This window comes from Spermophilus citellus (genome assembly GCF_964194105.1).
Source record: "Spermophilus citellus genome assembly, chromosome: 9".
Lineage (NCBI taxonomy): Eukaryota > Metazoa > Chordata > Mammalia > Rodentia > Sciuridae > Spermophilus > Spermophilus citellus.
In genome coordinates, this window is record NC_138191.1 from 16,101,278 (window position 1) to 16,245,456 (window position 144,179).

Below are 144,179 nucleotides of genomic sequence, written 5' to 3' on the forward strand. Positions count from 1 at the left end.
AGGTCCAGAATCCTAGTTACTAATATAGTTACTAAGTGTGGGATCTCGGCATGTATTTAATTTCCCTGAGTCTATTTCTTTGCTCATTAAGGTAGAAAAAGTGAAGCAATGTTGTTTGCTGCTATTATCCACTGAAAGAGCAAAAACCATACATTAATATTTGGGGAACCAGATCAAGAGTTTGATGAGTTTTGTTCCACCATAGAAGCAATAGCGAAGATTCACTTATACAAATGAATTCTACCTTCAAAGATCTGACCATTTAGTTTCACTTTCTAAAATGTTGGGAGAGGTCTGTCCTTATGTATTCTGCTTTTGTCTAAAGTATATGCCAATCATACTTCTATTTTAGGTGTTCTTAGAGCTGGGAGTGTAGGTCAGTGGTAGAGCATATGCTTAGAATGAGCAAGTCCTTGGGTTTAATTCTTAGCACCAAGATAAAATAAAATAAAATATATAGGTTTTTAATTGTAAGGCTGAAATTGCTATCACAATATATGCAATGCATCTAATAAAAAAATGACCAGGCACACAAAAGAATCAGCTGAATAAAATCCATAAGTAAAAACTTAAAAATAAATTATTCAAAAAGCACTCAAAATGATCTATATGATAGTAAATAGGGAGAATAAAACAGTTATGTTAACTATATTCCATGTTCAAAAAAATCTAGAGAAAAATCTAATGCATTAGGCAAAGATATGAAAGATGTTTTTTAAAAATGAACTTCTACAGATGAAAACTAAAATTTCTGAAATGAAAAATACACTGGATGAGATTAACATCAGATTAGACATCAAAAGGGAAATGTGAATTTGGAGATGTAGTAATACAAACTATCCAAAGTGAAGGACAGAAGATTAAAAGAAAAAAAATTTAAAGACTAAGAAAGAAGGTTAACAAAGCATCATTGAACCATGGGACAACTTACAGCAGACAAATAAGTGTATAATTGGAGATGACAAAAAAAAAAGAAATCAAGGGAGAAAATACCAAAAAAAATTGGAGAAAAAATGGTGAAATATTTCCAAATTTAAAGAATATTGTAAACCCACAGAACCAAAAAACTCAACAGACTCTAAGAACAAGAATTATTAAGAACACATGAGAATACCAAGATATGATCAAATTGCTTAAAATAGTGACTAAAGGAAAACTTTTAGAATAAACCCAAAAGCTAGGCACGGTGGCATACACCTGTAATCCCAGCATCTCAGGAGGCTGAAGCAGGAGAATTTCAATTTCAAAGCCAGCTTCAGCAACTTAGCGAGACCTTCTCAAAATAATATATAAAAAGGAGTGGTAATGTGGCTCAGTGTTGTTAAGTACCCCTAATACCAAAACAAAGTAAAATAAAATAAGCATAAGAAAAAGTTCTACAAATAAACAGTAATGGAGATGACTTAGATTCCTTGTCCAAACTTATGCAAGTGAGATGATAATATAGCAATAGCTTTAAAGTATTCAAAGAAAGGTCACCATTACCCTGATGCCAAAGCCAGACAGGGCACTACAAGAAAAGAAAATCACAGGTCAGTATCCTTGGTGAACAGAGACACAAATACACTCAACAAAATACTAGCAAAACAAATTCAACAGCATATTAAAGGATCATTCATCAAAATCAAATGTGAGGGCTGGGATTGTGGCTCAGCAGTGGAGTGCTCACCTAGCACATGTGAGGTGCTGAGTCTGATCCTCAGCATCACATAAAAATATAAAGGTATTGTGTCCAACTACAGCTAAAAAAAATTTTTTTTAATGATCAAATGTGATTTACCCCTGAGATGCAAGTGTGTTTCAACATATGGAAATTAATACATGTGATACCCCATATTAACAGCATGAAGTACAGAAGTCATGATTATCCCAATTAATGTAGAAAAGGTATTTGACAAACAAATTCCAACATCCTTTTATCATAAAAACTCTAAACAAATTATGTATAAAGGGAGTTTTCTTTGTACCTCAGCACAATAAAGGCCATGAATGAGAAGTCCACATCACTCAATGGTGAAAAATTGAGAGCTTTTCCTCTAAGATCATAAGACAAGATGCCACTTTTGTTTGACCTAGTACTGGAACTCCTAAGCAATTAAGAGAAAGAAACAAAACACATCCAAAAGCCAAAGGAGGGAATCGCATTTTCACCATTTGAACATGACTTGTGATCCTATGTATAGTAAACCTCAAAGACTCCTCCAAAACAGACAAAAACTCATTAGAGCTAATAAACAAATTCATCAAAATTGCAGAATAAAAAAATCCATGTACAAAAATCACTGTCACACACTAACAATGAACTGTCTCAAAAAGAAATCAACAATCTCATTTACAATAAATAGGTATAAAAAATTACTCTAAAATAATTTAACCAAGGAAGAACACTAAAAACTACAAGATGTTAATAAAAGGATTTGATAAAAACACAAATTAATATCCAATTTTCATTGATTAAAATAATTAATAATGCTAAAATGTCCGTAGTACCGAAGGCAATCTACAGATTCAATGCAATCCCTATCAGAATTCCATGACTTTTATTATAGAAATTTAAAAAACCCTAAAATTCTTTTGGATACATATAAGACCCCAAAATAGTTAAACAAAATGAACAAAGTCTGATTTCAATATATACTAGAAATCTGTGGTATTCAAAACAGCATGGTACTGGCATAAAAACATACATATAGTAAAGGTAATAGACTATAGAGACCAGAAATAAGTACACATATTTATATCAATTGTTTTGACAAAGATGCCAGGAATTAACTATAGGAAAAGGAAAAGGACAGTCTCTTCAATAAACAGTGTTGGAAAAACACTGGCTATACTTGATAAAGGGTTAATATCCAAATATTCATAAGGAACCCAAACAACTCTATAAAAAGGAAACAAATAACCTAATTTTAAAATGAGCAAGGACCTGAATAGATATTTCTCAAACGAAATACACAAATGGCCATCAGATAAATGAAAACTGTTCGATATCACAATCAGTACTTAAGTGCAAATTAAAACTACAATGAAATATCACCTCACACCTATTAGAATAGTTATCTTCAAAAAGGTAAAAGATTAAGTGTCAGTGAAAATGTGGAGAAAGGGAAACACTTGTGCACTGTTGGCAGGAATGTCTGTTAGTGCAGTCAGTATGGAAAACTATTCAGATGTTTCTCAAAAGCCATAAATGGAATTACCATATAATGCAACAATCCCACTTCTGGGTATTTACCCAAAATATTTTAAATCAGTGTTATCAAAGAGATGTCTGCACTCCCATGTTTAAGTTATGAAATCAACCAAAGCATCTATCAACAGATGAATGGATAAAAAAAAGTGGTATATGGACAAATGAAATAATATACAACCTTTCTAAAAAGGAAATTCCATAATTTACAACAACATGGGCAAATCTGGAGGACAGTATGCTAATTAAAATAAGACAGACAAATGAAAACAAATACTGTACCAATTCAGGAATCTAAAAGTCAAAGCCATAAAAAACAAAAGAGTATTATGGTAGTTATCACAATCTGTGGAGAAGGTTATGATGTAGGTCAAAGGATACAAAGTTTTGCTTAGCAGTAGGAATAAACTCAAGAGCTTTATTGTAAATCATAAATGACTAAGTAAACAAAATGTTGCATACTTGAAATTTTCTAAAAGAGTAGATTATACTTGCTCACCACAAGCACAGAAATGAGGTGATCTGTATGTCAATCCATATGTTAACTTCAATATGTTAACTTCATTTAACTATTCATAATGTATACGTATATAAAAAACATCTTACCATCTTGTATACCATATATACATGTATACAATTTTTACTTGTCAACTTAAAAAAAATCACTAAGCGAAAAAAAACTGTTAAACTGGAATTCTTTGGTCAAAAAAATAAAAATAAAAATCAATCTTTCAAAATGAAAGTAAAATAGTTTTTCAGACTATCAGAAAAGAAAGGCAAAAAAAAATCATCTATGGTCATCTCAATAGATTAAGAGGAAAAAATAACAAACAAAATCCAATACCTATCTCTGACCTTTTTTTAAATCATAACAAACTATGAATAGAAAAAAACTTCCTGAAAAACAGTGTCTACGAGAAACCTACAGCTAACATCAAATTTAATAGTGAAATACTAAGTGGTTTCCCTCTGGGATCAGAAACAAGTCAAGGATGTTGCTCCCCCATCTATTTAATATTATTCTTGAGGTAATAGGACAATAAGAAAAGAAAAAGAAATAGACGGCATCCATATCGGGAAGAAAGAAGTAAAGCTGTCTACTCATAAATAACATCATCATCTACACAGAAACTCCTAAGCAAACACAAAAGGACAATAGAAGTAAGTGATAAGTTTAGCAACGTTAGAGGATTCAAGATCAATATTTAAAAAGTAATACTTCTGTGCAGTGGCTACAAATAGAAATTGAAATTTTAAAATACCATTTACTATGGCATCAAAACATATGAAATAGAAATTAACCTGACAAATGATGGTTAACATTAGCATACTGCAAACTACAAAATATTGCTGAAAAAAAGTAAAGAAGACCTAAAATAATAAATTCGTGGATACACCAAATATTCAATAGTTTAGGTACCAGTCTTCTGAAAATTATTCTGTGGATTTGATGCATCATCATTTCAAATCCCCATAGTCCTCTTTTTGACAAAATTGACAGTCTGATTCTAAAATGTCTATGAAACTGCAAAGGTCTTGAAATACTCAAACACACTCTGGAAAAGCAGAATGATGTTAGAAAACTCACACTACCTGACTCCAAGACATATTACAAAGTTATAGCAATCAAGATGGTGTTGTATTGGTGTCAGGAAAACAAACAAATCTTTGGAACAAAATAGAGTCCAGAAAAAAAACACACACAAATGGTCAACAGATTTTTGACAAAGGAGCAAAGACAATTAAGCAAAAATAGTCTTTGTATCAATGATCTAAAAACAAAAGAAAAGCCAACTTCAAAAGTCACACCATATACCAAAAATTATCTTAATATGGATTATACATATAAATGTAAAAACCTAAAATTACCAAACTCAGAGAAGTTTCTTTTCGCTGAGCCATTTGACATGAATTACAGATATGATATTTCAACCCTAAGTACTTCAACATGTCAGAAAGATTAAGTAATTATTCTGTATGTTAATGTTACTGTCATCACACCTGCTAAAGTTAAAATTGATACAATAATTTCACTGAATATACAGTCCATATTTAAATTTCCTCACTTGACCTAGAAATATCCTTTTCTTGCTGTTTATTTCAATTTAGGATCAAATTCAAGGTTATGAGCCACATCTAGTTTGCATTTTTTTTTATCTCCTACAATGTGGAATAGTCCCCTCCTGTTTTAGTCATCTATTTTACTGCTGTAACTAAAGGATCTGACCAGAACAATTTTAAAGGAGGAAAAGTTTATTGGAGGGCTCACAGTTTCAGAGGTCTTAGTCTATAGAATGCCTCAGGGCTCCAGGTGAGGCAGAACATCATGGCAGAGAAGTGTGGTAAGGAGAAACAGATCACACGTTGATCAGGAAGCAGAGAGACAGACTCTATTCCCAGATACAAATATATACCCCAAAGCCACCCCCCGAGTGCCCCACCTTCTTCAGCCACACCCCACCTGCCTCTAGTTACCACTCAGTTAATACCATCAGGGATTAATTCTCTAACTAGTGTAAGGCTCTCACAACCATTTCTTCTCTGCACCTTCTTGCATTGTCTCACATGAGAGCTTTTGGGGGATACCTCACATCCAAACCATAACACCTCTCCCACCTGAACTTTTCACTTTTTATGAAACTGGTCTCTTTCAAAAAGTCCATGCCAGTAGTCATGTTGGATGCTCAACAATCTGAGTTTGTCTGGTTTCTCATGCGTGGATGCAGGTTAAACATTTTAGCACCTATACTATGTAAGTGAAGTTAGACACTCCCATTGCATCCCCAAAGATATAACTAATGTCAGTTTGTTCCGTTGGTAATGATAGTTTACTCGCTTAGTGAAGTGGCATCTGGTGAATGTCTCTATTGTGAAGATCTTCTTTCCCTTTATAATTAATAATCCATCTGTGATATAACACTTTGGGATGCATGAGGATTCTGCTCTCTAACACAGTTTATCTTTGTTGTTCTTTACCTTAATCCGTTAGTTACTCCATTTGTGGTTACAAAATGGTAAATTTGTAATTTTATCATTCCTTCTATATATATATATTAGTTAGCATTCTTCTATAAAGGAAAGTTTGTCCTTCCTTTCAGTATTTTTGTTGTTGTGATGGTGATTATTTAGTATCACTATAAACACATTTTTTAATTTAGTGTGTTATATCTTAATGTTATTATACAATGTAGTTATGTATAATATAAGTAATGGGCAACTATTTTGGATTTCACGCTGTCTCAAATGCAGTCATGAGGTGGGGGTGGGGGTGTCAAGCCTGTCCCTGGGTCCTTCAGATGCGTTGTTGTGCATTTCCTTGATGTCTAGGTCCACTCATTCTTTCCCTCCTCCAAACTTAGAATCAGTCCTCTGCCCAAGAAGTCTTCCTGTTATTAATAATGATATTTAGAAACCAAGACCTATTTCTAGGTGTGCAGAGCACTCCTGACACAAAGTTCATAGTGATATTTTAGGGTTCTTGCTCACCTTTCCCCACTCAAGAGTTATATCTCTTGTGCTAAACACGGAGGACAGGAGTTTTCAATTCTCTAAACACATTTTCTTTTGCTTTATCCTTCAATGCAAATAATTCCAGTACTCCAATGCCACTCTTTTTTTTTTTTTAAAGAGAGAGTGAGAGAGGAGAGAGAGAGAGAGAAGAGAATTTTTAATATTTATTTTTTAGTTCTCGACGGACACAACATCTTTGTTGGTATGTGATGCTGAGGATCGAACCCGGGCCGCACGCATGCCAGGCGAGCGCGCTACCGCTTGAGCCACATCCCCAGCCCCGAATGCCACTCTTCACAACAAACCTACTTAGTTCTAGATTTTATTACAGGTCTCTTAGTTCTTAATGCCGTTCAAATCACTCTGTTCAAGTTACTCTTCTTCTTTTTTACCTCCAGGGTTATGTTATTAACTTGATAAGTGGTTAGGTTTATTATTTCTGATTATATTCAATGTTGAGATTTGTTTCTCTGGGTCTTTTCAATTTATTTTTGAACTCGTAAAACATTTATATAATTTGAAAATTCAAAAGATACAAAAAGATGTACTCAGGGATATCAAACTCCCATCCTTATTGTATCTAGCTCATTCCCATTCCCACCCATTCCCCCTCAGCTTTATAATCACTTTTATTTTTCCTTCCTGCATTTATTTTTTTACAAAAACAAGCAAACACATACACATTCTTTTGCTTGTTTTTTTTTCAAACATAAAATTAGCATACTACATATACTTTGTGGGACTTTGCTTATGTTTGTTCATTTCTCTGTTGCCTTTGTGAGTATATCCCGGGATGACTTCATAACAGGTCACAGAGACCTTCCTCGGGTTTTCATGTCCATATCTAGTCTCCTGTGGATGGATGTACCTTAGTTACCAGGGCCCTGTGAAAAGACAGGAAGTCATTTCCATTTCTTTTTTTCTATAATAAGTATTACAACAGTGAATAATTTTAAATATATGTTGTTTCACTTTTCTGCACGTGTATCTCCAGAGTTTTACATACTAGAGTGTATTAGTTTGCTAAGACTGCCATAACCAAAATACCATAGATTGAATGGCTTGAATGACAGAAATTTATTTTTTCTAAAGTTTTGGAGGCTGGACATCCAAGATGAAGGTGCCATCAGGGTTGGTTTCTTCTGAGGCCTCTCTCCTTGGCTAGCACATACCTGCCTTCTCCCTGCATTTTCACATGACCTCTGAATATTATCTGTATCTTAATCTCCTCTCTGTCTCCTTCTTTTGCTCCTTCTTCTCCTTCTCTCTCTTTTTATCCCTCTCCCTCTCCTTCTTTTTCTTCTTTTTTTTTTTTTTTTTTGGTACTGAGGATGCAACCCAGAGGTTCTCTACTTCTCTACTACTGAGCTACATCTCCAGCCCTGGAACTTATGACCCTCTTGCCTCAGCCTCTCAAAGAGCTGCACCCAGCAAATCTCCTCCTTTAATAAGGACAGCAGTCTAGTTGGATTAAAGCCCAATTAAATGACCTCATTTCACCTTAATTGCCTCTTTAAAGGTTCTATCTCTAAATATCACCATATTCTGATTTATTGAGTATAATAAATACTTCAACATGTGAATTCGAAGTTGACCCAATTCGTTCCATAACAAAGAGTAAATGCTAGGTACTATCAAATTCTACTTCATGGGTTTTATACAATTTTACACTAAAACCGGCAACCAAGCACTTATTTTTAATTTTCTTAAAATACAGTGCTTCCAGGACTACTACTACTTAGCAGCAGCCACACTGAAAGCTTTTCCTTTCACACACACACACACAAAAAGAGTATAATTTTATTCCTGCTATTCCAGCTTTCCTTGATGAGAAAATCATGTTTGAGTTCCATGAATTCCATGTTAAACTTGCATAATTTTCCTTTTCACCAATTGCATATGAGATATTTAATGTTACAGAAACATTTTTGTAGCAGACCAGACTAGACTTTAAGTCACTGTAACTCAGATATTTTCTCTTGAATCTGGATATTGTTTTACCAAGAATTCTTTCCCTGAATATCTCCTTTATTAGAGTAATGATTCTCAGAGTGGTACATATGGGTTTTCTAAGCTAAAAAAAAAGTGTGAATTTACAGATGGATCCTCAGGTAGCCAAGTTTTCAAGTCTATGGGAGAACAGAGGGAATTGAGCAAAAACTCCTTTGTCTAAGAACTTACCATGAGAAGCACAGATTTTATTTGTCTTTAGGGTATAAGAAATTACAACTAAGTACACTATAGTACATACTGATTATTGTCTTTTACATTATAGGTATATCCTGTAAAGATAGTTCTCATTCCAGGGACTATGACTCTCTTGATTCCTGCATTTTTTTTGGGGGGGGGGGACTGGGGATTGAACTCAGGGGCACTTGACCACTAAGCCACATTCCCAGCCCTATTTTGTATTATATTTAGAGACAGGGTCTCCGCACCTTGCTTTTGCTGAGGCTGGCTTTGAACTGGCGATTCTCCAGCCATTGGGATTATAGGCATGCGCCACCCACCCAGCTTGGGCACCCCCATTCTAATAAATCTCCAATTCCTTCAGGTGAGTAGCCTGGAAGGCTTTTTCCTCCCCCACAGCCCCTCAGTTTGTCCTTATTACACAACTTTAAGGGCTCCCTCCCTTGGTCTTTTTATAATGAATGGTTTTATATTCTTGATTTCTATGTTACAATTGCAATTTTATTCCAAAAATTGTTATCAATGTTTTGAATCTCTAATCATTTTTAATCACAAAAGAAAACATTTTTACTGTATCAAGTTTACATGGTATAGATGTTGCTCTAGTTTGGACCTTAAATGGCCCCCAAAGGCCCACAAATTGAAGGCTTGGTCTCAGCTGATGGCATAGTGGGAAGTGACAGAACCTTTAGGATGTGGGGCCTATTGGAAGGAAGTTAGATCGATAGGCATACCACTGAAGAGGATATTGGGAGCCCAGCTCCTCCTTTTCCTCTCTTTACTTTTCTGTTCACCTCCATGAGGTGAACAGGTCTCTTCTACCATGCACTCTGTCGTGATATACTGTGTTATCACAAGCCCAGATCAACAAGGTCAAGGAGCCATGGATTGAAAACTTTGAAACTGTGAGCCAAAAAAATAAGCCTTTCTTCCTTCTAAGTGGATGACCTCAGGTATTTTGCCACATGGATGGAAAGCAAACACAAATGTCTATGAAAGTTAAAAATAAAAGTCCCTTCCTGAACTCCAATGGTAACCTATGTTTATATGATTTTAATAACAAACAAACCAACCAATTTTCAGTGGTGGGAGCCATTGAAAATACACTTTTATGCATTATTGCTGGGTGTATATTGGTTAACATTGTTGGAGATAAACTAGAAGATAATTATTAAGATATAAATGCTTTTAATGTCAGAATTTGTCATTCTACTTTTAGAAATTAACTCTGCTTTTTAGAAATTAACTCTTTTTTTCTTTCTTTTTTCATTTTTTAAATTTTATTTTGCTATACTGGAAATTAAACCAAGGGGTACTCTACCACTGAGCTACATGCCCAGACCTTTTTTATATATTATTTTGAGACAGGGTCTTATTAAGATGCTGAGGCTGACCTTAAACTTGTGATCCTCCTGCCTTACTCTTTGGAGTCACTGGGATTACAAGTGTGCTCTACATGCCAGGAAGAATTATTTTCTTATGTGTACAAATATATATATATATACTGGCTGGGGATGTGGCTCAAGCGGTAGCGCGCTCGCCTGGCATGCGTGCAGCCAGGGTTCGATCCTCAGCACCACATACAAACAAAGATGTTGTGTCTGCCGAAAACTAAAAAAAAATATTAAAAATTCTCTCTCTCTCTCTCTCTCTCTCTCTTTAAAAAAACAAATATATATAATATATATATATATATATATATATATATATATATATATATATATTTACCTGTCACAGTAAGCACCTTAAAACAATCAAAATATCCACCAAAGAGATATTACATAAATACATAAAGATACTTTCACTGAACATAAAAACAACAAAAAAAGACTCTCCCTCTTTTTTTAAGACTGAGATATAACATGTTTAATATACGTAAAGATACTCAAGTTATGATGAGGAAAAACTATCGTAAAGCTGTTAGGGAACAAAGTATGTGTTATTTGTGACATCTTTGTAAAATACATAGAATACTTCTAGAAGGATACTCCACAAATGGCTAGCACTGTTTTTCTTGGCAATGGGATTTAAGATCTAGGGGAAAGATATTAGAGAGGAGAATTTTTGCTTCTTGTTTTTCATTTTTCTTTATAGGTGAAATATTTGCCCTGAATGTATTGCTTTTAACATAAAAAATATTTTAAATAAGCAATTTCCATGTTCTTGAGCTTGACTCCTGATTATTGTGCCCTGGTAGACAGATTGGAATGTATTTGTCTCCCACTGTTCCCTGAATGTTATTTTCTACATCCTTACTTTTCAATAGCCATTCTCCATGGGGGAAGAAAATGGCTGAGAAGTGTCTAAGTTATAGTTAGACTGGATGGAGGAAGAGAAGTACGTTGGGATTTGTTTTACATAATTATTTGTTCTGTCATAATGACAGGTAAACTCCCAGGAGTCACACCAAGATATGCTTAAGTACCAGGAAAAATAGGAGAAAATTTCAAATGTAGACTTTGAAGTGGCAAACATCCAGAGTATCTGATTCCTCATGGTCCTAGATTCCTGATTGTTTGTTATGTGTTTATTTTCTAAATTCTGGAAACGAGGAAATAGTTTTCTTACATCAGAAATCACATTACATTTGTAAAATGCAGATGCTGAATTGCTTTGCTGTCGAGGAAGATCTGACCAGTATTTATTGAGAAATATCAAGAATTACTAGAGCTCTCTTGACTATGTTGGAACTACAATTTATTTATTTATTTATTTTTTTTTTACAGCTACACTGAGAAGTATAGGTCAACTCTTATAGCTAACCAAGTTGACAATCAGACAGCATTGTTCTGCTGGGCCATCCGCATCTTTTTCTGAGAATTTACAGCTGGATCTCAGAGTTGCAACACATTATGCTTGGCCATGTCATTCCATAGTACTGACATCTTCTAAAAGTGCTGGATGGCACATGTAAATTAAAATAAAATGAATATTTAATTTTGTTTTTAGAATATTTAGCAGTATTTTGCAATTTCCCCAGAGAACAGGAGGGTCCTTGGACCATTACTAAGCTGAACTAGCTGTCCCTGCCAGAGAAGACAGTTGGCATCAACTGCTTCTGAGAGGTCAGAAATGGTATTAAATGTCACCAAGATTTGTCACTGTCACTTGTTTGATTTGAATTTTTTTTAAAAAATTAAGGATTGCCTCTCCAGGTAGGCATCTGAACAGTTCAAGGATTTCTTGAAAGCTTGCATTGCGGATTAAGTGAAAGCAAAGCATGAGCACCTCTCCCACTGTCCCTGAGCAGTTCCAACCCTGGAACACCATCTGTGTCCTGGCTAAGCACAGAACGACTGAATGCTCAGTGCAACAAGAAACAGTTCCTCCCGTCATTCCTCTGTCCCATCCAAACACAGATATTTGCTTCAGTCTGCAAGGGACCAAATGCATGATTGATTTTTGTGTTAGTTCTGTGCAAACTAACATCTGCCATCCACTTTAGAGCCTCCAAGCATTTTCTCCTCTTACATACCCTGTGCTCCTGCCTCACAAGTTACAGGGTGATTACAACAGAATTTTTGATGTTCTCAATTTACACTCCTTGTCAGGCCTATCAAATCAGGTTGAAAACGTCAGTGGTGAGTCTATGTTTGAGAATTGTTGTAGGCACATCTTAATGTTTTTTAAATAATCAATTACAATTTAAAACCATTTTCCAGCATCCTGAAATCTCATTTAGAAATGAAAGTTGGATTCACAGTTTACCCAAACTAGTACCTATGTGGTTTTATGCTACTCAATTCAGCAGCTGTTCACTGAGCATTTGCTGTGCACAGGACTGTTGATGCCACGCAGCCTCAAGCAAGCCGCAGAGGATGTTGGAGGTCTACAGAGAATGCAGACCGTCGGGAGATGGGGCCGGATGTGAGAAAGACTGTGAAATCCAGGAGCACAGCACACTGTGGGAGCACCAGGAGGGGCACTAACTCCATCTTGGGAGAAAAACATATCTCTTACAACTTCACATTTCCACAGGATGTTGAGGAAGAACATACTGTTTGGATTATAGAAAGTGGTGTGAAAGCATCCTGTTTGGGGAAAGCAAACGAAAACATGCATACTTTCCCCCTTGGCTTTGTCCATGTTCGTAATGTTTTCTTCCAAGTTCCTCCTCTTATCTCATCGTGGGCTTGTGACTCCTCATGAGCAGCACAGGATGCTGGCTCTAAATAGATTCCTGGGAAATGGATGGAAATGCCTGTGTCATGCCAGGGCGTGGGAGGCAGTGAGTGAAGGGGCCAGGCGAGAACACCAGGATCGGGAAAAGCACACCCACAGCACAGCTGGCTCTGGTTAGCAAAACAACCGAGGCCAGGAGCAGAGCAAGCCAAAGGGCCAGAACCTTACAACGATCAGACCACTCTATGGGATGTTACTTGGGGGATCCTTAACTTGACCCTCTCCATCTCAGTGCTGTCCTCCAGGCATGATTAGGTGACCCTGTGGGCCTCCACAGAAACCCTATCTCCCTCTCTGGTGACACTTGCTTTTGGTGGGGCAATTCTCTAATTATTCATCACCCCTCTTAAGCTATAAGTTATGTAGTTAAAGATTTCGCTCCTACCTTCAGGTCTACCATAGCATCTGCATCACAATAGTTCTCAGAAAAAAAATATATATATATATGTGTGTGTGTGTGTGTGTGTATCTACATATATATATTTTAATCACACACACACACATACACACACACACACACACACACACACACATATATATATATATATATATATATATATATATATATATATATTGCTGATTAAGTAAAAAGCATATTGTGGAAACCTCCAAATTAAAGAAACATAAAGTACTCTTAATCCTACTGCTTTAAAAATCATGTAAAATAAGATGTAAAAGTTCCTTTTTCATAGCCATCTTTTTTTCTTTACTAAAATAAATGTATCGATGTACACCATAAATGTTGGTTGAGTTGATGAATACATGAATGAATAAATAAACCTTATAGAGTTAGAGCCAAGGAAAAGAATATCAGAAGTTAGGCCAATCATCAAAAGGCAAGCAAAGAATCCAGAGATGATGTCCAAGAACTAGCCCACGAGCCCAGGCTGAGGTGCCTTTTTAAATCTCTTCCTCTGCTGAGATGCATTCTAGAGTCAGTGTTGCTTGGAGGCTTCTGAAAGTGTGTGACTGGCTGGGTAACAGATGCATGGTCAAAAAATACCCTTGTCCATTGGAAACCTCCCTGTGAGGCAGCTCTCAATTTCAGCATCTGGAGGCCAAAGCATCAGCCCCAAGTCAGGCACAAATCCCACCCCACTGAATTCAGGGTTCACTGTCCACTCATTATAATCATCACTGCCAGCTTGCAAGCTCTTTGAGTGCAGGGATTATGTTCTTTTTATTATCTTAGTGCATCCAGTATCTGGATCAGTATTGCACCCAAATAGAGGGGAGGGATATTCAAGAGCTATATGCTAAATAATGAATTAGCAAATTATCCCTGCCTTACCTGCCCAGCATTTTCTTTTATAGTGCAATAATTAGAACTTGTGTTAGTTTTCAAATGCTGCTTTCACATTATCACAAACATGGTGGCTTAAAGCAACACAAGTTTATGACTTCGAAGTTCTTGAAGTAAGGAGTCTTAAACTCAAGGTGCAGGCAGCTCCATGTGCCTTGTGGAGGTTCCAGGGCAGAATCCATCTTTATCTTTTCCATCTGCATTTCTTGGCTCATGGCCCCTTTCCATTTTCTGACCTCTGTTTCCATCATCACTTTTCCTTCTCTGACTCTGACCCCCTGTCCTCTCTTAAAAGAATCTCCATGGGTCCACCAAAAATTATGAAAGGATAATCTCACCATCTCAAGATGATTAGCTTAATCACTCCCTTTTACTATAAGTTTCTGGAATGAGGATGTAAACATCTTTGGGGCCAGTTATTTTTGTCTACCACAGAGCCTTTGGAGTGAGGGAGAGAAAGAAAGAGAGAAATTTGTATTTAAAGTAGAAGTTTGGCCTCATTCACTTTCTTTCTTTGATCAGATTCCTTATCTGTAAACTGAAAACATTTATTCAATAAACATGTTATCATCCATGCATATTCTAAGCTTTGGAGATACAGAATAAGGTAAACAAAAGTCCCTGATCTTATGCTTATATTGTAGAGAATAAAAAATAAAATGTTAGGTGGTGACAAATGTTTTTGGAGTAGAACAAGGTAGAGAGAAGGCAATAGGGAATGAGACAGAGGGAGGCTGGGATGAAGAATGAAGATCATTTAGGTTGTGTGGATTGCTATGGTTTGGCTATATTTGAGAGTCTCCCAAGGCTTCATGGGTTGAAGTTTAATCCTCATTGTGAGATATTAAGAGGATGGAAACAATTTGTGGTGCTTAGAGGTGGGGCATATGGGAGGTGGCTAGTAATCAGATAAGGTCATTAGTGTAGAGCCCCCATGATTGAATCCTGCTAGTTTTGTAAGAGGAGAGAGACCAAACACAAACATGTGTGTGCTCCTCATCTCTTGCCATGTGATAGTTGTGCTACCTTGAGACTGCCAACAAGAAGGCAGTCACCAGATGAGGCTCTTAGACCTTGGTGCTTTCAGAACTGTGAGCTGAAATAAATCTCTTTTCTTTATAAAGTAGCCTGCCTCTGGTATTTTCAAATAGTAATGAAAAATGGATTAATACCTAGGTTTCAATAAAGACTTTGGATTTTTTCCAAGTGATATGGAAAGACACTGGAGGATTGAATATAGAGTGGCTGTAACCTGACTTGCATTTCAATGGTTCAAAGCTGATTGGGAGTATACTGGAGGGGACAAGGGTGGAAGCAGGGAGATGTATTAATTCCTTAGTCTCTTTACCATCATCTTTCTTTACACCATGTCCATATCCATGGCTGCTTCTCTTTCCAGTTCCAAATTCTATTTAGTACTTTAAGACCTAGTTCAGTTCTTGTCTTAGAGCTATAGTGTAAGTCGGGGAACTTGTTATTCTTTGCTTTCATTTTCAGATGAGGAAACTGGGGCCCTGAACCCTTAGAGGGCATATACAAGGTCACACACATTGTAACTGGTGAGTCCAGTATTGCCCATAGAATGATCTAAGGAAGTTGAAAGAGCATCATGACACAAAGACACTTCTCCTGAGATTGTCTGCTGTTTGTTTTCTTTTCCACTAAACTGAGATCTTGAAGAGTAAGGATAGTATTTTATCCAGCTTTGTGTGCATGAGAGACATCTAGTAAGCGTTCGCTAGGTGAGTAAATAATGGAACACCAAGCTCCTGAAGAATCTGTGATTGTTTATTATTAGCATTGCATCTTCCCACTCTCCCCTTTCACCATCTTGCAGTGTTGAATGTTCATATAATTGGAAGGGTCTAAGAATCTATGAGGGTTCTAAGAGAAGAAACCTTATTCTTTTTTAAACAAAAGGAGTGGCAACAACATTGGAGTCGGTTCTTCCTAGCATAGTGAAACTTAGAGTTTGAGAAGCCCTTCTTTTCCTTCCTCCATTATCCCCAAGCAGTTCTGGGATAAAAGGGATAAAACACATAGACAGCAAACCACATCCAATCCATAGATTTCAAGTAGTATGTTCTCAAAGAACTACTATCCATCTGCAAAAACTAGAAATGTAACTGTAAAAAACATGAAGAAAATCTAAATCATCTTCGAATTAATTTTCTAATCAGGCATTAAACTGCTGGAAGGCATGACCTTCATCATCTTGGTCTTAGAGAGCATTTGACACATCAAAGTGACCTGTCAGCACATTTGTCAGTGACCTTGTGGGCTCAGACAGAGGTATCTAATGCTAATATTATTATATATGGGTACTCTCAAGTGGCCGCATCCCGACCTCAGAACACACGTGATAAGACTCATTATTTATTTTAAATGTATTATCATTAACACTCTTTTCTAGTCAGTCACAATTTTGTTCAATTCCTTTAACACTAGACTACCCAAGAAGCAGTTTCTGGTTTTTCTTCAGATTCACATGGTGGTAACTAAAGAATCACTCAGGTCCCAGTGGAACCATGTATCAAAATGAGAGGGCAGTTTCAGTCTGTCAGTCTGTAGGAGAATATTTCTAAACTACTGGGGGATCATTGGGTTCAAAAAGCTACACAATACATAAGCATAAGCTTGTATACTGAAGGGTTAGAAGGAACTTTGAGAACCATCTGATTCAACCATTTCCATTTTTTTTTTCAGAGAACAAAACAGGCTGAGAAGTAAAGGTCATTCCAAGGTCACCTTGCTGGTTATGGCAAAGTAAGGACTGGGGACCAGGTCCAGTGTTCTTTTTAGTGCAACCACTACCTCCTGGAAAACTGTCTTTTCTCTCTTGCTTCTTACCAAAGGGAAGTTCACCCTTTTCCATGCACAACTGATAAGGACAGAGCCTTATAAAGAGATGCTGGCCACCAAGAACTTGACGGTAAATGAGGAGATGATGCAAGCACAAGGTCTGGATCCAGCAATGAATCATATCTTCAGTGTTTACATAAATTGTGTTTTGAATAATTTCCATAGAAATTATTTTACCCACCACAGGAATGCTATTCCCTCCCACAGGGATTTAACCAAACAGAAAGGGAAACAGAATGGAGGAAGAATAGTAATTTAGATTTATATATAAAACATTAGTGGGAATCTAAGTAATAACCCCCAAGTAATCAGAATATTTTATGCACTCTGATTTTTAGTGGAAAGAGCAAACCACAAGAAAGTAAGCATATATCAGGGAATTTTTTAAATGCTTCCAGGGTTTATCTTAGGCTCAAAAAACCCCCTTTCCCCCCCCAATTCCCTGTACTATCTTTAATATATCCCTCTGCACATCCCCTTTTCCTCTGCACATGTGTTCATTTGTTCATTTAATCAATCTGCCAGTATTTACTGAGCAGGAGTTCAATAATGGCTTTGATGTGCCAAATACTCTGCTAAGTCCAAGATGATGAAGGTCATGCCTTCCAGCAGTTTAATGCCTGATTAGAAAATTATTTGAAGATGATTTAGATTTTTTTTCCTGTTTTTTACAGTTACATTTCTAGTTGTTGTAGATAGTACTTCTATACTGAGAATTTGCATTAGTCTTTCCAGATCTACTATCTACAATTTTTCATCCTAATTCTGTACTTCTGATGTAGGGGGAGGGACTGAACTTTATGGGCCTGATAAATCATGATCCTTTGCCTTGAGGTTCAATAAATGGGAAGAAATAAAAGAGAAGAGGATCAGACAGTGAGAGGAGGATTTATTCTCCCCTACCCTGACACACACCTTGTCCCCATGCCTGCCATGCTGTGGGTGGACAGTGGCACTTCTCCTAAAGGCTTATTAAAGGTAGCCTTCTCCAAAGACTCTCATTAGGTTAGCAGCTGTCATACAAGTCCTTGTCAATTATCAAATAATAACATCTGAGAATTGTTGAGAAAAAAAAATTGCTGGGAGCTCAGGGAACATCTACCTAATGAAGCTACAGAGAATGAAGACAGGTCAAGATATTTTTCCTACTGAACCTTTGAAGAGAGATCTTTGGGTAACCATTCATGCTCACAGTTGGTTGAGAAATTTCATATTTTCTTTCATTAACCTAAACATTGCCAAAGCAGGATGAGAAGCAGGGAAAATTTATTTGATTGACTGTAGCTGCCTGAAATAGTCTTGACAAAAAAATTCAGGTCATTCTCAATATCCATATCTCAGTATCTTCCATAGACATGGAGTCAGCAGATATGTTCTGACACATGAATCCTAATTGTAACAGTATTTCTGCATCTCTAAACACTTTAAATTGGGACATATCAAAAACCCTTGTCAAGAACCGAAAGAGTTACAATGCATGTCATCCAGCCACCCTAGTTTTTCACTCATTCTACATAAAAGGATAAGGGGGCACATGAAGGTTAAATGGTTCACTGAGATCAATAATGGGGCTAGCATGAAAATTTTTTTCCAAGTTTATGTTCAGTTTTACTTCTTTTAAGGAGAAAAAGTGAAGATAAACATAGTTGATCATAATCATCAGTGTGTTTTGGAAAGTCCAGTGAAATCTAACTGGCTGAAAGGGAATTTGACTGCGACCGTGAGGTTACTGCTCTATTTTTAGAGGGATCAGAATATATTTTGCTCTTGTTTTTTACAAAGATCAAAATCTAAGCATTACGTATGACTTTCCATCGTCACAGCAAGTATCTTAGAATCACACCAGGTAGATAGGGTATGGAATGGGACTTAATGCAGTCTGATCGAACAGACAAGACAGAAAAAAGCCTCTTTAAAAGCCATTCTGGGAAGCTTTTTAAAGACCTTGCTGAAAAGTTTTCTATGTATAAGACTAACTCGGTAGTTTGTTCCCTTGTTATGAAGTACCTGGGAGCTAAGGCTGATTAAAAAATACAATGTGAGAAGAGAGCATATAGATTTTTATCTTTAGGGCCATATCATCTAGAAAAGATATACCATGCACAGAGAGCCAATCAACTAAAATACTATTTCAAAGTTTAATTTTGCTCCATTTCCTCCATGGAATATATGTCCTAATCCTGAAGATGAATGGTGGGGATGGGGAACATTGAAAGTACTCTTGTAATTCTCCAAAACTGTTATATTATAGATACACATTTAAGGGAGCAAGTCACTCACTGTCCCATTGAAAGACCAGTTCTCTAATGTTGAAATGGTTATTTCAAAAGGAGTATGAAGGAGAAAACATGAAGCATTAACAGGAACCCCAGCCCTACAACATTCCTATATAATTTGGTTTCCTCTGGGTGCTGCACACTGAAGAGTCTCCAATTAATAGAGTCCGTTTTCTGAAGATTAATGAATGCCAATTATTCACTTCAGTCTGCCCCATCTTCTACCCACCCTGACCACCTTCTGCTAAACCAAATCAAAATGTCTTCATTGTATTAAGAGTGGGAGTCAGACTTTTTAAGACAAAAAGTTGAATCTGATAACACAAAAACTATTCCCCCTTTATTCTAGGGGAAAAGGACTCTGAGGGGAAAAAAAACAAAAACATTTTGCTATTCATAGCCTTTTGTCTCTTCTGATTCTGTCAGATGACATCTTCTGGAAAGAAACGAATAGTGATGCCTTTCTTAAAACTGCTAAGTAGTCTCTCCAGATGCAAGATAAGCCTTCTGTTACACTAATTTGCACTCTCTAGTAGGAAAAGAGCATCTTTTAACTATTAGGGATGGGGAGGTAAACATCAGCTTTTTAAAAAAATGAGACATTAACTTGTTCTAACTTTGAAGCCTGACTCAAGAATGTCACTTTCTATGAAGCATTTTTGGACCTTCTCCTGCCACACTTCTTCAGTTTTACAGTGCTGTCACTGAAAAGTACAGCACTCATTTGAGGACAGAGGTTTCTCCGATTTCTGCTTGTATTGTTCTTTGGTTTGAGTCAAAGTAATATCTGTGGACCAGGTTCATCAACTATAAAAGATTATTCTTAGCCAGGCATGGTGGCACACTCCTGTAATCCCAGAGGCTCAAGAAGCTGAGGCAGGAGGATCAAAAGTTCAAATCCAGCCTCAGCAACTCCCTGTCTCTAAATAAAATATAAAATGGGCTGGGGATGTGGCTTAGTGGTTATGTGCCCCAGGGTTCAATACCTGGTACCAAAAAAAATTTACTTTTAGTGCAACACTTATATTTCATTTAAGTTATTAATTTACCCAAACAGCAGCCATGGTAAAATAAGATCATTAAAATGACACAGTTTTAAATGACACAGTTGGAGGATGAGGTATTCCATAAGTGAATTTTCCACAGAACCAAAATTTACCCTTGTATTATATGAAGTTTTTAAGTGTTAAATTAACCATAAAATGAGCGGTAGAATCAGAGTTAAGCCAAAGCTGAAAAGGAACCACCACCAAATCATTAGTTTTCCACACACTTTAATGACTCTCAGAAGTTATCTCCCCTAAGGGTAGAATCCCACTAACAACTGCCTCACTTTGACTTGGCTCCTTCAAATGGGTCCAGCATAAGATGGCATGACCAGAGCCTTGCGGCTGTACCCCCAGGATTATAAAAAGAAAGATTTCATCCATTCTGGAATCTCCTTCTCTGTTAGAAAAACACATCCAATCTAAATGAAAGGTCAGGGGTGAGTAGACTGTGCTTCAAGTAAGTTTTGAATACAATTGCCATCTAGATTTTGCAGTCTACAAAATTCTTCTTTAAGTGAATAAATGTGTAGGGCAACTCTCCATTTACCTTGATCAGCATCTAACACCAACCTGACACTTAGAATTAAATTAGAGAAACAAAACTGGATACTTTGAGACTTGAGGGCTGATTATACTACTAGCTAAGAGTGGATTTAAACTCTTCTCTTATCCCACTTAAATCTAACTAGGTATAAACCCTCCATTACTGAGGAATAGAGGTGTGTCTGCAGAAGTGGAGGTTCCCCTTGATGTTCTCGGACAAGGAAACCTAATCCTTTTTTTCTGACACACATGGTTGCAATAGAAACTGTTCCTCAATTGCTAGTCTGGTTTTAATCTGTTGCTTCTAGTGAGGGAGGATTTGCAGAGAATGTTAAGAAGAGAACAAAATTACCAGAACTTACTGTAAGTGTTGATGAGAAATCAAATTTTAAACAAGTGTTCAAAAGTATAAAGGTATGTAGACACATGTAATGTATGCTATAAGTATAGGACTGTACCATTTTGTAATCTTAGGTATATTTAAAGATTGCTTTTAATACATTTATATTTCATTTTACTGAAGTTATTCAGTTTACTCAAGTGACAGCTGTGATAAAATATAATCATAAAACACAATAATGCATCATTTATACAACACTATTGGAGTATGAGGTATTCCATAAGTGAATTTTCCATGGAACTGAATTTACCACTGTTATTATATAAACTTTTAAAATGTTAACCATTTTGTATGGAAACATTCCCAAAGTGTATTATAGAATTTTTCTTTAAAGGTAAACTAACACATAACCTTTCTCTGAAGATTCATGGTTACCATTATTTTAATTTTATTTTATTTGAAGTACTGAGGGTCAAATTCAGGGCTTTGTGAATGCTAGCAAAGTGCTGTACCACTGAGCTAATCTCCAGACCTTTTTATTTTTTTTTTAATTTTGAGACAGGGTCTCACTAGGTTGCCTAAACTGGCCTGCAACTTGTGATCTTCCTGACTCATCCTCCCAAGTAATGTGCTACCACACCCAGTTCATGGTTATCTTTATTAGAAATGTTTAAGTAGGCTAAATACATGTATATGGCTCTTCTTAATAGATGGTTAACAATGGTGACTTTTGTTCACTCTTTCCCTAAAATGAAAATGCTACTGTGGAAAACTACAAACAGAACTGGTTCACTTTTGATAGGTCCCCTGTTTTTTCCTGCTGTCAACTGTTTCTTCTAGCTATTAAATGTACATCAATCTTACATAATAAGCTGTGTAATTTGTTAAAATCAAATTTAGATTTAAAAGATTTGCCTACTCTATGGAAGGTGCTGGGGAGGGGAAGAAATATAAAATTCTTAAACAATTATAAAAACTGTATGGTCCATCCCTAAGAAACAACCCAGCTGACTTGACATTCAAGACACTAGGTCATCACCATAGTGTGAAATGCCATTTTTTTTTTTGTTTCTAATAATGTCTTAAATTTTGCAAAATTACTAATTTTTAAAGATCAGTATATTGAGATAATCAGATTTGTGTTCTGATAAACATTCTTTAGTGGGCCTAAGTCTTGGAAATATCTCCTATGAAAATATTACCATGTTGAGTCTCAGTAGGTAATACTAAGAACTGCTTGAGGATATAAAGTGGATATGCATTTGACAGCTTTTGGTGAACTACAATCTCACTTCAAGTTTTTATCTTGCAATCTGAATGGTTGAGTATGTCAGAAATCTAGTTTTGCTAATTCCTAAGGTCATATAATCTAATAACTATTAAAACCGGGACTGTAATGTTTGCTCTATATATGAATATCAAACATTCAAGGACTAAGCTACATTTGACAAAGCTACATTTTACAATGGATATTCTATATCCTTCCTCCTGGCAAGGTCTCTATCTTGGCCTTCAGTAATGCCACATTCTTTTAAGTTCTCCAGTATTTCTTGACTACTTAATTTCCATCATCTGACAACTTCTATACCTCAAACTCTATCTGGTGGCTTCAAAGATTCCCTTGGCTTCAAATACCATGTTTTGTAGTTCAAACTTCTCTCTCAAATTCCAGACTCATGGTATCTATTTAAAGGGCATCACGTTTGAAAATAGAAGAATCTCAAATTCAACAAACAAAAAAATTGATCTGTTTTGTTGATTTTATTGTATGGCTTATCAAGTATTGTCTTGCCCTGCTAGATTTCAGCTCCTTAATACTATAGGCATTTCTTATATAATTTATTTCCCACATCTCCCCTTGGGAATCTCCAATATTTTATTGGATCAATTTATGAACAACAAAAAAAGGAATTCTGAAGAATCTCTTCCGATTATATTTTTACTGATTCTTACTGTAGACTTTTAGGTGCACTAACAGAAGCAGGACTGTATAAATGCTTCTTATAATTTAACCCCAATCTTTCACCAGGTATCACCTTCTTCCTGAAGGAACCTCTGGACTAGGATGGAGCACCACAGTCCTAATGACCCGTCCTGCTCAAACCTTGTATTTGCTTCTATAATACTTCATCAGTGTACATCGTTTATTTGTTACCCATTAGGTTGTACATTTCTTTTTTTAATATTTATTTTTATTTATTTATTTATTTATTTTTAGCTTTTGGCAGATACAACATCTTTATATGTGGTGCTGAGGATCGAACCCCGGCCGCACTCATGCCAGGCGAGTGCGCTACCGCTTGAGCCACATCCCCAGCCCAGGTTGTACATTTCTTGATGGCAAAACACATACATGTGTTTTTTTATACCTTCACTAAGCAAAGCTTGCAGACCCAATGAGTTAATAGGCCACATAGGTCTCAAAAAGCCATTAAATTGTTCTATTAAAAAAAAAAAAAGAAAAAGAAACACTAGGAGGCTTCATTTCTATGGCAACATTTAGAAAGTTGCCACTGGATGGCCAAGATTAAAAAAGCAATCTACCTTTCTTCCCAGTATACAGTGCTACTACTTATATAATCAGCCTACGATTTATATCCTTTAAGTTTCTCCATCTAGGAAGTCTACATAAAAATGAGGAATCCGGGAAAAAGCCCAGCCCCGTCGCACCGTGTCCCAATCCCCCAAATAGTCCAACAGGCACCGCTCCTACAAGCGGCTAGAACCAACCCCAGGACATGCGCATGCGCAGCAAGCCAAAGCAAGCTGTAGGCTGAGACTGCTCTCTGAGCCTCCGCCCTTCTCAAGATGGCGCTGCTCTCAATGCGGAAGGCGCGTGGGTGCTGGAGCTTCATCCGGGCATTTCATAAAGGACCTGAACCGCCTCCCGCTCCACAGGTAACCGAAGTCGGTCCTTCTCTCACCAGCTTCCCATCCTGCGAGCTCCCTCTTATCCTCCTTCCTCTCCCTGTACTTATTTCTCTCTTCCCGCTGTCTCGGGTGAGTACTGGGCCGTTTCTCTTCTAAAACCCACTCGCCTATCACTGCCCGCCTACTTGGAGCGTGGAAACGTTGCAAAGATACGTGATGACGCAAGGTTCCCGGTGAAAGGAGCGCGCAGCCGCCTGACCATGTGACCTCATCTGGAATCCCGCGACCCTTGTGCGGCGGCTGTTACTAGGCAACGCGGGAAGCCAGTTCTTAGTGTGAAGTTGTTAGAGAATACACCTGGTCATTCTAAGACTTCTCTCTTGCTCGTGGTTCCATGCTTTTACCTTTCTTTTCCCATCTGCAAGGCAGGAGCCACGGGAGAACTTCGAGAAGGCGTCTTGTTAGAACTGGGTGGTTTAGATGGGTGCAGCCGCTTGTCCTTCTCTGGCAGTGTGGTATTTTTAAAAAACAGTGATCTTGCATTGTCATTCCTTCTTGGTGATCCTTAGGTCAGGCTTTGTGAAAGAATATCCGGAAGTTGCCACAATGAGTCGTCTTATCCTTCGCCTGACAGCACTACTATTACTATCATTCTAGTTAAGAGCAGGGCACGACTTTCCGTCAATCCGTATTTGGAATTTTCTCCTGAGAAAAACAGAGTTTGGGGTTACCGTTTCATTCATTCAGACATTATTAAATGTCTTCTAAATGCAGGCTCAGTAGTAAACACTTTGACAATACGCTATCTATGGAGATATATTCTGAAATCTAGAGGGGAACATGGGATTCTGTGATTATTAGGTAATTTCCTGACACCTTGCATATCCATTGTCATTAATGTGTAGGTGTGCGGTGAGGGTGTCACAGTGTAACCAGTGTGTTGGAAAGAGCACTAGATCAGAAGTTAGGAAACAACGGCTGAGGTCTCATCTGCCACATGCTAGCTGTGTGCATGACAAGTCACAATCCCCTGGGCTTATTTTCTTTAACAGATCAAGTGGAATAAGAGTTGGACTGATTGACATGTTAACGTACTTTGGAGCTTTGGAAAATCTATGACTACATGAAAAAGTCAAAACAAAGCCAGTGAGAGTAAATGAAAACAAAGATTTAAGTTCAATTTATTTTTCTAATCATCCCATAAATTGCTTAATTTACCAAACTTCTCATTTCTTCATTGATTTTGAACCTTAGAATTCTTGTAAGGATAAAGAACATAATATACTGAAAGCTCTTTGTTAGCAAACAACTCTTCAAATGTTATTTTAAATTTTAGGAAGCAATGTTAGGTAAGAATTGATTCTAATTTACTTCATCAAATACTCTCTTTGAAGTTTGGGAGTTCGATTGTTCAGAACCAGAACTAATTGACAATTTATAGATAATGTCATATTAAAATGACTAAACCTTAGACACCAACTTTCCTTCATTCCAAACTAAGAATTAATTGTGCCTTGAGAGTACAGAATCAAAGAAAGAAGAAAAACAAATTAGAGCCCACTAATGATTGCCCAAGGAAAATTAGGACACTAAATCATTATAAATGCTAATGAAAAAAAATCAGACCTCTACTATTGTTTCAGTAGCATTTATGAATAGGGTTATTCTTAAAGTTAATCTACTGTTAATCTAGATTGTTTCAAGATGTAGAATTTCAAGAACAATATTAGTGTTTCCAAATCTGTAATTTAGCTTTGAGTATAAATGAAATGTATTTTTTCTTAAGTATATAACTCTATATCATTTCAGTTATTTAAAATGATGGTTTGAGAGATCAATGCAGTCTTTTGAAAAACTAATTGAAAAAAGATAACAATAGTATTCATAATATGATTACAATATTATGTTTACATATAAATACTTATTTAAATATATACACTGAAAAAAAAGTTGGAAGGAAACACCATTTTTAACTTTTTTGTTGTGTTTTGATCTTCCTAAATAGTGGATTAAAAGTAATTTCAGTTTTCTTTAAGCATTATTTTTCACATGTTCTATATTGAATATATATCACTTTTATAACCAGAAAAATTGAAATCATAAATCTCCTTGCAAACCTTTAGTCATTAATACTGTTTGTGGTATTTTAAGTTTCTAAGAGAGATACTTGTGCTATGGTGCTGTTATTAAATTGGCCTCAGAAAGGACTACTAAAAATTTATGGCCACTTTTTCTATGTGTATCTTCTTTTTCTCTCAAAAAGCCTTCTTTGAAGTCAAAGGGATTTTGTGAACAGATGCAGAAATATGTGAAGGAAGAATTGGATTCTTAAGCCATATGCATTAGACATTTTTATGATACCTCATAACCTTTGTAAAAAACAAAAAAATATTTTTCAAGTGTACATTACAATAGAAAGAAATGTGTATTTATCATATGGGTGATTTTATCAGTAACGAAGAGATAGATAAGTTACTTGTTATTGGGTTTGGGCTATGTACCTACCCCCTGAGGTAGAAAGCAAAAGTGGATGAATGATAGTGGTGCTCTATTAGAAGCTACCACTGATAGAGTATTGTGATTCTTAAGTTGTTTTAATGTTTTGGAGGATGTTTATTTTTTATTTATTTTGTGGGTATGGGGGACATAACCCAGGGGCACTTTACCACTGAACAACATCTCCCAGCCCTATTTAGTTTTTATTTTGAGAAAAGGTCTCACTAAATTGCTTAGGGCCTTGCTAAGTTGCTGAAGCTGGCCTTGGACTTGTTATTCTCCTATCTCAGCCTCCCAATTGTCTTTTGTATTAAAAAAAAAAAAAAAAAACTTGGCATTGGGGATCTTTATGTTAAATGCAGGATTTTGTTCAGGTTAGGGAGAGAAGGGCTGGGATGTATCTCAGTGGTAGAGCAATACAAAAAGCCCTGAGTTTCATCTCCTGTACTGAAAAAAAGAAAAGGTGTGTGTATGTGTGGGGGGGACGGGGGGGGGTGTCCAGGAATAACAGTGTATCACACCATACTCATTGTGGGATATCTGCAATTTATATGAAAATGGTTTATTTTGCCAGGTGTTGCTTGACAGAAAACTGTTGAAATCTGACAAGATGAGAGTAGTCACAGAGTCAGAGGAATGAAAACCTGACATGTTTTATTTAAATGCTGGTGGCATTAGGTAAATTTAAGCCTGTCATCGTTGGGCAAACACAAGATACATAATTCTTTAAGCATTAATTCATGATTGTATTGTGCAAAGAGTGAAATATTGTTGGTTAGTGAATTTTTGCAAGAATATTTATAATCATTCAGCTGAAGTATAAAATGTCCACATTGTAGTGCAGTTGAACAACATGCTTCAATATTAACCATCATTAGCCTAGGTTTGGTCAATAGTAACATACTATTTCTGCAATTAATGATCTGTAAGTATAGCCATTACATGAAGAAATCATGTCTAAAAATGGCATTATATTAAATATCTGATCTTGTGTTTAATTTCCACTACAATTCTTTTTAAATTTTTTTATTTTAACATAATTTCAGACTTATAAAGTTGCAAAATTAGCTCATAAAATGCCTGCACACCCTTCGCCAAGTTTTGTCTTGCATAATCATAATATAATTAGCAAAACCAAAAAAATTAACATTGGTACAGTACTATTAATTCAGCTATAGATCTAATTTATATTTCACTGGTTTTTCCACTAGTTATTTTCCTGGTCCAGGATCAAATCCAGGATCCTATATTGCATTTAGTTGCCATGTCTTCTCCACTCTGTGACACTTCTTCAGTCTTTCATCACTTTTGAAGACTGTTGGCTAATTGTTTCATAGAATGTCTCTCAGTGGATTTTTCCATCGATTCCTCATGATTACATTGAGCTTATGGATTTTGGCAAGAATACACAAAAGAGATGTTGTTCATAAAAAGGCTTTACAGTAGGTATTAAACATGAGGAAACAGCCTTTGGTTAATTAACTCATTCAGTGTAACACAGTTAATGAGTGATGAATTGGGATGGTAAATTTTACTTTGGGGATTTAGTTCTATATTTTGCAATTTCTGTTTATTGTAGGTTTCTGTGATCCTACGGATATTTAATTGTGGTTGTGTTCTCAGTGATATTTCCCTTAGCTCTTTTCTGTCCAGGCAACACACAACATGAGCTAACCAGAAGGGAAACCTTTCAAGAGCTGCCGTAGCCATCCGAGAGTTGTGCTAGTTGAAAACTGCCAGTTTGATCAGGCTTATTTCATCTTTGTGTTTTTCTTAAATTTGTGTCGTATGAATCTACTCTATGACTCCTTTTAATCTCAGTCAGTGAATCCAGTTGTTTAAAATGCTCTTTTGATTGGTTGTCCATGTAAACTTAGTTTATATAAGTACTTGTATTTCAGTTTTTTGAAAAATATCTCTGAGCAACAAATTGAAACTGATGGTGACTGCTGAAAATATAGAGGAGCAGTAGATAAATGCTGGGGATTTATGCTAGCATCTCTGATGGCATCCACAGCGAGGAAGTGCTGGAGAGAGTGGTGCTGCTGACCCCAGCTCTTTCTCTGTATGTCTTTTGCATAACTGCAGGTTACGGAAGAATTGTCTGTGGACGCTGAGACAAATACAGGTGTGAATCACACACACACAGACACACACTTACTGTGTGCACCTACCTACTGAGGTGCAAAGCAAAAGTGGAGGAATCACAGTGGTGCTCTGTTACAAACTGCCACTGATTGAGTATTCTTAAGTTGCTTTAATGTTTTGGAGAATTTTAAAAAACAATTCTCTTGCATAAAAATCTTATTTGTCTATATCTTTCAGAAAAGGAACACTTAGCTAGTGCCTTTTATATGCCAAAGCCTCATGACATGTGCTATGCATGATTTATCTTCTTCTTTCAATGATCTTATAAATAGTATTTTACAAAAAAAAAAAAGGGGGGGGAGCTAAAAGAGATTAGGGAACTTTTTCAAGGCACAGAGCTAGTAAAGAGCAGTGCCAGGATCCCAACCCAGTTTGCCTATCTTTTTCCTACTTGATCAGTAGTCATTGCTTTATCAAAGGAAATTTTACACGGACCCCCTGTTAGAATGTAAAAGCAGACCTCTTCAGCATAAGAAGTGAAAGAGTATCTACCATCTGCTTGTTTGATTTCTTTCTCTCCATTTCCCTGACACACAACCCAAGGTCCTCTGAGATTGTACTATACAGTCTTTGCTTGCTTGCTTGCTTGCTTGTTTTTTCTTGGGATTGAACCCAGGAGTGCTTTTTTGCTGACCCACATTCCCAGTTCTTTTTATTTTTTTTATTTTTGAGACAGGGTCTCACTAAGTTGTTAATGCTGGTCTCCAATTTGCCATCCTCCTGCTTCAGCCTCCCAAATTGCTGGGATTACAGGTGTGCCCAGCCAGTCTTGGATTTCTTAAGATGTAGTTTGAAAAACACTGCAGTTGCCTTAAACATCTGAGTGAGTTTCTCATTCAGGACCACACATAATAGATGAATTATTTTTAAAGAGATGCCCTGTAAATGAATGGTTTTGGGTTATTTACTTTGATGTGCATGTGTTTTATGACTAAAATATAATCATCTTTAGCTACATGAGTACATGAAATAAAAGCAAATCAATTTTTTCTTCCCTCTTTTCTCCTTTCATTCCTTTCTTTTTTTCTTACAGCTTATTTTTACATAGCATGCTGATTTTTGTGCACAAAAGTGTTGGTACAGAAGTCACTCTCAACAGTGTAACTAGTCTGGCCTCCAGCTTCCTCCCAAATGGTACTGCTCTTCATTCTATTCTATCACCACCACTCCGGAGTTTTTCTTCTAAAGACCTAAGGTGTATATCTTCCTCCTAAATTTCCATAGGAAAAATTTACTCATTTAGGATAGAAGCCACTCTGCCATAGTATGAGACACTAGCTGCAGAAAGACAATTTATAGGCACAGAGATGATACACGGACTCCAGCTGGACTTAATTTAATTCTGGCATTTACAGTTTTCTCTCTATATCATTTCTTAGTGATGTCCTATCTTTTATTGCCAGTCAGGAGCATAATACTTTTTCTTAAATTCCCTGCTTCCTGAACAAAGCAAGGTCATATCGAGGTCCTTGCACTGTCCCGTCATTTGAGTTATACTGGTCCTCTAATCATTAACCAAAATTCATCTATTGCTCTTTTCTTTGCATACTTTTTTCTTGGCACAGATTTTTTTCCTTTTCTTCCTCTTCCTCCTTCTCCTCCTCCTCTTCCTCCTCCTCCACCTTTTCCTTCTTCTCCTCCTCCTTCCTCCTCCTCCTCCTCCTCCTCCTCTTTTTCTCCTTCTTCTTTTGAGCTACACTTCCACTTCCAATTGAACTTCCTTGGCTAACAATCTGCCTTTTTTACTGCCCCTTTTCTTCCCTGGAAGCTGAATTCAGCCAACCTGATTACTAACCCTGAAGATTCACAACTTGGTCTTTTAACGTCCCTTGCTGTCTATGCCAGGACACTAATTTGCATTCAGGGATGTTGTCCTCTCCTTTTGATTGTAACTCATTACAGCGTCAGACAACTTCACTAAGGATAGAGCTCTGAATGACTTTGGTTATGTTATTTCTTACCCCCATTTCTTGGGATGATATTTGTAGATTTTTCTGCAGGATAGTTGGAATTACAAATAAAATAACAGACCTCACCTTGGTAAAGCATTTTTCCAGTGGAATTCTTGCTCTTCATTAATAATATCTTATTCTAATACAGTATGTCATACTTTCTTAAATGTTCTACATATTCTCATTTAATTCTGAGGCTAACATATGAAGTTTCACTATTTAGCCATCTAAAATTTTTACTATGAAACTAAACCCTCTCCTCTCACCATGTACAAAAGTTAACTCAAAATGGATCAAAGACCTTGATATCAAAACAGAGACTCTGCGTCTGATAGAAGAAAAAGTTGGCTCCGATCTACATATTGTAGGGTCAGGCCCCAAATTCCTTAATAGGACACCCATAGCACAAGAGTTAATAACAAGAATCAACAATTGGGACTTACTTAAACTAAAAAGTTTTTTCTCAGCAAGAGAAACAATAAGAGAGGTAAATAGGGAGCCTACATCCTGGGAACAAATTTTTACTCCTCACACTTCAGATAGAGCCCTAATATCCAGAGTATACAAAGAACTCAAAAAATTAGACAACAAGATAACAAATAACCCAATCAACAAATGGGCCAAGGACCTGAACAGACACTTCTCAGAGGAGGACATACAATCAATCAATAAGTACATGAAAAAATGCTCACCATCGCTAGCAGTCAGAGAAATGCAAATCAAAACCACCCTAAGATACCATTTCACTCCAGTAAGATTGGCAGCCATTATGAAGTCAAACAACAACAAATGCTGGAGAGGATGTGGGGAAAAGGGTACTCTTGTACATTGCTGGTGGGACTGCAAATTGGTTCGGCCACTTTGGAAAGCAGTATGGAGATTCCTGGGAAAGCTGGGAATGGAACCACCATTTGACCCTGCTATTGCCCTTCTCGGACTATTCCCTGAAGACCTAAAAGGAGCGTACTACAGGGATACTGCCACATCAATGTTCATAGCAGCACAATTCACAATAGCTAGACTGTGGAAACAACCCAGATGCCCTTCAATGGATGAATGGATTTAAAAAATGTGGCATCTATACACCATGGAGTATTACACAGCACTAAAAAATGACAAAATCATGGAATTTGCAGGGAAATGGATGGCACTAGAGCAGATTATGCTTAGTGAAGCTAGCCAATCCCTAAAAAACAAATACAAAATGACTTCTTTGATATAATGAGAGCAATTAAGATTAGAGAAGGGAGGAAGAGCAGGAAGAAAAGACTAGCAATAAACAGAGACATGAAGGGGGAGGGAAAGGGAAAGAAAATGGGAATTACATGGAAATGGAGGGAGAGCCGCATTGTTATACAAAAATACATATAAGAGGCTGTGAGGGGAATGGGAAAATAAATAAGGAGAGAAATAAATTACAGTGGATGGGGTAGATAGAGAGGATGGGAGGGGAGGGGAGGGGAGGGGGGATAGTATAGGATAGGAAAGGTAGCAGAATACAACAGTTACTAATATGGCATTTTGTAAAAATGGGGATATGTAACTGATATGATTTTGAAATCTGCGTTGGGGGTAAAAATGGGAGCTCATAACTCACTCAAAGCTTATGTAAGAAATATGCTATGTCAAGAGCTTTGTAATGTTTTGAACAACCAATAAAAAAAATAAAATAAAATAAAATTTTTACTTACTGATTAAATTTTCGTTGTGCCTTCTCCCTCTTTTTCTTTCTCTTGCCACCAGTTCTGTAATGTAATGATGACAAATCTGAATATGTAAACACCAGTGTTTTTTTTTTTAAGTTTTAATTCAGTGGGTATTATTCTGTTTGCATTTAAATTAGTTTAATTGTTAATTCAGTTTTGGACCCTCATCTGATAGAAATGTGACATTTCAGTTGTTACTAAACATAATGATAATTGTAAAAAAGAACCAGTGTAATAATAGCAAATATTCATTGAATGCTTGCCTTGTGCCAAGCATAGTTTTAAGCACCTGATGTACATTCGCTCTTTCAATCCTCACAATTCAACCAGGTAGATGCTATTATTAACTGTTTTACAGATGAGGATGCTGGGAGGGTACGGAACCCACTCAAGGTCATGTAGCTAGCAAGTGTCAGAACCAAGATATAAACCTAGTTAGTCCAATTTCAAATCCTGTGCACTAACTATAATAAAATGATTGCAAATCCTGAAACAAATTACACATGTTAATTCGCTGATAATTGCCTTGCAACTTTCAAATCTGTTCTATGAAAACTACTCATATATCTTGCTATTGTGACATGCAGAGTTGAAATTATAAATCATCCTTTGTTGTTCCTGTTCTTATGGTCTTGTTTGGCTGGATGAATTATGAGAAAGGAGCAAAGCTGTCTTGTAAATTTATCTCTATGTCTCTATTTGGCTACTGCCACTAAGATTACCTTGGATAATATAAGGGCTTTTAACACATGAGTCCCTAGGTGCATGTAGGAAGTTCTACTTATACACAGTCCATAGCTGGAAGGTCAATCTGGGCAGAGCCCTGCAGGCACAAGGGAGGTGGTGAGTGCCGCAGTCTTGACTGGGCACAGAATCACGAGCCAATCAAGCAGGAACAAAACTTTATTTTGAAAAAGCCGCTAACACTCTCAGCGCCAGCAAGTCAAAAACCGGTCCTCCCACGAGGGTGTCCGACCGGAACCGCGCGCCGACCGGAACCCCCCCCCGTCTCCTCCCACCTCCTCCGGAATTCCCTCCTACTATCCTTCCCCAACCAATGGGAACTCTCCAGCAGTCCCGTAAAGTCCCGTAACTTGAGTCCGGTAGCAGGCCAAGGTGAACAGCGGGAGTCCAGTTTGCATATGAATGTAAATTTTAACATAATCATCTCAGTGGCTAGCTGGCGTCACTTTACAACCAAAGGTGCCATACATCGTATATATGCTTGTGGCTCCTAGCATCTGCCCCCTTCTGTTTAATTAAGCAACAAGCAATGTGGCTAGGGACCGTGCCTGGTAGGTTGTCCAATTTAACATATGGTTCTTACCCGTCATGGGAGAACTGACCTTTAGGCGTCAGCTTCCTGTCTTAGGTTGAATCCACTGTAATTGGAGCAACCCGTCGCTGACTACCGGTCCAGCATTCAGCCATGCTTGTGGATAGGCCTATGTACCAGTGGGGGGGTGAGGTTCTTGCCTCACCTCTGTTGGCCCCCAAATTTAGTCTTGGTGTCAGTGGGGGGGTGAGGTTCTTTGCCTCACCTCTGTTGGCCCCCAAATTTAGACCATCACTAGTAGAAGGGAGGAGGATACAGAAATGCCACGACACCAAGCCAATTGACGGCTCCTTTGGAAAAATTGCGTCACTGGTGACACCATCAGCAAAGATATGCCAGTATTACCACAATAAACATGGGGTGAGCTGGCAAGGAAATTGCATCACTGGTGACACCATCAGCAAAAATATGCCAGCAGTACCACAATTCGGTGCACCAGATGATATTTCACAATGTATGCAACTGATATATAGTCCAGGCAAGTTCTGCAAGCAGTTCAAATTGGAGGAGTCTATCAATATGTCCATATCCTCCCAAAGTAAATCAAGTCCTTGATAGCATTACTTGTTGAGTTATATTCATTGATGCATCAGTTTATACAGTTTACTGTGATAGCTATCATAGAAGCTGTAGTTTGGTTTTATCTCAGTCTTCACTGGAATTGGGATGGAGATGGAAATTCTGGCAATGATGGTAAAGAGACATTATCCTGAACAGAATTATTAAATATAATAAAAAGAAAAGGTGAAAGTAAACAAACAGATCTGTTAAACTCCTTTAAAAACAATCCTTAACAGCCGTTTACCAAATTTAAATTAGTAAACAAACAGATCTGTTAACCATCTTTAACAACAATCATAAACAGCTGTTCACCTAATTTAAATTAAACCATATAAATCACGTGAATAAAGAAAAAATTCGGATCCATTTTTTCATGAGCGCTCCTCATATAAGAAATATGGACATACACACATACAGACATACAACACAAAACAGAAGTGTGCACACAACATACAACACATAAGACAATAGTAAATAAAGGCCTTGTAACTATACTTAGGTGAAATCTCCATTGCAATGTTTAAAAACTGCACAGTCAAAAAAAAAAATAAATAAATAAATAAATAAATAAATAAATAAATAAAAAATAAAACACAGTCAAAAAATAAAACTGATCAGAAAAACATTAACCTAGGTTTGTATGAGCTCAAAAATAAAATAGAACTTTATGATGTGGAAAAATGCAATAATAAAATAGATACTGAAAAAAAAAAACCTTGGTTAATCACTGTCGCAGATGTAAGAATAGCCAAGCTGGAGCTCTGGATGTCAGCTGTTATGGATTTGAGTCAAATCATCTTCTTTTTCTGTAGAAATTGTTTTAGTTAATCTCTCTGGAATCCAAATCGGTTGCTGTTCATCCTGTGGGAAAACACAGACAGCGCCCCGATTCCAGACTATCACTGGATCCGGGCCTTTCCATTGTCCTGTTAGAATATCTTTCCAAAGTACCTTAGGCTTATGTACATTTTTGGGGTACAAATGTCTTTCCGCAGCACTAAGTCCCGATGAATCTAAATTTAAAAAGTTTAGAGTAAAAAGGGTTATTTTAAGTTTATCTTTGGGGGATATATACCCCTTTCCAATTCCCTCCTTTTGTTTTAATAAGTACATTTTAATAGTTTGATGAGCTCTTTCAACTATGCCTTGTCCTTGTGGATTGTATGGAATTCCTGTTATGTGAGTAATACCAAATGATGAGCAAAATTGTTTAAAAGAGGAGGAAGTATAACCAGGACCGTTGTCCGTTTTTAACTGTTTTGGAACGCCCACAGTGGCAAAATTTTGTAAGCAATGAGCTATAACATCTTTAGTTTTTTCTCCGGCATGAAGGGAGCCCATCAAAAATCCGGAAGAGGTATCAACTGTAACATGTAAATATTTTAATTTTCCAAATTCTGGCAAGTGTGTGACGTCCATCTGCCAAATATGGTTAGGTATTAGTCCTCTAGGATTGACTCCAAGATTAACTTGTGGTAAAAATGTCACACAATTTTGACATTGTTTTATTATATGTCTGGCCTGTTCTTTAGTTATTTTAAAACGCTTTTGTAAAGTATTAGCATTGACATGGAACCTTTTATGAAAATTTATAGCTTCTTCTATTGTGGAGAAAATATGTATGTCATGTGTAGATTTATCTGCTAGTTCATTGCCCATACTAAGGGCTCCAGGCAATCCTGTATGTGCCCTGATATGACCTATGAAGAATGGATCTTTTCGGTCCCAGATTAGACTTTGTATAGCGGAAAACAAAGAGAAAACAGTAGAGGAAGGGGAAATCCTACCAGCATCTTCAAGGGAATTAATAGCATTAACTACATACTGACTATCAGAAAATAAATTAAATACAGAATCTTTAAACATCATAAAAGCTTGTAATACTGCATTAAGCTCTACCTTTTGAGCTGATTGTTTGGGTACTAAAAATGTAAAAGTTTGATCAGGAGTAACTACTGCTGCTGTACCATTGTTTGACCCATCAGTGAATATATTTGGAGCATTTATGATAGGGGTTTTTCTTGTCATTTTTGGAAAAACTACAGGATGCTTAGACCAAAAAGACAACAAAGGATTAGATGGTAAGTGATTATCAAATGAAACACTAGTTTTACACAGGATTATTGCCCAAGTATTTAACTCATTAGCTAACTCATCAATTTGATCCATAGTATATGGAGTAATAATTTTATTGGGAGAAATCCCAAACACTCCCTTAGCTGCTTTTATTCCTTTGAGTATTAATTGTCCTACAGCCTCAGGATATCTAGTAAGAATAGTGTTAGGGGAATAAGATAAATGTATCCACAATAATGGACCTTCTTGCCAAAATACTCCTGTAGGAATATTTTTTGTTGGTAGTACAATAAATAATAAAGGCAAACTTATATCAATTCTATCCAAATGCATATTTTCCATATATGTTTCAATGATTTTTAATACTTTTCTTGCTTCAGGCGTTAACATGCGGGGTGAATTTGGATCTGATGGACCTTTTAGAATATCAAATAAAGGTCCTAACTCTCCTGTTGGTATGCCTAGATAAGGCCTTATCCAATTTATGTCTCCCAATAACTTTTGAAAGTCATTAAGTGATTTGAGTTGATCTACTCGTATTTGAATTTTTGGTGGACGGACCATGGTTGAGGATAATAGAACTCCTAAATAATTAATTGGAAGATTTAATTGTACTTTATCTATTGCTATCTCTAGATTATAATTTTTCAATAAATTTGTAAGTGTGGCATAACATTCTAGTAATGTGTTTTTATCTTTATGTGCCAGTAACACATCATCCATATAGTGAAATATTTGTAGTTCAGGATTTTGGTTTCTAAGTGGCTGGATTGCTTTATTAACATAAATTTGACACATAGTTGGGCTGTTAGCCATCCCTTGAGGGAGTACTTTCCATTCATATCTCTGATCAGGACCTTCATGATTCAGTGCAGGGATAGTAAATGCAAAATGTGGACTATCCTCGGGATGAATTGGAATTGAAAAGAAACAATCTTTAATATCTATAACTAAAACATGCCAGGTTTTTGGTAAAGCAGACAATTGAGGAATCCCTGATTGAGCAGGTCCCATAATAACCATCTCATTATTAATGGCTCTTAAATCTTGTAATAATCTCCATTTACCAGATTTCTTTTTAATGACAAAAATGGGAGTATTATAGGGGGATACGGAAGGTTGTATATGTCCTTCCGCTAACTGTTGTCTGACCAAGTCATGGGCTACTTGTATCTTTTCTTTAGTCAAGGGCCACTGAGGAACCCACACTGGTCTTTCTGATTTCCAAGTAATTTTGATTGTCTCAGTGGCCCTTTCTGAAAACCCAATTCATGTCTATTTATTTCTTGATCTATTTGAATAGGTGCTGTCATACCTTGTTCTTGTTCTCTTAATCTTTTTTCTTTCCTAAAGCCTTGTTTAGCCCTAGTAGTGGGCGCGTTAGGATTGATGTTATTTGTTAATGTCAATCCTAATTGATCTAGGACATCTCGTCCCCATAAATTTACAGGAAGATGATCCAATACATAGGGCTGTATAGTTCCTTCACATCCTTCAGGATCCCTCCAATCTAATACCATAGCACTTCTATGGGGATTTGTTGCCACTCCTAGGCCTCGAAGCGTTTGAGTGGCTTGTTGTAATGGCCAATGTTTTGGCCATTCTTGACGAGATATGATGCTGAGGTCAGCTCCTGTGTCCAGCAGCCCATTAAAGTCATGTCCTTGAATTTTTAATTTTAGCATTGGGCGAGAATCTAAATTTAAAGACAGCATAGCCCAATCTACACCTGTGGAGCCTAATCCCTTGGAACCTCTTTCTACATTACAACTGGAAAATTTATCATGCAGGCTGGGTATTATTAATAACTGTGCTATTCTATCTCCTGGTGAAATTACTGATATACCTCTTGGAGAACTAGCTATAATTTTTATTTCACCTTCATAATCGGGATCAATTACCCCAGGACTTATCATAAGTCCTTTTAGTGTAGAAGAACTGCGTCCCAATAATAAGCCTACTGTTCCCTGGGGAAGAGGTCCTTTTACTCCTGTGGGAATGATTTGAATTCCCATCTCTGGGGTTAGTACTGCTCTGGCAGAGGCGCAGATGTCCAGCCCTGCGCTCCCTCTAGTTTGTCTGATGAGGGATTTAATGGATAATGCGTCCTGGGCACTACCTTGATGGGGCTGTTGGGTTCCTCCATTGCCCCATATATTTGTGGTTTGGGGCCCCGGGGCATTGGGCCCTCTAGTCCGTTTTTTGGCAATGGAGCTTGATACCTTTCTCCACGATATCGTGGGTAAACACTTGGTCCTTGTCCGTTTTTTGATAACGGAATACCCTCTATGGTGGTTTGAGAACGGCATTCATTAGCCCAATGTCTCCCTCTACGGCATCGTGGGCAAATACCTGGTATTCTATTCCTTTGATATCCAGCTTTGTTAAACCCTCCTCTTATGGGGCAACTCCTTTTAAAATGTCCTGTTTGATTACAATTATAGCATGTTCTTGGCCTGGCATCTAAAGCCTGTTGTACTGCTGCTAAGACTTGCCCCTGTTCATTAATGTCTCTACATAATTTAATATATGTGTTTAAATCCTCATGTCTCCATGGTCTAATGACCTCTCTGCAGCAACGATTTGTTTGGTCATAAGCCAGTTGTTTTATAAATGGCATTACCTGTTCTGTATTTCCAAATATCCTAGAGGCTGACTGAATAAGTCTATCTACAAATTCAGCATAAGGTTCATTAGTTCCTTGTATTACCTTAGATAATTGACCTTGTAAGTCTCCATGCCCCTGTAAAGTTTTCCATGCCCTAACTGCATCTACAGCAATTTGTGCGTACACACCAGGGTCATATTCAATTTGTTGTCTTTGACCCTCATAAGGTCCCTTCCCCAAAAGCATGTCCATATTTCTTTGAGGGTACCCAGCTTCTGCATTTCGCCTAGCTGTCTCCATGCAAAATTCCTCATTGGCAACCTTCCATAACAAATATTGTCCTCCGTTTAGCACAGATCGACACATGTTAGCCCAATCTGCTGGTGTCATGTCCAAGTTGGTAACAGATTCAACCATGCTTATTGTGAAGGGAGCTTGCGGCCCATAGGTCGTTACAGCCTCCTTTAATTGCTTTATTGTTTTGAAATCTAAAGCACGGTGAATTCGTTGCCCTCCTGCCTGCTCAAGTACAGGGCATGCTAATCTTTGGGGTCCTGCCTCAGAATTCCGTCCATCAACTACGGTAGTTGAGGGCCGCTCAGCGGTAGATGGAGCTGTTGGCTGAGTTACGCCCTCTGGTGATAGAACGGAGTTGGTAGCAACCTCCTGTTGTAATTCTCCACCTGATGGCTGCTTGTCCTCTAAGCTTGCTTTCTTTAAATTCTCCTCTGTCTGACTAGCTTGAGAGACCTTCTCTTTTGCTTGACCTAGCGTTTTTTCTACCATAGTCTGGACCTCTAACAATTTACTTAACAGTTTTTCGGTTTGTTTTTTATTGGATTCTAATCTACTATAACCTAACCCAATAAGGTAGGATAAAACAAAGCCGAAGCAGAATGAAACAAAGACGGAGCAGACAATGGTTGTATCAATTTTCTCTTTCTCAGGGCTGAATAACTTCAAACCTTGAGCCAACCATTTTTTTCAGTTCGCCTGAGAAAATTGTAGGGCTAGGGAGCTCGAAATGAAAACAAAATAAATCAAAACAAGAACACATTGTTTTCTGAGAAGGTCATCCATCCTGTCGCCTTCCCTCAGGGGCGAGCAATTTACTCACCTCTAAGCTTCAGGCGTTCCCCGCACGGGCCGCCAAATGCCGCAGTCTTGACTGGGCACAGAATCACGAGCCAATCAAGCAGGAACAAAACTTTATTTTGAAAAAGCCGCTAACACTCTCAGCGCCAGCAAGTCAAAAACCGGTCCTCCCACGAGGGTGTCCGACCGAAACCGCGCGCCGACCGGAACCCCCCCGTCTCCTCCCACCTCCTCCGGAATTCCCTCCTACTATCCTTCCCCAACCAATGGGAACTCTCCAACAGTCCCGTAAAGTCCCGTAACTTGAGTCCGGTAACAGGCCAAGGTGAACAGCGGGAGTCCAGTTTGCATATGAATGTAAATTTTAACATAATCATCTCAGTGGCTAACTGGCGTCACTTTACAACCAAAGGTGCCATACATCGTATATATGCTTGTGGCTCCTAGCAGGTGAGTGCTAAGGCTGATGGATGATCAGGGGACCACTATCTAGGGTCTAGTTTCGATTTATGGCTAGAGTACTTTCTTCAAGAAGTAGCAGAAGTATGAAGTGGAAAGGTGGGAGATGCAAGTAATTAGTGCCGTGGTCCATTGCTGCACAGACTAAGGAATACTTTTATTTTAAAGTATTCTCATTTTAAAAAGTTATTAAAGAGGTCTCTAATTCACTAATTACCACTGAGTACATTAATTAGGATGCTGATGAACCTTTAAAGTTAGCACTATTGAACAGAGTTGATCTCATACACCAAAAAAAGGGCTCCTTGTGAGCTTTGACTTATATTCCCCATGAACACAGACCATACCGGTGGACCATTCTACTTGTCATTCATTGAGCCCCACTGTTTACTCCTTGTGTTACTTTGGATGCCTTTTCAGAAGCAGAAAAATGTAATAGTGAAGGGAAATGGAGCTGTTTACCAAATCACTGATTTGGATTCTGTCACCCCCTGGAGAGAATGATCTAAGCAACCAGTTCTAAAAATTGCTACAAAAGAGAAGAGGACTCCTGGCCTGGGGGTGAGCTTCCAGTAGAAGGTAGAGCCACAAGGGAGATATTAAGGACCAGGTTATGTGATGTCTTGCCAGTCTGGGAGAGAACACCAGGTTGCCCCCCATGGATGCTAGTTCCCTTGCCACTTGAGTTATGAAGAAGAATTCCTCTTGACAGGTGACAGGCAACTTTAGCTTTTCCAGTGGCTGGCAGCTGTTCAGCCACCCCGTTGTCACCAAAATATAAAACATTCAGACTCAGCAACTTTGAGAAGCTAGTTTTGTTGAGGATAAATATGCACATCTTAAATTTGGCTATTAAAAGGAAGTGTGGCAAAGCAGAAGGTACTTGACTATTTGGATCAATCAAGCCTGGGTCTACCACATATTGTCTCTCTAATGCTAGGCAAGTTATTTGACCTCACCAAACCTCAGTTTTCTTATCTGAGAGGTATTAATAATACTCACATTGTAGGAATTTTAAATGGATTTGATATCCTGCTATATATATATCCCCCCCCCCCTTGGCCAGTTCATAGTGCCCAGTAGATCTTCCCTTCTTGATGATGACTGTTTCTTCAAAAATATATAAGAAACTCAGCAGAATTTCTCTCTGTTCTTATCAATCTTAATAGTTTCTTAATAGAATCTATATAGAATTTCCCCTCCTCTAACACCCTGACCAGATTAATCTCCCCAAAACAGAATTGTAATTTTGTTGTTCCTTTGCTCAGAAACCTCTGGGAACTTCTCATAAAGACTACACTCCTGATAACCTAACATTTAAGACTTTCTGCAGTCCGGATCCCAAAGTACTCCTCTAGGCCACTGCTATCATACATGGATCCTTTGCTTTGTGTTTTAAAAACAATTCCAAGTTTGCTCAGATTGTTCCCTTTTACTTCTCAGATTGTTCCCCTTTGCCTTCTTTCCTTCCTTATCTTTCTGTATTTTTACTGCACTTTGAAAACAAAAATAGCTTTGAATATGAATGACACCTCAATAAAGTGATTTAAAACAAACTGCAACAACAAAACTCATAGAAATGCTGCAGAAAATTTTGTTTTGAAATTACACAGGACTTTGTACCTTTCTTATAGAAAGTGTGATTCCCCAGGCAGTGTGTGCTTTGAGGCCACCACCACCAGTTGTGAAAAAAGGAAGTGTCTTCCTGTTGAGCTTTATCTATGATAGCTAATTGTGTAGGAAATGAGTTATTACTTAGGTCTTTGGTATGATGATTCCTGTCATTACTGAAGTATTTAATGAAAATCAAAATCAGTGAGGTAATACATGAGAAAATGCTTATTAGCATTGATATCAAGCATATTGTTGAGTATATAACTACACATTTTATGTATTTATTTACAAGAGATGTTTAGTGATTGTTGCAGTTAATAAGTAGTTTTATTATTTCTCAAAGTATCTAGATATTTATAAGTTATTGAAAGATAATACCAATTTTATTTTGATGACTTTCCAGATTGACTAAGGATTTCTATCTTGTTGCCATAACTGACTTTTATTTCTATTCTAGTCCTAATTTTATTTTTCACAAGTCATGCTAATTATACTGGGGCTTTTATTATACTGACATTTGTTACCTTTGTATATAGAAAAATATAGGGATAATTTAGGGTTAAGATTTAAAGATTTTATTTTGATCATAGGTTTCCTTAAAAAGCTATCTAGTTCAACACATATGCTATGTTGTGATAATTGGTATCTTGTTTTTTGCTATTATAATCAAGGACTTACTTTCTTCACCTCAGGAAAGAGATTTTAAAAATTCATTAATTATATTGACATTGCCTTTTCTTGCACTGTTACCCATTTTAAGTCTCTTTAAAACAACTTATGAAGCCATTCCTAGCACCTTTGCTCTATAGATATTGGTATGCTCAGCACAGACATGGAAAAAAGCCCTAAGTCTCATTGCATTGTTATCTGGTATATAGTCAGTACAGCTTTTGTAAGCTTCCAGTTTGATGCATCTTAACTTTTTCTTGCACTATAATGAGTGGAGTAATGCAAGCAGATTTTATAGCTAAAGGATCTAGATATTGCAAAGAATTTACATTTTTTTCTTTTACAGTGGCTACTGGCATTTGGTAGTTGATCAGGAAAACTTTTTTGCTATACTTACTAACTTGTCATATGTGTTTAACCAAAACCTTCAACCAACCTAGCATAATCAGAACTGTCATGGAATATCATGTCTGATAGAGACAAGATGATTAATTTATCTTCCTGATAAATCTTCATCTTAGCATATTTGGGTTGCTACAACAAATACCATAGACTGTGATTTAAACAGTGGTTTATTTTTCACAATTATGGAGGCCGGGAAGTCCCAGATCAAGGTGCTTGCAAATTCCATATCTGGTAAGGGCCTATTTCCTAATTCATAGATAGCTATAACCTCACATGGTAGAAGGAGCAAGTTAATTTTCTAGGTCTCTTTTATAAGGGCATTAATTTCATTTATAAGGGTTCCCCTGTCATGACCTAATCACCTCCCGAAGAACCTACCTCCAAATGCCATCAAAGTGGGAGTTAGAGTTCAACATATAAATTTTGGGGAGACACAAACATTGTCTATTTCAGCCTGTGACTTTAATGTCCAGACGTGTTGTAAAATCCAGGATTTTTGTTCCATAAATCTTTAAAGTGTCTTGGAGATTCCAATGTTTCAGCATCTACATGACATCTAATATACTGTTTTTTACATTCTAAAATGGAACAGAAATTCTTTAGGTGACCATATGTCCTTAATTTTGATTGGGAATATATTAACATATTTATGACTCAAGTAGAGACACAGTTTTCCTTAAGTTGTATGTATGTATGTATGTATGTATATATATATATATATATATATATATATATATATATATATATATATTTCTATCTAGCTGGTAGACTTTTTGGTTAAGTTTCAGTGATACCTGTCTTTTTTTAAAGTCACATACCCACTTTTAGATCAACTATGTTGATATGGGGTCAGTCAGCTTCCATTGGACCACATGTTAGAAGAAACAGGGAGAGAGAAGTGTGGTTCTTCAAAAGGGAATAATAAAGCCAGACCTACTGATGTGGTTACTGTCAGTTAAATAGTACTTAAATTTGTGTCTTCTACTGGGAGACCATTAAGAAAGGGATGTGAAGAGGAAAATAATATTTTTTTTAAAAAAAAATCAGAATCTTTAACTCTCTCTAGGTTCAACCTTGGAGAAGAGGCCAGAGCTGAAGAATTCAGAAGGGAAACAGGTGAGGAAAGAATCATTATTGATACTGAAAGTTGATTACAATGAAACAAATGATAAGAAAGGATTACTCTTGAAAAGCCCAATGGAGCAGGAAGTATCAGAGAAGGTAAAGGGAGCTATACAGAATGGCCTTATCAAGTAAAGTTTGTGGAGGTGGGATACTGAGGGATGGAAGAAAGTTGGCCATGATTGTAAGAGTCTGCAAAGATGGAAAGTTTGAAGAAAAAGGAAAGAAATGGAAGAAGGGCAGCAGATGATGGAACATTAGGAGACACAGATCAACTCTGAGACTGGGAGAAAGGTAAAGATAGATGTGGGTCTAATGAGTTTTCTGGGAGTGGTATGAGAAATGAATAATGATAGAAAGAGAAGATGGGAGGGGAGGGGAGGGGGGATAGTAGAGGATAGGAAAGGTAGCAGAATACAACAGTTACTAGTATCGCATTATGTAAAAATGTGGATGTGTAACCGATGTGATTCTGCAATCTGTATTTGGGGTAAAAATGGGAGTTCATAACCCATTTGAATCTAATGTATGAAATATGATATGTCAAGAGCTTTGTAATGTTTTGAACAACCAATAAAAAAAAATAAGATCAACCTCAGGCTAAAAACAAAAAGTGAAACAAACAAACAAAAAAAGAAATGAATAATGGTGGGCATTATTTTTTTAGAGGACTTAGGCCTAAAGACATGGTATAGGTTGGTAGGTTAGATTCTGAAGTCAGATTCTCTATATTCAAATCCACATTCTTCAATTTAATAATTGGGTAATGGAAGTTGGTTTCCTTGGGTGAGTTACTGAACCTCATTAGACTTCATTGTTTCATTTCATCTGTAAGATGAGGAAGAGCCTAGAGTTAAAAAGCTTGAATTCTATAGCCAGATTACCAGGGTTTGGAGCTAGTAAGTTCAGTTAATAGCAGTATGATCTTGTCAAGACACTTAGCTTTTTGCTTCTGCAAAATGGAGACAATAATAGTATCTATCTTAGAAGGCCACTGTGAGGTTTAAGTGAGTTAATATCTATAGGAATTTAGAATAGTATCAGGCACATTGTATAAGTTTATTTAAAGGATTTGATAAACAGCATTATAACTAAATTATGCATTGTTTTGAAATTTTTCAAACTGCTTAGCTCATAAGGCATTCAAATATAAAATGAGCTCCTAGCTGTTGATCTCTAGGGTTGGAATTTTGCTTGCCAATTAGGAGATAAGGATAGCTGTGTTGCTCATGGGCATATAGTCTGAGTGACAACCTTGGAACAGGCTGGAAAGAGAAAAAGAGAGGACATATAGGGACTGCTGCACCAGGAAAAAATGGAACAATCAGAGGCAATGGTTTCTAAGTGAGTTTGAAGAGCAACTATAATGTGAATGAAAGCATGAAATAGTTGAAAGGTGGAAGGTTGCACACCGAATAGAATATTAACATTTAAAATGTTAACAGTGAAGAAATTTTATGATGTAAAGGTTCTAGGGTAGGACATAGGAATAAATTATTGAAGTTGAAGAGATCAAACAAATGTATCTATGGAACCCTAATGTATTAGATGGATAATATACCTGATAATTGAACTCTTTTGGATAATGGAAATTGGGGGAGAAAGAGAACAATTTCCTAATCCTGTGATCAATTTAAAAGAATATTCAAGTGGTGGGAAGATAACAAGGGCTGAACAAGTGTAAACATCTGCTCTTGTTTATGTACCCAATTTCTATAATTTGTACCCAGTGTCTCCTGGAGTATTAAATAATTCTGTTTGAGGAAATATTATTTGGATATTTCACCTGATGAATTCTTTCCTCATCTCTTCATAGAAGTAATAAAGTCATGATTATTTTTATGTATTGATTTATTTATAAACTATTCATCAAGCAGTATGTACTATGTTTTAGAGATATATCAGTGAAGAACACAGACAAAAACTTACATTCTACTAGTAGAAAAAGACAATAAGCAAGTAATTAAAATATATAGTATGTTGGGGGATAGGAAATGACACAGAGAAATATATTAGGTAAGGACAAGAGATCTGGATTGCTAAGGGATATTGCATCTGTTCAGTTAGGTGGTCAGCAAAAGCCTTCAAGAAGATGACTTTTGATGAAAAAACTGAAGGTGATGATATGTACATGGTTTATATCTAGGGGAGAAGCAATCCAGGAGAAAGAAAGAATGAAAAGACCATGAGGTAGGGCCTACACTGGCATGTCTGAAGACCAGCAAGGAGGCCCAATATGACTGAAAGAAAGTGAGCATTTTCTTTATTTAACAAATATTATACAGTTGTCCTTTGATATAACTAATATTTAACAAATAGTTGTCCTTTGATATAATCAAAAGGTTGGTTCCAGGACCCCCTGCAAATACCAAAATTCTAACAGGGGAATAATAGAGAGTGGAAGTGGGGAAATTGATTGTATAGAGCCTTAGAAGCAATTTATTGGGATTGAATTGGGAAATTACCAGAAGGTACTGTGTGGGGGTAATAACATCATCTGACATAGGTTTTAAAGGCTTACTCTATTAGGATAAAAAAAAAAAAAAAAAAAGACTATAGAGGAACAGGCGTAGAAACAGGAAGACCAGTTAGGAAGCTAATGTGAAATCCAAAGATGATGGGTGGCTTGTACTAGCGTGGATGGTGAAGATGGAGGGATTACACTATGGATTTGTTTGTAGGTTTTGATTTTTAATTTTTATTGGTGTATTATATATAACAGTGGGATTCATTAGGCCATATTTGAATGTGTACATAACATAATTTGATCAATCTTATTCCCCAGTACCTTCCCTTTCCCTCCCTTCATTCCTCCCTCTGATCCACATGCTCTAGTATACTGATCTCCCTTCTATTATTATTGAAGTAATAATCATGTTAATTATAATTGTATATAAGCATCATAATTATATGAGCAGGATTCTTGGTGGTGGATTCATTATAATTACTTATATAAGCAGGATTCATTATGGTATGTTCATACATGGATATAACATAATTTGGTAAATTTCACTCCCCAAGATTTCCCCAAGCCCTTCTTTCCAATCTCCCTCTCAATTTCTTTCCTCTACTCTGTTGGTTTCTCTCCTGTTTTCATGGGATACCCCCTCTTTTTTGACAATTATTTTAAAGGAGGTAGAATCAGCAAGATTTTCTGATTAATTAAATGAAAGAAAAGTGTTGACTGTGATTCCAAGGTTTCTGAGCAGAACAACTGGAATGAACTGAATGAATTTACACTTACTGAAATGGTAAGGAGTAAAATTTGGGGAGGAAGATAAGGAGTTGACATTAAGACATGTGGAGTTGGGCTGGGGATGTGGCTCAAGCGGTAGCGCGCTCGCCTGGCATGCGTGCGGCCCGGGTTTGATCCTCAGCACCACATACCAATGTTGTGTCCGCCGAGAACTAAAAAATAAAAAAATATTTAAAAAAAAAAAAAAAAAGACATGTGGAGTTTAGATTCCTAGTGAATATCTAAGTGGATATCAGATAGGCATTAGATATATGAGACCAGAGCTCAGGAGAGAGGTGTAGATGGAGATATACATTTGGGAGTCCTCAGAATAGACTTTTGCTTAAAGCCCTAAGATTGGGTATCACCATCTAGACAGTATGTTTAGAAAGAAAAGAGGTCCAAATACTAAATCTGGGCTTAACATTAAGATGTTGGGATAATGATAAGAACCATGCAAGATAATAATAGTCAGATAGATAGAAGAAAAAAATAGAAGGTGGCATCTTAGAAGCTAAATTAGGAAAATTTTTTACAGATTGACGTGTATATACACACACACACACACACACACACACACACACTACATGTTCATGGACATGCACACACAAACTATATTATCATTTATGAAGATGGAGTGATCAGGAGTACCATCTCTATTTCTCCACTGAACACTATAGTCTCTATTTGCTGGCAGATTTAATTGGGAAGCCAAATTATTATAGTTTGAGTATGGAATCAGGCAAAGGGAATTCACTGAATCACCTCATTGGCTAAGGTAATATATGGTAACTGGAAGATCCATCTCGAGTGTGGGACTCCTGTGCAGCGCATTGCTGACCCGTGTCACAGCCCATTTCCCTTTCTTTATATCACCAGGCTTTCCAGTAGAACACCTTTGTCTAAGCTTATCCCCCTCAAGGGAAGGTACTCTTTCTTTAGATTTATTAATGTGCCTAATCATGATTCTAAATCTCATCCTCAGAGTTCTTAGATTTTGGAGGTCTACTCTTTCCTTTGATTAAAATGTGGATCTTCTTCCTTGAAAAATGTATGTGCATTCTCAAGATTTTGTGTACAATTTCACAAGTCCATAAACCTAGATTAAGAACTCCAACTTCAAATTGATCTCTCTCTCTCTCTCTTTTATGGAATAACTCACAGAAGGTAAACATATTCCTATTTCAAGTATTGGGCCCACCTCCTCCCCCATGTACAAAACTGTTTTTATGATCCACATCATAGGACTTTTATGGGAATACTGGAGGTATTTCTGATGTCATTAAGAAAACAATGGAGGTATTTCTGATGTCATTAAGAAAATCCTATGACATATCAGAAATATATGGAGAGTGAGACAGGCCTTCAAACCACATTCCTATTTGTACAAATGACTTTATAGTGAAGTTCTCATGTCTGTTTATATGATGTCACAGATGTCTAAGGCTTATGCTAGTCAATTTAACCTTTGGTGGGCATGTGAGAATATCTTATTATAATTTGATGTTGCCTAAACATTTAGGAATATACTCCCCCATCACACACATGTACCTACATACTACCCACGCATATTTGGTTAAAGTTTTGAAGGAAATAGAGGAAGAGTGAAAATATTTGGCTGAAGGGAATGAAGAAAGCATTCCAGAATACTAAGACTAACACCCATTTGAATTTCACAGAAAGTATCATGAGAATGTCAGTGATTAGAACTGATCAGATATTTGGCTGTCTTTTTCAATCAGCAGATGGATTTGAACCAGATCACCACATCTATGGTTTAGTTTTGAAGAGAGAGAAAGGGAGAAAAAAAAAATTATTTGTCTCTTTGTTCAAAGGCCTTTTTTTGTATTGTAGATCCCTAAAAAGCTAGTAGAAGAGCCAGCCTTTCACATCCATTAAGGTTAGCCCTGAAACTGTTGAATTTGATCTCTTCCATTTGCCATCTGGATACAGTAGAGAAAAAGCTATTCTGCATTGGGCTGCTGGACACCATCCAGAAAATAATATGTCCGGGCATCAAAGGCTTGAGGCACTTGGTCCAGTCTGTCTAATGATCACAGGCAGGGTCTGCTCTCCAGTTTTGTAGTATGTTTTATTTTTGTAGTGACAATATATATCCCACTAAAATAGATCACAAGGATTACTGCCAACTTGTCAAAGCTGGGAATCTTCTATCATAGACTTCAAAAAAGGACCAGATTTTAATTGGGCAAAGCTTGATTTCCAAAATCCATCTCCCTTCATCTCAATCTATCCTTTTTCCTTATGGACAGCACTTACTGCAAGGATTCTGATTCATAGTTTGTTTGACTCCAGGCCTAAGTCTCAAATTTAAAATGTCCTAAAGATTGACTTCATTTAAAATGGTATGCATCATCCTGTATAGAAGAGGGCCCAGTATCGGGCCGCTAATAACCACACTGGCGGCTTTCCAAGAATCTGACAACCATGTCTTATTATTCACACCAACTGGAGCCAATTGTGGCTGGATTTTCTTTTATTATTTTTATTATTCTGTTATTTTAAAATGTGGATAGGAAACAACAGCAGTGGCATGTCCTCTGGTCTCCTCTGGGATTGGGGAGGAGACTTGCATAATAGGACCTGTAACATAAGGGAGCATATGGCTGTGTTTTAAGGTAGCTGGAGGCCTACTAAGTCTTAGCTAGGATACAGCAGACTTTTTCTGGATCTTTGCAGGATGTGCTTAGGAATGAATTTACAGCGTCTAAAGCAGATAAAATTGTAGGGAATTGTCATTTTGTCTGTTACACTGAAAAGGGATAGCAGGAAAAGTTGCCAAATGCTAACCATGAAAATCACTTCCCTTTGGACGGAATGGTTCTCAAGCTGCACCCTACATAGTAGGGCAACTCCCAGATCTCCAAACCTGATCTCAGAAGCGGGGCAAGCTCTTGCTGAATTTTGGCTGGGTTACTGAAAGGTGTGTTGTATACAATAGCACTTGGTCTTGTACCTTGTTCCTGTTCTCCAGTAAGGACCAATGTTACTGTTTATTCTGCCCTAGACAGACTCTGTCAGAGGGACTTGACTCTCAGAATCTTCCTTCCATCTTCCTGTTCTTCTTCTCTTCCTTTGGATACCCTGATATTGAGAACAAATAGTTCTCCTAGATTAAGAAAAATAAACAAAATCTCCTGCAGACCATAAACCAAGCAAAGCAATGTTGCCAGTGTTGAGCAATATTGTCCCTGCTAGGCTTTGTGCACATACAGCTTCTATTTGGCCACTCTCAGATTAGCCTATTCCTTTCTATAGGTTGGTGTCTTTTTTCCTTGAGTGTTTACCTGTGCTGAGATCCCTTCTCTGGCCTTGAAAAAGGGAGGAAAAGAGGAGATATCAAGTTAGTAGTAGTTCGTCCCTCCCTTTCCACTGCCCTGAGAAGTCTGTTCATCCCTCCCTTTCCCCACCCCGTGACAAAGCTCTTTATTGTCTCCATAGTTTTCCCTTTTCCATGATGTCATATAGTTGTGATCATACAGTATGTAGCCCATTCAGAATGTTTTCTTTCACTAAATAATAAGCATATATGTTTCCTGTCTTGTTGTGGCTTGATATCTTTTTTTTTTTTGGCAGGGGGCAGGGGGGCAGTAACCTGGGATTAAACTCAGGGGCACTCACCACTAAAACACATCCCTAGCCTTATTTTGTATTTTATTTAGAGACAGGATCTCACTGAGTTGCTTTTGCTGAGCCTGGTTTGAACTACGATCCTCCTGCTTCAGCTTTGGGAGCCACTGTGATTATAGGCATGTGTTACTATGCCCGGCACATTTCTTTTTGGTGCTAAATAATATTCCATTTTCTAGAAGTACCACCATTTATCCATTCACTCTTCAGGGATATCTTGCCTGCTTCCTAGTTTTGGCAGTTATGAATAACTTGTGTGTGCTTTGTGTGGACATAAATTTTCATCTTATTTGGGTTGATACTAAGGAGTGTAATTTGCTGGATCCTAAGGTAAGGGTATGTTTTATTTTATAAGGATATGTCTTCCAAAGTGGCTCTACTTTTCACAGTCACAATAGATTTGACATTTTGAAAGTAAAAGCAAGTGCAACATGTCTTCCAATTTTGTTTAAAAATTTATCTTAACATATGTAAATTTTTCTATTTTTTTTTAATAAAGATGTGGATGGATACACTCCTGACTCTTAATATAATGGCCTTAGCTAGGTTTGATATAAAGAAGGAAAGGACTTTTTTATCCTTTTATTTATATAGCTTTATATTATTACTTTGTGTAGCTTTTTGTTACAAGAAACAAATGTTATAGTTCTTTCTTCAATCTAATAAAGAAGAGGGGAACAAGGTGACAATATGCTCCAAAGGCCCAGAAGTGTAAAAATTCTTCATTCCCCAGGAGGTTCCAGAGGGGAGATAGATATATATGGGGACAGTAGCATATGAAGATTAAAATGCTCTCATTAGCAACTTGGCAGAGGCCTGATATTCCAGTGTAAAGCTCTGGTAAACTTGATTAGGCCCAGGCTTTCCACCCTCTGCCTAAACCCAAATGTTGGGTCCTGAATTACTAGTTACCTGAGAGAGGGTGCAAGAGACCAAACTGAGCTCCTGAATTCGAGAGTCAGGGAGCCAGGCCTGGCTCTAGGGTTGGCTAACAGGGTGACAGAAAGGGCAAGACTCCTCTGTAAAGAACATGGCCCAGTCACTGTCCTTGTAGTGGATCAATTTAATGAGCAAGAATAAGTGAAGAAAGGAGGCTCTCTTCAGTGAGCATTATTGGTTGTAACAGAAAAATTTGAAAACTGCTTTGGAGTAGGTCCCATTAAACAAGTGAGAAGAAAGCAATGAGGAATTAACAAAGACAAAATTGAAGAAATCTGAGAGCCTAAAACATGAACAATTCATTGTAGCTTCATGAAAATGAAAGAAGAGTGTTTTAAAGGATGGTAATAAACTGTGTCACTTGATAGTGTCAAAGAGATCTTTGGAAAGCAACAAGATATCAGAGGGCAGTGGATTATGGGATGAGGATCATTTTGGGGTTTTGAAAAGCTTTAGTAATTCTGTGACTAAGAAACCAGATTGTGGAGGAAGTTTTATGGGTAGCAGATGTAGGGTTTCTCACAGGCATATTTGGGAGGAGTAGGAGGAGAAATAACCCACAACAGGGGTAGACCTTTTCATGTTTCCACACAGTAGGGAAGACTTGAAGTACCTGGTAAAGAGAGAATGATTAAAGATAGGTGAAAGAAAAGAAAATTTGATGTAGAAATATTCTGACAAACACAGAAGAGAGAATCAATAGCTCTGTGGAAAGGCGAATCTTAGAGGGTTATCTTTCTCTGAAGCAAAAGAGGAAAGAAGATACTTGTCAGCATGAAAGCATTTGGAAGTGCAAAGTGGAAAAGATGGTGCTACATACTGATCTCTGTAAAGCAAGAACTGAGGTGACCCGATAGGTGCAGGGCAGTCCCTGGGCTTAAGTAGACTGGAGATTTAAAAATGGCTCTAAGTAAAATGGGCCAGTGGATTTGCTGTGTATGGCACAGTGCTCATTGGACCATAGACTTCTCAAGGGCAGTGACTGTGTTTTATTTGTAATTTATCTCTGGATTAATGTTCTATTTTGTGTTTACTGTTATATCCTCACTAGCACTCAATGAATATCTGAATGGATGGATGCATTCAAGAGTGAATGATCTGGTGTCTGGTATATGCTCATTGAAAGGTTATTTTAATTGAATTAAACTACTATTGTCCCTAATGAAAGTCTCTATGAAATTAAATATAATCATTAAATTAAACCCACAACACTGTAGTTTGGAAACAGGACTTAATAAAGTTGGTGGTACTGTTTTTATGAGCAACAAATCATGAGTGTTGGCTTCCCTTAGGATATGGGATGGTAGCAGTGTTTTGTTTGGGCAGTGCTAGGTGAAAGGGTGTATTGTTAGATCTAGCACACATTGTTCTGCTGCTTGTAGCTCTGGAATCTGGCCCAGGTTTAGAAGTATCATATCGAGGCCCAAATTTGTGGTTTCAATGGCCCCAAAAGAACCTGCACCTCCTTGCTCTTACCTCCTCGTCAGAATGTTCCAGAACATTGAGACAGTTCACATCTCCCTATTTAAAAGTGAACAAATGACTAGCACGTGCTTTAGATAGACTTGGGGGCCTGTGTTCATAAATCTTATATTAGATGTGATAAGTGAAGAGCAAGATTTAATGGCATGTGCTTTTACTTCAGTAAATGACTTTGAAAAGGAAGACAGGGACAGATACTACTTAAATAAAGAAAGGAAATAGCTTCTGGTCTTTTTTCTAAGCGTGAAAAGGAAAGTGATGATAAGCTCTATCATTTAGTTAATAATTAAATGTCGAGGGGCTAGGGTGTAGCACAGTGGTATAGCATGTACTTAGCATGCATAAGGTCCTGTGTTCAATCTGCAGCACCAAAAAATAATAATAACTCATAAATAAAATTAAAATAAATAAGAACAGATATAAAGAGATTAGTTCTACAATAAAAGTAATTGTATACAAAACACTCTAAAGTATAAAAAGGAAGCTTTACTATAAGACTAGAAAAATGTGACTTGTTCACTGGTAAAATCTTTTGGTTCTCTTCTTTAAAAAAAAAAAAGCATGGATCTTATTTTGATACTAAATCAATGAACTTATATTCCTGATTGGTTATTTCTTAGAAAAGGAAAGTTGAAGTGATTCTAATATTAAAGCATGCATTTCTCCTCTGCTTATCAGCTTAACATGAGGAGTTTGCAGTTTCTTCCTTACTGAAGATGGTAACAGGACCAAAACATTTTACTCTGTGTCACTTTTGGTCTTTAGGAACTATCACAGTGGAGTCCTGACCCCTTGAACCATAGCAGCAGCAGAAGAGCAAAGAAGGAACTAGATTTCCAAATATTTTGTTTTCAGATGTTATTTGTTCTGTTAAAGTCATTTTACAACATCTGATACTGATTTTGAGATTATTTGTTCTTTTTTAAGATTCAGATTTTTTAAAAATAAACACATTTCCACCCAGTTTTCCCATAGATCCCATATCTGAACTCAAGACATCATGATCCTCTGGCATTCTGCTGTGTTTCTGCCCTTGCCAGATTAGGGGTGCTCCTGGATTCCTGGCAGCGGCCACACAGCACTAGTCTTCCAGAAGAAAGGAAATGTCACTATATTATGGATTAGACACACACTCTACCTAAGGGCACAGTGGTATACTTAGCATGCACAAGGCCCTGTGTTCAATCCCCAGCACCAAAAAATAATAATAACCCATAAATAAAATTAAAATAAATAAGAACAGATATAAAGAGGTTAACTTTTTTTTTACAGTAAAAGTAATAATATACCAAACACCCTAAAGTATAAAAGGCAGAACTAGTCAAAAGTCACACTGAAGTTGTACGTAAACTCCTTGTATATTTGTGGCTGCCTCTTAAACAGCACTGATAAAGTGTCGGGAAAATATCATATAAAATTCCCTCTGAACCTTCAGGTAGGATTTCTTGCACAATAAGGCGAATTGAATAAATATACCCTGTTCATGGATAGGCAGAACTAACATTATCAAAATGGCGATATTACCAAAAGTTCTCTATAGGTTTAATGCAATGCCAAGCAAAATCCCAACAGCATTTCTTGTAGAAATAGATAAAGCAATCATGAAATTCATATGGAAAAATAAAAGACCCAGAATAGCAAAAACAATTCTAAGCAGGAAGTGTGAATCAGGCGGTATAGCGATACCAGATTTCAAACTATATTACAGAGCAATAGTGACAAAAACAGCATGGTACTGGTACCAAAACAGGCGGGTGGACCAATGGTACAGAATAGAGGACACAGGGACTAATCCACAAAGTTACAACTATCTTATATTTGATAAAGGGGCTAAAAGCATGCAATGGAGGAAGGATAGCATCTTCAACAAATGGTGTTGGGAAAACTGGAAATCCATATGCAACAAAATGAGACTGAATCCCTTTCTCTCGCCATGCACAAAAGTTAACTCAAAATGGATCAAGGAGCTTGATATCAAATGAGAGACTCTGCGTCTGATAGAAGAAAAAGTTGGCTCTGATCTACATATTGTGGGGTCGGGCTCCAAATTCCTTAATAGGACACCCATAGCACAAGAGTTAATAACAAGAATCAACAAATGGGACTTACTTAAACTAAAAAGTTTTTTCTCAGCAAGAGAAACAATAAGAGAGGTAAATAGGGAGCCTACATCCTGGGAACAAATTTTTACTCCTCACACTTCAGATAGAGCCCTAATATCCAGAGTATACAAAGAACTCAAAAAATTAGACAATAAGATAACAAATCACCCAATCAACAAATGGGCCAAGGACCTGAACAGACACTTCTCAGAGGAGGATATACAATTAATCAACAAGTACATGAAAAAATGCTCACCATCTCTAGCAGTCAGAGAAATGCAAATCAAAACCACCCTAAGATACCATCTCACTCCAGTAAGATTGGCAGCCACTATGAAGTCAAACAACAACAAGTGCTGGCAAGGATGCAGGGAAAAGGGTACACTTGTACATTGCTGGTGGGACTGCAAATTGGTGCGGCCAATTTGGAAAGCAGTATGGAGATTCCTGGGAAAGCTGGGAATGGAACCACCATTTGACCCAGCTATTGCCCTTCTCGGACTATTCCCTGAAGACCTTAAAAGAGTGTACTACAGGGATACTGCCACATCGATGTTCATAGTAGCACAATTCACAATAGCTAGACTGTGGAACCAACCCAGATGCCCTTCAATAGATGAATGGATAAAAAAAATGTGGCATTTATACACCATGGAGTATTACACAGCACTAAAAAATGACAAAATCATGGAATTTGCAGGGAAATGGATGGCACTAGAGCAGATTATGCTTAGTGAAGCTAGCCAATCCCTAAAAAACAAATACCAAATGTCTTCTTTGATATAATGAGAGCAACTATGAACAGAGCAGGGAGGAAGAGCAGGAAGAAAAGATTAACATTAAACAGAGACATGTGATGGGAGGGAAAGGGAGAGTAAAGGGAAATTGCATGGAAATGAAGGGAGACCCTCATTGCTATACAAAATTACATATAAGAGGTTGTGGGGGGAATGGGAAAATAAACAAGGAGAGAAATGAATTACAGTAGATGGGGTAGAGAGTGAAGATGGGAGGGAAGGGGAGGGGGTATAGTAGAGGATAGGAAAGGTATCAGAATACAACAGTTACTAATGGGGCATTATGTAAAATTGTGGATGTGTAACCGACGTGATTCTGCAATCTGCATTTGGGGTAAAAATTGGGAGTTCATAACCCACTTGAATCTAATGTATGAAATATGACATGTCAAGAGCTTTGTAATGTTGTGAACAACCAATAAAAAAAACTTTATAAGGGGGTTATAAAGGTAGTTGTTAAACACATATTAGTCTAAGAGCATTTTATTATAAATTCAATTAAAATTATAACACACCAGGAATTTAGAAAGTGGTCTGTAGTTGTAATTATTGTTGACTAAAAAGTGGCTAGGATTTGGATGGGCAGTTGGGAAGGGCTCATTTGAAAATTCCCACTACTCATCTTGGTGATTGTAGTCTTGCATTCCCTAAGCATCATGGAGTGTTTATTTCTGCTTCATTCAAATACATATATTGAGCCTCCACCTGTCAGTGTTAGGAATAAACACATGGCTCTTGTTTTTGAGGATTTCACTGGCTGGTAAGGGTAGCAGACATACAGGACAAGTAAATTACAGTCCAACCTTGTGCTGTAACAGAGTCAGAACAGAGTATTGTTCGTGCTTATACAGGCAAGTAACTCATTTTACCTCAAAGATTTGGAAAACACCACAAGTTTGGTGATGTTTGGAGGGTCTTAAAGGTAAACTGAAATTTGTCAGATAGCGAAGGATGTGTCAGGCAGAGGGCAGTGCATGTATAGAGGCTTAGAATTTAGAAAGAGTGTGGCTTTTTCAGGGAACTAAGAGTACAATCTGCAGATTTGAGCTGGAGGAGGAAAAGGCTATAAATTTGAGCCTTATTCATTCAGCCAATGCCAGTGGAGTAGTAGGTCAGCAAAGAAGTAAAAATTGCTAGAAATACGAAGGAACTTGAAAAGTTCTTTGTTTCTTTCATAAATCATCTGATATGTCATTGGATGGTTTTTTCTGCTGCAGCATTTTTAAAAATCATAAGTTTGTTACGTTAGAAAATAAGCAAAGAAAAACTCTTTCTTAAAACTGAACTGGTGACATTTCAGCAGCAGCCTCTCTGCCCAGCTAGGGTTCTGCCTGTCCACACAAAACAGTTTGTTCCATTTGGTCCTCACATTTCTAATTCTTCCTCATTGTTTAATGTTTCAGACATGAGCTTTTGCTGTTGCTTTCTTGTATCTGTGACTTTGTCATAAGAATATCAAAATGAAAGACTGTTATTTTTCACAAAACATCCAAGAGTTTACTGACTAAGGCAAATAATGGTGTTATTTGTGGTACCAAGTATTTTATCATTAATACCTGCTCAGCTCGCAGTAATTTGTTGGCTAAATGAAAAATAATGTACCCTCACAGTACACTTTCAAAAGTGTATTTGGAATTGTTAAAAACTAGGAGCAACATTGTATTATTGATGCTAATTACTTTATTAAAATTTAGCTCTAAAGAGTTATGTACAACATTTTAAAATTTTCTATTTGGGAAAGAAGGGAGTCCCCCCAAATCATAAGTAAATTGCATTTAAGTTTTTTACAGTTTGAGTATTGATTTTGTTGTGAAGCTGCTGAAAAATTATCTACTTACAAAAATAGAATATATCCATTTAAAAACAAAATGTATTAAAATGGATAAGATGTATAAAAATAAAATCAGAGTGGAGAATATACGGACTAGAAGTGTTTTCTTAAAAGAAACATGATAAATATTTCATTGGTAAATAAAGGCAGCTTTCTGGAGCTGTTGGAAAATGAAAATAAAATATAAATGAGAATAATTATTTTGATTTACACATTCACAGCTTGGTTACTACAAATGCCAAATGAGATTATTGGGATTAGGGAAACAAAACTCTGATGCCACATTATTTTACAAATGAAATAAATGTTTCTTCAATTTATTTACCAGTACATGACAAACCAAGTTCATAACCGAAAGAAAAATTGGCTTACACAAACAATCAGAGAAGGAAAAGCTTTCTTAATTAAAGAATATTCTTGAATGTTATTAGGTCAGTGAGACAATTGACTAAGGAATGTACAGTTGTTTTATACACGCACACAGAGTGAGTGTAAATCAGCATCAGGATTTACTTGTGCTGCTGAGCACCACAGTGTGGGGCAGAGTTTTAGAGGAAGAGCGAAGTGCTCGCCTGTGCAAAATTCTAAGATTTAATAGGAAGCTTGAGGAATTGAAAACTCTGTAATGCCTCCAATACTGACACTTCTTTGATACCATCCTCCCTGCATCTGTATCTGGGTTGCCAGTTTTTTCAAAACTTTTATAAGAGGCCCAAAGATGTGACATACAGGAAGCGATGTGGCATGTCAAAAATATATTGGATTATTTGTTCTCTAACTTTATGGGCTGTCATTGAGAGCTTCCAGAGATTATAAACATACTCTTTTAAACATAAAGAGGGATGGTGAATTAATGATCAGCTGACGCTGGTTTGAAAATTTAATTTTTTCTCTTCTTTTTCTCCCAAGTTTATCAATTACATACACAGTGTTTTTAGAGATTCTTTCCGAAGAGCTTCAAAGAAAATTTATAGACATGTGTTTTCAAAAGTAAAAGAAATAGCTCATTGTTTATTTTCTAAGAAAAGCTATCTCTCTGGAGTGATTATGCAAAAAACAATCTATTAAAATTTCAAAGGAAAACCATTTCCTTTAGAAAGAGAACAACAGTGGCTCATGGCAGTTCGGCTGCATTTCATACTACCTCATCAGAAGAAAATAGTATATGCTCAGTATTTTGCAACAAAGGAAATAGTATTTGTTAAGTTGACATTTACATTTTTCTGAGTGATTATAACTATTTGAAGGTCTTAACATATAACATAGTGGGAATTTTTCAGAGATACTGTTTAAATAGAAGAAATAAATGGATTAAAGCCCACCATGTGCAATAATTTTAAGGAATCAATGCAAATATGACCCTAGGAGTTTGAACTGGTCCCAGAACAAAATAACAGCAACTTCATCTATGATTACACCCACTTAGTTGATCTGGACTGGTTGTTTATTTGATGTGGTCTGCTCAGTAATGGTTCCCGTGTCTCAGCACCTGTACAGTCATGGTTTGGCCAATCCCAGTAGTCAATGCAGAATGCTTTTATTCCATTCTGCAACGCCCCAGCATGGGCTTGTGCAGCTCAACAAGAGGAGCCCAGAGGCCTGGGTAATGACACTCTTACAGCAATGGCAGCCAGATTACAGATCCCAGGAGACACACTGTGTCAGTTTTCTGCATTAGTCAAGTACACTAGTTTCCTAAGGCTGCAGTAACAGAGTACCTCAAACTGAACAACTTAATACAACAGAAGTTTATTCTCTCATAGTTCTAGATCCTGGGAGCCTGGAAGCCTGGGAGTCTGAAATCAGAGTGTTGGGTAGAGTACGACCCTCTGAAGCCTAGAGGAGAATCCCTCCTTGCCTCTTCCCAGCTTCTGGTGGCTCTCAGATGTCCTCGATGTTCCTTGGCTTGTAACCTCATCACTACAATCTGCCTCCATCATGCATCTTCTTCCCTCTGTGTCTCTATGTGTCTTCTGAGAAAATGGGTTGTTGAATTTAGGGCCCACCGTAATCCAGGATGACCTCATTTTAACAGATTACAACTGCAAAGACCCTCTTTCCAAATAAAGTCACATTCTGAAGTTCCAGGTGGACATAAATTTAGGGGGACATATTTGAGCCACTATTCCAAGCAATGGAAATACTATAAATTTAATCTTATGTAGAAGAATGTCAGTTGTTTTATAAATCTTTCTTCCATTTGGGACTTCATAGATCCTAAAGATGAATGAGTATTCTTAGTGTTTTAGTTGTACATGATATTAACTCTAGTGCTAAGATTTATGAAAAATAGCATGGCATAAAATTGTTAAATGTAAAACATTAATCTAAAATTTCCCAGAAGACTTTTTACTTGGTTAATTAAGGCTAATTCATAGAGATACTTACCTCTACCATGTTTTATTAATCTTTATGTGTGTGAAATCATATTATAAAGAATTCATACACCAAATTAAGGGGTTTGGACTTAACCCTGTAGGAAAGGAAGAATCTAGTAGAGAATTCATTATTTTAAAAATATAGATCAGCTGATGGCATAGAGGATGTAGAAGTCAGAAGCTATTGAAACAGCACAGGTGAGATGATGATTGGAAGTGAAACTGTGTTAACGTCCTGTTGACTTAGTAATTTATTAGATGAGATGACAATAGCTGACATTTATTGAACACTTTCTACGTGCCAGTCACTTTTAGTGCACCAATGTGTTTAATTATTATAATAATCCAATGATGTAGAACTATTTAAATTTTTATTTCAGATTAAGAAACTCAGTGACAGATTTTTGCCAAAAATCACATAGCTTTTAATTATAGAAACCAGGGTTTGAACCTAAAAATGTAGTGAGGGAAAAGAAGGAATCTGGGGACGACTTAAGGAGAATGGTTCTGTCATTAGGCTGGACTGAGAAGACTGAAGCAAAGCAGGTTTGAGAGGAGCTGACCAGGTTGTGAGCCAATAGATTTTGTTTTAGATATAGTAGTAAATTCAAAATCTGCTGGTGGGAAATCCAAATGGATATGTCCAGTAGCGCTCTGAAAGTACTGAAAATGATATATGATGTTAACATTCATTTTCTCTGAATAAAGATAATACTGTCTTCTAATATATACTTTTTGTAGCTTAAGTAAAATATTAAAAACTATTGATGCTATCTTATAGATCTGAATTTAGGGTAAGGAAGGGTGGGTGCTTTTAACAGGGTGAGTATCTTTGTGATGAAATATTGTTATGTCCTTTTTACATTAAGTTAGGTAAGTAAATAACTACCTTATTTAGACCTTTGTAGAATTTTTTGGCCGATCAGATAAAGGGAGAAATTAGTGACAAACATGTAACCAGCTGGTCACAAATGAATTTTCTGCATCACAAATCCCCCTTACTCACCTTTCCCTCCAAGCTTTCCGCCAGACATACCCCTGCATTGCTCTAACCACAGGGTATTCTGCGTCAAACCTGGCTGTTTATGGGAACTGCTTTTGTTGAAATCATTAAAGAAAGAAATGCCTGTGAGTTCTCCTTCTGAAGCACTGCCTGTTTTCTGTGTCATTTTGGTCTCATTAATCAGCGCTCCAGTAAGGCAGACACTGTGCTGTGTATTTTACTGTCCCCAGCACAGCGGCTTCTACATCTCTGCCTGGAGGCCGATGCATTGGGGAAAAGGAGAGAGGGAAACCATCAATCTTCCCAGTTGCTCTGTCAGCAGCGATTCTTTTCCCCTTCCTGTTGGCTGTCTCTCTCACCACCTGTGTTTAGAATTAGCACTGAAGCTGCTGCCCAGATGAATAAGAACTACTGTCCTTGTCACCTGCCCCAGTACGGGCCACCACTTCTTAATGACAAGTATATCAAGCAGTGAAGTAAGCAGTGTAGGAGACGCACACATCCCCTTAAAAGTTTATTATAACATAAAAATAAAGGAGAGTTTAAGTCATACATTCTAGAGGGTAGCATCACTTATGGATCAAAGGGGTAAAAGCAAATATCTTGAGTGCCCTTGATATCTTCTCATGGTCTGGCTCTGAATCATGTATGGCTGAAGTTGATCCACCTGGGTCTACATCCTAGCTCCACCATTCACAATCCATGTACTACTCATTTAACCCCTCTGTGCCTCAGTTTTCTTATCAGTAAAATGGGGATGATAGTACTACCTACCTCACACTTTTTGCAAGGATTGAGATAATGCATTCATCATTCTTGCTGTAGGACTTCCCAGTAAATACTCAATAAATGCTAGCTATCATTAACTTCCTTGTTACAATAAAACTGAGGCTCAGAGAGGTTAAATAATATGTGAAAAGTACTAGAAGGAATAGAAGAAATTGAATCTAGCACTCTCTGATACTTGAAACTTACGTACTCTATATCATACTATATTATTTCCATCAGTTTACAAATAACTTCATATGTGACCTTTACACATCATTAACATTACATCTTTATTTCCCACTATGTAAAATGGAAATTGTAATTACTGATATGCTTGTTAATATAAGACTTTTTTTTGGTGGGAGGGGGAGTAGTAGTGGGGCTTTAAGCCAGGGGCAGTTTACCACTGGGCTACGTCTCCAGCTCTTTTATTATTTTTGTTTTTGACACAGGGTCTTACTGAATTGCTTAGGTCCTCACTAATTTTCTGAGGCTGGCCTTGAACTTGCAATCCTCCTGTCTCAGCCTTCCTAGCTGCTGGGATTACAGGCATATACCACTGCACTCAGCTAATACAAGACTCTAAAAGTTATATGCAATTAGCTTAATCAAGCTCTATGCAGAAAAACTTGGTAACAGAAAATGTTCACATTCTTAAAAAGCAATTAAACAATACAAAAGTGTCAAAAAGGACATATTATTCCCTTGCCCCCTGGGTAACCACAAATAAGCTAGATGTGTATCCTTGCTTCCTTTTCAGCATTTATCTATTTAACAAATGTTTTATGTAGAACAGCTTTGGGCTGAGTGATGTCCTTGGTCCTGTTACTGTTCTTCTTCCCATTTTACAGATGAGGAGGTTCTGTGACTTGCACAAGGAAACAGCTAAGATAGTATTGTATGTCAAAGTTCTGGCTCCAGAATCAGGCTTCTCCCCTCCATTAATTTTTGGAAGGCCTACATCATTCTTATCTGTTTCATAATATTCCATTGTTGAAAAAGAAAACTAACTTATTTACTACCCTATTGATAGATATTCATTGTAGTTCTTTTATTATTAAACAATCACATAGGAAATATCAGGTGTCCTTACATTCTTGTGTATTTCTATAGGACAGATTTCCATATGCTGAATGGTTCAATCAAAATTAAACACTTAACATTTGACCTCAATAAATGGTTAGATAACTTATGAAGTTATGAAGTACCTGCCAGGCACTGAGCATTTTATACTTACAGTCCTCTTTCCCCTCTATGAGGTAGCTACTATTATTATTATCCCATCTTTTAGATGCTCAAGACTACATAAGTAATGGAGCAAGGACTTGAATTCAGGCAATCTGGCACTAGATACTGCTTTCTAACCATAACCAGACTAGTTATTATCATATTTTACTCTTTGTCATTCTTCTAACTTACTCCAAAGTTGGATTAACAATCTCAGCTGACACGAGGGTCTGGACTGAATGTGGCTGGAACAATCCTACAGAATTCTATTAGCCTCTACGTTGGGTGATAAGGGAGGGAGCCGTGACTCCCTGGGAAGTGAGATTTGTTTCACCTGGTAGAAGTTGGGATGGCCAAAGAGATACCATTTTTTTGTGAATTATCTTTATGCCATGAAAATAATTTTAGAACTGTTTGCTCTACACTATGGGTTCTTTTGCCTCTCTCCCACAGATTCAGAACACTTGAAAGAACATGGAATTATTATTTCATATGTTGTGTGGAAGAATTTTGGCACCTCAGCTTCACCTGCTAAGCCTACCTATTCTTTTTTATGTAATTTTTAAAATTTATGTATGACAGCAGAATGCATTACAATTCTTATTACATATATAGAGCACACTTTTTTATATCTCTGGTTGTATTCATAGTGTATTTACACCATTTTGTGTCTTCATACATGTACTTTGGATAGTAATGATCATCACATTCGGCCATCATTAATTACCCCATGCCCCATCCCCTTCCCTCCCACCCCTCTGCCCCATCTAGAGTTGTCTATTCCTCCCATGCTCCCGCTCCCTATCCCACAATGAATCAGCTTCCATATTGTATCAAAGAAAACATTCGGCATTTGGTTTTTTGGGATTGGCTAACTTCACTTAGCATTCTCTTCTCTAACTCCATCCATTTACCTGCAAATGCCATGATTTTATTCTCTTTTATTGCTGAGTAATAGTCCATTGTGTATACATGCCACATTTTTTTTTATCCATTCACCTATTGAAGGGCATGTAGGTTGGCTCCACAGTTTAGCTATTGTGAATTGTGCTGCTATAAACATTGATGTGGCTGCGTCCCTGTAGTATGCTGTTTTTAAATCCTTTGGATATAGACCGAGGCTAGGGACAGCTAGGTCAAATGGTGGTTCAATTCCCAATTTTCCAAGAAATTTCCATACTGCTTTCCATATTGGCTGCACCAATTTGCAATAAGCCTACCTGTTCTTAGACCAGGTTTTGGTCAACCAACTGAGCTAACCATGAGACCCCCTACAGTGTGCTTGAGTGTTGAATCCAGACTCAGGTAAGAGAGGTTATCAAAAGGAGTGTTTGTCAGAAAGGGTAATGGGCAGAGAAGAGCTCCAGGCAGAGATAATTTTGTCTTCTGTTGCAATTGTGTTGTTAAAATATCCTAGTGAGATCGTTTTGTTGGTGAAGTCCAAGCTATATGTGCTTTCTGAATCCCTGAGCCATAAGGCTTTATGGAACTGGACATTGCCAAGTAACTCTACCTGACCATCTGAGAGGGTGTGCTTACTGCCTGTCAGGTGTCTTCTTTCACCATGGTAAGGCTGGAACCACACCTTCATACTCTGCTGACCTCCATGGCTGCCACATGTGATAGTTGAACTGCCTGAAACCCAAGGGACCTCTGACCATACATTAATAGATGATCATCTCAGAGATTTTATTGCCTTGAAATGTAGCTTATAAACAAGTGAACATACTCTTCAGATTTTTTTTTACAGTCTTTTCATTTGTGTGTTTCCATATTTCCTAGCAGGTTGGCAGCTTTTGAGAATAATTATGTAGTAATTGGCTTAGAACTCTGGATTCCCAATCTTGACTTCACATTAGAATCACCTGGGGAGCTCTTAAAACTCCTGATGTTCATGCCAAATCCCAGACTGATTAAATCGGCATCTCTTGCAGGGGGGTGGTGGTGATAGCAAGGGGACTTAGGCATTGATTATTTTAGAAAGCTCCCAGATGATTAGAATGCAGCCAAGATTGAGAGCTATGAGGTTGGAAGATATCTTCTCCTTTTCATTCATAGTGTTTTCATTGGTACCTCATGTTATGCTGCTGAAGTTAATTTTAAGAATAGATTATTGAAGCCCAAAAGCCTCTCTCAAATTTAGCGTGATTCAGAATCACCTGGAAGAGTTGTTAAAGCACAGATTGAATAACTTCTCCCATTTCTTCTTCTGGGTTAAGCCCACTGTTAGAATTCCTGATTTTGTAGGTCAAGGAGGAGATCCAAGAATTTGCATTTCTAATCAGCTCCCAAGTTTGTGAGCAGATGGAAGATGAAAGGATTGAGCACAGATTCTCAAAGTGTGTTCCCTGGGCCACCTTCCTTCTGCTCTTTGCCACCAATGGTGGCCAGAGCAGCCACCTCAGATAGTTCAAACTCAAAATAACAGTGTTGGAAAACACTGTGAATGCTGGTGGAGGCCTCATATTGCCCCACCTTCAAGTAATCATCCAACCTAATCAAAAGCAATATATATGCAAAAGCAACCTCCTCTTCATGCAAAACCGCTCCCCCTAAGTCCCTTCACCTTCAGAATTGGAGCCAACCCTGGATAAGTGTCTAGTGTCCCAATGTGGCACTTGGATTTCATTTTCCCACAGAAACAATTTTATGAATGTTTAGGTACAGCCAAAATCATTGCTGTTATAACCATTCTTCAGGAATATTGTAGCTCAAAGAGGCTTTGATGGGCTGCCTCCCGGGAGCTTAACCTCCATCTAAAGAACTGAGTTTCTGAGTTGCATAAAACCAATTTTAAAACAGACTCTTAGAACAAAACTTGTTTAGCAACTGCCTGTAATGGGAACATTCGGTTCATTTTGTTTGCAGTTCATTTTTCTCTTTATGTTGGGAGCCAAAGTTGGAGGAAAAGGTTTGTCAGGCATTCAGCTAACATTTATTAGGTGCCTACCATATACCTGGCACTGTGCTATTTACTGGAGATATAAAGATGAAAAAAACAGCCCCTGCCCTAGAGGAGCTCATATTCTAGGTGGGAAAATATTTACTAAGCAAATAAGAAAATATTTACCAGGTTACCAATGTGATATATGCAGTCATGAAAAACGGATGAAGGAGGAATCTGTTCTGCCTGGAGGGAGGGGGAGGGAGGAAAGGAAGAGTAGGAAAAGGAGTGGGTCCTGGTAGGAGAGACTGATGGGGAAAGCAGAGTGTTTAAGAGGATTACAGTTATTTAGATTGTTGGGTTTGAAGACCAAGGAGAGTTCTTCAAGCAGAAAAGCGGGTGGACGTTCTAGGGTGATGGGACAGTGTGACTGCAGAGAGGAATGAGCTGCACAAGAAAGTCAAGGAATCAGGTGAGCTCCCCATTTAGTGAGATTGAGGGACATCAACTACACCCTCCCATTTAAGCCTTCTCCCAGGGGTAGAAATGAAAGAAAAAGTTACTCTAAGTCGGCATGGTATATGTGGTGTTTACACTTTTATCCCAGGCTCTTTTTTTTAAATTTTTACTAGTGTGTTGTATTTATATAATGGAGTACATTGTGACGTATTCATATGTGCACATTACATAATTTGCCCTTCCTTCTTCCCCCCACCCCCTTAACCCATTCTTCTCTTCTGACCGTCTCTTCTTCCTATTTACATGTTTTTCATTGGGATACTATAAATATAAATAGAAGTGGGATTCATTGTAATAAAGAACTTTCTTTTCCTGTCTATTTCTCACCACCCTGAGGAAGACAATTTTAATTTTCAACAGAATATTAAAGCTTCTGAGATATCTTGAATCAAGTAGTTTCAGACTATACTCTGACAAGGCCACTCTCGGGTTGGCTGGATGAACACAGAGCAGGGAAGGCCTCTTGAGCCCCCCTCACTGGGTCCACCATTATCTAATCACTTACCAAGCTCTTCTTTGGGAACATCTGTTAAGAATATTAAATTCAAAAAGGGGTACACAACTTTTTAAAAATTTTTAAAATAATATTCTAATTCTCACACATTTCAGTAATAGTCTGAGGACTTTGGTGTGGGTATCCAGATCTCTCAGCTCCTGGCAACTTGGTAAGTATTCTCACATAATGAGCTGAAGAGGGACTTTGGGCAGATATTGATGTGGATGTGTGAATGTGGTTATGATTGGCAGGATGTGTCTTCAGACGGCCACAAAATAGGTAATGATAAAATTGCATCCCAGTCTGAACACTTTAAGAACCTAGGTTAGAATTTTCTTATGAGGAAAAACTAATCTTAAGCATTTCAGCACATTTTTTATACTTAAGTTTTAGTATTTCTTGATCTCTTGTCTGTATTTACTGTGCATTTAATAGAAAAATAAATTATGCCATGATCATTAGAATGTACCTGGCAAGAACATGATCCTTGCTGATTTGATTTAGCAAGCAGTATTATTAGGAATTAAAAATATTTCACATTATATGTCACGTAGTGTTAATGCCTTGTTTAGATGATATATGTTAACGTAGTTTTTACTCACCTTTCTAATGAAAACTAAAGGGACTTATAGTTTATTCTCCTCTTACATATAACCTTAACATTTAAATGTGGCTTAGCTGCCCTGAGATGATGATGGGAGTCAAACTGTCAGGACTTTGAATTTTATCATTTCTGTCAGATAAGGAGATGCTCACTAAGGGGCTGTTTGTCAAACGGAGGGGGGGGGGGAAAAGAGAGTGAGAGATCTGAAGAAAATAACCCAAAGAAATGTTTAAGCCCCAAAGAAATAGCTACAGAAGAAAAGAACATTGTAAATGTACAAGCCTGCTGTCTTAGTCCATGTGTGCTACTGTAACAAACCACAGACCATTTATAAAGGTAGTTTATAAGGTTTTTTGTTTGTTTGTTTTTGTGGTACTGGGGTCAAACCTGGGGCCTTGTGCGTGCTAGGCAACTGCTCTACCACTGAGCCAGGTCCCCAGCCCTGGATGGCTTATAAAGACCAGAAATTTATTTCTTACAGTTATGGAGGCTGGAAGTCCCAGGTCAAGGCACCAGCACTAGTGTCTAGTGAGAGCTGCTGTTTCCAACATGTTCTTTTATTGCTGCATCCTCTAGAGGGGAGGAACGCTATTATCACATGGCAGAAGGAGTGAAAGGGCAAAAGAGAGTGCACTTTCTCAGATGCCTCTTTTGTAAGGCCATTACTCCTAATCACTTCCACAAAGGCCCACCTCTTCTTACTATGACACAGGGGATCCGTTTGCAACTTGAAATTTGGAGGGCTTGCATATTCAAAGGATTGAGCCTGGGAAGAACATGGTCCCCAGGTTGGCAGTGCTGAGTTGTGGATTCTGGTGCCCCTGCTGTGTCACCAGTGGTGTGCTCTTGGCCTTGTGATTAACACCTCTTCAGAGCACCTTCTTCTGAGAAGTGTGTTGGGGTCAGGGACTGGTGAGAGTTGGGGTGTCTAAAAAACCAGGCCAGTCATTTCTTGATGCTTTTATTAGTGCCTTATAGTTATATATAATAGTGGTGTTCATTTTGACATATTGCAAATGCATACAATTTTAATCCCCAGTGCTTCCCCTTTCTCCCCTTTCTGCCCTCCCCCTGATCTCCTTCCTCTACTCTGTTGGTCTTAAGTTTAGTTTTTTATTGGTTCATTATAATTATACATAAAAGTGGAACACTTTGTGCTATTTTCATACATGCACATGACATAATCTGATCAATCTCATTCTTCAATTTCCCCTTCTCATCCCTCCTCCTTCCACCTAGCTCTCCTTCCAGTACTGCTCTTCTATTTTCCTGAGATCCTCATTTTTATTCTTTATTTCTCTCTAGCTTCTACATATGAGAGAAGACATTCGACCCTTGACTTTCTGACTTATTTCACTTAGCATGATGTTCTGTAGTTTCATCCTTTTACCAGTAAATGACATAATTTCACCCTTCTTTATGACTGAGTAGAACTCTATCATGTATATATGCCACATTTTCTTTACCCATTGTCTGTTGATGGGCAAAAGCCGATTCCACAAATGTGGCTCTTGTGAATTGCACTGCTATAAACATCTGTATGCATATTATCACTATTGTAAGCTGATTCTAGTTCTTTGAGGAGTGGGATAGCTGGGTCGTGTGGTCATATGGAGTCTTTCGAGGACTCTCCATACTGTTTTCCAAAGTCCTTTCCTAATTTGCAGTCCTGCCAATAAGGTGTCAATGTACCTTTTCATTGCATCTCTGCCAGCTCTTATTGTATTCTCGATAGCTGCCGTCCTAACTGGTGTGAGGTGGATATCAGTGTAGTTCTGATTTGCAGTTCCCTGATTGCTAAGGATGTTGAACATTTTTTAATATATTTGTGGGCCATTGTATTTCTCTTTTTGAGAACTGTCTATTTAGTTCATCTGCCCATTATTGTGTTTTTTGTTTTATTAAATTTTTCAAGTTTTTTAATATATTCTGAATATTAATCCCCGTATGAAGAGCAGGTGGCAAAGATTTTCTCCCATTCAGTAGGATCTCTCTTCACAGTCTTGTTTCCTTTGCTGTACAGAAAGCTTTTTAATTTGAGGGCATCCCACTTGTTGATTCCTGGTTTTATTTCTTCAGCTTTAGAAGTTGTTAAGACAGTCAGTGCCTGGGCTGTTATGCTGGGGCATTAACTCTGTCTTCTTCTAGCAGTTGCAGTGTTTCTCATCTACTTCCTAGGTCTTTGATCCATTTCAAGTTGATTTTTTGTGTAGGGCAAGAGATGAAGGATCTAATTTTATTCTTCTAAGTGTAGCTATCCAGTTTTCTTGGGAATATTTGTTAAAAATATCATTTCTCCAATGGCTGTTTTTAAGTCAGGCCAATCTTAAAGTCAAGAAGTTTTAAAGTGGATGCAACTCAGTGTGACAGAAGCAGCACAGAACCCAATGGCGACAGTTTCAATCCAGATCTGACCCACCTACCTGTGACCCTAGGTAGTTAAGTTAGCCTTGTGGTGTCCTTCCACGGACAGTGATATGCCAATGATTCCTACCTGCCTTAAACAAAATGAGGTCTATGAAAGGGCCAGGGACTACTTCTGATAGCTAAATTCATCACAAGAAGAAAAACACATCTGTAAAAGTATTTTATCAGCTGATCAAAGGATAGCCCAGTACATGTTGGGAAAACCCTCAAAATTTGGAAATGACTGAAGCCTGTAGAAAACTTTTAAAAATGTGAAGGTTTTTGCTTTTAAATTCATTTACTAGACCAACAATATATATTAAGTGCTTATCATAGATGTCCTTAATAAACTCACAGTTAATAAATTAGTCATTCCTTTGTTTTGTTTTTGGGTACTACAGGATTGAAAGTAAAAAAAGAAAAAAAAAGAAAGGAAAAGGGACCTCATGAAAAATAGAAGCAACACTAGTAGAGTAAAGAAAGGAAATCTGGAAGGAGAAAGGGGAAAGAAAAGGTACTGGGGAATGAAATTTAGCAAACGATGTTATGTGCATATATGAATATGTCACAACGAGTCCCACTACTATGTGTAATAATAATGCAACAATTAAAAAAATAAATAGAATGATTGAACAATTGATGTTACAGCTGTGTATAGTAGGACTTTTTTTTTGGGGGGGGGGGGGGGGTACCAGGAATTGAATTCATGGGCACCTGCCTACTGAACCACATCCCCAGCCCTAGTTTGTATTTTATTTAGAGACAGGATCTCACAAGCTGTTTAGCACCTCACTTTTGCTAAGGCTGGCTTTGAACTCAAGATCCTTCTCTCTCAGCCTCCCAAGCTGCTGGGATTACAGGCATGGGCCACCTTGCCTGGCATAGCAGGACTTTTTAAGGAGTCTTGAAACCTTTGGTTGAAATTTTTGTTTTCCACAACCATACTGAAGTTGAGTGTTTTACAGCCTACTTTTAATGTTTTCTATTTGGGATTAAAGGCAGAAACTCTCAAGTGAATCACAAACATTGTCCTTTGCCATACTTAATAGCTTAGAACTTTTCAATTAATTTTGAGTAGTCACTGAAATTAAGAAAATTATAGGGATGGGGATGTGGCTCAAGCAGTAGCGCACTTGCCTGGCATGCGTGGGGTGCTGGGTTTGATCCTCAGCACCACATAAAAATAAAATAAAGATGTTGTTTCCACCAAAAACTAAAAAATAAATATTAAAAATTCTCTCTCTCTCAAAAAGAAAATTATAAATTTTTTTGTGTTTGTGAAATTGGTAAATCTGTTCTACCTCTGATTTGAAAATCCATTCTCTGTTCTGGAATATATCAAGTGCCAATGGTAGTGCTGAAAAACAAGCCAATGGATGCATTGGTTGCAAATGGCATTTGTTAAAGAACTGTGCCTTGAATAAAACTGAAGACCTGATTTGTAAAAATGCTCACTTTTGCTCCTCTGTCCAGCCTGGTGGAATTGTAGGCTGGTGCTCCTGCCTGCCCCATGGGTGAGTGAGCTCCTGTAGGCTGGTCTTGAAGCTGTTTTCTTTGCGGTTTGCCCCGGTCCATGGTCCATGGGGAAGCTGTGCATTCATTTTCATTCTTCTCCAGCTCCAATGCTTTTGAACACAGAACCCCCATCCTCCCACCTCCCAAACTCTACATTCCAACGCTGTGATCTCATGGTACCAGGCGTATCTCCCCTGCCATGCCGGCAGGCTGCCCGCTGACTCTTGCAGGGGAACAGACGGGAACATAAACTCACGGTGGAAGAGCAGGATGCTCTCTGTATATTTTTAAGACCAGGAATCCAGTTCCCATTTAGAGGCTGTATTTTTTTAATAGCTCCTTGAAAATTGAACAAAACATTTCTTGTTGTTCTTATTTCTTGATAATATCATTCCTTCTGCCCCGATGTATAGAATCTCAGAAACTAGAGAATGGAAAAGATGTATTAGATCATGTCTAGCCCATTCCCACTGGTCAAAATTCTTTTTTCCCACAGTCTCTCCTCTAGTGCTTTTCTTTTCTAGTTTTCTCAAGAATTTGTTTTCTCCATTTCTCCTGGGGAATAATTTCTTAGTTTGACCATGGAGGAATTTATGGGGAAATATTCAGATTCTTTTTTTTTTCAGCTTAATATTCCTGGTCTTCATAACCCTTTACATTACCATAAACAGTTCCTCTTTTTCCTAGGTCAAGTATTTCTGGATGGTATTTTTTTCCCTTCCATTTATTAAGTTCAGAGTTTATTTTTCTGCTTTGCTTTCTCTCTTCATCAATCAGCCTTAAAGCTCATTAATCATTTTTTACTGCACTGAAAACTCTTTTGCTTATTCCCATATCGGGAACCCAGAGCTGGTTAAGGTCCCTAGGTACTGGAGGAGGCTTCACTAAGATGTACTATGAGTACATGTGTTTCTCTCTCCTTCCCTCCCTCCCTCCCTCCCTCCCTTCCTCCCTCCCTCAATTCTCAACTAGAAACTGTTTGTAAATTGTGATTTAAAGAGTTAGTTATTTGAAGGCCTAGTGTGAGTGTGTTTGTTTGTGATTTTGAGTGGTTAGATGACATTTGTTCTCAGTTATGTCAGTGATATTTTTCGTATCCTCAGAGCTGCAAATCTTTTGATCTCCTCCTGAGGGCTTGGATCAAGTACAATTCTGGACCTAATGTAACTGTAATGTGGCATTCTGTTTTAGAGCTGCCATCCTAGGAGTAGAAAGGGAAATAAACTGATATTTGTAGGAGTTGAAATTCTGGGGGAAAGGGTTGGGGAGATTTTGAGTAGTCTTTTAACATCCACATATTTAAAGCAGATTAGCTCTCAGTGTTGGGTATAAAGATAAATCTTCATCTGCTATACAGTTTCCTGGATTGGGTTAGGGAGGTGGTTCTACCCAAAGCCATGTTATAAGACTCAATGTAATCCCAGTCAAAAATTTCAACAGATTGTTTTTTCTCTCTCTCAGGACTTGACAAGATGATTCTAAAATGTATTAAGTATAAAGGAGCAAGATCAAGTGAAATATTCTTGAAAAATAGAAAGACTTGATCTACCAGATCCCAAGACTTATTTAAAAAGCAGTGTCATACTGGCACACATACAAATAGACTAAGGGGACAGAAATGAAAGACCGGATCCTTAACAGATTCTCCATGTGGTGAATCCTTTATGACAGCTGTGGTATTCCAGAGTAATGTGAAGAAGCAGTCTTTTCAATTCAAGGTGCTAGAACCATCAAATATCCATGTACAGGGACCATCCCCCCACCCCCTACACACACACACAGTAAAAGAAAGAAAGTAGAAATGACGGGGGCGGGGTTGTGGCTCAGTGGTAGAGCGCTTGCCTAGCATGCTCAAGGCACTGGGTTCCATTCCCAGGCATCACATAAAAAATAAATAAATAAACAAATAAAATAAAGGTTAAAAAAAAAAGAAAGAAATCGGATGCCTATCACAGGCTATATGCAAAAACTCCAGATGGATACCAGCATAAATGTGAAAGATAGAACTTTAAAGTGCACACACACACACACACACACAAACACACATGCTTTATATATATATATGTATGTATACATGCACACATCTCCATGACTTTAGGGTATTGAATGTTTTCTTCTATGATAAAAAAGAAATCTGTAGTCAAAATTTATGTATTTGGCTGATAAAGTTAGAAACCTCTCATAGTCAAAAGATATGTAAAAAGACAAATAGGCACACAGTAAAAGAATATATTTTATGTATAATTGAGAAAGTATTCGTTATATAGAATATATACCAATTTTGGGGGGGCGGTGCTAGGGATTGAACCCAGGGCCTTGTGCATGCAAGGTAAGCACTCTACCAATTGAGCTATATCCCCAGCCCCTATATACCAATATTTAAATAAATAAAAGATAATCCATTCTGAGAAAAATAGACAAAGCAATTTAAATAGACTCTTGACTAAAGAAGTAAAAATAGCCAATAATCATAAAAGTCTCAACTTCTTTAACAAACAAAGAGGTGAAATTAAATCATAATTAGATTCTACTTCGTGTCGTAGAATCTCCATGTTAGTAAAACACCAAAGGCTGGCAACACCAGGTTATGAGGGGAGGTGGAACAACAAGAGCTGGTGGTAGAAATGCAAAGGAGTAGTTCACCACATGGTAGGTAGTTGCAGGTGTGAGTGTACACCTTTTTGATTCAGCAGCTGGGTCTCTACACGTGAACACTAGAGAAACTTGCACTGTACACAAAGAGAAATGGACTTTTTTGTTCCTATAACTTTATTTTGCAAATTGTCAAGCCTATGGAAAAGTGGCAAATAAGCATACCATATATAATAAAGCCTTCATAGATGCTGGCTAAGCAAAATATGGTAGTTAGTGGAGAGAGCATGCCTGGGCTTTGAAATCAGTGAGTGATACTTGCACTGAAATCCCAATTCCACCACTTATAGCTCTGTCATCAAGGGAGACCTATTAAAATCTGTAAGCCTCGGTTTTCTCATCTGCCCTGGATACAATAATATGCCTACCATATCAATAGCGTAAGGATTAACTATATCAGTGTTTATAAGGCACTGAGATAAAGTGTCAGCAACATAGTAGTTGCCCTGTAAATTATGGTCACTATTATTAATTTTTTGTTGTAATGGTGGTTAAAATGATAATGATGTATTTTTATATTTCCAGAGCCTTTTAATTACAGCACATTTATTGATACATACTCATTGTGAATTTTTTCACCATAGAATATTAAGTAATTCTGGGGGGAAACAGCATTTTATTTAACCCTGTATTGCATTTTTTCATTTTCCTATTAATATTTTGTTATTAGAAAGTACAATCCAAAGAGAAAACATGATCATGACAAAAAAAAATGTTTTTATAATTTAGGAAATTATGCAGAATTAAAAACTTCTTTTGAAAAATAAAAATGTAATTTTATCAAAATTAAAAGAAACTGAGGGCTGGGGTTGTGGCTCAATGGCAGAGCGCTTGCCTCGCACATGTAAGGCATTGGGTTCAATCCTCAGCACCACATTAAAATAAACAAACAAAATAAAGATGTTGTGTCCATGTATAACTAAAAAAAAAATTTTAAAAAAAGAAACTGAAGCACAAAAAAGTTTTTTAAAAGTTCTTTAAAAAATAATATTATAAATAAAAAGTGTTTCCTAATTTCTAATCCAAGACTACACAGTAAATTATACTATCAGTAATTATTTTTAAAAAAACACACACTTTAATAAATAGCAGTAGCCTTTAGCACTAAAGCTGTGGCCTTCATTTCCTTAACCACAAAATAAGTGAAATCACATGAAAAACCTTTGAGCTTCTTACTCTCTAATGAAATATGATTCCATGTCTGAGGACTTTCTCACTGACCACCAGAACCACAGTCGTCTTTTCTTCTTGGGAACTGCTGCCTGTACCCCACTCTTCTACTTTCCTACCTAGTCATGATTATGTTGCTCCATTGTACCTTTACTTATCTTTTCATAAACATCCTGTATCTCCAGTTAGATCATATTTTCTTGGGGTTGCAGACCTCTTTTTATGTATCATTAGGTTTAAAAGGTTTTAAGTGTAAAGAAAAATTAAATGTGATGGTCTTTAATAGCACCTAGTGTGGTGATTTTGCACAGTGTAAGCACAGGATAAATGCTTGATGCAAATGACTGTCAGATTACAGTTGGCAAAAATAGGACTAGCCATCATAGTCATTGTAACATGAGCATAGGATTTGGGATCCTGCCTCAAAAGCAAATATGTCTATTTTCCTTTGTTTTAGAAAGACAGTATGGAGCGGATATTTTCTGGTATTCAGCCTTCAGGAATCCTCCACTTGGGAAATTACCTAGGAGCCATTGAGAGCTGGGTGAGGTTACAGGATGAATATGACACAGTGCTATACAGCATCGTTGACCTCCACTCCATCACCATCCCTCAAGACCCCACCATTCTTCGGCAGAGCATCCTGGACATGACTGCAGCTCTTCTTGCTTGTGGTATAAATCCAGAGAAAAGCATCCTTTTTCAACAATCTCAGGTCAGCATCTCGAATTAGAGTCGAGAACAATATTTACTTTCAGATTATTTAAGGAAAAATTTGAATGATTCATACAAAATTTGAATGATTCATACAGCTCCCGTTCATTTTTTTTTAATTGTTCAAGGGCAGCTTCATCAAATGCAATTGTTTTTGTTTAATGTTTTGTCTATATACCGATCATTATGTATCCATATATTTCTTTTTTTTTAATTTAATTTTTAGTTGTAATTGGACACAATACCTTTATTTTATTTATGTTTACGTGGGGCTGAGGATTGAATTCAGGGCCTTGCATGGGGTAGGTGAGCACTCTACTGCTGAGACACAATCCCAACCCAAGTATCCTTATATTTCAATAGTGTTTTTTAACTTATCTTCCACTGGGCTTGGCAAATTTATAGTTCTTCATCTAGCAAAAAAGTTGTATCTCTAATAGTTTTAATCCTGGAATGGTTTTTTTCTTTGCTCTATTGCAAGAATCATTGAACCAACGATTTTGTGCTATTGACTAATCTCTTTATGATCAAGGACAGAATTTAGTGACCAGTGGTTTTATATAATTCCAATGTTGCTTTCTTGGGTATTGCATTTGGAAGGCCTATTGGATAATCCCCATTGTTCATTCTTTGTCTAATAGCTTTTGAGAAGATTTGATAGAACAAGCTGGGAAATTGGAAGACAAAGTCCCAGTGTCTTGTGTCCAAGCCAAGAAAGGCTTCAGAGCAAAGCCAAAATATTTGACTCATATCTTTACTATGGATGAATCAGTTTATTCTTGGACATGCAGAGAGCCTGGCCCAGAGAGAGGACAATTATGAAATGCTTTAACAAAGAAGATAAAAATTCTAACTGATCCATGCCCTCATTACATATCTGCTTTAACCTGCAGCAAAACCTCAGCCAAGAAATGACCTCCCTTGATCATAATCTTCTATCATTATTTTAATATTTTTTATTGTCCACAGAACTTAATGTAATGATTCACATAGATCAACCCATTACATATGGAGTAAGGCTGGGGGTATAGTTCAATTGTAGAGCACTTGCCTAGCAGTCCTCAACACCTCAAAACACAAACACACACACACACACACACACACACACACACACGCACGCACACGCGCAGGCATGTACACACACACTGAAAAGTGTCTTCAAAAAATAAACAAGGATCAAACCCAGTGCCTCTCCCATTAAAAAGATAAATAAATAAAGGAATTGTGTTCATCTACAACTAAAAAAATATTTTAAAAAATAAAATAAATGAGTTTATCAACTTAAGCTTGTTGCCAATATGTAGATATTTGATAAAATAATAGAGTGGAATTGCTAAATGGCAATTTACTCCAACTTCCTTATAATTCATCACTAAGCCTTTACTTACACATGATTTTCAAATTCAATGTTGGACAGCTCTAATTGCTATAAGGTTCCAGCTCACATTGAACAAACATCTGCCTCTCTATAATTTGCATCATTCATTTAATTTCTGCTGTCTAAGTATAGACAATAAATAACTCTCTCTTCACACACCTGTTCTTCAAATACTTGGAAACCTGGATTATGTGCCATCCCTAGTCTACAGGTTTTACCTTATTCCAACCAGTTGTCCCCGCTTCTCTCACTCTTGGTCATCGTATCTCAGAAGCACTCTCACCTTCTCTCTGAAAATATGAAATTCTCATATTTCATGAAATAACGTTTCTTCAAACTCTTTGCATCTATTTCTGACATTGGAAAGCTGGTCATCATCAGAGCCACTTCTTGAGTCACCTAATGCATTTTGCAAAGCACATTCATCTTCACTCCATCTAAGCTGTTTTTGATATAAGCACTCTTTTGATCCTTATTTGATGTTATTTCTAAAAATTTTAGTCCCGGCAACAAGTACCTACACCTATATTTCTTAGGTGAATATGTCTACTCTCCACAAATAACCACTTACCGGATTGCTTTTGTAAGTAATCTTTAAAATCAAAGGCTTATTTATAGCCATATCCAAAGACTGCACTTTGAACTTATTCCTCCAGGAATAATTACCATATGGTAATCTTTCCCTATTAACATATTATAAATGTTGTCTCCTTTGTAAAGGATTTTTGGCAGTGACCTTCATAAGCACTTAAAATTTTCAATAATTCCACCGGTACTTTGTCATTTAAAATAGCAATTATGATAGAGTAAAACCTCAATATGAGAGACTTTGTAAGGGCTCTCTCATAAATGAAGGATAAAAAATTTCTCCATCTCTTGAAAGGTGACTAATGAGATCATTGGTTCCAAGAAGGCTGTGGGGGTAGGTCAAATAGTGGAGGTGACCTGTGTTGACAGGCATGTACCTGCCTCCTTGTAGCCTCAGTGCAGCCCTGAGCCATCACAGTTCCGTCTCTGCCATCTCTGACTTCAGCTCTGTTGGGGTGGATTTTGATAGTTTGCCAGTAAAACTTAAAGGAGGTATTTGTTTTGCCTACATTTCACAACTTTTCTATCAAAGCAAATGTGAAAGATTTCCTCAGGTGTCTTTCTGACCACAAAACATGCGGACTTAGCCGTTCTCTTCTTTTTTGGATAAGGCAACCAACCTTATTGTGTGGATACACCAGATATTTTATCAGACTCGCATTCCTCTTTTTAAATATTAATTGAAGAAAACTTTTTAAGAATAGTGTACTGTAATTCTCATCACTTAACACGATGTGGCTTATCTCATCAAGTTATTTTCTTGTTGCTGTTGAAGCATTTTAATGCAGATACTACACATTATAGCATTTTTCTTCCTTAATAATTCAGTATGCCTCTCTATAAGTTAATTAATTTTTTTTGTGTGGGGGGGGTGGTACCAGGGACTGAACTAAGGGGCACTTGACCACTGAGTCACATCCCCAGCTCTATTTTTTATATTTTATTTAGAGACAAGGTCTCACTGAGTTGTTTAGCACCTCACTTTTTACTGAGGCTGGCTTTGAACTCGTGATCCTCCTGTCTCAGCCTCCCAGGCTGCTGGGATTACAGGCGTGCACCACCTTGCCCAGCAAGTTAAGTAAGTTTTTGTATATAACCATAATGCTATCATCACACCTAGCAAAGTTATTAATTCTGTATTATTACCTAATACCCAGATTACTCTGATTCTCCCCAAAATGTTTTTGGAGTTAGCTTCTTTGATTGATGATCTACCAAAATCCACACATCATATTTTATTATAGATTGAAATCTTTATGTGTATATGTGCTCTTTGATTTGTTAATCATGTTTTATTTTATTTCCTATAAAGTAAGTCCTTCTGCATTTAAAAAATTTTAAACTTCAATTTTTATGGTTTTACTTTTTTTATACCTTTGATAGATTGATCAAGTTTTCTTTTACTTGCTAAAAAGTTAATTCTTATAAACTTAAAAATAAACCTAATGTTGTGTTGCTGTCCCTTTGCACTAATCTGTCTAATCAGATGTTTGGTGACTATAAACTGCTGTCCCATGGAGTTGCTTGTCCTTCTGTTCCTTAGTTTAAATAGAATGTGTGCTTGCCTAGTGCCCACAGAGCTCCTCGAGAGAAGTATTATGTATTGGTTCCTTTAGAAAGACCATAAAGCTTCAGTCGTTCATAGATAGTGATGGAAACATCCTCCTCATGTTTTATCTTCAGACTGTGAAGGCATGTATTAGCTTTTGCTTCTTAGAACCATTTCTAGAAGAAGTATAATTGAATAAGCTAGTCTCCAGAACAATTATTTCTAAACACAGGGCCCCCTATGTGCAGTGCTATAGCATGTGAAAGAATCATCATAGGCTGTGATTTATGGTTGTGATCCAAAAATCAATAATTAACTATGTCTTTGTTTTCCCATTTATTTTAATTGACAAAGATTGTATATATTTATGTATACAATGTGTGATGTTTTGGTATATGTATAGGTTGCAGAATGGCTAAATCAAACCAATTAGCATATTATTGCCTCACATACTTTCATGTGGTGAGGCAATATTTTTGCAATATTCAAGCATACTCTACATTGTTATATAGCCACCATATTATACAATAGGTCTATTAAACTGTATTCCTCCTGTGATTTTATATCCTGTGTCCTTTAATGAACATTCCCATTTTGCCTCACTCTCCCCTGATAATCACCATTCTAGTCTCTGCTTCTATGAGTTTAACTCTTTTAGATTCTACATGTGGTCTCTATGGTATTTATCTTTCTGTGCTTGGTTTATTTCATTGAACATAATATCCTCCAGGTACATCTATGTTGTTACGAATGAAAGGATTTTCTTTCCTTCTTTTTTAGTTCTGAATAGTGTTTTATGGTATGTATATGCCACATTTTCATTATCCTTCATCTGTTGGTTGACACTTAGGCTGATTTCCATATCTTGGGTATTGCAAATAATGCTATGTTAACCATGGGAATGCAGGTAGCTCTTTCACATACTGGTTTCCTATCCTTTGGATATATATCACTGGTGGGTTTATATGAAATTCTATTTTTAAGTTATTGAGGAACCTCCATACCACTTTCCATAATGGCTATTCTAATTTCCAGTACCACTAACATCATGCAAGAGTCCCCTTTCACTAGTAACCATTCAAGCAGGTGTGAGATAATCAACCCATGAAGTGTTCAATGGATGGGGACAGAAAAAAAAATAATAATCGGCATCAGCATTTTAAGATTCATTAAAAAGGGAAGTCATGTTTATTAGAAAACTAATATTTTTAAGAGTAAGGTTTACCCAGCCCTTTCATATGCATGACTTTTCTTTTCTTTTTTTTTTTTTTTTTTTTTTTGAGAGAGAGAGAGAGAGAGAAATTTTTTAATATTTATTTTTTAGTTTTTGGTGGACACAACATCTTTGTTTGTATGTGGTGTTGAGGATCGAACCCGGGCTGCACGCATGCCAGGCAAATGCGCTACTGCTTGAGCCACATCCCCAGCCCATTACTTTTCTCTTAATGATCAGAATATCCACAAAAGTTACTGTTATCTTTCCTTTACAAATGATTAAATTGGAGTCTGAGGAAATTAAAAGGATTTAAAAATGTACTTAAAACCATCTTAGAGACATCTCCTATTTTGTAAATGTTCAAGGTATGTAACTTCTTGACAGCTTTAGATGGCAAAGCCAGGACTCTGTTTTCTCACGAAGGGACCGCTTTTAGAGGGTGTGCTGCTGGGGCAGGAATCTTATTCTGCCCCCTGCTGGTCACCCCTTTCCAGGCCTTTGCCTCGGGTCTGCTGGCTGAGGGACAATGGGGAGCCGAAGCAGAACTCAAGGGGGCCCTCCTTCCCTATTGTCTGGACAACGGAATTCCCCTTTCACCCCTGCCCTGCTCTCACAGAATGGCAGTCCATTCTCCGTGTGGCAGCCACGTTCATATTTTTACTAAAAATATATCGATGCTTCTCTCCTGCCCTAAGTAAAAATCTAATCTCAATTTAGTTAGAAAGGCCTTCTACAGTGAGCCCCAGGGAACAACAGGCCAGCATTTCTTTCACTACACCCACCAAGTTATGGAGACTTTATTTTTTTTTTTAATATTTTCTTAGTTGTCAGTGGGACTATATTTATCTATTTGTTTGTTGAGAATCGAACCCAGGGTCTCACACATGCTGGGCGAGTGCTGTACCCCGGAGCCACAACCCCAACCCTATGTGGACTTTATATTGTCAAATCCCTATGTGGACTTTATATTGTCAGTATATTTTGTGTTCAGATGATTCAGTTCAGTTTCACAAGTTATCTCTTTAAAGCAGACGTTGAAGAACTTTTTTCTGTTTTCATTTTGAGAAAGTTTGTTGGATCAATCAATTCTTAATTTATAAGCAGATAATTAAATGATCATTTGTCTACATTTAGAAAATGGTTTTGGGGGACTGGGGATATAGCTGTTGGTAGAGTGCTTGCCTTGCAAGCATAAGGCCCTGAGTTTGATCCCCAGCACCCACCCCCCAAAAAAAGAAGAAAGAAAGAAAATGGTTTTTGTTAGTTCCTTTATATTGAGAGTTTTCTACTACATTTAAGCATTTCATTGATCCTTAAATATGTGATAGAGAGGATAAGAATTTAGAAAGCATTTATACTTAAAATAGTGGGCACCAATGCCAGTTACAATTAATTCCACCTGCACCTACACAGGCACAATTATTGGTAAGTAAAAGTAAGAATTTTTGAAATTATGAATCAGAGAAAAAATATTCTTTTATGTTATGTGATGTGCTTTTCTCAAATGTATCCACTGTGTTCAGTGTATTTTTACATTTATTATATTTTTGTATTTTTACGTTTACATGTATTTTTATATTTACTACTAAAGCATAAAAACTGTTTTCTCATGTGCTATTGTTGTACATCAGAAAGAGTCCTAGTAATGATGTGAAATAGGGAAAGAATTTAGCTATGCTATAATGCTGATTTTACCAATAATTTTCATCTCCAGTCCTTTGCATTCTTTCTCAGCAGCCTGACTGGAACAATTTAGACTTATTGAAGATTCTTCTCATTATTTTCTTTTTCTTTCTCTCCCACTGGCCTGTAGTCATGGTTCTTCCCCTACAATATGTTTGCCATATGTGAAGAATTTTACAGACCCTCTCTTTTAAAAGGTGTGTGTGTGTGTGTGTGTGTGTGTGTATACGCATGCACATGTGTGAGTGCAAACACACATGTGTATACACACACAGTGGGGAGAGACAGAGAATGTCTGGCAGAGATTTCCATCTCAATGCCAGAGTCAGGGGTCTTTATTTCCCGCAGGCAGAACCGGCCTCAGTGCAGATCCAGTCTGAGCCCCCCAGATGTCTCTGAGGCACAGGTATCCACACGCTCCCTGCAATCTCATCACTCTGCAGATGGAAGGTAGGAAGTGGAAAAAGACATAGCTTTAGGCCCTGGCTTCCTGCCGAGGCAAGGAAAAAGGGCCAGCTGAGGCCATCGGACATCATGTTACAAAAGTTCCAAAGCCATCCCCAGAAAAGTCAAGGGAGGAAAATGGAATCTGCAGCTTTGGAATGTGGCCTTGTTCTCTGATTAGTTGTGTTTTGTTTCCCAGGAAACTCAAATCAATAATAATAATAAATAAATAAAAGGGAACTGTAGGGATAGCAGTTTCTGAATGAAGGCCAAAGGAACTGACTACAGGCATCTTGCCTCGGTGTATACAAACGAAAGTTACACCCAACCCCACTGTCCCTTCTTTTAGAGGTGTAGAAACAAGGCCCCAAAGTGGACAGTCTGTGTTGTCTTCCGTCTATCCTGGTGGTTTTGGAAGCGCATTTGAGTACATAGTTAGGTTTGTTGAATCCTGAGTTGATAAAAACCATCAGTAGGTGTATGTTCGGCTCCTGGTAGAAAGGGGACAAACAGCCAGCAGCATGGAGGGACAGGCTTGGGGGGTCTGTTTGTAAAGGTGGCATTACCTCCTCAGTTCCTCCTGGAGGCAAGGATCCAAGTGGCCTGTGGTATAAATAAGGGGAAGTTAGGAAAATGATCAGCAAACTCTTAACACGTTTCCCTCTCTTCAGAGTCTCCACCAGTACCCCTCCCTGGCCCAGATCTGCACCCCTGTGTGCCTTGATGAGCAAGGTGCAGTGTGCATGTTGCGTCCATCCCACACACAGAAACAGGTTCGAGTTGATGATACCTTCCAGAAGAGTTCCTTTCTTGCCATCAGATCCGTGGTGGAAAGAGTACAGGCTTTGGAACTGGACCCATTTAGCTAGTATGTCACTGTCACCTGTTCTCAGTTGTGATACACTGGGCCAGTTCCTCAGCTTTCCTGAATCCCCCTTAGAACGTCTCTAATAGGGATTTAAGTAAAATGGTGCATCATGCTTGGCCGTCCATATACTGCTCCCCAGGGGCTCCCTGATTTTGCAAAGGATTTGTACAAAGGTAAATTGGGATTAGAAGGTGGAGGTCAAAATAATGGCAAAGCTCCTTTTATCCTTAATAATAAAAGAGTTTCAGGAGAGTTTCTTGTTAAAGGAGTTTCTTCTGGGGTAAGCTTTTAAGAACTATTTCAGCCATTCAGAAAAGTGTAAAGATGATTGAAATTCTAGCCTTTTAGCATACTTGCTTCAGGTAGTTTTGTTTCTTAGAAATAAAACTTTGCAAATATAATAGAAACTTTTTGTTTAGCTCACTCTAATCCCATTTCACTCTCTGCCTCCCCCAGAGGTAACCACTCTATTGATTTCGATATTTATCATTCCCACATGTGTTTATATTTTTATTTAATATGATATGGCCCTAATTTATATGATTTCTTTTGCATTTTTAAAACTTTATGTAAATGATATTACGCTACATATCTTCTTGCATGCATAATTATTTTGTTCAATGTTACATGTCTGAGATTAGTCTGTTTTGACTGTTGTATCGTATTCCATTAGTCGGGCTCTGTCACAATTTATTTACCCAGTTTCCTGGCCAAGGATATATAGATTTTTTTTTCAGCTTTTTATTACTATAAACAATACTACAGGGCATACTTGGAAACAACTTGTGTGTACATCTGAAAGACTTTCTCTAAGTATAGATGCCTAAGAGTGGAATCATGAGGATATCTGATGTATATGTGGTCAACTTCACTGGCTTTGCCAGACTGCTCTCCAAATTGGATTCTAATTGACATTCCCACTAACAGGAGAGTTCTTGTTGGTCTAATTCCTCAGCAGTGTTTGTATTATTAGACATTTTACTTTTGCCATTATTATCGATGGAGTATACTATCTTATTGTTTCAATATGAATTTCCCTGAAAACTAGTAAGGTTAGGCACGTTTATCAACCCTTTTAATTTCTTCTGTAAATTTTTCATATCTTTTAGTCATTTTGTAATTGTGTGTGTGTGTGTGTGTGTATGTATGTATGTGTCTGTGATTCTGAGGATTGAGCCCAGGGTGTCATGCATGCTTGGCAAGCACTCTACCACGGAGCTACATCCCCAGCCTGTTTATATTTTCTTACTGTTTTGTAGGAGTTCTTTACATATCCTGAATATTAATCCTTTGTTATATATTGTCTTTTTTTTTTAGACCATGGTTTGTCTTTTTAAATGCTGTCTATTGTACAGAAGTTTTCATGTTAATGTACATAATTCAGTCTTTTCCTTTGTGATTCTGTGCTTCTGAAGTGTTTTTTAAAGTAATTCTTTCTTGGTTTAATGGCATGAAGCTATTCTTTATTATCTCCAAAATGTATTTTAAGACTGACTTATATAAAACAAAACACATTTTGTTTATAAGATAAAAAAAACCACAAACATGTAGTTAATATCACCAGCTATCTCATCAGGGAAGTCTGCAAGTGTTGGGAAACTGTGTAGCACATAGTGATGGATACTTGTTTTCAAAAATTCTCATTTGCATTGGAAAGCTAAAATTTTACCACTTTTTTACCCACAGCTTCTGGGTTGTTTTTCTTGAAATATCCATTGTTCTTTGTTTCTGATGAGTTTAGCTAGAGGCTACTCTGAATCTTTTTAGAGAACAAATGATTTTGTGAGGCTGGCTACTGTATCTTTGTTGCCTATTTCATTACTCTATCTATTGTCTTTGAAATTACTTCCTCGTTCTTTACTAACTTTCTAGTGGACCTTATTAATTTGCAACCATTCTTCTTTTTCTAATATAAACATTTTCTAATAATAATAATTTTCTAATAATAACGTTTTCTAATATAAGCACTCTGTTTTATTTATTGACATAGCCTAGCAAAAGCTGATAAATACAATTCTACAGGTAAAGAAAAAATGCACACACACATACATGAATACATATTAAGCAACAGAATTTAGATGGATATGACTTTAAGTCAGGAACTGGCTGATAGAAGCAACTTGTTTAGCTTTGGAAGTGTTAGAAAGAAATAGGCAACACCAAGTGTGTAGAGACCAATATTCATTGGCAAATACAAGTACTGACAGGAGGCAGAGCAGTTGGAAAGAGAGTTTATCATTGATACAGATTTATTTTAATTAAAATCAGATTCCCAAACAAGGTTCTTGTTAAGGGGATTTGTCATGGGGATGATAAGAGTCTAATAAAAATAACTCAGCATGAAATTACTAGTTTCCAAGAGGAAGAAATAAATGGGAATTTGTGAGTCTGAACAGTCTTCCAAGTGTCCTATCTAAAACTTACAGGACCTGATTCCTGGAAAGATAACATTTATATGGGAAATAGTAAAACCCTAAGGGACAGAGAGTATCTTAGAGATTTGATTCAGGAATTACTGAACCAAGTAATTGCTTAGCTAGGTGTGATTGATACCTACAGCTATATCTTTTGGAATCATGCTTCCTTGTACTCTTCTTGTTAATTAAATATTTTTGATTTTTTTAAATATAATGAAATACAGATAATGATATGCCAAGCATTTGGGAATGCTGAATGAAGATTCTTAATATCTGGATTTACTTTGACTTCTTATATTGAAAAAAAAATATATATATATATACAGATGAAGTTAAAAGTCTCTTTAATCCTTCTCCTGGCCCAGCCTCTTTACCTCCATCCCCTGCATCACTTTTCTCTAACTCCAGGCAGTCAAAACCTTAGATTCATGGTATATCCATCTAGTTCATATTTCACACTTCTTTTCTTTTTTTTTTTAAGAGAATTTTATTTTTAATATTTATTTTTTAGTTCTCGGCGGACACAACATCTTTGTTGGTATGTGGTGCTGAGGATCGAACCCGGGCCGCACGCACTCCAGGCAAGCACGCTACCAGTTGAGCCACATCCCCAGCCCATCACACTTCTTTTCCACATGCTCATGTTTTGTTCTTATAATTCCATCAAACTATATATAACTTGTTTTGTGGTTTAAATTTTTTACATGAGGGGTGTAATGCTGTAGGACCTTTTTGCAGTTTTCTTTTTTTCATGAAACTGGGTTTTTATATTCTATGTTTATTCAAGTAAATCTAGCTTATTTCTTATATTCGTGAACAGTGTGCCATTATGCCACATTTATTATACCACATTTTAACAGGCATTTCTTATTATTAAATTTTTAACTTTATTCATGCATTCATTTCATGAATATTTAATAAGCACTTACTATATCCTAGGTACTCAGTACTCATGTTGTATCAGTGACTAAATCAGACCAAAATCTCTGCCATCATAGTACTTACATTCTGTTGGGAAAACGTAAAATAAATAGTAACCATATTATATAAGCCAAACACAAAGTGTATTAAACAGTGACAAATGATATGGGAAAAGATGAAGGAGAATTGGGAACGGGGTGGAGGGGATAAGCCCTCTTGATAAAATAATATTTGAGCAGACTTCAGGTGAGTATCAGGAGGTTGAGAATTATTGCAGAGGACAGAGCCATGGCAAAGCCCCTAGGGTGAGGGTGTATCAGTGTATTCCAGGAACCTGAGACCAGCTTGCTGGAGGAGCCTGCAGAGTGACATAAGTAACAGTGTTGAGCAGGGGAAATGACCTTGCCTGGTCTCACAGTTCATTACAGGATTTTGCCTTTTACTCTGAGGAAATGAGAATCTAAGGGTTTTGTGCCAAGAAGTGATCTGATCTATGTTTTGGAAGGCTCCCTTTGGCTGCTCAGTTACTAATAGGCTCTAGGGGACCTGGGGTAGAAGCAGAGACCACTGAGGAAGTTATTACAGTGAGCCAGAGGAGAGAGATGGTGCCCCGGGCCACAGGGGCAGAAGTGGTGAAGTCCTGAATGTATTTTGAAGATAGAGGCAACAAGATTTGTAGGTAGGTTAGCTACAGGGTGTGAGAAAACAGGAGTGAAGGATGGCACAAGGTTTCTACCTAAGCAACTGCCAGGGTACAGTTTCCATCCAGGAACAGGACAGGTCTGGGATGGGGGATCAGGAGGTCAGTTTCAGTAAAGTTGAGCTTGGGATGTCCATTAGATGTCCACACGGCGATGCTGAACAGGTGGTCGGGTTCCTGAATCTGGAGCTCATCAGAGAAGTGTGGCTGGGGTGTAAGTTTGAAATCATCAGTCACATGAACCACACTTAAAGCAATGGAAAGGAGATGAAATTGCAAAGGGAGTGAGTGTAATGAGGAATAGAAGTAAAGAAACAGGACTGAAACCTCGGTGTGCACAGTATGATGGCAGCTCTGGCCTCCTCCTTTTTCTTCAATGCTGGGAACCCATTTTCTCCTCTAACCACATTGAAAGGATGTAGAGTCGGCTTTGATTTGGGAGCCATCTGTTTCTCTATGGAGTGATTGGGGGTTTTTTTTGTTTATTTGTTTGTTTGTTTCTTCTAATTCTCTCTTCAGTTGTATGCAATCTAGTATTTATCACATCTTTTGAGTTTTTTACTACCTGACTCAAGTTTTTTTCAGTTTTTTTATATAAACTTTATATTAGCTACAACAAACATGCCTACTAGCACAAAATCATAAATCTGTTTTCACAAACTGAATGCACACATGTAAGTGCTAGCATGTTCTTCATTTCTCTTTCAAATTACTTACTAAAGTGCTAGCATGTTCTTCATTTCTCTTTCAAATTACTTACTACCTTGGCTCCCAAAGTAACCTATTTGTGAATGTTGTATAAATTTTCTTTTTCATATGCACTCATTTTGTTGGTATGTACCTGGCTTCTTTCTTCCACTCATTCATGTTGTTCCATTTAATTGTTCATTAATCCTCCTTGCTATTGCCTATTCTTTGTATGCTGCGATCTATGTGTCTACTCAACTACACATGGAAAATTTAGATTGTTTCAAATTTGGGATTGTTACAGTGTGCCTGCACATTTATTTTGGGGAAATATATGAAGACATTTATGCTGAATATATACCTAGAAATAAATTTGGGGGTCAGAGGACAAGTGAATGTTGAGCTCTAGGGTATATCCGTTTTCTGAAGTCAGTAGACCAGTTTACATCCCACAACAGTGTGTGGGATTTACTCAACATCCTCACCACTCCCGATACTGTTGGATTTTTCACTTCAATCATTCTGTGAATGTGTAGTGGTATATCATACATAGCTTTAGTTTGCCTTTAAGGCATGCAATAAAGAGAAGTTCCTGATTTTAATGCAGTTTATGTTACCAAGGGTTATTCTTCATGTTTAGCATTTTGTGGATTCTGTTTTTGAAAAGTCCTTACTAAGTTAAAAGTGCAGTGAACTGATTTGAATTCTTCTGCAAATTTCAAAAATACCTATAATGATTAAGGAGAGTATTTCAGTGTGCTGTAAAGAATTTCAGAGGCTTCCCAAGAGTACAGTTTATGCACCATGGGCCCCTTTCACCCATAAGAATATCTTCAAAACATTGGCTTCTCTCATTCCATTTTGGAAGATCTTTTGTTCCTTCCTATCGAACCCAGAAATTCTGTAAAGTATATTTCTTACCCCATTTGTTTTTAATTGCCCTGTCTTCTATTTTCAGAGATAACAGAGCTCATTAGAAGTAAATTCCTCTGAATTCTCCATTCTCCACTCCTAGCTCACAAGATATACCTCGGCCACATTCACCTCTTACTACAGCGGAAGACATTTTAGTCCTCTGTTTCTCTGCCTTTGTTCGGCACCTTTCCCTTTCCTCCTTCAAAAACATTGTTTTTTGATTTACCCTCTTCCTGTGTCTTCCTGGCTCTCCTCCTACTTAGTACATAAGACCGTAGGACTTTCCTCCCTTAAAAAACAAAATGTTTGCTCTCTAACTGCTTTTTGTTACCCATCTCTTATCTTTCCCTAAAAAAAAAAATGTATTACACATGTAAATAAAATTTCATAGAATTAAATAGACCCTTTTTAGATTTCACTATGTAAGACTGGTGAAATCTAACTAGGGTAGGATGGATTGTTTGAAGTTCAGTTTCTTCGTTGTGATATTTAACTATAGTTATGCGAGTTGTTGCCATAGGGGGAGATTAGGTGAAGGTTATATGGGAATTTTCTGTAGTATTTCTAAAAATTATCTATAATAATAATAATAATAATAATATTGATAAATATGTGCTAGGTATTATTCTAAGTACCTTCTTGTGGGTACTATTATTTGTTTTTCATTTTATAAGTAACAAAACATCGACATAGGGAAATTAAGTTACTTACCCAGGGTCACCCAGCTACTAAGTAGCAGAACTAGCATTCAGATCCAGGTAGCTTTACTGCAAAGGTGGTCCTCCTACCCCCTCTGCTATGCTCCTCAGACCTCTGTCTTCATATCCTGCATCCTAGCCCCACTCTTAATGCCCTTGTAATCTATCTCAATCACTCCCTTGAAATGGCTTCTGTCTGGATCAGCATCAAGTTGACAAATCTAATGGCCCTATTATTCCCGAGCCTTTCATAGACTTTGTACATTGAGAAGTATTTACTGAGCACATATAATGTCAGGCTGTGTTTCATAGGAGTGAACGAGACAGGCAAAACTGCTGTGGCTGATGAATACATGACTTGACTTGTTACAATTAGAGGGTCAGAAATCTTCAGGTTTTTTTTTTTTTTTCAACTTAATCACAGTTGACTTGTTTGTGGCCAGTCTCTTGTCCCATACCTTTGTTTTTTTTTTTTTTATGGCTAGAACAGATCTTATTATTTTGTGGCTTCACAGTGCAAGAAAATATTGTAATTAGTTACCTACCATATTTTCTTTTTCCTCAAGTAAAATTGTCATGAATAGGAAGAGAACTAAATTCTGAAGTACTTCTTTTCTTGTGCAATTATTGAAGCTGGATTATGAAAAATCAATCACCTTTGACCTACTTTTTCTGCATGAGAATAATTTGAATTAACTTGATGCCCTCTATTTTGGAAACACTAGGAAGATCTCTGAAAAACATTAAGTAAGTTTCATTCCATATGTCCAAATAAAAAGCTTATCCAAGGAAAATACTTGAGTTCATGGAGACATTGATAGTTTTTTTTTTTTTTTTTTCCATATCACCGAAGCTAAGCATGTGAACCAGAGATGAAGGGAAGGAGTCATCTTGTCTCTTTCCACATGCCCATGGTTATTTTCTGTGTTTTCATTCCTTTCCCCAACTCAGTAAAGAAGGGAAAAAAAATCATCTTACATTTTTTCATGCCTAAAAACAGCCTTGTATTAGTTCTACCAGGAGTGCCTTTGGCTTGATGGACTAGAGGCTACTCTAATCCCCTTGCTTACATCCCCAGTTGCTGTTTTGTCTGATAGCTGTTTGTTTATAGCAGCAGTCAGCAATTTGCTTGGGGAGTCCTGTCAAAGTCACTGGCCTCAATGAAACCCAAATGCCTCTTGGAAGAAATACAACAGGTTCAGCCCAGCAACTTGCAAAACTTCAAAAGTGATTCCTTGTCAAACACGTGGGAAACAACTCTTCCCTCCCTATAACTTGAGGGAAAAAAATGAGAAACTCTCTTACAACAGATGGTGATTCCTCGCTAGTAAAATCGGCCTGGACTGGTTCAGCCCCATTCCTTTATGTTCCTTTTGCAAAACCCACAAAGAACACATTTGGGGCCACTTTGCAGAGTTGGCAACAGTCTCTGCTTTTTAAGGAAATCTTATGGACACACACACACAAAAAAAAAAAGCCACAGTCGATGAACGGCTGGGAATCTCCAGGGCCCAAAACGGGATGCATAGGACTTAAATTCTGGGTGATCAGGTAGAATGTGGCCAGGGCCCAAGAATCATCCCAGTTTTTGCTAGCGTTGGTTACTTCATTAAATTTGATTCAAACAAAAACAAGTTGGGAAAGTTGATATTTTCCTGTTGATTAGAAAAAGAGAAGGAAGTAGAGGAAGAACTAGAAATGATAAAAATACCCTTCCAGATGATGGGATGATAAAGCAATCCCTAAAATTCAAATCACTCTAGATCTCAAGAATTCAATCTTTAACTTTGGTGCCTTTTTCTGCCATGTACATATGATATATTATAGCTCTTTTTCATATACTTTAAACTTATTTAGAGAGGACTTGGAACCTGTGTGTGTGTGTGTGTTGTTTTAGTAAGTTTAGCTTTTAAAGGGTAAAATAGGTGGCTTAGGACGTAATGAATCCCTCTCACTGAAGATATTGAAACAGACTGGTCACCTCCTTGCTAGGGATGCTGTGGAGAACTTAAACACTTGAGTAATGTGTGCATGAGTTGGCCTTTATAATTTCTTCCTCGCCGAAGATTCTATGCAGCATGAATCACAACTAAGCCCTCTCCGCTTGTCCTTCTTTCAATAACCTTGATCTGGGGTGTCTTCAGTGGCCTATGATGATACCTGCTGTCTGTTGAGTTTGTTTCCATGCAAGGAAACACTGGCCACCTTTGTTGATGTCCTGTTTTATTTCTTTAGGTGTCTGAACACACACAATTAAATTGGATCCTTACCTGCATGGTCAGGCTGCCTCGATTACAGCATTTACACCAGTGGAAGGTAAATATCAGTGATCTGCTTAAAAATCAGAAAGGACACCATTTTCCCTTCTGGTTACGCATGTGTTGGGCCCCGGGAGCCCTGAGTTTGCTTTCCTCTGTGGAATGCAACCCCGGAAGGCTGGGACAGCCTCTTCCACCTCTCTACTTCAGGGCATTAAACAAAATGTGACTTGGGTTCACCAAGATTTCTTCTCATTTAAAAATCTTTTTTTTTTTTTTGTCTGTGTTTGGATAGACTTGGTAATGATTTGAAAAGTACCACGTTATAATTAACAAATAATCACAGTTTCTGGATTACTGCTGTTGCCCCCCATCCCCACGGGAATTAACTGGCAGTAAGGAAGAAATGTTTTCACTGTGGGGAGAAGAGACAACATATTTTATTTAACTTTTAAACAAGTTGAGTCCAGGCAACTGTTCAAACCCACAGAAAAAAATTAAGGATATACTTTCACACGAAGTTTGATTGAGAAAAATAAATTGTATAATTCAAAGTACTTTACTTCCACTTATTTTTTTTGCAGTTGGATAACTTGAGGTAGGTAGCCCCAGTTATGTCAACACGACTTTCAGTTTCAAGCTGGCTTTGAGCATACTTTCAGGGCCATTGGCCTCAGGTGGGTCTTCAGAAGCCTTTGCATACCCGATAGAAACAGCTTTGTAGTGACAGTGCCTGAAAGCTGTGGTCTGACGTTTGTGTCTCCCCATAGCTCTTGGTGAGTCGGACCCCCACAGGAGAAGCCTTTGAGAGGTGATCAGGTCTCAGGAGAGAGCCTCATGAATGGGATTTAGTGCTCTTAGAGAAAAGGCCCCTGGGAGACCTTTATTCCTTTCCCTCAGGCAAGGACAAGAGAAGGCACCATCACAGAGCCAGGCAGTGGGTCCTGTCTAGACACTGACTTCGCCTTAGCCTTAGCTTCTCTAATGTTCTATATTTTGATTTTAGGTTTAGATTATCATAATACTCTACCACTAAGTTGAATGGTGAAATCCTTTTTGTAGGAACCTAATACTAATTAGGAACTGCTCTCCTTAGGAAATAGCTTCTAAGGGTCTTGTGAGCACATTGGTTTTCCCGAGAAGCCTCTCCACTGGTCCATGATTTCTATTTATAGGAAACATGTCGATTTCAAACCCTCATCCTGGGGGTGATACTGCCTTCTATGGGCCTTCATTCTCTAGTGAATTACAGCAATGTCTTCTGCAAGTCTTCTGTCATGCTAGATACTGAAGATAGTACAGTCAACAAGACAGAGTAGCCCTGCAGGAGGCTTGTAGTCTATTTAGAGAAAGACATTATACAAGTCACAACATGTGAAAAGTGCTCTGAGGGAAGGATATCAGGGCCCTGGAAAGATCTGATAAGAGCACCCAGCTTGATTTTGATGGGAGAGTGGGCATGAGGTTAAGGTTATTTGGAGGATTAATGAGTAACAAATGGCAAAGCAGATGTAACAGGTGCTCGATAAGCAATGTTCTTCATGTCTCCTTGCTTACTTTGTAATTCTAGGTCCAGTATGCGAATATTAAAAAGACTATAAATCTAATGCTTTGCTAACTTTTAAAAATTGAATTATTTTCCCATTTGCTCATTTCCAAATTAAATGTTCATGATTTTATCCAGTGATAATTGTTAACCAACCCTTATCAGATAAATTGTAATAAGGGAATGTTAACTCATGTTAATTTGTGGAAATTTAATTTCGTGATCATTTCTTTTCTTATCTGTGAAATCTGGAATTTATCTGATTTGGAAACCTAGAAAATGCCTTAGTATGTACTTTAGTGAAATGAGTAAAAAGTAGTAGCAGTGTGGGATCCTTCCATGGGGCAAGGGGCTGTGGGATAGCTCAGTGTTACAATACGTGCTTAGCATGAGGGTACCTGGTTTCAATCCCAGGACCAGAAACACATGAATAAATCAAATAAAGGGACAGTAGTAAAATTGATTCACCTTGAGCCAGGCATGGTGGTGCATACCTGTAATCCCAGCGGCTTGGAGAGTGAGACAGGAGGATCATGAGTTCAAAGTTTAGCAACATAGTGAGACCCTGAGCAACTCAGCTAGACCTTGTCTGTAAATAAAATATAAGAAAGGGCTAGGGACGTGGCTCAGTGGTTAAGCACCCCTGGGTTCAATCCCCGGTACCAGGAAAAAAAAAATGAAGAAAAATTGATTCACCTTATTCCTGCCCAGGCCAAGAGCATGAAGACAAACCAGCTAAAGACGGCTAGAGTTGCTAAAAGGAATTGACATATAATGTTATTACAGGTGGCTTCAGATCACACTTTGCTTACTTTAAAAATTTCTTAATTGAGCAATATAATTAGATTCAAATCAGATTTCTTTCCCTCCTCTTTTCATCCCCCACAGGCAAAGACTGCCAAGCAGAAGCATGACGGGACTGTGGGCCTGCTCACATACCCAGTACTCCAAGCAGCTGACGTTCTCTCCTACAAGTAAGGAGAGAGGCCACCCCTGTTCTCACACATCGCCATGATAAAAAAGTGTTTTAACCCATCTGACAAAGGCTTGGTTTGTGGAGAAGGGGCATGCAGAAAGAGTTAGACACGTGAATAAGTTTATATCTATTCTCTAATAACAGATACTAAAATATGGAAATGTGCTTCAATGAGAAACTAACAATACTAAGTGCAAACACTTAGTTAGCACTTACTGTATATTGGGAGCTTTTATAAATGCTTTATGTATACTCATCCTGACAACAACCTTGTAAAATTTGTACTATTATTTTCCATGTCTCACTGATGAGGCAACTGAGTGGTTGGTAGCATGCTGAGACAGGATTTGAGTGCCAAAAGTTCGGGTCCGTGCCTCTTAACCTCGGTGCCGTATATATTTCCTCACGAACAAACTTCAAGCTTTAAATGTTGATATATTTTTAAGTAATCAACACTCTAACGTGATGCTGACCAATAGGACTTGCTGTGACCGTGGGAATGTTCTACCTGCACTTTCTGAATCCAGAAACACCAGCCACATGTAGCTATTGAGCCTTTGAAATGTTGCTAGTGTGACATAGAAACTGAATTTAAAATTTTTCTTTAATTAACTTAAATAGCCACCTGTGGGTTGTGGCTACATATTTAACCTGAAGGTTGAGAGCAAAATATTTTGAACATGATGTATGATACACCCTCACTTTTCTTGGACCTGTAATCCATCCAGTTGACTACTGCTGCCATTTATAGGCCTCAAAAATACACAACAAAGAATGCTCCTCTCTGTGCTCTCTGTTACTGGCCAGGACTTGGGATCTCGTTTCTCCCCCAGCTCTTCCCTGATTTCTCTCCATTAGCCTCTCTTGGCCGGCCCCCACCCCTTTGACTTTCCAGAAGCAAAGCCTCCCAGGCAAGTGCACTCCTGGCCTTTGCCTTGTTGCTGGGAAGGCATCAGGGACTGTTGTCTCATCCCTCTCCCCCTAAAGCCATGATTGTCCCCTAGGAGAACTAGAATTCTTTTGCCTGTGAACCTGATGATAGCATACAGATGACAGTATCCTCCTCACTGAAGGGCTTCAAAGCCCTTGGACAATTATGATGGAAACAGCCCAAAGAATAGTTGCCTAACTCCACAAACAGGCAACGTCCATGAGAGCAAGCAACCTGTCTTTAATTATGATCAAAACTTGCACATGGGATTATGTGTCTGCTTGTTGTATCAACTTAAATGCTAGACTCTTAATATCTTGGGAAGCCAATGATATTTTAAAGGAAGCAGAATGAAGTCTAATTATACGGTCATAAAATATACTGGAGGGCTGGGGCTGTAGCTCAGTGACAGAGCACTTACCTAGCATGCATCAAAATAAATACATAAATGATTTTTTAATTAATATAAAATATACTGGAATACACATTATGTGAATGTGGACTCTTCCAAAAATATCTTGCTGTATTTCATTCACCCTTCCTGTGACAATGTGGGATGACACAGTGCCTACATGATGAGATGGAAGTAAACAGTAAGCACTAAGCACTTGCACACCATGGCTGTTGGTTTTGCAACTTGAGATTTGACAGCAAAATTAACACATATTTTTTTTCCTTCTACATGATTTCTCAGAGGATTCACTGGTCCTATAAATCTTAGGAACCTTGCATATGATTTCTTTTCCTTTCTTTTAGCTGAAAACTGTCCCACATTTTCATTTAGAGGAAGCACTTTGCAGCTTCCCTTAGACATGTGTGAATTGCCAGCATCACTGACTTTGTGTCAGGGGCCATTATTAAGTAAGATATGAGTTACTTGGGCACAAGCCCCCGACACTGCAGCTGGTGACCATGGTAGCTACCAGGTGATTCATGGGCTGGTTGCATATACAACATGGATATGCTGGACCAAAGGATGATTCACATCCCAAGCAGGATGAATGGGGGCAGGAAATGGTGAGAGATTTTATCATACTGCTTAGAATGTCATGCCCATTAAAACTTATGAATCGATTATTTCTGGAATTTTTGGAATATTTTTGGACCACAGTTAACCCCAACAAACTACAACTGCAGAAATTAAAAGTTTGGATAAGGGGGAAATAATGTATGTTTTTCTCAATTTCCCAAAATACAATTGGAAGAATTGTAAAATACTCCAGTTCTCTTATCCCATAAGTGGACTCATGGATATACCTGTGGGGGTTATTGAGCAAATTATGTACGAATTGATATCACCTGGTATTTTAAGATATAAGAGGAACTTCTAAAAAAGAATGACATTGGCAAAAATAGCCTCTTAAGATCTCAAAACTTGTTTTATGTGCTGTCCTTTTTAAAGCCAGGCTTGAGGCTGTGAATGCCCTTTTATCTCATACAAAACTATAAGTATTTCAGACATGGACGGTAAACCTTGAAAGTCTCTGATGACTTCTTGTCTGTCTTACTTTCTTCAACATCAGCAGGATTCTCACATAAAAATACTTGACCCCAAGGATAGGCATTTATTTTTCAGCCTATTATCCCCGAGCCTGCTCTCTGTAGCAAAGAAATTCCCATGCAATACATATTCCTCCTTTAATGTTTGCTGGTCTATTTGGTGGTTAGAACTTGTCTTAAGGAAAGCATGAGGTGCCTCTCTCTTGACTACCTTCTAAAAGGAGGATAATAGTGGAGGGATTCTTATCTATCCTCATCAGCATTCTGGCATTTTAGATACAGATTGTTCAAATAGATAGAGATGTTTTTCTGTACAACTAGATAATTATCTGTGTTCAAGATGAGTGACTACTACCTTAGCCTTCCAGCTATCTGCCAGATCTGGTGCCATAATTAGATAATAGACATGGGCAGACATCTGCCTGTTCCTATTCTTACGAAGAACATTTGCCTCCTGTCTGGTTTCAGGTTAGACAACCTGCACTCGTGGGGGTATTGTTTATTTGTTTTTGTTTTATTTCAGATATTTCTGGATTTTGGAAAAGGTCATAGCCAGAATGTCTATGAATATTTACATTATAAATATAGACAGGTAGTTTGGTAGGTTGAAGGATGGATAAAACATTTGTTTTTTTCTGCCAGTAAATCTATGTGGCCTCTTCATAAAATGTTGATATAAGTTAAATATAGATTTGATGCTTGTTCTTGTCAAAATCAGCGTTAGAACATAAATGGTGCTGTGGGCTGGAGGACAAACACAAGAGAAAGAATTAGAAAAAAAAAATCTTCCAGATAGGTTAATAAAAGATTTACATAATGTTTTGGTGGAACTTGGTAAGGAACCCAAGAATGGAGAACTGAGACTGTCTTTAATTTGAAAGCATAATATCAGCAGCCCTTTGAAGGAAGATAAAATACTCAAAAATAGCAAGTATTCATAATTTTTATTTTGTACCCTGCATTATTTATCTGAATGCCTAATTTCAATAGACTGGCTATATATTAAGTATATATTTCTTTCTCTCTTTCTCTTCATATGTGTGTCTTTCCCTCTCAGATACACACATGTAATTTTTATTCAAATTCAACAACTATTTGGTAAGTCACTAATTCGGAAAAAGAAACTGTACATGGCCTTGAGAGAGAGAGAGAGAAGGAAGGATTGACATGTGTCCATCATTGTTTGCCAGATATTATAATAGCTGTGACACACATTATCTATTCAGATTCTCACAGCAGCTCTGTAGGATAGATGGGTGATGGTATTCCCATTTTACAGATAAAGAAATTAACTTTCAGGGGAGAGTTGTTATGTCTACTCACATTGGAGAACAGTTGACTGTCTAATAGGTTATCTTTCTCAACAATTTGAACTGAAGCTGGGCACAGTGGTGCGCGCCTGTAATTTCAGAGCCTTGGGAGGCTGAAAAGGATCACAAGTTCAAGGCTGGCCTCAGCCACTTAGCAAGGCCCTAGGCAATTTAGCAAGACACTGTCTCTAAATAAGTAAATAAATAAATAGGATGGGGAATATAGTTCAGTGGTAAAGTGCCCCTGAGTTCAATCCCAATACAAAAAAAATAAACTGAGAAACATGAGAGGAGGATAAGAAGATAGTGAAAGCAAGAGCTGATATGAGGGAACAGGAACCTTAAGAAATGGAGTGGGCTGGGTTGTAGCTGAGTGGTAGAGCATTAGCCTAGCATTCATGAAGCCCTGGATTCAATCCCCAGCACAGGAAAAAGAACTGAGTAAGAAGAAACCAAGCCATTAGTCATCTTTCTATCATGTGACAAAAGACCTGAGATAAGTCGACTTAAAGGAGAAAACGTATATTATAGTTTCAGAGGTTTCAGTACATGCTCCCTTGACTGTCACTTTGAACCTGTGATGAAGCACAACATTATGGTGGGAAGCATGTGGTGAGGCCAAGCTGCTTACCCTATGGCAGCTAGAAAGCAAAACAGACTCAGGAAGGAGCCAGTGCCCCACTATTCCTTTCAAGGGTATCCTCCAGTGAGTTCACTTCCTTCCACTAAGTTTCACCTCCTAAAGGTTCCACCACCTCCCGGTAGGGAAATGGACATATGAAATCAACACAAACCAAACCAAAACCAAAGAGTAAGGAGAGTAAAATGGACAATACCTCAGTAAGTCGAGTCAGAGAAAAGTTTTCATAATGTATGAGGATCAGACTACTGCCCTTGATAACCTTTTTGAGAGCTCGTCTTAAAAGTTTAGAGTTCCTAAAACTGCTTTGAAGACTTCCAGTTCTTAAACTACTTCCTTTCTCTGTGAGACCAGGCTATCCTGGATTTTTATAAGATCCTGAAAGCAGCTGCCTGAGCCTCATTTTTGCAGACTGCTAATACCCACATTTTCATCCACAACTCTCTGAACAATCATTTCTTCTCTTTCTCTTTCTTCTTTCTAGCCATCAGGCAAGTGCTACACTAAACCAAAACCCTAGGAAGGCAATCTGAAATAGGTTCTAGGCTGCTGGCCCTAAAAAATAGGGAGACAGCATAGAAGGAAGAGAGCTGAGCTAAGATGTCAGCAGACAAAACATAGTGGGAAGCTTTTTGTACATTTTAAGGACAGAATATAATTTATACTTAAATAACTGATTAAAATACAGAAAATGAGTTACCGATGCACAGCTAGGATGAACTTTTCAGAGGCTATTTCACTGGTCTAATTTGGACCATGATGAAGAGGAAGGAGAAGCAGCCAAATGTAAGATTTTTTGGTTTGGGGGTGTGGCACTAGGATTGAACTCCGAAGCACTTTACCACTGAGCTGCATCTCCAGCCATTTTTACTTTTTTTTTTTTTTTTTTCCGAAACAGGGTCTCACTAAGTTGCTGGGGCTAGCCTTGAACTTGTCATCCTCCTGCATTAGCCTCCCAATTTTCTGGGATTACAGGTGTGCACCACAGTGCCCCACCAAATGTAGGAGAGTTTTAGGAGGTCAGAGTGAAAGGATGTGCAGGATGTGTACTGGACTGGATGTGCAGGAGTGTGGGCTGTCAGGGATGACCACACATTTCTTAAGTAACTAGATTGATGGTGTTGCAATGAGAATACTGAAAGAGGACTAACCGGAAAAATGTATAGCTTTATTCAATATCTATCCTCCTGGAGATGGTAACCACTTTATTATATCTCTCACAGTACCCAGCACTGGACCTGTCACGTTGTGGGTCTTCTAAATAATTGATGAATTAGAGTTATTAAAGCACATCCAACAATTGCCCAGTGATGGGAGATCAATCCTTCATGATAGGAGAGACAACACCAAACCCCTGTTCCGTCAGGCTGGGTAAAGGCAGCAGCATTGAAAATTCACAAACACTAGCCAAGGAAGTAGGAGGGTGGTGGGGGATGACAAGAGAACAAATCTCTGCTAGCAGATATATGTAAGCAATGATTATTCATCTGGACTCTAATTCTGCCAGAGGGGTGGGGTGGATCCCAAGTAAATGAAGATGCAATAAGGAACTAAGCAAAAGAAAAATGGTTTAGTCACCAAAGAAGAAGATCAGACGCATTATTATGTGACAGAAGTTATAACAATCAAAATTATGAAAGACTTTTGTTTTATGTTGTGTCTAAGAAAGCACAGTCAGGGTAAGGGAAAAAAAAGAAAATGGAGAAAAAGAAAAAGAGTAGGCACATTAATATGGATATCATTAAGCTGGGTATAAATTTTAAAAGAACAGCACTAAATTATTTGAAGTGAAAGGAAGAGTATGAGGAGAGAGGTTAAAAACGTGAAAAGAATAAGCCCCATAAGTGAGTAGAATCAAAGACAGGCTGAATTAATGTGAAGTGTAAACTCAATGGATAAGAAGTAAAAGCCAAGATAAATTATAGGAGGTGAAAAGAAAAGCAGGAGCAGGAGGAGGAGAGACCAGAAACAAACAAACGAAAGTCAGATGCAAAAGCCACGTGGCGCAATGGGACCAGGTGAAAAAAATTAAAATTTTTTTATTCCTTTAAAAAAAAATCAAAACCTCACCAAATTGTAAGAAAAGAGGCAGGGATCCGACATAAGGCAAGACGCACACAGCGTCATTATGAAAACTAAATGTGTTTTCTGTTTAGTTTGGTTGCTTGGTGAATCTGGAACCATTTTGGCATGTGGAAATATTCATTCTGATGTGCTTAAAGTGTATTGATTATGGTAATTGTTTTTTCTGTGTTAGTTGCAGTCCATTCTGATTTCCTATGGGCTACTGTAATTGCTTTTTAACCTGCTCTGCTGGCTAATTTGGTTTGGGGGAGTCAAAGTGACCTCTGCACGTCAGCCTCACTCTAATTACCAGACAGGAGCAACAAGGTCCAAAGAAGGGAAATTCTCAAAGGTGAGGCATGAATGGGTTACACCCAGGGCCTACATCTTTTTTTTTAACCACTGAGCCAGTGGCTTTCTGCTCCACGCTGTGTGGAAGGGAACAATGGACATGATCCTCACAGTCCTTTAGTAGAATTTCCTACATTTATTTACTGACTTAAGAACAGAAAGCACTTCCTGATTCATCTTCTTTGTCCCTGAAGTCTACCTTTCCATTCATTGCTCTGTCCCTGCTGTTTTCTTTAAATTAAAAGAGTTCTCAGAATTCTGTTAGCATACTGTTTGTATTTGGAGACCACCTGATAGGTGAAATGTCCGTTTCAGGTATGTTTTCTACCATTATCAGGATTGCCACTCAGGTCTCTGAGCATCTCTGGAACTATGTGTTTGTGGTATGAGTCAGCTACCAAAAAAGGAAATGATCTCTTTGAAAAATGTCACAGTGCACCTCACATCAAGGACCCTTCTATGTATCTTTCTTGTGCCATTTTGTCCTTCATTATGTCAGCTCTTAATACGGCATATCGCCAGCAAGGGTTACTGAGCCCTTAGCATCAAGCACTATGTTTGTTATCCTTGAAACCACCCAATGAGATAAGCAGCATTATGATCCCCACTTACAGAGACATTGAAAGCTTAGAAAGGGTAAGAAACTTGCCCAAGATAACTGACTGCTTCTCCCAGGGGGTAATATTAAACTTCCTTGAAAAGAACTAGCTGTGTAGCTGGGCGTAGTGGTACATGCTGTAATCCCAGCAGCTCAGGAGGCTGAGACAGAAGGATCACAAGTTCAAAGCCAGCCTAAGTAATTTAGCAAGGCCCTGAGCAACTTAGCAAGACCTTGTCTCAAAATAAAAATATAAATAAACTGTCTGGGGATGTAGCTCAGTGGTTAAGCACTGCTGGGGCTCAATTTCTAGTACCCAAAAAGAAAAGAAAAGAAACTATGGCACTTTATTATATTTGTATTATCAAATATCAAATATAAACTTGCCAATCAAGATATGAAATACTAACATCACTATCTCCATCCACAGTAACACTTCAGTACAATTTTCCCCACCCGATCTTCTCTGTGAAATGGTTAATTCTTCTTGATGAACCTCAGCATGATCTGACCCTACAAATTTTGTATGTGTAATTAAAATCATTATAAATAGATTCTCCACATTCTGATATTTTTGGTTTCACATCTTTGTTTTTTAATAAAATATCATAGATAAAATTCAGGCCTCCTTTGTTCCTTTCCTCAGACCCATCTCCTTCTCTCTTTCTCTAGAAGCAGCTATGGTCATGAATTTGGGGAGACCCCTCCAGTATGTTTTCGTACTTATCACTCCAGATCTATGCCTCTTTAAGCAATGTGTAGTATTTTCCTATGTAATTTTATTATTTACATAAATGCCAATGTGTACTCTAGGTGTTTTCTGAAATTTGCTTCCTTCATTCAGCATTGTTTTTGAGATTTGTTATGGTTTGGATATGAGTTATCTCCCCAAAGCTGCTGTGTTGATGCAAGAATGCTCAGAGGTGGGAAGATTAGACAATGAGAGCTGTAACTTAATCCCACCATGCTAGTATAAAAGGACTAACTTGGTGGTAACTGTAGGCAGGTTGGTTGTAGCTGGAGGCCAGAGGTCGGGGGGGGGGGGGGGGCATGCCCTGGAAGGGTTCATCTACTCTGTGGTTCCTTACCCTTTCTCTGCCTCCTGCCACCATGAATGGAGCAGCTCCTCCACCATGCCCTTCCACCATGATGTTGTGAAACCTCTGAAACCCTGAGCCATAAGACACTTTTTCTCCTCTAAGTTGTTCAAGTCAGGTATTTTCAGCAACAAGAAGCTGAAAAACGCAAGATCTATCTATTATTGTACCTGGAGATGTTGTTTATTTACATTCCTTCCAGCATCTTAATTCTCCTGTGATTGCAATTTACTTGAAAATGAAGTAGTGTGTTCCAAAAAGATCTTGAATCACTCCCTGTGTGACAGGGAGGGAAAACACTTGCCTGAGAGAGAGCTTTCTGCCATATCTGATTTGAAGATGGGGAGGAGTGTCTTTCGAGTGCAAGCCACAGCTCTGAGTAAAAAGCATCTGGTCAGGCTCCTCGGGTTATCTGTGCCGACTGAGTGAGGGAATGAGGAGTGGTTTTAGAATACAATTATGTGTAACGCATATGCTATTGGGGATCCCATGCCTCCCTCCCAGCGAGATCCTGTCACACTGGTGTTGATGGCTGCATTCCTCTGCTATGGAAGAAACTGAACCAGAGTAGACAAACATCTCTCCAGCATTTGTCTGATACATGGATAAAGACTTGGGTCTCAACGTTCCCTCTGTAGTTTGTGAACATTTGTTGAACACCAACAATGAAATAGACACAGGAAATGCAGCTGCTTGCAATATCATTTCCATCTAAGAAGAAGCCTTGCTGAGTTTTTCTGTCTTTTATTAAAGGTCCACACACGTTCCTGTCGGGGAGGACCAAATCCAGCACATGGAACTAGTTCAGGACCTAGCACAAGGTTTCAACAAGAAGTATGGGGAGTTCTTTCCAGTGCCCAAATCCATCCTCAGTAAGTAACAAACACATGATTGTTAAATCCGGGCATATTTTGAAGTGAAAACTGGATAATAGATGGAGGCTGGGAACTGTCTTAGGACAAAACTTGGCTTTCTCATAGACAAACTTCAGGATTTGGAACTCGAATCTTCATTGTTTCTGTCATGTAGGACTGGCACGTCACACTAGATTATTGAAAAAGATAACTAAAATGTTTGAGAAGTATGGAAGAAACTGCAAACTAAAAATAATGATTTTAATTTGTAAAGTACTATATAATTTACCTAATAGATATATTAAAATAACAAACTTTATTGGGTAGGACAGATATCTTCACCTCTTTTATGGGTAAAGAAACAAAGGTTTGGCAAGGCTCACTTTGTGTCCAAGTCACATGTCTAGTTGTGGCAGAGTTGGGTCCTATGCTGAGCATTTGTAAGCCCAAAGCCTGCTGACCTTGACTTCCTGAGTACTCACTCAATCTACGTCAACTAAGAGGGAATCTATAATCCTCATATTCTGTCTTCTTAAGTGAACCTCAGAGATGGAATGTATAATCCACCTGCTGGGTCTCAGAGATCAGCCTCAGCCTCCATTGTTATGTCAGTCTGGAACCTTCTTGATGCTGTAAGTCTACCAGCCTTCTGATAGACTTGCAAATTTTGTGGCAGGGGCAGAGATCATGGAACCTAAGCACTGTTCATGTTTATTAAGCTGACAGTATTTAAAGGAGTATAATATGATCCTAGATTCAACTCAGAGACAGAAGTCAGGTATAAATTTCTAGGTAATTTCAAAAATTCACACAAATAAATTCAAGAAATCCCATGCATTGAAGTCAGACTTCTTTTAACAATCAGATTTTAATGTATAATGGTGTATTAAGAATTATAATGCAAATAAATAAGTAAATAAGATTTTAATATATGACCTATCATTATTTTACCTCTTTCAATTTTATATGCTTCTGTAATAGCCATAAAATAGGCAACTATTAATAACACTGGTTTATGAAGCACAGCTTAACATCTTGATTCTATCAGAGCAATAAACAAGCCATTTCTCGTGTGTATGTGTGTGTGTGTGTGTATAATCCTGGGTAAAGAAATGGAAGGATTACTGCAGATTGTTAAAACTGGTTGGGGAGTAGAAACGGCAATGGTTGCAGGGGAAAAATAAATGATTACTAATAGGGAAGAGCAGAGAGGAGAAGAAACAATACTTTTTTAAAAGTTATACACAGCAAAAGCAGTATGATTGGCATAATTCCATCTGGGTAAGAGTATACATTTTAGGTGGACAAATGCATTAAAAGATGCCTGAAAGTATGGAGAAAATGTTAACAGTTTTACATAATTCAGATAATCTTTACTTTCATACTTACATAAATTGCTTGACTTTTTCACAATGAATATTTGCTATTTTTATAACCAGACAGGTAAAAAAGTCATTGGTATTCTTGATATCTTCCAGATCCCGGCAGTGAGTCTTGTTGATTTATTTGTGTTTTTGTTTTTGTTTTTGTTTTTTGGCATGTGTGTTGGTGTTTTGACCTAGCATCCATGAAGAAGGTAAAATCCCTCCGTGACCCTTCTTCCAAAATGTCAAAATCTGATCCTGACAAATTGGCCACCATCCGAATAACAGACAGCCCAGAGGAGATAGTGCAGAAATTCCGCAAGGCTGTGACGGACTTCACCTCAGAGGTCACCTACGACCCTGCCAGCCGAGAGGGCGTCTCCAACATGGTCTCGATTCACGCTGCGGTGACAGGGCTCACCACAGAGGAGGTGGTCCGCCGCAGCACAGGCATCGATACTGCCCACTACAAACTGGTGGTGGCAGATGCTGTGATTGAGAAATTTGCTCCAATTAAAAATGAAATTGAAAAACTAAAGATGGACAAGGAATATTTAGAGAAGGTTTTACAAGCTGGGTCAGCAAAAGCCAAAGAATTAGCCTATCCTGTCCTCCAGGAGGTAAAGAAATTGGTGGGAATTCTATAGGAAGTTTGAACCAACCACAAAAGGCTTTTGTATCTTATAGTCTGTGCACTTTGACAAAGGCAGCTTTCTTTCAAACAAAAATAATGAATATAAATTATAGTTTGGGACATTTAATTTGATCTAGCTGATTATTGTCTTCATTTGATGACGATCCTTTGTAGCCCTCAAATACAGCAATGTTCCAAATCCCAACAACAAAATGCTGTGATCAGAAAAACAAAAACAACAAATCGTGAAAGAAGGTATAGCAGTCTGAATCCCCAGCTATTTGAAGCACACTCCTTGGACTGAAATATCTGAACAAATGTGATTGAGGTGAGCAATAACTTGGGAAATGAGATGATTTGTGCTCTTGATATTTACTGTAAGAAGTGTTCATTCCAGCCCTTTTAAAAAGCAGCCCACGAAGGCCTTAGATTTATAATCCTTCAGATGACATTTGATACAGTTTGTATACGGGTCTCATAAAAGTAGGTTGATTATTATTGTTCATCTTTTTAATTTTTTTTTCTTTTTCACTACAGTACTGGGCATCAAACCCCAGGCCTCCCACATGCCTCTGAGCTACACCCCCAGCTCCTGAATTAAGTTATTAATAAGTCCCCTCTTTTTTTTTTTTTTTTTGCATTCCTTGGAATTAGACTCATCAACCCCCAATGAAATATATAGGAAAGGAGGGCTGGGGATGTGGCTCAAGCGGTAGCACGCTCGCCTGGCATGTGTGCGGCCCTGGGTTCGATCCTCAGCACCACATACCAACAAAGATGTTGTGTCTGCGGAAAACTGAGAAATAAATATTAAAAATTCATATTCTCTCTCTCTCTGTCTCTCTAAAAAAATATTAAAAAAAAAAAAGGAAAGGAATTGCCATTTTACACATGAGGAAAATGAGGCCCAGAGAATACAATAAACTCATACAATATTACTCAGAAAGAAGCAAATCCAAGAGTAAAACCTTTTATAAATTTTAAAATAAAAGAGTAAAACCTTTACTCTTTCTAAGATTAGTTTTTTTTCATCTGTACTATGATCACTATTTATACCTATATGCCTAGAATGTTGGGCAAATATTTTTTTTTTAATTTTACTTATAGGGGCTGGGGTGGTGGCTCAGTGGTAGAGTGCTCGCCTAGCATGCATGAGGCACTGGGTTCGATCCTCAGCACCACATAAAAACAAACTAATGTATACACCTAAAACTAAAAAGATACATAAATAAATAAGTATTTTTAAAAAATTTTACTTATAGTAGAGCTGTCCTTTCAGCAGAACAGATATAAATCCACAAAATGGTATCCTAGAGCCTAAATTAAAAGAAGCTTATGGGCTGGAGTTGTAGCTCAGTAGCAGAGCACTTGCCTAGCATGTGGGAGGCCTGAGTTTGATTCTCAGCACCACATAAAAATAAGTAAGTAAAGGCTGGGGATATAGTTCAGCTTGTAGAGTGCTTGCCTCGCATGCACAAGACCCTGGCATCATACACACACACAAAAAATGCATATAAAAAAGTATGCATTCAAAATAAATAAGTAAAATAAAGGTATTGTGTTCAACCACAACTGGAAAATAAATATTAAAAAACAACAACAACAACAAAAAAACACTTTTGAGGATTCTTAGGGCTAGCCTGGCTCATGGGAAAAGAAAACATGTTACCTTTGGATCTTTTCTTTGGAATGGAATATCTACAGTCCTAGATCATCCTTGGGTATATATATCTTCCAAATCATACTTATTCTCTTTTTTCCCCCTTTCAAAGGAAACCTATTATAAATACTGGAAAATGTCAAAATAAAGATGAATCTATCAAACTAGTTGTTTATCTTGTCTGTGTGGTTTCTGCCTTCTTACAATATTTTTCTCCAAAGAAATGAAGGCCCTGTGGAAAATAATCTTAGGGAAGGAAAACTAGACAACATGTGATAACTTCCAAGGAGCAAAGTCTGCAGAGGTGTGGTTGAACTTATGTGTATCCCATTGTTATTCTTTGAAAATAACCCTAGTGCTTAAGTCGAGAATTAGCCCACAATGATTAAAAACCTTGATTAATGTGTTAGGGTTCTGCAGAGAAACATAATCAGTAAGTTATATGTACATGTCCATGAGGGGATTAACTGCAGGAATTGGCTCACATGATTATGGAGGCTGAGAAGTCCCATAATATGATATCTATAAGCTGGGGACTCGGGAAAACTAGTGGTGTCATTTAGTCCATATCCACAGGCCAGAGAATCAGGGGAGGTGATGGTGTAACTTCCAGTCTGAGGTCCAACACCTGAGAATCTCATGTAAATCCCAGAGTCTGAAGTCTCAAGAACCAAAAACTCTTATGTCCCAGGACAGGAGAAGATAGATATCTCTGCTTAAGAAAAGGGCAAATTGACTCTTCCTCCATCTCTCTGTTCTATTTGGATGGTCCCTCAATGGATTAGATGTTGTCGACCTACATTGATGAGGGCAGATCTTTACATAATCTACTGATTTGAATCCAAGTCTTTTCTGCATAGTCTTTAATACAGATGAAGAATCACAGGGAAATATATTATCATGATTCATTACAAAAGGGGATTTTCATTATTATTTTCTATGTTTTATAAACAGCCGAAATGGTGCAAAATATGTCAGATGGTAGTATAATGGTCAGTAGCTTATGCACTGTAGCTCCACCTACTGACAAACCTTACCACAAACCCACTGGCTCCAACTAGGTACTCAGAACATTGTGGTATTACCTTGCTCTTTGTAGGTTCTTCATAAACATTTATCAAAATAATGAAGATGGGTTGGAAATTTCTAATAAAATGTGATATTTCTTGCTCCCAGAAACCCTCCTGACACACATCATAAAGATGGTTATCATAAAACATCTAATGCTGTTGGGTTCTGGTGATGTATTAGACACAGTATTAAATGTCATATAACAGTGTATAGTAGTCAGTTTTCCACCACTATAACAAATACCTGTGATAGTAAACTTATACAGAGAAAAGCCTTATTTTGGCTTACAGTTTTAGAGGTTTAGTCCATAATTAGTTGGCTCCATTGCTTTTGTTCCTGTCTCAGGATAACTCATCATATTGGGGAATACATGGTGGAGTAAAGTTGCTCACTTCATGGTGAGCTAAAGAGAAAAAAAAACAGGAGCTGAGACCCACTGTTCTTTCCAAGATACAACCTTGATGACCAGAAGACCTCACAGTAGCCTCACTTCTTAAAGTTTCCTCCACCTCCAAGTAGCACCCATGTTGGAAACCATGCCTTTACCACGAGGGTCTTTAAAGGACACTTAGGATCCAAACTATAGCATAGTGTTTTTCTAAGAGAGGTCCCAGACCAGCGACATGAGAATCATTCTGAGATCTCATCAAGAATGTAAATACTCTGGCTCCACTACAGACCTACCTGGGGGTATGAATTCAGAAATTTTTTACATTAACAGCCTTCCAGGTGATCCTGATACCTGCTAAACTTTGAGAACCACCACTTCATATGAATTCTCTCATTTAATCCTCAGAGCTAATAATAATTACCAACCATCCAATCATCCATGACTAAGGTCGAACCTGAAGAGCAGAAGGTTGAGAAACTTGCCCAACATAGTTCAGCTTCTAAGAAGTAAAATCAGGCTCAAACTCAGCTTCTAAGGGGTGGACTCAGGATCTGGAGCTCACTAGCCACAGTGGCCTCCACACAATGTCTTCTGGTATGTATGGAAGTAATGTACATGGTAATGGCTGTATTTCTGGCAAAGTCCCAAGGAATTGCAGGACATCACATAGCAAAAGGCAGGGGGTGGGAGGGTCTCTTCTGGGTCTCTTTTTATAAAGCCACCAATATCTCAAGGGGGGTTCCACCCTGATGACCTTATCTAATCCTAATTACCTCCCAAAGGCCTATAAATACTATCGTCCAATTAGGTTTCCACCTTCTTGATACCTCACAATTGAGACTAGACTTCAAGAGGTGTTTCTAAAGGGGCAAACCATATTCAAACCACAGCAAAATGTCACATTCAGTAGTCCTCAAATAAATAAAACAGTTAATATTTGATGTCATTGTGTTGGCTCTATTGAAAGCAAACTTTATTTTTTTTAACATAAGCTTCCCATTCTTGTCCACATATGCACATAATAAGTCAGGACTCTGCTTGTCACTTTCTAAAAGTGTTTCTGAAAAGTAGATGATGTGATTCTACTTAGAATAGTGTTCTCGTTTTTTAAAGATTTCCTTTTTTTGAGTAATATTGAAACATACAGACTCTTCCTGGGAGTACAGCTGTGTCCCGTTTCCTATGTATGAATGCAGAGATGAAGAAGTGCTGTGTACATGGCCCTTACCACCAGGTCTCCCCTACCAACATGTCCCACGGGGAAGCCCACTGGGAGCAACTATCAGTTCAAATAAATGGGTTATCTAAGAGTTCCCTGAGTTTGCAAAAGCCTCCACCCAAAAGAGTGGGTTCTGTGATGATTTACACAATAACAACAACAACATGGCATGGCCTATCCAGATTGACCCAGGAGACAACCCTTGGAAAGAAAAATTCCCTCCATGAACTAGGCAACCAGGGAGCAAGAAATGTCTAGTTCCTCAGCAGGTATCACCGAAAAAAAAAATTCTTGCCCTAGAAGAGGAGGTGAGTACTCAGGAAAATGCAGGGTGATGGAGTGGTTTTGTGATGATTTTCTCTCCCGGGCCACTCACATAAAAATTTAACAAATAGAATTTCTGAGGTTGCCAACTCTTCAGTGAATGATTATTATTCTCTCACTGTTTTCTTACCCTCCTTTTCTCCTTGCTAATTTCTATTTCTCGCCTGCATCCTGCACAGGCGGTGGAAATGGAGTTCCCCTCGGTGGAATGGGCTGGCTGAGAGATAAAAGCTAAGAAAAATAGAAGGACAAAAAAACCCCACAGGACACAGAAAGTAGTTTCCAGCACGGGGCAGGACGGGCAAGCCCATCAGATGGATCAAGCTTCTATAGTCTGGCAAAATGGAGCCTGCACTTGCTTTATTTATATGGCGGGGTTGGGGGTGGGACATCAAAGACAGGGGTAAGGTTTCAAGGGTGGAGTCTTTGCAGTCAGCAGGTTGATTGACATCTTGGCCCATCACACTCATCTCAGGTGCTGTGTGGAATCTCTGGCTGAGCTTGAAGGGCAAGTTCACCTGCATCAGGCAATCAATCCTTGTAGGGGTGCCGTGGGAGGTTCCCAATGCCAGACTTATCTTCTTATTAAGCTACTATGCACAACATAGTCCACACACAGCCCACAGAGGGCTCATGACATCTAATCATTTTCAAAGCTCCCACAAGCTCAATCCAAAGAAGCAGAATTCCCTGCTGATGAGTCTGCATCCACATTTATGCAGAATGGTTCACGTGCTTCAGCCTCTGGGGCATCCTGAACTCATTTTTCTTCCCCCTTCCATTTCTAAGTGATGCCCAATCCAGCCACTGCTTCTGCTTCCTCTACCTATGACTTCTCTATTACCTATTAGCTTCTAGAGAAAAAAAACAATGCTCCTCCCGAGAACTTCTCAGCTTCAATCCTCTTCTAGCTCAATGCTTTGAAACTCTAAGCTTATTGCTGTTAGTCACTGTATAAAATGCTCTTGCCACATTCTTCCATGACATCTTTTGGGTTTTATTACAGCCCTCCACAGTCTGCCCCACCATCGCAGCCAAGACTCGCCTCTCCATGTGGCCACATGTGTAGGATCCTCCCTGTGCCTGTTCCATCCTCCCACCATTCTGCAGGAACTACCACTGTGTGCCTCACTCAATGGTGACCATGGTGTCAGCCCGTTGTCCCTCTGCCCCAGCCACTGTTATCATGACTTCCATGTTCTTTCTTGCATCTTCTACAACTGCACCAAGCCATCTCTGCCTCCACTTCTCTCTACTGAGGGAAGCACATTCTGATGCCCATTTGATATACTGGAATATGGACATGTTGAGGTGAACAGAAAGGTTTTTTGATCCATAGTACGAGCCAACTAACAACCTCAGTATTAAAACATAATTGCGTCTTCCTCTCACTCCATCTCCCCCCAAAACAATATGTACAAATGCACAGAAAACCCCTCTGTACCTAATGCTCAGATTTTCATCACTTTATTCATAGGTGGGTCATAAAAGTTTGTCGCAGAGATTTCTATCTAGTTCCCAGTATCCAGTCTCTCCTTCTTCCTTTTTAGTAACAGAACCCTCATTCTGAATTTTAGCAGGGTAGAAACTACATTTCCCAGCTGGCAGCAAGGGAAATAAATAGTTCTAGCCAATGGGAAAAGAGCAAGAGTGATGTGTGCAAGCTAGGGGAGGTTATGCATGCCTGTATTCTAGTGGCTCAGGAGACTAAGGCAGGAGGATTGCAAATTCAAGGCCAGCCTCAGCAATTTAGCAAGGTCCTGAGAAATTTAGTGAGACCCTGTCTCAAATAAACATAAAAAGGGCTAGGGGTGTGGCTAAGCTCCCCTGGGTTCAAAAAACAAGTGATGTGTGCAATTTCTAAGTTGTATCTATTTTAAAGGAAACTTCTCCTCCTTTCCCCCATATCCTGGAGAATGTTCAACCCATTGATGGAAAACACCAGGGAAAGACGGGCAGAGCTGACTTCCCAGCCTGGGTTCCTGGACTCAGCAAAAGGTGCTGCCTTGCTGCCCTGGACCGCCTGCCTACCTCTGAACTGTTGTGTGGTAAATAACTTTTAGCATATTTAAGCCTCCTTCTCTTGGACTCTCTGGGTTCCAGCACCTTAGCTACTACCCCAGCCAATACACTAACCTTACCAGCCTCTTTGTCTAATGTTGCCCCCTGCAACTGGGTTGCTTTAATCCAGTGCAACCAGCCTTTGTGACAGCCTTCTATGTGCTGAGGCTGTAACTATGATCCCCAGAGCAGTAGCACTGGGGTCACCTGGGAACTTGTTAGATACGCATATCCAGACTCCACCCCATGCGACTGAATGAGGAACTCTGGGAGTGGGGCTTGGTAATAGACTTGAGCCTTCAGGTAGACAGATTGTACAGACGTTGAGAACTGCTGCATGGGAAATAAGGAATAGAACAAATGAACCACAACCAGTCTCTGTCCTCAAGGAGTTTATTTGGACAGAGAGGTATAAATACATAATCAGGCACAAAAACATAATTATTATCTTGACTTTCTGCTATTTCCTGTCTGCTGTCCGGACTTTCCCTTTTTTCCATCAGATTAACCAAAAATAATTTAGTTCAGATTGTTTTGGTTTATGTATATGATTATTTATAAAGACCTTGAAATGTAGGTCATTTGGGTCTATGTAAATCACAAAAGGAGAAATAATTTCATTTCTAAAGTGAACAGAGATTAGATCACCAATATTAGAATTAATAAGGATTTCCTGAAGCCAAGAGAGACAAACAAGAAGGGGGAGCTGTTTTTACACAGTGGGTAGTAAAATTATAGTACTTATTACCCTGTAAAGGGTTATATGGCCTAGAAATAAAAACAGTTGAGCATGGATTAAATTTATGAGTGAGTAAGTCATAAAAATGCATTAAACACACATTAGGAATGTTCAAATCATTTCTGAAAGTGTCTGACACCAATATCATAGAAGGAACCTGCCATCTTTGCTGTTGGCACCCTTACTATCATAACTTTCAGTGTTCAGAACACTAGAAGAGACCAGGCTAGACTAACGTGGTATTGGTGATGGGCTGGCAAGTACATTTATGAGAAGGAAGACTCTTGTTCTTAATGTATTTTGTATGAGATCAGTCGGTGCACACTGATCTTATTTAATGGATCATAAAGATAGAGGAAATAGGGAGATGATGGATGGAATTCATTTAAAAAATATAATTTGAGGTTAAAATTAAAGTGCATTATTCTTATTAACAGGAGATAACTGAGATAATTGAAATCTGCATGTAAACCTACTATAGTTTGGAAAAGTGCCTCCTAACAAGACTTAAGATCTTTGTCCCCAGCCATGAAGCTATTGGGAGATGGTGGACCCTTTAAGATGGGGAGCCTCATGGGAGATCTTCTGATCACGAGGAGCATGCTCTTGAAGTGGATATTGGTACCTTAGTCCTTTCTCCTTTCTCTCTTTCATGTCTCAGCCATGAGGTGAACAGTTCTGCTGCATGTCTCCTCCATGATGTGCTGCACTACCATATGCCCAAAAGCAACAGAGTCAATCAGCCATAGACTGAAACCTCAAAGACTGTGAGCCAAAATAAACCTCTCTTCTTTATGAGTTGATTATCTCAGGTATTTTGTTACAGTTATGGAAAGCTCAGTAACACAAATCCAAAACCTAATAAAATATTATTATTACCACACACACAGCAAACTGATCTTATATCTTTGACATAGGAGCTGAATGTTTTGGATAGTACAAACATAGAATTGTTTAGCACATCCAAAAACTAGTCAAACTTGGGACTTTAGTGAATGTAGACTTCTGTGATAATGAAGAGGTTGCAGTTAGCATCACACAACTTCCCCCAAAGTTTTGTGAATTTTCAGAATAAAAGGTTTAATTCTGCCATCCACTGTTAGGAACACCAGAATGACAAGAGTCATTCTGCATATCTGCCATTTGATGCTAAAAATTGTTTTTGTCCTGGCCCACATGTTTTTAAAATCTTGCAATGTCTTTAAACTATAATCCATTTTGGTAAAATATGCTACTTTGTCTTCTTCCCATCCCCTTTCTTTTTCTTTTTAAAGATACTTCATCCAACTTCTTCCAAAAAATTGTCAGTCAGGATTTCTATTTCCTATAATTTGGAATAAAAGTATTTAACATTCTGGAAGCAAGTGAGATTTTTATTGCATTTTTATAGAGAGTAAATTGAACTGTGTGGGCAGGCTAGAGAGGGGCTCCTCTGTAAGACTCTAGCACAACCCCTGTTGCACCCCAGCAAGGACTCATATTACAAAAACCACATCTCTGATCTGTTTCTATTGGCTGCCCAGGTTCACCAAGCCCCTGGGCACTACCAGGCATGTTAACTCCTTCTTGATCCTCAGGAACCTTCCACCAGAGGGTTTATAAGTCTCTCAGAGGTCTGTGTCTTTCTTCTTATAATTTTCAAATATTTTCCTAATAGGAAGAAGTGTTTGGCAAACTAAAACTGTATTTCATCTTCACATATTTGTTTAATATATCAGTATCATTATCCCTATTTTACAGGTAAGTTTTCCTTGAGTACTTTGTTATCAACTAAATTACTTAATAACCTTCTTCCCCCTGATATGTGTGAGTACACACACACACACACACACACACACACACTCACACTTGTTTGAGTTGTTTGTAAGTATTTAGAGCATAAATTATTGCAAAAATGGATTTTTGAATTTTTAATTATTATTTTTATTTTTTAAATTATTCTCATATGAAGCACAATACTGTGCACAGAGTAGATGCAAACGTAATGTTTTTTTTATTAAAAACCACACTGAGAGATTAGAGGTTACAAATTCAAATGGATTCAGGAAAGAAATAGTATGTAAATCCACTAAATCCTTTTATAAATATTTATTCAAGACTTTCAAGGTTCTGGGCACAAGCTGTGAACAAAAGAGAAAAAGATCTTCGCCCTCTTCTAATTGACATTGTAAAGAAGCGATTAAAGACATGAAATAAATAGAAAATAAGATGGTAGGTCACCAGATGTAGAAATACCAAGAAGATGGGATGGAATGTTGTGAACTGAATTGTGTTCTGCCAAAATTTACATATTGAAAACCGAACCCCCAGGATCTCAAGACTAGGATTCTTTAGGGGAGACAGGCCCTTTAAAGAGGTAACTAAATTCAAATGAGGCTGTAAGGATGCCCCCCAACCCAATTTGTTTGAGGTCTTTATAAGAAGAGCTTGGCATGCACAGAGAAAGACCATGTGCGGATGCAGTGAGAAGGTCCCCACACAGAGAGGCCTCAGACCAACTGAAACCACCGTCTCAGACCTGCCAGCTTCCACATGCTGAGAAAATAAATGTCTGTTGTTTAAGCCACCGTTGTGGTATTTTGTTATGGCAACCCCAGCAAACTAATGCAAGCACTTTGTTAATAGAGTTGTAAAGGTTGGTTTCATTGTGGTTGAATTTAAGAAAAAAACGAATGAAGTGAGGAAGGTAACAGGGTGCTATCTGGGGACGGTTAATACAAAGGCCTTGACACAGAGCACGCTTGACTCATTTAAAGAGTGGGAAGGAGACAGGATAGATGGAGCTAAGTGGGAGGGATGGTGGCAGAAGACAAAGAACAGTAGTGAGGTCAAGGCTTCACAGGCCATTGTAGGGACTGGTTTTTACTTCATGACATTGGGATGGGGAGACATTGCAGGCTTAAGTTATGAAAGGTTCATACTGACTATTTATTTTGTGGTGCAAATAGACAACAGTGGTTAGAGATGGAAGTGGGGAGACCAGGTAGGAGGTAAGAGGGAAGGCTTAGAGTAAGGTAACAGTGATGGAAGTGTTCAGGCAGGATCGGGTATGAAAAAACATTTGTGAAGGTAAAGCTGAGAGGATTTACGATTAGATTCGTATCTGAGAAAGATAGGGGGGGAAGAAATCAGGTTAATTAAAATGTCTGTGACTAGAAGAATTAGAAAGATAAAGTTGCTGTCTAATGAGATGGGAACTAATTTTAGAGGTAACCCATCTGGAAAGAAGAGGAGTTTGGCTTAGGATGTTGGAGATGTTAAGTGGACAATTGGATATTCGAAACTAGAAACCAGGGAGTGGTCCAGGCTAGAGATACTAATTTGGGAATCATCAATTTATAGTTAGCATTTCATAAGCCAGAAGTCTTAATGAAATCTCCAGATGAGTGAGTGAGTATGGACAGAAAAAGGAGGTCCAAAAACTAATCCTATTCAGAAGTTCAGGGAAATGAGAAAATACGCAGGCAGCAAAGACATTGAGAAAAAAAGCCAATGTGACAGAGGAAGAACCAAGGAGAAAACCCTACAAGCCAAGCAGAAACGCTGTTTTCAGGGAAAAAAAAAAAAAAAAAAAGACTGGTCTCTGTCAAGGAAGTAAAAAAAGTACCATTGAGTTTAGCAATATGTGGGTCATTGATGACCCTGATGGAAGCACATTGGTGGATGGTGAGGTCTAAACCCTAATTAAATACATTTAAAAGGGAGTGGAAAGAAACTGGAGACAGTGTCCCTGATAACTCTTTCAAGGAGTATTGCTGTAAAGGGAAACAGAGAAATAGAAAGAATATTACAGTGATAATGGAGTCCAAAGAGGGTTTTGTCACTTTTTTAGGATGGGGAAAATAATTGCATTTTTAATTGCAAAATAATTATAATTCCCCAGAGGGAAAAATTGATGGGGCTGGAAGAAGAGAGGCTGCTTACTAAAGGGATACCCTTGAATAAGCTGAAGGGAATGGGATCCAGAACATATGTGAACAGATTGAATTTAGATGGGAGACCAGAGAAGAGAAAAGGAACAATATAGGGATATAGAGGCAGATGGTTTCCTACACATCTTAGAAAAAGCAAGTAGAAGTTCTCTTTCTTGCTTCACTTTTCTTAGAGAAACAGGAATCAAGATCCTCAGTGGAGATTGAAGAAGAGGGAGCATCTGTCAGAGATTCCAGGGAAAAGTAGGAGGAGAAGGTGTGAAATCGTCAACTAGGGAAAGGGAGTGGAATGGACCAGGGAAATGCAGAAGTGCCAGGCAGCATTTAAGGGCTCTCCTGAGGGTAGGGAACATGAATTTACAATGTGAGCAGTCGGCAAAGTTGATGGTGTTGCTCCAGCCACATTCTGCTGCGTGGGTGTAGGAAGAGTCTAGGCAAAGTTGGACTTCATCTAGAGCTGGACTTTGCCAGATGACTGCAATAAAGGACCAAGAGTGAAGAAGCTGAGTAGTATGCCAGGGTGTAATGAGCCATGGCAACCAAACTGAGCAAGTGGGGAAGTTAGGCTGTGAGGAGTGCGGAATGGGTGGAAAGATGGTTAAATCGATGGATCGGCAGACCTGATGGTGTCCAAAAATAATAATAATAATAATAATAATAATAATAATAATAATAATTGAGAGAGTAAACTGGAAAACAAGTTTATATGGGTCATAACTTGAAACCAAGATTATGGGGGGTGCAATTCTTAGCAAGGACAAAGTTTGGAGTATGGCCCAAAGAATGATTGTTGATATAGGTTGGAAAATATTATCTGTGGAGAAGAGAAGGTCAGAGATGACCTTGTCGAGATGATTCATTTCAATGTGAAACTATAAAAACTATACCAAGCGTAGCTCTGGAGGCAGGAGAGTGAGCCAGGAGTAAAATCTCTAAGGAGTAAAGAGACATGGTCTTCAGGCTGATAGGCGTTACAAAACCTGGATAAGAAGGTGAGGAGAATAATGATCTGGAAGTGTCAATGATGTGCAAAGAAACATTTCCCCTACCTCCAACTTCCAATTGCATCATCTAGGCAGCAGGCCTGGGTGGGGTCACAAGCATGGTGTTTTCTCTTGGTCTTCACTTTGTCTTGAGGTCATCCAGGAACCTGTGGTTGACCACTGGACAACTGTTTCTTAAACTATAGGTAGTTTGTCCTCATTTAAATCATCACCAGACTTTTATGATTCTACTGTTTGGACCTGCTAGCATGATTTCTGGTCTGATACATTTGTTTTTTGTTGATTTATTTATCTTTGTTTGGAAGGAGGAGTTGGGAAAGGAAGGGACTTAGACCTAATTTGTTTCAATTCTTCTGAGACCTTTTTAAATTCTCAGAAACAGGGATGCTGTCCTAGAACAAGCAATCTTTGAAATAAGGTGACCCACCATATTTGGGGTTCTCTGGGCAGATGCATACCTCCTAGGAATTTGCTCTGAATTCCTGGGGCTGCTTTGTTCCCAAGATCTGGATCCCTAGATATGGTTGGGACCAGCCCACAATTACTTTAGGCCACTACATTGCTTGCTGTGCATTCTGTCACAGGGACACTACTGAAATGACACCTTTTCTTTAGGTGAAGATGCTACTCTGCAGTTGATACTCCTGATGATTGTTGATATAGGTTGAAAACTATTATCTCTGGAGAAGAGAAGGTCAAAGATGACCTTGTCAAGATGATTTATTTCAATGTGAAATTATAAAAACTATACCAAGCATACCAAGCATAGCTCTGGAGGCAGGAGAGTGAATTTTAGAATTTATTCCTCAGCATGGGCAGCACACCCTTATTGGCAGGCAGAAGGAAAAAAATATTGGAGTAAGTGATGATTCAGAGATTTTTGTGTGGCCAGTAAACAACCCATGAAGTCATCTCTAAAAGTGGCATTCCAAAAATGTTTTGAGTGGGTTGGGATACAGCTTAGTGGTAGAGTGCTGTCTAGCATGCACAAGGCCCTGGGTTTAATGCCATGCACAAAACAAAACAAAAAATGTTTCACAAAATCATTTGGATAAGACACAGAATCCCAGGGTAACTGTTTATTTGAATAAATAAATTCTTGTATGTAAAAAAAAACAAAACCTGTAGATTAGTCCCATTACTTTCTACTAAGTTTTTGATCCTCTAATTCTTTAAAAGTTCTTTTTTTTTTTTTTAAGTCAAGTGAAAGGAAGTCTAGTAGAGAAAGGAGAAGGGGGTCGTGAAGGAGGGCAGGCGGGGAAAAAGGTGGATCACGAACTGAAATCAAATTTCATGCATGTATAAGTTTGTCGGGATAAACCTAACTACTATGTATAACTATAAAGTTCTTATAAAAATACAAAATTAAATTTCTTTTTTCAGTAGCTATTATTTGTTTGTATTAACTTTGACAATGAACTCAAACCTATATCAGAGCCGTAAGTTTTCTCTCACTAATTTTTTCTTTATCAAATATTTATTTTTAAAGCATTTATTACTTTATTATAATTATACATTATAGTCGGTTCATTCTGACATTTTTCTTTCTTTTTTGGAGTGTGTGGGGGTGCTGGGGATTGAACGTAGGGCCTTGCACATACCAGGCAAATACTCTACCACTAAGCTACATCCCAGCCCGTTGTAATATATTCATATATGCATTTAACATAAATTGTTCCATTTCAGTCCCAGCACTTCCCCTTTCCCTCTTCTCAGCCCTGCCCAATCTCCTTTCTCTATTCTACTGGTCTTCCTTCTACTTATTTATTTTCTGAATGGCGCATTGTACTTTTTTTATTTTTTAGTTATAGGTGGACATAATGTATTTATTTTACTTTATGTGGTGCTGAGGATCGAACCCAGTGCCTCACTCATGCTAAGCGAGCGCTCTACCTCTGCAGCCACAACCCCAGCCCTGCATTATACTTTTACATACAATTGGGATTCACTGTGATATGATCTTACATTTACTTGGTATTATTTGATTGGTTTTATTTTGTAATTCTTCCCCATTCCATCCCCCTCAACGCCCTTCCTCTATTCTATTTGGGGGGAGATCCCCTTTTTAAAATTCCTTATTTCTCTCTAGCTTCCACATACGAAAGAAAACATTCAAACCTTGACTATCTGATTGCAGCCTATTTTACTTAATAAGATCTTCTCCAGTTCCATCCGTTTACTAGCAAATGATGTAATTTCATTTTTCCCAATGACTGAGTAGTACTTCATTGCATATATATATATGCCACATTTTCTTTATGCATTAACCTGTTGATGGACACATAGGCTGGTTCCCTAACTTGACTATTGTGAGTTGTGCTGCTATAAACATTTGTGGTATTGCTATAGTATGTTGACTTCAATTCTTCTGGTTAAATACCAAGGTGTGAAATAGCTGGGTTATATGATGGTTCTATTCCTAGTCTTTTGAGGATTCTTCATACTGATTTCCAAAGAGGTTATACTAATTTGCAGTCACACCAACAATGTATGTGTGTTCTTTTCTCCACACAACCTTACCAACATTTATTATTAGTTATATTTTTGATAATTGTCACTCTAACTGGAACAAGATGAAATATCAGTATAGTTTTGATTTGCATTTCCCTGAAGGTGTTCAGGGATTCTAAAGATTTTGAATATTTCTCCATATGTCTGTAGGTTATTTATATTTCATCTTTTGGTATTTCTTCTTTAGTTCATTTGCCCATTTATCAATTGGGTTATATGTGTGGGATTTTGGTGCTGTTGTTTTTGGGAGTTCTTTGTATATTCTGCATATTAATCCTCTGTCAGAAGAGTAGCTGGCAAAGATTTTCTCCTATTCTGTAGGCTCTCTCTCTTCATGCTCTTAATTGTTTACTTTGCTGGACATAAGATTTTTAATTTGATGCCATTCCTTAAAGCTCAAGAAATAAAATTTCTTAACTGATCAAAGGAAAGAGCCTTCCCTTACTGGCAATTGCTAATCACCATTCTGAGAGAATGGACAGGATGTGTGTGTGGCGAGCCGCTTCTGCGGACTGTGGTCGCCATTACAAGATGGCGCTGGCCTTGTGGTGGTCTGTGATAAACAACTCCTTCTTTGGGAGAGTTGGCACATGGTTCTTTGACACCCTACGAGAAAGCTCCACGTGGCAGCTTCGCATTGGGTGTTTGGATACTTTATTAAGGCTGGGAGGGGCTTCTGGGAGATTAGAAGAACTCTCGAGAGCTTGAATAAACAGCTGTAAGAGGATTCCCGGTGTTGCGTCTTCCTTGCGGGCAAGGGGGTCGCGACAAGTGGTGCCGAGACCCGGGAAAATCAAAACTTGCAAGTCGTCAGAGGTGGTGCACTGAACAGTCCCGGTAAGTGGGACCCCATAGTCCCGTGGGTGGGACCCGACAGTCCCGGTGAGTGGGACACGATAGTCCCGGTGGGCGGGACCTGATAGTCCCGGTTAGTGGGACCCGCGACCAAAGCGGAATCAGCTCCTCTACAAAGACAGAGAGAGCCTCATATTTTATTGCAGCTGCACTGTGTACTTTTCTTTTGTTTCTGTGTACTTTCGTTTTGTCCTCTGTATCTGTTCTGTTGCTGTGTCATGGGTGTCACATCTTCAAGCCCGCTTCTTCTGGCACTAGACGGCCTGTTACGTTCCAAAGGCCTGAAAGTGAAACATAGTATCTTACAGAGATTTTTGCAGAAAGTAGATGTTGCTGCACCGTGGTTTGCATATTCGGGCAGCCTTACTATGCCTTGTTGGGATAAATTGGGCAAGGATCTTGACTTTGCTTGTGAGCAGGGCATATTGGAGGGTGGGGTGATTCCCCTTTGGAAGATAGTCCGTAGTTGCCTCACAGATGGCAGATGTCATGACGCACTTGCTGAAGGACAGGAGGTTTTAGAAAAGTTACATGAGGAGAAATCGGAGACAGCAGGCAGTGAGATATCTCAGGAGGATGGGAGTGTGCGGAGCGTGAAACAGGGGAGGAGACGATTATCTCTGACAAAAGGTGAGGTATCTCGGGAGGATGGGAGCGTGCGGAGCGAGAAGCAGGGGAGGAAACGCTTGTATCCAGATCTCAGTGCGCTGCGCACACCCCCATGTGGAAGCGGGTCAGAAGAAGAGGAGGATGAGGAGGAGGAGCTTGGGAGGCTGTCTCGCCAGCTAGGGAGTTTAGCTGCTGGAGAAGGGAACGAAGATAGACCGGGGCTCAAGAAATGTGATCCTCCGGACCCACCGCCGTATGGTGGGGGTGTTTCGGGGAGAGCTTTCCATGCTCAAACATGGAAGGCTGTTAACGTTGAGATGGGTCTTGCTTATCCAGTTTTTCAGGATGAGAATAGGGGAAGATTTTCGGAGCCTTTAGATTTCAAAATTGTGAAGACCCTGGCAGAGTCTGTACGCACTTATGGGGTGGATGCCACCTTCACATTAACTCAGGTGGAGAGTCTGTCTAGATTCTGTATGACTCCCTCTGATTGGGCTAGCCTTGTTCGGGCTTGTGTTTCTCCGGGCAAGTATTTGGACTGGAGAGCATTTATGCTAGAGGGCGCAATAGAGCAGGCCGCCCAAAACCATGCAGCAGGACATCCTCATTGGGATAAGGACATGCTTTTGGGGCAAGGTAGATTTGCTAATCAACAGACAGGATTCCCTCCTGAGGTATATGATCAAATTAATAACATTTGCATTCGGGCATGGAAGTCACTTCCAAATAGAGGAGAAGTGTCTGGTAATTTGACCAAGATTTTACAAGGCCCTACAGAACCCTTTTCAGATTTCGTAGCAAGGATGGTGGATGCTGCTGGAAAGATTTTTGGGGATCCTGATAGAGCCATGCCCCTTGTTAAGCAATTGGTCTTTGAGCAATGCACCAAGGAATGTAAAGCAGCAATCGCTCCTTATAAGAACAAAGGCATAGAAGTATGGATGAAAGTGTGTAGAGAGATTGGAGGGCCTTTAACTAATGCAGGTCTTGCAGCTGCTGTCCTTCGGATTGCAAAAGGGGGCAATCCTGCCGCCAGAACATGCTTCCATTGTGGTCAACCCGGTCATATCAAACGTGAGTGTCCCAAAAATGTCAATTTTACTGGACCTCCTCACGGTGGCCCTTCCACTGGCCTTCGATCACCGGGATTGTGTCCAAGGTGCAAAAGGGGGAAGCATTGGGCAAAAGAGTGTACATCAGTGAGGGACATCCATGGACAGCTTATTTCAGCTGGGCCAAAAAACGGCCGACGGGGTCCCCGACCCCAGGGCCCGCAAATATATGGGGCAGTGGAGAATGTCACACCCGAACCCGAGACATGGCCATCTCTACGCCATCCCATGAAACGCGGAGAGCCACTACAGGTGCCGCGGGATTGGACCTCTGTTCCACCTCCAGACTCGTGTTAACACCTAAGATGGGAGTCCAATTGGTGGAAACTGAGTTCAAAGGGCCTCTACCACCTGGCACTGTAGGTTTGCTAATTGGACGTGCATCTTCCATTTTGCAAGGTCTTCATGTTTTCCCTGGAGTCATAAGTCCTGATACTGTAGGGATAGTAAAGGTTATGGTGGAAGCTCCAAAAGGCATTGTGTCCATCTCCCCAGGAGATCGGATTGCTCAATTACTGGTTTTGCCTAGTTTACATGATCATTTCCCTGCAGACTCAAAGTCACGGACAGGGAATGAGATTGGTACCACCGGAGGGAATTGTGCTTATTTGTCACTAGATATGAGTAATCGCCCTACTTTGGAATTAAGCATAGAAGGTAAATCAATTGTGGGCTTACTTGATACAGGTGCAGATCGTAGCATCATTGCACTTAAGGACTGGTCTAAGGGATGGCCAGTGCAGACTTCTGATCAATCTCTGAGAGGACTTGGATATGCCCAGGCTCCTCAGGTTAGCTGTAGACATCTTTCCTGGAAGGACCCGGAAGGACATCATGGTACTTTTCAGCCTTATGTACTTAATTTACCTATCTCTTTATGGGGCCGTGACCTGATGAAAGACATGGGGTTCACTCTTAGTAATGACTATTCCCCAGTGTCCCAACAAATTATGCACAATATGGGGTATAGGCCAGGTTTAGGACTAGGAAAACATTTACAGGGACGTAAGCATCCTGTACAAGGTCATCAAAAGCTTGACAGATTTGGTCTGGGTTTTTCCTAGGGGCCGCTGAGGCTCAAATACCCATAACATGGCTCACCGAGGAGCCTGTTTGGGTGCCTCAGTGGCCTCTTCCCTCGGTTAAACTGGCAGCAGCCCATGCTCTAGTTAAAGAACAACTTGACTTGGGTCACATCCAACCCTCTACTTCTCCATGGAATACTCCCATATTTGTCATTAGGAAAAAATCAGGGAAGTGGCGCCTACTGCATGATCTACGAGCGGTTAATGCTCAAATGCAACCTATGGGGCCCATTCAGAGAGGGCTGCCTCTGCTCTCTTCTGTTCCTCAAGGCTGGCACATTATTGTTATTGACATTAAAGACTGTTTCTTTTCTATTCCTTTACATCCTAAAGACTCGCAGCGTTTTGCCTTTACCCTTCCCTCGTGTAACCACGAGGAACCAGATCAAAGGTTTGAGTGGATAGTGTTGCCGCAGGGAATGGCTAATAGTCCCACAATGTGTCAGATGTATGTAGGGAAGACACTTGTGCCCCTCAGACAAAAGTACTCCTCCATCAAGATCATTCATTATATGGATGATGTATTATTGGCTGCTAAATCAGAACAAACAGTTCATGAGGCCTATGACGACCTCGTGAAGTTGTTAGCACAATGTGGGCTGCATATAGCACCTGAAAAGGTTCAAACAGGAGATTCTATTAAGTATTTGGGAGCAACAATTGGGTATGACAAATTACAACCACAAAAAATCACCATACGAACTCAGGATCTTCAAACTCTAAATGATTTTCAGAAACTGCTGGGAGATATTAATTGGATACGAGGATATTTACATATTTCTAATGTTGTACTACAGCCTTTGTATGCTACTCTTAAAGGTGATCCAGATCTTACTTCCCCTCGTAGCCTCACCAAAGAGGCTAGAGCGGCCCTTATGACAGTAGAAGAAGCTATACAACATGCCACTTTATGCAGGCTCCAGAGTGATAAACCTTTTCAATTATGTGTGCTTGCCACTATGCGGCAGCCTACTGGAGTACTATGGCAAGATGGACCTTTGCTATGGATACACCCACATGTATCCCCAGGAAAATCCTTAGAATATTATCCTGATGCTGTTGCAGCATTAGCACTTAAAGGGATTCAACAAAGCATTCAATTTTTCGGACAATCACCTTCTTCTCTTATTATACCCTATACTAAAGCTCAACTTAATGTTTTGTGTGCTACTCTAGATAACTGGGCTACTCTATGTTGTTCGTTTCAAGGGGATATTGATAATCATTACCCTTCTCATCCGTTACTCCATTTTGTTAAGGAACATCCTATTATTTTCCCTAAAGTAACTTCATCCAGTCCAATTCCGGGGGCTGTTAATATTTTTACTGATGGTTCCAAGTCTGGAATGGGAGCTTATGTCATTAATGATTCTCCCCCTGTCCAGCATCAATTTGCTCCTGGAAATCCACAATGGGTAGAACTGCAAATTGTTATTGAGGTGTTTAAACAGTGTTCTTTTCCTTTTAATCTCATTTCGGACTCCATCTATGTGGTGCAAGCACTAAAAATCCTAGAGGCTGTGGGAGCTATTAGTGATGCCCGTAATGTATCTGCTTACTTTAATCAGCTTCGACAGCTTATCTGTAGCCGCACTGCTCCCTTTTATCCAATGCACATCCGGGCTCACACCTCTCTCCCTGGTCCATTATCACAGGGTAATGCCTGTGCGGACTCAGCCACTCGAGGTCAGTTGATCTGTTTGGCTTCCTCCTTAGAAGAGGCTAAATTGTTTCACCAAAATTTCCATGTTAATGCTTTAACACTGCGCAGGCGTTTTTCCATTTCTAGAGCAGATGCTCGGCAGATAGTATTGCACTGTCCCCATTGTGTCACATTTCTTCATCCCCCTACTTATGGAGTGAACCCACGGGGGTTGAAGCCACTGGTTGTCTGGCAAATGGATGTGACACATATACCTGACTTTGGTAACCTCAAGTATGTCCATGTTTCTGTTGATACGTACTCTGGAGTTATTCATGCTTCTGCGTTATCAGGAGAAAAGGCACGTAATGTCATCACTCATTGCCTGGAAGCCTGGGCGGCGTGGGGTGCGCCCACGTCCCTTAAGACTGACGATGGACCTGCTTATACTGGCAGACAATTCACGTCCTTTTGTTCTACTATGGGAGTGCAACTTACTCATGGTCTGCCTTACAATCCTCAAGGACAAGGCATTGTTGAGCGTGCTCATCGCACCTTAAAGGAAACTTTACAAAAACAAAAAGGGGGAATAGGAGCTGGACATACTCCTAAAGAATGCTTGTCCTTAGCTCTCTTTACTATTAATTTTTTGAATTTGGATATTCATGGTCGCTCTGCGGCCGATAGACATGTGTTCCCTCAGCCCTCTGTGATTGGCTATGTTAAGTGGAAAGATGTTCTTACGGGCCAATGGAACGGCCCCGACCCCGTGCTGACATGGGCACGAGGATCCGTATGTGTTTTTCCCCAGGATCGCACGGAACCATTGTGGGTCCCTGAACGCCTGACAAGAAGAGTCCTGACGCCAGCTACTCAGCAACAAGAATTACCACAGCAATCCCGTGATGAGGATCTTCATTCTGCTGAGTGCTCTGGCTCTGGTGCTGATGCCGATGACACAGACGACACCAATGCAATGGTGGGCGGTGGCACGGGCTTGGCCAATGCCGATGCCGGTTCACGGTAATTCCAGTGTCCTTCCCACTCTTTTCTCTACCTCGTGTGAGATGTCTGCGCCCTGTGCCTCTCCTAGAGGGGACGTGGAACGCATTTACAATCAATCTCAAGTTAATCTCACAGGAGTGTTTTGTTTTAGCCTTGGGAACGCTCATTGTATCCGTCTTAAGACCAAGAATTTGACTAACTGGGACAATCCATTGCAGTCCAGTCAAGTCTCAGGGAGCATTCTCAGTACTGTATTGGGCCAAGTAGTCTCAGGGAAACAATCAGGCTCAGAAACCTCCGTAAATAGCTCTGCTTTAACCACAACTACCTTGGCTAGTATCTCCGAGGTACTAATTCCAATGCCCCCATATTCTAGTGGACTTCCTTGTGCCACTCATTTTAAGGCTTCTCCTTACTGTACCCCTAATCTTGGTTTCCCCCCAACATTCACGCCTTGTCAGGATTATTCTTGGGAGAAACGTCAAGTTGCTAAAGGTTTCTCCCTTTCCCCCTCTCTTAAGAGGTATGTTTATGACTTTAGCAACAGTGCCAACTCCTCTACAGGAGTGGGTTGGTCCTGGTTTCAATGGCTGATTTCCAACACAAAGGGGGCTTCAGCTGATATTTCTGCACTGGCTCAATTGCTGGGAGCCAAAAGTTGGTTGGCTAATGTTTCTGGCACTGTTTACGAGAGTGAGCGAGGTAGTAGACTCACATCTGTTTCGTTCAACTCTCTGTTGGATAATGCCACATTGCCCCCTGCAGCGGTTTGTGTTCAATCTCCGTTCTTACTCCTTTTGGCTAATGACACCTCGTCAGAAATGCTGGATTGTTTTAATGTTAATTGTTTCTTATCTGAATGTTGGGATGGTTCTTCGGCTGTAGCAGTGGTTATGAAAATTCCAACCTTTGTTCCAATCCCAGTTATTGCGGACCCTGATAAATTCCCCATTGTTGAGCTACTTAGAGTCCGCAGGGATTTTGGAATCACAGCTGCTATAGTGACAGCCGTGGCGGTATCTGCTGCTGCAGCGGTCGCGGCCGGAGTGGCCATGGCCAATCAAGTGCAGACTGCTGCCTCCGTTAATCAAGTTGTTCAACAAACTTCTATGATACTTGAGTCCCAAAATGCAATTAATCAACATATTTTGTCAGGGATCTTAGCTGCCAACCAAAGAATAGATTTACTCCAAGCTCAGGTAGAAGAATTGGCTGATTTGGTGCTTTTGGGCTGTGTTGATCAACGTGCACATTTATGCATAACCTCTGTCAGATTTAATGATTCCAGGAATGCCTCCCGTATCATCGGAGAATACTTGGCCGGAAATTGGTCCATGGCAGCGGAAGACATGATCCAGTCTCAACTAACCCAGATAGCTGTCTTGAATAGTACCCACGTTGATCCCATAACGTTGGGTCAATTCACTGATTGGATATCTTCTGCCTTTTCCTTTTTTAAAGAGTGGGTGGGGGTAGGCATTTTTGGCGCAATGTGTTGCTTCGGTATGGTTCTCTGCTTGTGGTTTCTCTGCCGCCTTAAGGCCCGCAATGCTCGCGATAAAGCTATGATTATACAAGCACTTGCAGCTTTGGAAACTGGCAACTCACCTCAAGTTTGGCTTGCACAAATTAAACAGTAAACCTTTGACATGGTCGTTGCACCCCAAGTTTTACGGACATTGCACTGGGAACGACATGTCCTTCCTTGTTATTCTCCTAGTGTTGGAAAGCCCTTGCACTCTGCCGGCTTTACTGCCATTGCACACAGATGGGTTTCCACGCTAGTACTTTTCTATCGCTCTATGACCCGTGCCTTTCTTTTAGGGTGTTGCCAACTTGTTTGTCGTTGTATTTCTATACAGCCACAGTTCAGCCTCAGAGGCCTAATCATGACTGGCTGAGTAGATACCATTAAACGCCCTGGCAACAACGAGCTGATCTTGTAGTACCCAGAGACGGGCAACTTTCACGCTTGCACTGCAACCTAAGACAGGGGAATGGGGCCTCCCCAAAGACGGGTAAGCAATGTAAGGGCAGTGAACGACCTAAGACAGGGGCTACTTGATTCCCTTTGACGTGCTATAAACAGAAGGAAAAAACTGCTGGCAGTGGATTCCCCCCGGCCCCCAGGGCTTGGATCCAGCCCTGATTTGTATGCACGTCAAGGAGGCCAGCTCACAGGGCCTTAACAGCTTTGTGGTGTCTGTTTTCATATTCAGCCAATAACGGTCATGTGGGAACGTCCTGACCTGCTTGGGTCTGATGAGGTTCCTGGTTGAAGGCTTCGTATGAGTAATGGCGATTCACCTCTACTCTTGCCTGTTTTGTTTTTAGTAAACGAAAGGGGGAACTGTGGCGAGCCGCTTCTGCGGACTGTGGTCGCCATTACAAGATGGCGCTGGCCTTGTGGTGGTCTGTGATAAACAACTCCTTCTTTGGGAGAGTTGGCACATGGTTCTTTGACACCCTACGAGAAAGCTCCACGTGGCAGCTTCGCATTGGGTGTTTGGATACTTTATTAAGGCTGGGAGGGGCTTCTGGGAGATTAGAAGAACTCTCGAGAGCTTGAATAAACAGCTGTAAGAGGATTCCCGGTGTTGCGTCTTCCTTGCGGGCAAGGGGGTCGCGACATGTGTGTATGAGAGAGAAGATATTTGTGATTTGTTAGATTTAGGATCAAACCCAGCACCGTCTGTCTTCTAATTTAGCCAACATTAAATTTGGCTATTTGAGACTTTTTTATGTGTTAAATCACACAAGTAATGAGGAATCAAATAATTAACCATTCATTGTTTAAAAGTCCAACACTTTAAACGTTGGCATATTGCGTGCTTCATATCTATGTGTAGGGTGATAATGAGATGGCAATTCAAGAAAGCAGAAATTTTTCTGATGGGAAAGCTTAATTTCTAGTGCCTATGTTTACCATGGGGGAATTTGTCAATAAAAAAAAATAAAAAAGATGGGGCGGAGATAAAAAGTTCCCTGAAGTTATGTCCTATGTCATGTTTATTTCAGTCTGACACAAGTACATAAGCTCACAGTATGACATGGCTCCTGTGGGAAAATACATTGATTGGCATAGCATTTTTTAAAAACATCTGTCTTTGAGCATACATTAAGGATGGCTCTCTTCCAGGTCTCTTTGGCCAAATATTTATGGGAGAGGCTATCATGGATGTACTTGGAATAAGGCATACAAACAAGCTCCCATGTGGACAGAACATTTTTGATGATCTCATTAGCATTAACCCAGACCACTAAGCTAACCAATCATCACAGCTTACAAAAAAGCAACTAGAAGAGTTGTGCAGATGATAACATGGAAGAGTCATCCTCAGTTCATCCTATTCTCTATGGCTTTATACCCTAACCAGTAAAGTGGAGAGAAAACCTTTTAGTTCTGAAAGGGTTTGAACAGGAGGAGATATGATTTAATTGAGGAAGTCCCTATATCTGAACCACAATTGCCCATCTACAGGAACACCTGGCATTATCAAAGGAAAACCCTGCATGCTAAATTTCACTTAACCTATTCCATCTTAGGCTGGTGACTTCTTCTCCTTCACTGTTTTCTAAGATGATTGATGAATGTGTAGAGCAATGCACAAAACATTGTTTACAATGTGTACAAAGTATTCCATTGAGTCTCTGATGGAAGTATGTTAATAGTTTAGTTGGAGAGACAAAACTTAAAGTCACTGAATGTAGTCTGTCTCTTATGGTCTAGCAGAAATAGTCTTTCTTTGTAGGATATGTTAGCTTAAGAAATGTATCACAGAGGAATTTTTAACTGAATGGAATTAAATATTCAATCATTTTTGTGCTCCTTTGCATTACATTTCTCAAGCATTCAGTCAACAAATATTTATTGTGTGTTGCCAGTTAAGAGCCGAACACTGTTCCTGGTGCTGAGGAAACCATAGTTAACATGATTACATAGCAAAGACATTAAGACTGATAAATAAACATCCTCCCAAAAAAGTCATGATTCAGTGTGGAGCATTCTGAACAAAGGATTTTTAAATTGTGGTTATTATCTTTCCTTTGCCCTCCTGGTGTGCCTTTTCAATCTTACTATAAAAACACTGAATGTATTTTGGTGGAGTGAGGTACAAAAAACCCAAGTTTGTGGTGTAAAAGAATAAGTGGAATTGGCACTCTCTTCTGTCCCTAGAAACATGAGGACTCTGTGTGCTCTGGGGGTTCCTGTTCCTTTGGAAGCCTTCAGCTGGTCTTTAGCAGCAATGATGACATAAAGGAAAATTGCATTCTGATGCAGAATTCTGTCCCTTCATCTTTCTTCTTTCTCTCCAGCATGAAGCTAGGGGCCCATAGAGGATCTAATATCAAAAGGAAGAGGGCAATACCACTACATGGAGAGAAAAAAAATAATTACCAAATTTCCTGAATAGTAAACAGCTTAAAAAAAGAAGAAAAAGCTGAACCCTTTGATAGCTTGGCCCCTGGTCTGCCCGTGAATGCCTTAAGGATTATATCATCAGACTGACTCCAGCAGCCCGTGCTATTGTTTCAGAAAGAAAAAAAAAAAAAAAACTAGGAAGAAGGGGAGGGAAAAAAGAAGAAAAGAGGATGGTTAGAAAGAAGCATGTCTGCCTGTTGGGGAGTGGAAATTTTGATTCTGAAAGTGCAGTTATCAAATGTTAACAGTAGTAGGGCTAGAAAGACAAATTGAACGAATTCTCCAAGTCTGTGGGCAGGGGTTTTCTCGGAGCCATTTCTCCTTTTCTTGGGGGATTAACCTAAACGTTTGGATTCAATAACTTTTCTGCCAGAAATGACATTAGCTCAAAAAAAAAGATAATGCAACCTAAAATTGCCCAGAAATGTTATTGCCGAAAACCATCACCTGGGGGCAGTCTTGTGACTGTTAAATTTTCTCTGCCTTCCTAGATCATACTATCAAGGATCAGTTTCTTTATCTGAGGTAGAGGGGTGAGAAAACCCAGGAAGTGGGAAGACGGATTAGGAACTCAGCCTCCACGCTATTCAATCAGCCAGCCAGGAGCGCGGCGATATCACGCAAATGCGTAGGAGATTGTTGAACCTTCACAAAAATTTTCCTTTGGGTCTTGGCAATGGAACGCCTCCGAAGCTAAGAGGCAGTGGGTTAGGAGGCCACAGACGCCTAACTGGTCCCGGGATGCTCCAAACCCCGGCGCGGATGTATAGATGCAGGTTCCATAGTTATTTGGCACCACTGCACGCACACACCTGGGTCTCCCTTACCCGCAAGCGCCTGTCCAACTCCTGCGATTCTCAACCCCCTGGCTCCGGCCCACCACCCTGCAGATCCTGTTAGCCAAAGAAGCAGCGAGGCGTGGACCCTACGAGGACATTCACAAACCAGAGCCTGGGAAACGTGGGCTTCGGCCCCAGGCCTGCTGCTGCTAAAGTTTAGCTGCAGCCACAGAGTAAGTTAGAAGCTCTCTCGTTCACAAGCAAGCGCGTTCCTTTGGTTCGCTCGGGGCAGTTTCCTAGCCCGAATCTGGGCATCCTAGCTTCCTGGGTATTGCCGACCGGTCCTCGGGACGCAGAGCCGGCCCAGGCAATCCGCCTCGGGCCCAGGCCCAACCGAAGAGGTCAGGCGCGAGCGGCGAAGCAGGGTGTAGCTGGCTTACAGACCGCAGCCAGCGCTGTCAGAGCCACGGAGACCATCTGAACTATTCGTGTTTCCTATTCAAAGGGGTTAATGTCTTAGCATTAGAGCCCCTAAAACCTTCATGTGCCAGAGGATAAAATCCACAAAAGTGAAGCAGACAGTGTGGCCTCTGACTTGCACAGCGAGGGAGTGCGGGCCGGCTTTGCCTCTACAATTGTGTGCTTGTGAGTTTCGGCATCCGGAGAACCCGCCGCGAGCCAGTGCAGTCGGGTCTGCGAGCTGGGACCTGTAAAACAAAACCCGAGAGCAGTAAGATCAAACCGCCAGATCCTCGCTCCCCCCAACAACGAAGGAGATCTGGTTCCTGCTCTGGGGTTTTGAGGGGAAATTTCCTTGAGTCTGTCTCCTTTTTCTTCCAAAGGTCTACCATGAAAAAGAACGGAGCACCTTCAAGTCAGGAAACGGGGAAGTTTCTTGGGGGAAACTCATAACTTTCCGAGGGGCTTGGCCTCAATCTCAACTCTGAACCGGTCCTTGAGGCTTCCTCTGGCCACCTTCCCCACACGATGTCCGCCAGAACCCCAAGGTTCAGTCGCAGGCTCCATCCAGCACCCACCCAGTTCTCTAGAACCTGTGCTCTGCGAGGTAGGCCCTTTTTAGGAAAAAAGGGGAAGGATTGTCTCCTCTCGAAATCTGAAGGAAAAAACAATGTTTAAGTTCAAATTGGCATTCTTCCCCTTCCCGTCTCGTAGACAGAGAAGAGTGCAACACCCGGGTAGGGTGGACGAGGCACCGTGCTTTCCCGCTTACATGGAGAAGTTGTGCGGCTGGGTTAGGAAGAGGAGAAGCTCATTAACGGAAATCTAGAAACAGGGCTCTGGGTCGCAGGGCATCAAAGTCCTTGAGCGTCTCCCAAAGAGCTTGGGAGATCAGCGGATGCCTCAGGTCCACGGACCCAGCGATGTGTTGCGCGCAGGGCAAGCATCTAGAAAGGCCTAGCAGGAGCTCCGCCGGCTACTCCCCCACCCCACCCCACTTTACTGCTCTTCCCCGCAGCCCACCAGAGCTCCCAACTTCGCGTCCTGGACCAAGGCAGCTGGGCCAGCGACGGAATATCAAGGACGCGGGGGCGGGGGGGGGGCGGCGGGGGGTCATGGAGTTTGGCGTCTTCGGCTTCTCTGGGTGCGAACTGAGCCAGACGCAGAAGCTCTGGTTCTCCTCAGACGAGAGAAAAAGCGCAGAGTTGCTGTGCAGCAGCTGCAGACTGAGGGACTTCCTGGCCCGCCTAGCTGCAGCGCGCTGACAGCCTCCCTGCCTCCCCCAAAGGCACGCACCACCGCGGCCCCTGCTGCTGAACTCTGGCCAGAGGAGGAAGCGCGCGACCAGGGTTCTCCTTGTGTCTTAGCGTCCCGGATCCGTAATTCGGCTCTCCGACGGTTACAAGTGTATGAACCCGTCTCACCTGTACAGGTGTCGTGGGAATAATCGAATGCATTTAAATCTGAGGCTACGTTCCCAAAGGAGAGTAGGGAAAATAAGTAGTATGCTATGAAAAGTCGTTTTGCTTCAGTAGTAAAATAAAATTGAGAATGTTTTCAGCTTGATAAAACTGGACGATTTTCTCTTTTTTTTATTATTATCTCATTAGACATAGCTAGGAGGAATGGACCGTCTTGTCGAGTGCAGTTTACAAGGCCTTCTTAATCCGTAAAAGGAAAGTCTTCCGGTTGCAATACCCTCTCCTTGATGCTTTCCGCATTAGAATTCTGTCTATCGCGATGCTAGCTGGGACGGGCTTTAACTCAGCTGCTTCAGGACGAGTTCGGGTGGCACTCAACCTCCATCCTCACTTTCCCCTCAATCCCACCAGTGGCATTATTTTCCACTGAAGTTTTATGTGGCTGGCTGCATCTCTTTGTTCGACCTGGATCGCACAATGCAAATTCACTACCCCGGAATACGCCAGTACCCGCAGATGCCTAAAACCAAAGCTTTTAAGATTCCCCTTCTAGCTCTGCTGGGCAGAGTCTGAGCATTCTATACCAAGGAGTGTGGATTGGATTTTACACACTATTCCTTGGAGCCACAGGCAACGAGGTCCTATAACTCAAGTACGAGTGTCTGCTGGCTGGTTATGCACTGATAAAACAGATAAGTTGGTAAGAGCACATAAAAATTACTGTTTAAAAATTAAACGACTAGTCAAACAAAACTTCAGTTAGGAGGCGTAAGTCAAGAGATCTATAGCACAACATGGTGATTATAATTAACCATAAATTTTATTCTTGATAATTGCTAAGAGGTCAGTGCAAGACACTGTTTCAAAATTTAAAAATTAAAAGGACTAGGGATATAGCTCGATGGTAGAGCACCACAGGATTCAATCCCCAGTGCTCCCCACATGCAGAGAAAGAAGAGATGCTAAGAGGATATATTTTAAGTATTCTCCCCACACACACAAAAAAAAATGTATGTGAAGTATGCTATGTTAATTAGTTCAGTTTAGCTGTTTCATAATGTATATGTATTTCAAAACAACATATATGTACATTATTTTGTCAATTAAATAAATTACTTTTTTAAAGAACTGAGTGGTATTTTGAACCTATTTTGGGAGTTTCTGTATTCAGAAAATAGAAAAAGCTGGATATAACTTCCTCCCATTCTGCTTTTTTCCTAGTCTGATTACATTTTATAAAGTGAATTTGTATAGTCATATGTGTACTTGTGTGTACATGTGCCATTGTGTGTGCCTGTTACTGAAGTGTACAATTGTGGAAATCTGTTTTTCCTCTTTCCATAATATGCATTAAAAATATTGAATGCAGGGTCTATGGTTACCAAGTTCCTTAGAAAGCTCCTGGAAGAACAGGCTTTAGGAATGGAAAACATTATGTTAAAAGGATTTAGCATATTGCTTCTCAGCATTACCCCTAAAGGTAATAGGACTGGAACTCAAGTTGTCCCATCCCCACTTCCACAATTGCACAATAGGAAAAGCGTGAACTCCTAGGGTGTCAGCAATTACCATCTCTGGCAATTGTGTATATATCCATCGGCAAGTCTGAGCCCCATCACTCTGACGGTTTCCAGCTGAAATCCCACAAACCTACAATGAAACCAGATTGGAGTTTACTGGTTGAATTTGTATCCGCACACTCTTGTGTACACATATTTATAAAGGAGAGTCTATGAAAATCGTGTTATAGCCAGGCACGGTGGCACACACCTACAATTCCAGCCTCTGCGAGCCTTCGATAGGCGGATGGCAAGTTCAAAGCTAGTTCTACAACTTAGGGAGGCCCTAAGCATCTTAGTGGGACCCTGTTTCAAAACAAAAAAAATAAAAGATTTGGGGATGTGGTTCAGGGGTTCAATCCCTGGTACCAAAAACAAACAAAAAACTATGTTGGTGGTAGACATTTAATGATTATTTTTGAGTGAATGAATGAGCTTATGTGCATATCTATTCTGTCCAAAGCCCTGTTTATAAAACTAAGCCTATACATGTGTATAAATGTGACAAAATTATGGGCACAGAATATAGATTTGTTTTATATCTATCCCTGTGGCTTCCCTCCTCCACATTTCAGCCATGTCTCTGCAACCAGTTGGTAAACAGATCAGAACACACTCCCCAAAGCCTGTCAGACAGTCAGTAAAAGCAAATGCATTACTTTGTCATGTCCTTCTTCATAGATCACCCTCATGTTTCTATAAAAGTCCTTCAGCTGACTTCACCCTGCAAACCCCCACATTCCTGTACATACTTTCTAGGAGGTATATTGCTTGGGTTTCACAGGTCTGCAGGCAGGCAGGTGGCACCATTAGCTTACTCAGCCTCAGGCATTTTCACAAAGTGGCTGAAGTTCTCAGGAAACCTCAGGGTCTTAATTTGGGAGATGATCTCCAGATCTAGAAAGAAGAGAAGCCACTGCCTCTACTGCTAGCTGAGACTGGTTCTATATTCCAGGTTTATTTTAGGAAAGTATGTATTTAGTGGCAATAGAGTGTGACTTCAGAAATGAGAGACCAGATCTTAGAGCTCAGTTGGTCTTACTCTTGCCATTCAGTGGACTCCATCCATAGATTCTTATCTCTCTGAGAAAGCTGGAGTATCCTCCTTTACCCCAGCCAGGCCTACTGCCACCTAGAGGATGCTGATACCTTCTTCTTCCTGCTTCCCCGGACTATTTCTGAAGGATAGCAGGCTGGAAGGAGCAGCCAGCCAATGCACAGGGGAGGAACAAGCTAATTCCTGTCCCTTAGAGCAAAATCGGTCTATGGCAGCCTGCAAGACTCAGGAAAACAGAATAAAGACTTTTCCCATTCTCTTTCCTCTCTACTCTTCCTTTCCTTATGTCCCACCTCTCCTTTCATATTCCCCTTAGCATTTGATAGTCCCAAAGTCCTGTGAAGATAGTAGTCTCCAAAGATTTTGCCCCCAGATTAGCTACCTGTTTAATCAGGAGGGTGATGGGAAACAGGAAATAGAGCAGAGTCAGGAGGCAGAGTAGGTATTGTAGGTAGGACAGGGGTGTCTCACTTGTTTCTAATCAAACCTGGTACAAAAATGCCAAACTGTAATATCCTCTAGAGCAGCCCTGAAGTGGGCACCTTCTCGCCTCCACAGAGCTCACACCATTAGTCCCCAGAACAGCATATTGAAGGATCCTCACATAAAATAAGGTTAGACCCAGATAGAGCATGGTTCTAGTGAGGCCTCTGATTAGGGGAAGGAAACCTGGGAGCATCTGTTTCTTCACCCACCAGCTTCACCCACATCAGAGGGTAAAGTCCAGAAGGGCTTTGTTATTTGCTCGTGCTTTTCTGTTTATAAAGAATAAGAGTGGTGACAACCCAAAGGCGTCTAGTGCAGGGACCTCCACAGACTGCAGACTGCTGCCTTCTTGAAGTTCTCTGGGGGCTACTTTCTGAGTCGCTTTAAAAAAGGAAACCAAACTCCAACTCAACAGTGTTGAATCAGCTGCTCACTCTACCTGGCCCGCCCCGATGTGATCTACAGCCGTGATCGCTAATGGCCACCTAGGGACAAATTAAGGAATTGAAAATGCTGAGCTTGAGAAGTAGAATTCCTTGCACTATCTGGGGTCGTTAATCACCCAGTAGAAACAGCATGCAAGAAAGTAGCTGAGGGACGGAAAGATAGCTTAAGTCTGTGCGCTGGTGTTAGCGGTGCTCAGGTGGTGGGATCCATATGTTAGATGTAGACACGTGTCATATGTGCTCAGAAAGTGTGCTCAAATGCACAGCTGACGGGTCTCAGGAACCAACAGCTTGCCCCAATCGCCCCAATTTTATAAATGAGGAACGTGAATCTGGAGTCTTGGGCAAAGTTAGCTTGCGACTCAAAAGCCCAACGAGTCAGATCTACACCCACATCAGGTCTACACCCGCAGTTTCCCCGGGGAAGGTGGCTAGTTTCTCGCCCCCCCCCCCCACAACCCCAGGTGGTGAACAGAATAAAGGATTGGCATTTACAGAATCTCTGGTTCTCTCCCGAGGCTCCTCCAAGTGGTGTGTGCTGCAAGAAGTCGCGAACCAGGGAAAGTGAACCAGAGAAAGAGATTTGTAGAAATCGAAGGCAAACATTCGCGCGCGCGTGCATGTGTATTTGTGTGTATGTATTCTGTGCAGACCAGGAAGTGGGAAGATTTACCATGGTCCGCCCTCTAGGGTGGGGGTCATGGCAAATGCACTCTCCTTGAAACACTGGGAATCCTGGCGCTGGGATGGGTAGCCTGGCAAGGATTTTCTAAGGTAGATGTACTCTCTACAGGCACCCGCTGCTGAGGACTTCAGGGCCCTTTGCCGTTTGGAACCAAGTACCCAAGGACAGATCCCCTTCCTCCCGGGTCCACGACGCCACGTGCCCACCTTCCTCACCACGGCTTGCGTAGGCACTAAGACGCTGCGCTCTTCCCTCCTCTCTGTGCCTTAATGGTGGAGGGCGTCCGGGCACACTTCTCGCCAGACAGGCTCCCGGAAAATGGCTCCATCAGAGCTTGCCAGGCCCGCTCTTCGCAGCCCTATAGTTGTAACGACAATTTGTTTAGTGAAGCTCCTCAGACAATGGAAAGTTCCAAGATTTCCTGGACGTTGTGTTCGGGAGGCGGGGCCCGGACCCGCTGACGGCGGTTTCCCCAGCCCAGTTCCCCCCCTCCCCTGCCCCCTCAGCCGCCGGGCAGCAGAAGGAGGCGGCGAGCCTACTCCTGCCCCTCGGCCGGCCGGACGACTCGAGGCTGCCGCACCCCGCCACTTCTGCACCTGCCTGGCTGAGGTGAGATGCCTGGCGCGCACAGTGAGGTTGGTGCGCACAAGCCAGCGCCGAATTACTCGGGCGGCCAGGGTCGACTACCTCTAGCGAAGGTCGGGAGAAGGGAGTGCAAAGCGGGTGGAATCACTCAGGAGGAATGGGAAGAGCACGAATTTTTAGGTGACCCTGGGTATGGGGTCCTTAGAAGTTTGCCGTTTAGGAACCTATAGGACCAATCAACGAAGCTGTAGTGACTTTGGTTTCCTTATCCAGAAATGACAATAATAACATCATGCTGCCTCCTGCCTCCCAAGGGGGTTGACAGCTCTGGTGGGTGGCTGGGGAGATGTGGAACCCAGGGCAGGAGAGATCAGGAGCTCGATTATTTGAATCCATCCTACTTTAGTATAAAGCTCTTAAATTTTAAAACATCAGAAATGGTCACGCAGGGACAATTTAGATCAAGTGCAACGGAGCTGACATTGAGCACTTGGTCTTTCCAGGAAAGACCCACCGCGCTTTGGGAGAAGCCGAGTGATTCTGCTGTCCTCTGGCCCGTCCCAAAGGTCGCAAGGAGCTCGGTGGGGACGTGGGGGTCCCCCTGGGTGTCTTGCTTGAGAGGCAGGTTCCGCTGAACGCGAGAGAAAGAGCCCTCGTCCCTTCAACTTGGCTCCAAGATAATCTCCCAGCGAAAGCGCAGAAGCGGCCAGCCCCTCCCGGGGCCTCAGCTCAGTCTGCTTTCAGCTTCTTCCGCCGCAAAAACTCCCAAGCCGTGCGAACTCCGCGCGCTGCTCTGGTGGCTTCCAGCGTGGGCGCTCTGGTCGCACTTCCGAGCCCCCCGCGTGGCCCGCGTATACCGGCTCTTGGATTAAGGAAACGGCATGGGGCCCGAGGGAACTCTGGCCTTGCCTACCTGGCCTGCCTAGTCTCCCAGTTGACTGGGTCACACAGAAATAAACCTACAATCAAGAGCCCCACCAACCTCTTGCTGGGAGTGACCCGGATCCCCCGAATAATCCGAATCCTAACCTAGTAGTTCTCCCCAGTCCTTGTAGCCGAGCAGCCAGCCTAAGTGCCAGAAAGCTGACACGGAACGTCCAACAGCTAGATGTGCAGGGACGTGGCAACTCTGTGGCTTTTCTGCGATTTACACGGGTATTTGGTAACTCCATGGTGTGGGACCAGCACCTCCCAATCCTACCTTTGCTTCACCACGCCCCCCCCATCCCTCCGTGAGTCAGTGTCTCTACTGGGCCTCATAGCTGAGTCCCACGGGTCAAGACAAAGTTCCTTGGAGCCACCCAACTAGCGCGTGTTTTCCTGCTCCGCGCCCCCGAGAAGTTGGAAGGGAAGAGATTTTAAAATACAATGTCCAAAACTCACTATTGAGAACACTTTGAAGTTGGGCAACCGTGACTGAGCCACTCTCCCCCTTTCCCTCCTCCTGGTCTCCCCATTCCTCCAGATGCACCAGAAAGCGAAAGCAGCACTTTGATCTTGCAAAGCAGCAATTTATATTTAATTTTTTTCTATAAAACGATGATTGGACCGGGGAGAAAATAATGTAATTCCGCGGGCGCATGGCTGAGGAGCAGCTTTCTGGATCTGGGCTGGGCACCGGCAGGGGCACATCTGTTCTCCCGCGTTTGCAGCACATTATTCTTCTCCAGGGTTTTTCTTCCCCTCCCCCTGTGGACCGATTGGTGTGATTCACCTCAGGGAGGAAGCTGGGCTTTATTTGTCTTTGACTGAGATATGCTGGTAGAGTAGGTGTGGAAAGGTGGGGAGGAGTGCTTGAAGAAAAGCTAAGGCTGAGGCTTGGGTTGGGGAGGTGATTTGGAAGAGAGGGGAGGATGACCTCTCATAGAAAACCACCTCTTTCCTTGCAGAGGAGAACTCCGATGGAGGAAGGCTGGGACAGCAGCAGACTGGGTGGGTGGAAGGTCAATTTTAGCCGGTTTTCATCTGTCTAACTCGCCACTGAGAGCTTGGGGATTTATTGAAATAAGACCAACGTGCAACTTTACTCAGCATTTTGCCTAATAACCTCAAATTGGATAAAGATTGGGGAAACTATTAAGAGCCAGCGCCAAACACTATGGCCTTCTCACGCCTCATACCCATTCTAAGGTACCTCCCTCTTCTGCAAGGCCAACCTGGCCAAACATACCTATTTCGGGTCTGCCTCCTGGTCTCCCAGGTACTCTGGGCCCTTTCTCCCCATAGTTGTTTCTCTAACCGGGTTCTCTTCTTTCCTCTCTTCCAAGTCCAAGGAACTCTGTACACAGCACATCAGTGCTTGAAGTAAAGGGTGCAGGAGCAGGAGATCCATCCATGCCTGTTCTTCAGCCTGAATGGAGATGCTTCTAGACCTCTCAGGTTTCAGCAAGAGTGGGCTCTGTGTTAAGAACTCTTTGCCTTAGCAGGGTACTTCAGACCACAGGCAGTAGACTAGCCTGGTTCTGCTATACCTGAAATGAGATGCTTGCCCAGAAGACTGTTTTAGGACCCCCTAGTCCTCTGCCCCATTCATCTCCAACCTGGACAGTTGAGTGAGGGTTGGGGCATTGATTATATGTTATCCCAGGGTTTAGTAGTTGAGAGGCAGCAGTTCTGCCCTCTTTCCTTTCATTTTTCTTTCCTTTAGTTTTGTTTTTCCTTTTCTTTTGTTATTTCTGTTTCCTTTCTCCCCCTTTTCTGATTTCTGTCCTCCCCCTATATTTCTTGAGCCTTTCTCAGTCCCCAAAGTCCACAGTACACCTTCCTCAGGCCAAAAGGAGGTTGCTAATGAACCTGTCCACTTGCATGGCTAGACCTAGAGAGGTCTTGTAGGGGATATGGTGGGAGATGGAGAAAACCAAAGATAGGGGATGTTGAAGCCCTCAGGGGCCAGGTCAAGGGCTTGGCCTGGGGGGTCCTCCCTGTACATACCTTTCTACTCCTTTCCCCTCTAACCCAACTTACTTCCTTCTCCAAAGTCTTCCCCATCAAACACATGCAAACTGGATTTTCAGTGACATATGCAAAACTTCAGGAAAAATGGACAGAAAAACAGCAACCAGGAATCCCAGGCTGATAGGAGAGTTGGAGCAGTCTGAAGATTGGGCAAAGAAAAAGTTTATCTGTAGCATGGAGGAAAGCTTCTTTGAGGGGAAAACACCTGCCAATGTCACTAGTGAGTGTACTAGTGAGATGGAGGAGCAGAAAGGAGCTCAGTCCAGGGGCAACACTACATTACTTTGACAAGAGTTTTAATCTGTATCTGAAAATAGTAAGTCCCTCAATGAAACTGGATTTGCCATCAAAAGGAGAGGGGGGAAAAATAGCCCAGGAGAGAAGTTACAAACATTCCACTGAGAAACGTAAAGTGGGGGAAAGGAGGAAAGAAAGAGGGGAGCTCTTCTTAAGTTTCACCCTCTTCCTTCTCCTGGATTCTGCAGGCCCCCAGCTGGTCACAGGGACTGGTTACCTGTCACCCAAATCTTTTAACCACACCTGGAACTAGACCTCCACAGGCCAGTGTTTGCAATGGGTTGAGGTGGGGGGGGGGGGAGAGTTAGGCCTGTGGTTTCTTTGAGGGAAGGAAGCTGAAGCCACTCAGAGACCAAACACCACTAAATTCAGTCCCCCAACTAGAGCCTCCTCCAGCCCATAGGCTGTGTGGGACTTTACAGCATTGCCTGGGAGGTGCACTCTTTGAGAAATGGGAACTCCTGAGGGCCAGTCTGTATCTTCTGCCCAGACAAGTGTTCCAGGGTTGGTCTATGGCTCCATGGGAGCCCTCCCTGAGAGCAGAGACCTCTACTTTTCTTCTCTTTTCTACCAAATTAAGCCAAATCTCCTTCTTCCAAATCCAAGAGTTTTTTTTTTTTCCTTTGGAACTCTGATATTCTGCTTCCTATGCTTTATTCCCAAGGACCTGGGGTTTTTCTCTTC

At 39.3% G+C, this 144,179-nt stretch overlaps 1 protein-coding gene across 4 annotated transcripts; it reads left to right on the top strand.

Annotated features, from left to right (window-relative positions):
* Nucleotides 1–24,253: 24,253 nt before the first annotated feature.
* Nucleotides 24,254–107,161, top strand: WARS2 (tryptophanyl tRNA synthetase 2, mitochondrial; the record flags this gene model as incomplete). Of its 4 annotated transcripts, none has more annotated exons than XM_081308514.1 (6): nt 24,254–24,343; nt 76,680–76,937; nt 93,236–93,316; nt 95,693–95,778; nt 105,025–105,143; nt 106,688–107,161. In XM_081308514.1, 6 exons carry the CDS (start codon nt 24,254–24,256, stop codon nt 107,134–107,136), a joined length of 1,083 nt encoding a protein of 360 aa, XP_081164640.1. In that variant the 3' UTR covers nt 107,137–107,161. The 4 variants fall into 4 exon arrangements, with proteins under 4 accessions (XP_081164640.1, XP_081164642.1, XP_081164641.1 ...); XM_081308516.1 differs by having other exon boundaries at nt 106,662–106,800; XM_081308515.1 differs by lacking the exon at nt 76,680–76,937.
* Between the last annotated feature and the right edge of the window lie 37,018 nt (nt 107,162–144,179).